General features: G+C 51.8%; 3 protein-coding genes and 1 non-coding gene across 4 annotated transcripts; 3 read left to right on the top strand and 1 right to left on the bottom strand.

Annotated features, from left to right (window-relative positions):
- The first annotated feature begins 35,022 nt into the window (after nt 1-35,022).
- PITPNM3 (PITPNM family member 3) lies at nt 35,023-112,994 on the top strand. The gene is made up of 19 exons (XM_040243688.1): nt 35,023-35,342; nt 45,007-45,114; nt 68,793-68,840; nt 85,773-85,849; nt 86,424-86,659; nt 89,662-89,851; nt 90,253-90,375; nt 91,007-91,191; nt 94,732-94,904; nt 96,144-96,314; nt 98,094-98,285; nt 98,841-98,989; nt 100,904-101,020; nt 103,555-103,671; nt 103,973-104,121; nt 104,405-104,554; nt 106,416-106,599; nt 107,013-107,141; nt 108,776-112,994. The coding sequence occupies exons 1-19, from the start codon at nt 35,198-35,200 to the stop codon at nt 109,076-109,078; spliced, it is 2,946 nt and encodes a 981-aa protein (XP_040099622.1). The 5' UTR covers nt 35,023-35,197; the 3' UTR covers nt 109,079-112,994.
- Nucleotides 97,763-97,835, top strand: TRNAK-UUU. Its single transcript has one exon. It is a non-coding gene; the product is annotated as a tRNA-Lys (tRNA).
- A 156-nt stretch (nt 112,995-113,150) lies between the features above and the next one.
- On the bottom strand, nt 113,151-117,759 carry PIMREG (PICALM interacting mitotic regulator). The gene is made up of 6 exons (XM_040243687.1): nt 117,685-117,759; nt 116,820-117,149; nt 115,433-115,728; nt 114,844-114,939; nt 114,175-114,224; nt 113,151-113,807 (listed from the first exon to the last, which is right to left on the bottom strand). The coding sequence occupies exons 2-5, from the start codon at nt 117,111-117,113 to the stop codon at nt 114,191-114,193; spliced, it is 720 nt and encodes a 239-aa protein (XP_040099621.1). The 5' UTR covers nt 117,114-117,149; nt 117,685-117,759; the 3' UTR covers nt 113,151-113,807; nt 114,175-114,190.
- Nucleotides 117,760-123,253: 5,494 nt separating this feature from the next.
- On the top strand, nt 123,254-132,565 carry AIPL1 (aryl hydrocarbon receptor interacting protein like 1). Its single transcript, XM_040243686.1, has 6 exons — nt 123,254-123,349; nt 124,092-124,271; nt 129,340-129,528; nt 130,649-130,825; nt 130,931-131,072; nt 132,363-132,565. The coding sequence occupies exons 1-6, from the start codon at nt 123,254-123,256 to the stop codon at nt 132,563-132,565; spliced, it is 987 nt and encodes a 328-aa protein (XP_040099620.1).
- The last annotated feature ends 1,816 nt before the right edge of the window (nt 132,566-134,381 follow it).

The following is a 134,381-nucleotide window of genomic DNA, read 5'->3' as shown; positions in this document are numbered from 1 at the left end:
ACCATTATTATTCCCATTTTATAGATGAATCAGATGAGGCCCAGGATGGGGAGATAATCTGATCAAACAAGCCTATGTTCAGCAATGCCATGGGCATGGGTTCATTTACTTACTCCATAAAGCCAGCTGTCGAAGTTTCGAGAGTTTGCTTGAATGCATCCTCCTACCTCTTCCTGTCTGTGCTCAGCATGTGATGCCACCCCTCCAGACGCTGTGGTCTGGAGCAGTCCTTTGCTAAGTCCTGTCTGCTATAGAGTCAAGTCCAGACTCCTTTTTTGTTTGCAGATCTTTCCAGCATCTCTCCTACTCCCTGTCTCTTGCCTGGGGTTGAGGCTTACACCTGCTTCTGGGTCCACTCACTACTCCACCGCCCTGGCCCACAGTGAACCTCCTCAGCCAAAGCTTATTCTTTGAAGATGCAAAAATAACCACAAGAAATTAAAACTTTCATCTGAAAATGGAAGTTGAATCCTTCAAATATAAATTTTCCTGTGTACGGCCTTGCAATTATCCCAGACCTCTAGCATTTGTTCATGAGCAAAGGCTGGTCCTGTATAGGTCATTATCTAATCCCCTCCAGTTTTCTCCTGACCTATCTGGGTGTTCTTTTCAGAAACAGAGAGATGCATGAATGTAGTATTCCTGTGTTACATAGGCTGTCCCAATGGACACACATGCTGAAATTCCTGTGTTCCTCACCCTGATCTGTCCAGCTTCACAGCCCTGACCACTGGGGGTCTTACCTGTTAACGTGTTTGCCTGTTGTCTGTTCAGCTCCTTGAGGGCAAGGCCTCTGCCTAGCCATGTAGTTGTCACGAAGTCGTGTCTGACTCTTGCCAGGCTCCTCTGTCCATTTCCTCTGGATTTCCCAGGCAAGAAGGCTGGAGTGGTTTGCCATTTCCTTTTCCAGGAGATCTTCTCAACCCAGGGGTCAAACCCATGTCAGCTGCATTGGCAGGTGGATTCTTTACCTCGGAACCTCCAGGGAAGCCTGGGAGCAGGTAGGTAGTGCTCTGTAAATTGTTTTGAGTTAAAGAAGGAAGGCATACTTTTTCCTCAGATAGGTTTTGGTTTGGGATGGGGGCTCTATCACATATCTGTAGTGTCCAGGAAAATCTTTGTTAACTCTTGGTGACCTGCTGTAGGATGCTGCCTGTGAGGAACTGTAGATTCCGTCTCTGAGGCACCGAGGCGTTGGGGATTCCAACTGAGAAATTCTAGAACTGCTGTGGAATGGGCGTGGGGAGAGGGCAGAGGAGTGGATGGCAACTGCAGAAATGACTGCTTCGGTGCTGGGGTCCCTTCCGCCTTTGCCTGTGGCGCTGGAGGTCAGAGGGGAAATGGTGAGGAGCATCCTTTCTGCCTCCCTTCCCTCCCTCCACTCACAGTTCCTGCTTCCCTGAAACTGAGGGGTGGGGACCGTTTGTGTGTGTGTGTACAAGGAGTGGGCAGCTGGAGGCAGGGCCTGGAGGAGCTATGAGCTGGGCACCAGTGGGTCTGAAGGCAGGGGTGAGGGTCTGAGCGAAGCCTCCAGGGCCCAGAGGAGAGGAAGGGGCTCTGAGCTGGGTGGGAAATGTAGTTTCCTCTCTGGCGCAGTGTGCCTCGTGTGAGCTGTCGCTTCAGTTGTGTCTGAGTCCGTGACCCCATGGACTACAGCGTGCCGGGATTCCCTGTCCTTCACTCTCTCTAGGAGTTTGCTCAAACTCAAGTCCATTGAGTTGGTGATGCCATTCAACCATCTCATCCTCTGCTGCTTATGTCCTCAATCTTTCCCAGGATCAGGATCTTTTCCCATGAGTCAGCTCTTTGCATCAGGTGAGCAAAGTATTGAAGCTTCAGCTTCAGCCTCAGTCCTTCCAATGAATATTCAGGGTTGATTTCCTTTAGGATGGACTGGTTTGATTTCCTTGCCTTCCAAGGGACTCTCAAGAGTCTTCTCCAGCACCACAGTTCGAAAGCATCAGTTTTTCAGCATCAGCCTGCTTTATGGACCAACTTTCACATCCAGACATGACTACTGGAAAAACAATAGCTTTGACTACACGGTTTATTAGTTGGTTGACCCTAATGCAGGCTGGCCTGGAAGGGCTTCTGCCAGGCATTTCGAGGGTTTCCTATAGTCTTCCCAGGAAATCCCAGTTTGGGTTGCGGCCTGACTCCAAGAGATCTCTGTCAACTGGTCCATCAGGGCAGGTCTCACCCTGCCCCAGTGCGTAGCTCTGCTAATGGCCCTAGGCTGGCTGGCTCTGGCCAGGCCCCACCTTGCGCTGTGGCTCCAGCTCTCAGTCCCGCTCGCCAGCCTGCTGGGGGCCCTGTTCTGTAACACTGGGCCTGCTCTGGCCTCTCCGGTCTTCCCAGGACCTCAAGTGTGGCCTCAGACCCTCAGCCTGGAGCAGGGAGCCCCCAAATTGCCCCCACCTTCTCTGATAACTCCCCTATATCTGCTGCTCTTCCTGGGGTCCTCTTAGCTGTTTCTGGGTCCATCTGCCTAGTAACCCTGATCAATTATTCTTGAACCAAATCTGCTTCTCACCAACTTTTCTGACTGACTTACCATCCACCCAACTGAACTTTTTCCTGTGGCTGAGTCCATGCATTCCTGCCATGAACCTGCTGGCACCCCCACCACCAATGCCCTAGTGGGTGTGGCCAGAGGTCAGGCCCCTCCATGTCCCACTGCCATGAAATGGGTACCACACTTGCACCCGCTACTCTTCCCTGAGCCCTAGTTCTCCCGGGAGCTGCTGGAGGGGCTCCTCCCCTCTCATTCCACTCTGGATCCAGAAGTTGCCCTCCCCCAGAGCCCCTTGTGTCACAGCCTTTGCCTTCCCAGGCACTTTGGCTTCCATTGCAACCCTCCCCCAGGCCCTTCCACGCCCGCTCTGGGGGTGCCTTCTCACCTTGCTCATTCCCTGCCCTCCCCTATCCCCAGCCTTCCTCACTGTCTCCTCCCAGGACCTCACCCTTCTGCTCTGCTTGGCTCCCTGGAATCTTCCACCTACACACCATTCCTCTGTCTTCGCTTGGGTGTGGGTGAGGTCAGCCCAAGGCCTCCCACTTGTCACACGCCTGTGCTGAGAAACTCCTTCAACACTTCTGCTACTCACTGGGTGGGGCCCTGAAGACCTCGGCTCTGTCTCTGTCCCTGCCTGGCAGCCCGTTTGGGAATGGGAGAATTGCAGCAGTGCACTTCTCTAACACACTGTGACCAGATCCTGGACACCTGGGCTCTGCCATCTATCCCGCAAACCCCAGGGTTCCCTGAGTCTGGGCTGAGTTCTAGGAGGCCCCCAGCAGACAATTACTCAAGATGGCCTGGGAAGCTGGGAGTCCAGAGAGCTGGGGAGATGAGGCTGGCCACCAGACCCCGTACCTTTATAGCTCCTAAAGACCAATTTCCAGGGCCAGGGCCAGGGTCAGGAGGAAACAGTGGTTCTCCTTAACCATGATTGTGCAACACACCTGACCCAAGAGGTCAAGTGAATACCTGGGGTTTGACCCCATCCCACATCTCCTCAGCACTTTGCAAGTCACAAAATGCCTTTCAGTACATCCGTTCTCTTTCAGTCACTGCAGCCATCCTGCTTTGTGTAACACCGGTAACACAGACTACTTAAGAATGTGAGCCATGAGTTAAAATCTCCCGGGACCTCCATGCCTTAGTTTCCCAATCTGTGAAATGGGGATAACAGTAGCGCCCACCCAGGGTTACTAGGAAGGTTAAGGGAAATAATCCACGCAGAGTATTGAAAAGAGCACCCAGCAGATAGTAAATGCTCAACAAATGTTCACTCGTAGGTTTATCACAAGGGGGGACCTTCTGGCTGTTCTTACAGCCTTTTTTCTGAAGTACTTTCTTTGCCTCCTTGCCCCTGTTGTTCTTCCTACTCACAGCCCTGTGTCTCTTCTTGCCCTCAAAGCTGAACACTCGGCAACACTTCGCCATGCCTACAGCTGCCCTGAACCACATCTAGTTTCCTCTCCAGCTGGTCCCCTGGTCCCCTCAGAGAGTTGTCCCCTTTGGCCATGGGACTAACTGTATTACCGTGGACAGTGATCCTGCACGCTTGCTCTAGGGATCCCAAAACCTTCTGAAAGAGACCACACCCTTATGGGGCAGGCGGATAAAGTATGAATAGCCTTGTTTTATCCTCTTTTTCCTTTTATTTGGCTGCACCAGGCAGCATGCAGGATCTTTATTCCCTGACCAGGGATTGAACTCACAACCCCCTGCACTGGGAGCGTGGAATCTTAACCACTGGACTGCCAGGGAAGTTTCAACAGCCTTGTTTTATAGATGAAAAAACTGAGGTCTATAGAAATGACGATGTCTTCCCGGCGCCCAGTGATGGGACCAGAACTCAGTCTGCCTCTTTCGACTTCAAATCTAGTAACCTTTCCATCCTGTGATACCATTTGGTCTTTCTCTCCAGCAGATGTTTCTCAGACAGTCTAGAAAATCTTGGTAGATATAATTGTAAGTGAAATCTCCATTTAAAAATACTTGTTATGGTCCTGCTCTCTGCCAGGCACTCGGTTTGCTCTGGGCATACAAAGATGATTAAGATGTATTTCCCACCCTCCTGACACAGCCCAGCACAGCAGCATTACTGCTCAGAGTTGAGCTGTTGCCTCAGTTTGCGTCATCTGTGTCTCTCATTCCCTGCCTTCCTGCTGGGCCCTGAACCAGCCGCCCAGAACCCCACCCACAGAGCCTTGATAATAATCCACTGAGTGCTGACCAGGTACTAGGGGCTTTATTTACATGATCTGATTTGATTCTCATGGGTTCCCTGGTGGCTCAGATGGTTAAGTATCTGCCCACATTGCAAGAGACCCGGGTTTGATCCCTGGGTCGGGAAGATCCCCTGGAGAAGGGAATGGCAATCTACTCCATTATTCTTGCCTGGAGAATTCCATGGACAGAGGAGTCAGGCGGGCTACAGCCCATGGGGTCACAAAGAGTCAGACAGGACTGAGCGACTGACACTAAACTGAAATAGAGATTATTAACCCCTTTTACAGAGGAAACTGAAGCCAAGTGAGATGGAGATATTCCTAACTAGAAAGTGGTTCCAGGTCTGATGACAAATTTGGGCTATTCCCAGCATACCGCAATGGCTCTCCCTGGGCCTTGGCATCCACAATCTCACTGCCAAGGACCTTGGTTTAAATGCTGGTCAGGGAACAAAGATCCCACAAGCTAAATGGTGTGGCAAAAAAAGAAAAAAAAAATGTCTTAAGACTAGATCACAAGAGTCATTTTCGTTTGCATTAATATTCATTCAAAGTTCACTACATGTACAGAAATTCAGATAGTTAAAGCACAGACCGTCGTAAGGCAGAATGAAAACCAGGTGAAACAGAAAGTAACAGAGTATATACTGAAAGGAGTGATTCATTTTTACTGATTGACAGTTGCGATCCTGGCAGTCTTCATAGTGGAGGTGGTATTTGCATTCGCCCTTGAAAGATAACTGAAACTCTAGTAATTATAGAAGAGGGGGAAGGATCCTCCAGGCAGAGGGAACAGCAGGGCAAGGACTGAACTCTCAAAGGGGGAGGGCATGGGTGAATATAATGCGATTAGGGTAAGGTGCTAGCAGGGTTTAGCCAGAGCCGAGATGCCTGCGCGGAGAGCCTGTGTGACCCGGGACTGTGCGCACGTGAGCCAGTGGGGAGTGACCTCGGCGGCTCATGACTCCTCTCAACAAGGAATTTTTGTCTGGCTTCAAGAAGATGCCTTGAACAGAAACAAGCAGTTTCCCTCACCTTCCCTTCCCTTGAAAGCAGCATTTGCCCCAGATTGCCCCTGCTCAAGCCGACTAATCTGTACTCTGTTTCTAAATGGGGGAGTCTACTGGGAGCCCCAGGCCCCTGCCAAGCGCTCCATCTGTATTTAATCAATCCCTCCTCTGAAATCCAATCCGTCATAAATTCCAGCCTTGCAATAAATGTGCCGAGAGGTCTGCAGGGACAGGCTTCTGTAGTGAATGAGAGACAGAATAGCTACCCAAACCACTGAATCAGGAACAATGGGGATCCGACGGACATGCTGCAAGAGGGGCAAATGCTGACGCCTAAGCTGTCGCCCAGGGAGCCCCAGGGAGCCCCACCCGCCCAGGGCCCCCGCTGTGCCCTTAGCACGTCCTCTGCCTGGCCTCCTCGCCCTTATTAGCTCCTGGTAATGGATTTTATATCTGCTCAGTGTGACAGAGGCGTTTTGGCAATCCTAAGACCTGCAGAGTCTCCTCTAGGCCCTCCAATGAGAAGCCGGCAGCCTCGTCAGGCACGGAGGTGGCTCTCCAGCCAACATTTACTTTTGTGTCAAAAAGAAATCCCAGGCATGTTTGGAACAGATGCGGGGCCCGCTGAGCCATGGGGGCTTTTCGAGGACAATCGAGGCCGGGCCCTGGGATGTAGCTTTCCTGTTGGTGCTGATTCTGTGGTCCTTGCCTGGGGAAGGCAGGGCGGCTGGGTGGCCCGGCTCCTCACTCCATGCTGGGACCTGAGACGCATGCATGGTCGGGCACTGCCACAGCCCTGTGACCCGTATGTGGTGGGCATGGCAGAAGGCCACCCTCCTGCGGGAGGGCACAGGGACGCTGGCTCAGCTCTGCCAAAGCTTTTAATTAACTCATATAATCGTTCACAGCTTTAGACACCAACACACCCTGGTCTCTCCACACTAACTCAGGGGGGGCCTCTTTTCTCAGCCGCACAAAGGGCTTGACTGAAATAGGAATTCTGGCTGTTTTGAAGGGTCAGAGTCCATTCAAAAATCTGGAAAAAATCACGGACTCTTGCCTCAAAAAACACACATACAAACATAAGTACATACACATACATATATATATATATATATAATATGCACACGTACACATACATATATATACATATATTGAACATATACGCACACATACACACACCTACGGTGTCATGTCAGGGGATCCAGGCAGACTCGGATGGGGCCTGAACCCTGAACTGAATGATTGTCAGGTCTGACCTCTTCCCCTGTTATCCTCCTGAAGCTGTCTGTGTACAAGCAGTGTCCCCATCACAAAGCTTTTCCTAACCTCTTACTCCGAGGTAGACACAGGAGGTTTATCACCCCCTTTGTGCTTAGTCACTCAGTCGTGTCTGACTCTTTGCAGCCTCATGGACTGTAGACTGCCAAGCTCCTCTGTCCATGCGATTCTCCAGGCAAGAATACTGAAGTGGGTTGCCATGCCCTCCTCCAGGGGATCTTCCTAACCAAGGAATCGAATCCAGGTCTCCCGCGTTGCAAGTGGATTCTTTACCCTCTGAACCACAGATCCTATAGAAAATCAGTAGTGGAATTGGGTCTCTTTACCTCCACTACTGTTTCCTCTAACTTTTTAAGACTATGCCTCCTTTTTTGAAAAAAAAAAAATTTTTTTTTTAATGTGGACCATTTTTAAAGTCTTTATTGAATATGTTACAATATTGCTTCTGTTTGTCAGGAGACATGCAGGATCTTAGCTCCCTGACCAGGGATTGAACCTGCACACCTTGCATAGGAAGGCAAAATCTTAATCGCTGGACTGCCAGGGACGTCCCTGTGTTCCTTTTGATGCATGGGGGAAAAGATCTCATTTCCCCAACCCAGAAATCTCTAATAACTCACGGTAGGGAGAGGAGCAGAAATCTACCTCCCTAAGTTGAGGTTCACCAAATCTCAGGCCAGGTGGCTAAATTTTACTTTCTAGAGCTTGAAATATAACGTGAACTCCGGAAATCATAGTTGTTCTTATTTTCTCAGTATGAAATATCTTAACATTGAAATATTTGAAATCCTGTTACAGCCTGCAGCAGCCTAGACTAAGAAGCACAATAGAAGGACTGACAGCCTGTTCTTGTGTTTGTGAGGTCATCTGGCCCCTTCCCTGCAGTTTCCTGCAGGGGACACACCAGGACTCTCTTGTTCTGTGGACGCCAGTCCCAGGTGGCTCTAGGCAGCAGAAGCAGTGCTCTCCTGAAGGTTCTGGCACCCTTAACTTCAGCAAGCCTTCAGGACTGAGCTTTTGTGGGATGGCAGGGGCTCCATCAGGCTTCCCTGGTGGCTCAGCGGTAAACAATCCTCCTGCAGTGCAGGAGATGCACGAGACTCAGGTTCAATTCCTGGGTGGGGAAGACCCCCTGGAGGAGGCTATGGCAACCCACTCCAGTATTCTTACCTGAAGAATCCCCATGCACAGAGGTGCCTGGTGGGCTACAGTCCACGGGGTCGCAAAGAGTTGGACATGAGTAAAGTGATTAAACAGCAGCAGCAGCAAAGTTTATGTCATCCATGAACTGACACAGCCCCCAATTCCTCAGTGATTTGGGGGGCTTCCCTGGTGGTCCAGTGGTTAAGACCCTGTGCTTCCGCTGTAGGGGATATAGGTTCCATCCTTAGTTGGGGAGTTGGGATCCCACGTGCCCTCATCCCCCTCTCTCTTCCTTACACATTTCATGACTGAAAGTCAAGGCTTCCCGTGAATCCTTTCCTTGCCGTATTTCCTTCCTGCCTCTAGAAATGGATTTGCATAAAATAACCAGAGGGAATTTCTACAACTGCCTCTTTATTCACCCGAAGTCCTTCTGGGCCTGAATGTTTCCTTGATGGACTGCAATCCTTCAGCCGGTAATTTAATTGGCACCTGCCCTGTGCAATGTCTCCCCCCGTGGTTTACAAGGGCGGGGGGAGCGATTCAGCTCTGAAAGGGATGTTTCTGTCTTTGAGAAAGGCCTAGAGTCCCCCGAGCATCTTTTCACCCGGGCAAGTAATCTAGTATATCTTTAATAAGTGGAGTCAATTCACTTTTGGAACCCTTGTAAGATTCAGCCTTTGAGTCATTCTGACCAGAAGCGCTCAGATGCCAATAGGAATAGATAGCTGCAGCAGTGCCCACCCACAGATCTGCCCTGGGATGCGAGGCCAGCAGCTCAGGGGAGGGAGGCACTGATAGCCCCAGCAGGCTTCTGCCCTAGCCAAGGCTGCAGCATCAGTGCCCTGGAGAGTCCTGCTGACTCAGCTTCTCCACCTGCCAGAGCATCTCCAGTGTGGGCTTTGGAAAACCACAGAGTCAGGGCCCAGCGGCAAAGATGCTGGGTAAGAACCTAGCATAGACAGAAGGACAGTGCCTGAGGCTGCACCTGGAGTTTAGTGGCAGAATTTCAGCTTCTCAGCTTCCTGTGTCTTGCTTTTGTCTTATTTATTTCTCATCTTCTCTGTAGAAGTTAAGGGGGAGAATTGTAGACATCAGAGGGCTTGGGTTGGAATACTTGGCCCACCACTTACTAGCTGTGTGACCTAAAGAAAGATACCTAGCCTCTCTGAGCCTGTTTCTTATCTGTGAAATGGGAACGGTTATAATAATGACATCACCAACTTGATGGACATGAGTTTGAGCAAGCTCCAGGAGTTGGTGATGGATAGGGAAGCCTGGCGTGCTGCAGTCCATGCGGTCACAAAGAGTTGGACACGACTGAGTGACTGAATTGAACTGATAATAATGCCTCCCTCATTATATTGCTGGAAGGATTAAATGAGGCGCCACGTGAAAAGCACTTAAAATACTTTCAGGTACACGGTAGTCACTCAGCAAGTATCTCTTGTTATTGTTGTACTGTTGGAGAGAAACAGAGCAGATGTAAAGAGCCTCCCAGCTGGTCTAACAGAGAGGTCTGAAGGTTTTGGCAAAGTCTGGAGACAGAAGGATGGACTGATTGACCCCTTCTTAGCAGTTCTCTCTGAGTCTCTACAATGACTGTGTCTTGGCTTCTATCCAGCAGTTATCTGAGCCCTGGTGGTATGGGGTCCTCTCTGGAGAGTTAAGACTAATACACTTTGATATCTGTATCAACAAATACTGATGATGCCTCTGCAGAGAGAGAGAGTGGTGGGAGGCATGGTCTGCAGTGGGAATTTTAATCACACGTGGGCCACAGGGGCTGCCAGTGTTTATTCCTGCTGAACAGGAGGCCTTTCTGTGCTGACTTCAGCTCAGACCACCCACCTCCTTCTCCATCACCTCCTGGGGAGGTGTATGGTGGGTACCACCCTGCTTGGATCTGGAGGAGAGAGAGAAAACTGGTATCACAGGCTGAGCTTCCAGCTCAGCGAGGCTGCAGCCGTCCTGCTGGCTCTGTGGAGTGTTCTGAGCGGATGGAGCCTCCGGTTCTAAACTAGGACAAGTCCTTTTCCCTGTTCTGGCCTCCATTTTACTATCATTGGATGGGGCACTGGCAGAACACACTCTCAGAGTAGCTTGCTGTTGCGGTGATTTGGGGAGTCTGCGTGTCCCCAGTGGCCCTACGGCTCCTGCGCTGTGCATGTGCCACAGAGAATCTCCAACGTGGAAACCCAAGAAGCGCAAGGGGATGTTTGCTGGAGCAACATTTGTAGCAGCGAGGAGCTGTGAAAACTAAATGCCCAAGAGGGGGTGAGGGAATACAAGGTGAGGTCTTACCACACTATGAAACACTAGCTTCGAAAGGAACCGGCCAAACCTACCAATATCAATGTGAACAGATCTGAAAACAATAAGGGGGGGAGTAAGAAGTAGACCCAGCTAGCCATCGTGCCCTTATGGAAAGTTTAAAATACATCCACGCAGGTATATAGGGCTTCCCAGGTGGCGCTAGTGGTAAAGAACCCACTTGCCAATGCAGGAGACGCAAGGAACCCGAGGGTTCGATCCCTGGGCTGGGAAGTTCCCCGGGAGGAGGGCATGGCAACCCACTCCAGTATTCTTGCCTGGAGAATCCCAGGGACAGAGGACCTGGTGGGCTATACAGTCCATAGAGTGGCAAAGAGTCAGACACGACTGAAGCAACTGAACATGCACACATGCAGATATATAAGGCTCAGGTTAAACAGACAGGAGAAAGAGCTTCTAAAGGTAGACTGGAAAAACATAAGCATTTGCAGGAGAGGAATGGACTGGGAATGAAGACAAGAAGAGACCAAAAAAAAAAAAAAAAAAAAGACTTTGCCCAGACTGCTAGGAGATGCCATGAGCTCGTAAACACCAATCTTATTATAACCTACTAGGTGCCTCTCGGGTGAAAACAAAACAGATAAAGATGGTTCAGGCCAAGACGATTCCCTCCGGACCTCCCAGCACTGCCGTCCAGGTACTCGGTCAGCATGGCCAGAGCTAGGACCTTGCAGAGGTTCAGAGCAAGGACCACGTGGAGTAGTGGAGCCAGAGGAAAGTCGTATCTGAGGGATGCTGCTGCTGCTGCTGCTGCTAAGTCGCTTCCATCATGTCCAACTCTGTGCGACCCCATAGATGGCAGCCCACCAGGCTCTGCCATCCCTGGGATTCTCCAGGCAAGAACGCTGGAGTGGGCTGCCATTTCCTTCTTCAATGCGTGAAAGTGAAAAGTGAAAGTGAAGTCGCTCAGTCATGTCCGACTCTTAGCGACCCCATGGACTGCAGCCTTCCAGGCTCCTCTGTCCATGGGATTTTCCGGGCAAGAGTACTGGAGTGGGGTGCCATTGCCTTCTCCTAGGTGCGAATAAAGCCACTGTCTATTACATAATCTATTTACATAATCTGGTTGCGATTTCCTGTCTTGTCAATACAGTTACATTAGTAATCAGGACCCACAGGCTGATCTATTGTCTCCTTGCTGCTGCTAAGTCACTTCAGTCGTGTCCAACTCTGTGCGACCCCGTACACGGCAGCCCACCAGGCTCCCCCGTCCCTGGGATTCTCCAGGCAAGAACACCCTTAGGGCCTTATCATCTATACCTGTGTTTGGTTCTCTGCGTACTGGAATCTGTCATATATAAACAGTGTCACCTGCAGGGCCAGGGCAGGAGAGCAACAAGGCTGAGGTGGGCGGATCAGTAAGAGCTTGTTTCAGGCCCAGGTACTGATGGATATTTGTAGGAGCGCAGACTCCAAGGACCACTCTTGCAGTGTGTTTTCGATTTTCACCCAGTTCTTCATTTGTATTTGGTCTAAATATAACTTGAAGACAACTGGGTTTGCTTGGGGCCAATCTCAACAGACTTGACATCAAACAAACACAAAATGCAGCTCCAACTGCAAACGGGAGACTCAGAGATAAATCGCTGCTAACCTATTGGGCAGCCTCTTAAATCAGCTCATTCCTTACAGCAGCAGCCACCTCTTTCTGCCTCCAAACAGCTTACCTCTTTTCTTAAAACACCTACCCTCAGCCTCTCCAGACACTCTCTCCAAAATCCCATCTACCAGCATGCCCCACTCAGAAGAAGAGAGGTGCCAGGGAAACAGCAATTGATGAGATAAAATCTAGACTGGAGCCTCAGTTCATCTCAGCACTCAAAAAATCAGGTGAGGTATCAGTTCAACAGGTTCTGCAAGATGTCTCCAAGCATCTCTCAAAACCCGTGAGGACACAGGAATGTGAATGTCATCTAAATTTTGCAGCACCCCCCGACCCTCTTGTGGGCCTGGGGTGGACCGTGGTCTCTGTAAAGGAGAAGCAGTTGCCTTGGTCTACTGGCTGAGGTTCTGTCCTAGCCAGAGGCTCTTATACCTGGGGTCTGGCACTCACCTAAAAGGTCATTTGTGTTGATCTTAAGGGAATCTCCCTGCCTCTGTGCCTCTGCAGGGAGAGGCAGATGAGACCCTTGGTGATCCAATGCTTCGTTTACAGCATTTGCTGTGAACATGAGGCTGCAGTTTCTGATGTAGCAGGAAAGGGGACAGGCAGAGTCCTAACGCTTTTTGAGGTTGGAGGAGGAAGCACAGACTTAGATAAGCCACAGCTCCCAGCAAGAGGGAGAGTTCTGGATACAAAAGCACATTCTCTCCAGTGTCCCAGATGAATTGGGGGCAGCCAGGTGAGAGAATGCAATAGTGAGGACAAACCAGCCCCTCCCAGCTGTTCTAGAAGGTTCCAAAGAAGAGCATCTGTTCCTAAGGTTGCTTTTGTGATTGGAGACGATCCTCATGGCAGTGAACAACCACTTAGGTTCTTTAAAGTGTGGGAACCAGGGACTTCCCTAGCGGCCCAGTGGTTAAGATTTCGCCTTCCAAAGCAGGGGCTGTGGCTTCAATCCCTGGCCAGGGAGATAAGATCCCACATGCCTCTTGGCCAAAAAGTCAGAGAACGTTAAACAGAAGCAATATTGTAACAAATTCAATAAAGACTTTGAATTAAAAAAAAAAAAGCATGGAACCAGTGAGGAGGGGACCAAGAAGGGGAAAGCCAGGCCAGGAGACAGAGCTGGAAGGTATTTCCAGCAGTTCCACTGAGAGAGGACCACGTGAAACTGGTAGAGGCTGGGGGACTCAGTTTGGTGGGCACCGTTGCTGCCTGGCTTGAACTGGCCCAAGTCCTGCTCCAAGCTTCCTTCTGCAGGCATCCATTGGCAGTGGACGGGAGTAAGTCACTTAACCAGCCCATTGTCCTGCTGCTGACCCCCATACTGTCCACAAGTCACCATCAGAAAGTTGGGCAGCGGCCGTGCCAGGCCCAGTAGGCATGGCAATACTGAAGTCCACCAGCTGCCATGTGTCCAAAAAGGAAATAATTATAACCTGGTGTGGCTACCTTTCCATAGGGCCACACTGCTGTTGTTGACAGTCACTTACCTGTCCAAGTGCCTTAGCAACCCCTCCCCAGGATGGACACCCAGGTCTTCCGTCTATGGTATAGAGGAGTCTCCCCAGCCATCTCCCACTCCCCACCTGCCTGAAGCCCTCTGCTCTGTCCACATCTGTGTTCATGTTCTCCTAGGGAAAGGCAGCACTGGCCTCTGCACCTTTCCCCTAGTTCTCTGGGCTGGCAAGCTTGGCTGAGCCTGGGGGCACCTGGCAGTCCAGAGGCACCAGCTGACCAGATGGTGGGCAGGGGAAAGGGCCTGGGCAGCAGGTCTCAGAGGAAGGATCCTGTCTGGAACTCTGACACCGTCTCTTGGTCGCAGAGCTGGGAGCCCTGACTGACTCTGGCTTCTCTCTCCTGCAGGCAGCCGAGGTCAGCGTCTCTAAATTGCTAGTTATTCCTTTCTTCAATTAAGGACGATTCTTCTGACGCAGGAAGTTAACTCCCACCAGTTAATCTAATGGCCTTGTGTCCTGATGTGTTTGCCGTCTGAAGGCAGGGCCAGCAGGTCACAGCCAGCACATTCGGGGGGCCAGGGCCCCACATTCCCTGTTGGACTCCAGAGCCACACAGCAACACTGATCTTCACATGGGGGCTGGGACTGTGGCGGAGGTTGGAAGTGGGGAAGCCGTGAATGGAGCCTGGAAGTGGGTTGTCATGTGGCAAGTCTCCTTCACGTCTGGTCTACTGCCTTCCCATCTGAGAAATGGGGACACGGAGGAGGGTCTGGCTGGCTGATCTCTGTCATTCCCATCAATTTGCTGCATCCCCTTACCTGCCACACTCCCCTGCAAGGGTTTGTGGTGACTGCACGGACTGGTGGGAGGCGTCTTAGTGCCCACCTCAGGAAGCATGATGTCTTTGCCTATGCATTTACACACACACGCACACACGCACACACACGCATGTGAGGTGCTGCCTGGAAGCTGGGTCCCTGCCAGGCTGCGGTCACTGCTGCCGCTGTGAGCCAAGGGCCCGGGGAGGTGCTCAGGCCCAGGTGTGTCCGCTCTGAGGCCACTTTATTGTTCCCCTGTGACAACTCACACCCACAGAGCAGGTGGCCAAACCTGGACATGGTCCGAGCAGTCAGGTTTCTGACTGTGCCCCACCTGCAGGAAAGCGTGAAGACAGTCGAGCCCAAGAGATGGAACACAGGCACCGAAATTTCTTGGCCTCCCTTTCCTTGGGTGTGTTATGTGCTCAGTCCCTAAGTGGTGTCTGACTCTGAGACCTCATAGACTGTAGCCCTCCAGGCTCCCCTGCCCATGGCATTTTCCCAGCAAGAATACTGGAGTGGGTTGCCATTTCCTTCTCCAGGGGATCTTCCCAACCCAGGGATCAAACCCACGTCTCCTGTATTGCAGGTAGATGCTTCACCACTGAGCCACCAGGGAAGCCCTTCCTTATGTGTAAACTGGGCATAATACAAGACATCCGAGGATATTATATAGGGAGTGCCTGAGGGTTAAATGACATGATATATATGTAAAGCCCTGAGCATACCGCCTGCCCACTCATGGCTAAGTCTACCCCCACCACGCCTGAGTAATGGGGAAAGGCTGCAGGGATTCACTCACGTGCTCCCAGCTGCTGACGGATGGCGCATGCTGGCCAAGAGCTCTGGCTACAACCTCAGAGCTGCTGAAATTCTGTCTATTGGTCCGCACTGCTGTCAGGTTCCAAGAACCAGCACTCTGGGTTCTGAGAGACTTCTTGGGATACGTGACTTTCAGTGCTAAAACCAGGGGTCTCTGGCAAATCAGGCTGCTTGGTCCTTCTCGGTGAAGCCACACTACGGGATTTGGACAGATTGTCCTTGGTTTGGTTGAGTGAGGTCCCTGAAGGACCCCCTGGGGGTGGGGTCATACAATGTGCAGAGTTCAGCTAAAACAAGGGGAAACATTCCCATCATCAGCAGTGTCCAAAGATGGAAAAACTCTTGTTTGAGATACTGAACTCCTGGTCCTTGGATGCAATAAACCAGCAGCCGAAGGGCCACTTGAGGGGGATCCTGTGGATGGAGACAAAGTCCCAGGGTGAGGGGTCAATGCTGGGCCAAATGCCCACTGAGGACCTGTTTAGCCCCATGTGTGCCCTGTTTCTATAGACGGGTTAATGGGACCCTGGAGCTGGGACCGTGGCTAGCCTGAGCATGGAATTATTCTTTTCCCTGGACAGCAGGAGTGGGACAGGGTGGGTGGGGAGCTTGGCTACAGGTTGCAACTGGGTTTTAGCCCTTTCCGGTTACTCCGAAGGAAGAAGAGAGCATCTTCCCAAGGGAGCTTAGCTTGGGGGAGGTTGAAAAGTCACCTGAGAACAGATACCCCCTAGCCCTCTCCAGCAGCAGAGAGCCAGGCAGCCGGCTATGGGGGTGTTGAGAGCTGCCAGAGCCTGCTCAGCCATCTGTTGGGCCCATGGATCTGGCCCAGCCCTGGGCTAGGGATAAGACTGCTCTCTCCCCTGAGCCTCCCATCTGGCTACCCCCAAGCACCACTGAAACAACTGGCCTTCTCTCATCCCCTTTTGGGGCTGGACCGTGAATCCCTGGCCACCACCAGGCAGAAGCCACACACCAACCTTCCCAGCCTCTGCTGGGCCTATTCACCAGGATGTCTGCCCCCCAGGTTTGGGAAGCAAAAGGGGACTATTGCTCACCGCTAGGCTCCTGGCCTCCCCAAACTGCTCCAGCCTGGAATCCCAGGGGGGCTCTGCATGTGTTTTTACACCTTCTTTTAGAGCTAAGGGCACAGAAATCCCTTCCCCTCTGAGGCTAGTTTACACCCAGGTTCTGGATCCTAGAAAACGATTCCATGGACTGGGGGCTGATGGAGGGTCCATCTCGCCTCCGATCCCTGGAGCCACCTCCCTCTTGGCTTCCCGGGAGCCTCCTCAGGTCCCTTCTTCCTCTCTGTCTCTCCCCTCTGCACTCTGTCACTCTCCAGGTGCCAGGGTAGCGAGTCTGCTCCGAATTTCTCTCCCCCTCTCCCGTCGGGGTTTCGGCCACAGAGGTGTCTCTAGCGCCCAGTCTCCGTGGCTCTCGCCCCCGACTCCCGGTCCGCGTGCCCATCTCCGCCCGGGCCGCAGCGTCTCCGCGTCTCCGTGCCCGTCCAGGGCTCGGAGCGGAGCGTGTTGGAGCGGCGGCCGCGGCCCCGGGCGGGAGTGCGGGCCCGCGGGGGCGGCGTTGGGCGCCTTCCTCCGTCAGTCCCTCCCCGGCAGCGCGGGGCGGGGGGGACGGCGCGGCCGCCGCTCGGCGCCTTTAAGGGAGCGGGAGGGAGCGGCGAGGCGGCGGCGGCTGCGGTGGCGGCGGCCGCGGCGAGCGGGGCGGGGGCGCGGGGCGCGGCGCTCGGAGTCCGCTCGCGGCCGGAGGCGGCTGGGCGGCCGGGACTGGGCTGGGAGCCGCGAGGAGCGCGCGCAGCGCCGCCGGAGCCCGCCGCCCGGGCCATGGCCAAGGCGGGCCGTGCAGGTGAGGGCGGGCGCCGGGAGGGCCGGGCCGCCAGCGGGCGGAGGGACTCGCGCGGCTCGAGGTGGGGGGGCCGCCGGTCCAGGTGAGCCCCCGGCGCAGGTGGGCGGAGGTTCTGGGCGGGCCGAGCGGGCGGCTGCGCGGCCGGCCCCCTGGGAGCGTGGAGAGGGGGCTCCGCGCGCCCCGCGTCCTTCCTGCGCCCCCGGTCACCTCGTGGGACACCGCGTCCCCTCGCCACCGCCCCTCTGGAAAGGGCTAGGTCCGCGGCGCCCCTGCCCGGCCCGGCGGAGGGGAACGATCGCCACCCTCCCGAGACCCTGGGCAGACCCGGGCGCGGGGAACGAAGGCGAGGTCCCGCGGCTGCCGCTCTATCCCACGCCCCCCGCCCCAACCCCAGCGCCAACCAGGACGCGCCCCCTTGTCCTGCCGCTCTCGCTATCCAGGGCGCGACAACCAACTCCCCCCACCTCCCCCGCCCTCAGCTCAGGCAGGAGACCCAGATTTCTTCTGGGGAAGGAGGGGTGCTCCGCTCCGCATCGGCTTGTGAGCCGTCCCGCCCCCTCCCCCTCCCGGACCCTGGGAAGCAGAGCCTCAGGGCCCGAAGTCTGAAGGGTGGGGGGTGCTCTTCTGCGGTCCCCAGGGCTCTGCCCTCCCCGAGACCCAGGCCGTTTAGTCCGGGGTGTGAGGGAGTGGGCGTTAGTCATTTGTTCATTCATTCAGCCAGACGTTCATTCACCAACATCTGCTTTGTGCCAGGCCCAGAGCTGGGCACTGGGATGAGGAGGTGGACCAGACGCTGCCCCTGTTCGCACTCTCTGGGCCCGAGGGGGACTTGGGAGGGCGCTGCAACGAGGGTGGCAGCAAGCCTGGTCGCAGCAGGGCCGGCTTTCGAGGCTGGCATGTGTAAATCTCCTGTGAACTCACACCCAGCCTGTGACGTTGGCAGGTGCCATGGCACCCCCTTGGACTCAGCAATGGTTTGGCACGAACCCCACCCTCTCTCCGTCAGTGGTGGCAGAGATGGAATGAGTGTGAGTTCACTTCTGCACACACTTGGAGTGGATTCTGCTGGGCTGTGTGTGTGTAAATCTATGGCCACCCCTTGGATGCTGCCCTGATCCTGGACCGGGTCCCGATGCTGCTGTACACATGCTGGGTGTGTGCTTTGGGTGCCTGAGAATATACTCCTGTTCTGTCCCCTGGAGTCCTGTCTGGGTGGGGCTGGTAGTGTGCGACACAGCCAGTGAGGGACACATCTAAACACTCCCTTTCTCACTTCCCTCCCTTTTCCTCTCCAAAGGGAGGCACCAGGAGATGACACCCACGGGGCTGGAAAAGGCGGTCTCCCTGGGTCCTTGCCCACCCCCATTCCTCACACAAGAGCACATGGCAGGTGTGTGTCCCCCCCACTGTCCTCGCTCCCTGTGTGCACGCGTGTGCAAGTTCATGCACACCCCTTGCACACATCACCTACCCGAACACCATCAACACAACAGCAGTTAACAATTGCTGATTTTACTAGGCACCAGGCAATGTGCACCACCATCCCGGGAGGCAGGAAGTGTTACTCTACCCTTTTGAAAACATCTGCAAACAGAAACTCAAAGAAATAGCTCCAACCAGGTGGCCCAGAGGGTCTGGGCAGAGCCTGGATGTCAGGCCAGACTGTAAGGACTACTAACGATGGATTTTCTCCATTGGTACCCTCAGAGGTTCCAGCCCTTCCACTTTGGTCTGTGCCTTGTTTGGTCTCTAGACCAAGAGTCCATGGGAATTTGTTCCTGTGACAGGTGAAGAACTGCTCTGCCCTGAGCATCGGTGCCTCGTGCTATTCTAACATCTTGTCTTTCCTGCTGCAATTTCATGCTTGGCCCTTTCCCTCAGGGCAGCATGGACGCCCCCCCGACCCTTTCTCCTCCGTGGGTCCAACAGCCCAAGCTTCTCCCTCCCACGCTCAGCTGCCACCCCAAGGAGCCTTTGGGATCGACCCTAGCAAGATCGGATTACTCCTCCTCTTCTGAGTTCTTCCAGGCTCCTTTGCATTTTGTAAAAGTCCCTTCTCTTCCTAAGCCTTCTAAGCTTGCTGACTTGAAGACAGCAGGCAGTAATGTGTGCGTGGAGATCGAAGTCTGTGAGGATGGACTGGGGAGCTTTACAACAGAGAGAGTCCTTGGAGACAGGGGCCCAGGTCCTTCTCTTTACAGCTAGAGAAACTGAGGCCCAAGGAGGGGATGCAACACAGACAGGGGGGCTATTCAGGACCATCTACTGTGGGTGGACAGACTGATAGTCGGAAATGATCAGGCCTTCACCCTGGGAGTGACATAGAACTGAGGAAGGGTGAAGGCTGTGAGAATCTGGCCTGTGAATGAAAGAGTCTGCTCTGTGGCCTATGAGGTGTTCTGTCTAAATCTGGCCAAGGGGGCCACTGGCTAGAGATAGAGGTTTGGGTCTCAGAGCCGCCCTAGTGCCTGACTCCAAGGTCATTGCATTGTAGTCCTGTGAGAGCAGCCCAGACTTGTGCAGTGCACACCCTAAGCAACCAGCCATGGCTGTGTCAACAGAGTCACACAGGAGCTGAAGGGAGGCAGTGAAAGGAGCTTCCATGTTGCCAGGAGAACCCAGGTACAAGAGAAAATGTAATCAAGTCTTAGAAAGGATTGGATAAATGGCAGAGGGTGGATCCCAAATGGGAAGGTTTCAGTCACACAGACCAGGATGGTTATGGTGCCCTGTGTCCAGTCTTGAGAGAAAAGGCTAGGCAAGGAGAGCCCTTGGTCTTGGCTTGAGCGAGCGCTCGATCTACTGGACAAAGGAGGAGAGATACTACCTATGGGATGAAAGTCTGTAGTAGGGAGGAGAGTGGGATAGTGGGGAGGGTCTGGGAAATGACCTCTTACAATACAGAGCTATCTGGGTGGCAGGCCTCAAGTGTGTTGCAGACAGGGAGGAGGCCAATGGGGGCTTGAAACGGTGAAGGCTGAATTCCTCTAGAAGCTGGGCCTTTAAAGGCTGGCAGAATTTGGACAGAAAGGTGCAGATAAGACCTCCTAGTCTTGGGAATGGGAAAAATGTGCCTGTAGAGGGGGTGGGTGGGGAGGAGGTGCCCAAGGGTGGAGAAAGCTGGCTGGCTGGGGAGAAGGTTCCTGGAGGGGTGCAGAGGGCTGCAAGAAACTCTGGAGAATATGGAAGATGGGAGAGGTGCGTAAGGTTTGGGTGTTTTGACAGATCCCTCCTGGGAGGGCAGAGAGAGAGGCCAGCCGGGCAGGGCTCAGTAGGGAAGGGTTTGCGCTGGTTCCTGCCAGCCACCGGGCCCCTCCCTTCCTCCCTACACCCCTCTGGCCTCAGCAGGTTGGCAGGCAGGTCAACCCCAGGGGCAGGACAAGTGGAAGGCCCTGCCGGGCAGGAGCCGAGGCAGAAGCCAGGACGGTTTTGGAACCTCTCTGGCTGGGCCAGTGCCGCCGTCTGGAGAGGCCGGGAGGGGGCTATAGGGCTGGGCCTTCTTCCAGGCTGGAGGAACCAGTTTATTTGCTCCCAGGTGTTGGGGAGGAGCCAGCAGGCTGGAGTATATCAAACCCAGTAATTTGAGTCAGTAAAATACTGATCCTTTAGGAGCAGAGCTGGGGGCACGCCTTCAGAAACTTATGTTCAAAGCATTTGCCAGGAGCTGACACTGAGCCCTGGGGAGGGGGGCCCAGTGGAAAACGGTGGTGGCAGAATTGGGCCCAGAACCTGTGTCTCCAGAGATTTGGTTTGAATCTGGTTCTGCTGGGTCAGCTGCCCCCTCACCATCCCAAATTCAGACCTCCTCCTGGGCCTCTGCTTCGTGGTCCCCGGGTGGTGTCTATGGCGGGGGGATGGGGGTGAGGGAAGTGGCCAGATCCCTCAGAGGACAGGATGTTTCGGAACTTGGGAAAGGGACCAGCTCTGAGATTCTCAGGACTCTGGGGAAGAGCCAGGAGATTTGAGGCACGACTCAGAAACTCCCGAGCCTGGGGTACCAGCATGGCTTTGCTGTGTATCTGCTGAAGGGCCTCATGATTCTACGTGGTGATGGCAAACACACCTTTGCAGGTTCCTAGGGAGCCATGCGCACATGCTCAGTCGCTTCAGTCACGTCCGGCTCTCTGCGACCCCATGGACTGTAGCCCTCCAGGCTCCACCGTCCGTGCGATTCTCCAGGCAAGAATACTGGAGTGGGGTGCCATTTTCTACTCCAGGGGATCTTCCCGACCCAGGGATCGATCCCATTTCTCTTACGTCTCCTGCTTTGGCAGGTGGGTTCTTTAACACTAAGGCCACGTGGGAAGCCACTAAGGAGATGGCTAGGGCCAAATCAGACACCAGTGCCCCAACTCAAAGCCCTTCTAAAGCTCTGCCTCCGGGAAGCCTTAGCGGCCTTCTGTGCAGTCATAGAAGTGCTGGAGCTTGGGCCTGTCTCTGGTTCCTCTGCCGTTACCTGTCATGGCAGTCAACCTGGCAGGCCCCAGCAGGCTTCAGCTTGAGACCCTTTGGTGCCTCTTAGCCCTGCCTGTGGTGAGGTGTGGGGCGGTGAGTCAACACAGCACAGTTCGTAAAACAGTCCCACAGCGAGCACGTGATCCTGGGCCCGTAAACCCTGGTGGCGGTCTTGGCTGGTGTTTGGGAGTCCAGTGGTGGCACACAGAGTCTGGACACATGGCTAGACCCCCCTTCCGTGGGGCCCTGTCTGTGTCAGACTGGCCAGAATGTGTGATGCTTTCTCATATATATCTTAGTGGACTGTGACAGTTCGTGGCTAGAAGAGTCTTGGAGATCTTCCGGTCCTACCGGTTAATTATACAGGTGGGAGAGCAAGGCCAGAAAGGCAAAAGGTTTTTCTCTGAGCTCTGGTGTCTTCAAGAACAGAGGGTGTGAACTCCCAAGACCAGTGAGGACTTGAGGACTGGAGGCTTCTTTTCGATCTGGGTGCCTCCTAGAAATTCCCTGGGATTCCAGGCTGGGAGAGGGTCAGTGATTAGCATTCCAGGAACAATCTGGCTCATTTTGGGTAGCAGTCAACATGCTTTCCTATCCCACAACATGCCAATGTCTCTTTGAAGTAGGGCTGATGTCATTCCCATTTCATGGATGAGAAAACTGAGGCCCAGAATGGTTAAGTATCTGATTCCAGGGTCACACATGAAGTTAGAGGCAGAGCTGGAATTAGAACTTAGGTCTCTTCTTCTCTTGGATTCAGCATTCCTAGGAATTTGACTGTGTAACAAAGAATAGACCTGGCCCTGGCACTGGTTGCTCTTGAACTGCCCCTCTGGGCCTCAGTTTTCTCACCTGTAAAAGGGGAATAAGAAGGAAAGAGTTGAGGGGGACAGGACAGCTCTGAGTTTGCTCTAGCTCAAACACTGCTCTCTTCCTCCTCAGCCTCTCTCCCCGTGGCTTTACTGTGCCTTTCGGCCCTCACCTCCTCCCATCTCCCTCCTCATGGGGACCCTCCCAGAAGCTGGTGGGGATGGGAGGACAGATGGGGAACTGAGGATAGGCATTTGGAGAGCACCTGCCTCCTGGGGGTCCCAAGACCCCAGCCTACCGCCACATCTGCAGCTAGGAGCTTTGTGGAAGAGGGTGGCCAGGGCCCCCAGGGAAAGGGCTGGGGGTGGGAGTGGGGAGGAGAGAATGCATAACAAATGAGTTTGGAAATCAAATAGGATCTGAGCTCCCCACCCACTCCCTCAAACCTCTTTATACTCCTTCTTTTAAAATTCTTGTTTTCTGAAGAGAAGGAAAATGCTACCCGGCACCCCTTTTGCAAACGAATGGGCGCCTTAGTGAGTCACGCAGGAGGTAAATGCCACCCCCAGGGCCCCACGTCTGCCTGCCTGCGGAGGCCTGCACAGCCCCCATGGGGGTACACGTGTGGGGTGCCCCCTGCCTGGCAGAGGCTTTGGGGTGGGAACTGGGTGCCTGCAGTGGAGCCCCGACCCTGCCTCCTCCAGGCTCTCGCCAGGGTGGCATTTTATGAGGTTCAGTTGTGGGTGGGACCACGGCTCAAACTGGGGCCAGGCTGAATGCAGGTGTGGCCACATCAGGGCTCTGTTGGAGGCTAGGGGAGGGGCTGCAGGGGCTTGGGCTGTGACCTGTCCGTGGGGTAAATTCAGGACCTTCAGGGAAGGTTTTGTGGCTGTGGGGCTGCCAGGGGCCCCGCAGGTGGGGGGCTGGTGGGTGGACGGTGCAGGTGCTAATGAATCTGTCTCTGGAAACCAGAGTTCAGGGGCATTAAGCTCTTCTCTCCAGGTATCCTGGCAGGGGCATGGTGTGTGTGCTTGTCTGGAGTATCATCTTCCTTTTGGATTGTCAGCCTGTTAATTTGCAGACCTAGGGCTGGGGAGGCCAGGGAGGAGGTGTTCCCCCTTCCCAGATGACCTGTTATTCTGGAGGGAGGGAAGTGGCCGTCTGTTAGCCGGGGATGCTAAACAAGGGTTGAAAGCAAAAATAGACACACGTCGGGCTCTGTGTCTGGGAGGGGCACCGAGTTCTGGCGGTTCCGAGAGGCCTCTTCCGCGCCGTCTGCCGCTGATGCTGTGTTTGCTTGGCTCAGTGTTTGCAGAGCACGTCACTCCTGCGCTCCTGACCTCCTCGGGGATGCATCTAGGTGTGTGGGCTCTGGGCTCAGGCTCCAGGGGCTGCAGCTCTTCCGTGAGCCTGTCTTCAGGGGGTTTGGAGTGGCTGTGGCCACCCGTCCATCCCTCAGACACCTCTGGCCTTCCCTGGACGGCTCCCGAGTGGTTCAGCTCACTGCTGTCTGGATCAGAGCTCCTTTTGGCCTCCCATTCCTTTCTCATCCCCTGACTTCCCACCTCCCGTGAAGCTGGTCTCAGCTGACCGACTCTGGAATCATCCCTTGTGGTAAAAAGAGCTATTTTCAGCCTTCCCATTACTGCCCAGTGGGGGGGTGGTGTTTATCCCTTGCTGCCGTTTTGTTTCCTTCTTGTACAGTGTAAACTGGAGCTGTGTGGAGAGCACTCCACAGCCCCACATGCGGGGTCCCGGCTGGCAATTCCCTGGTGCTGTGATTTGGCACCAGATGCAAAGCCTAGTGGGGCCGAGGCCACCTTGGGCCCCTCCCTGAGCTCTAGTCATCCCAGAGTAGCAGGGTCACCAAGGATCCTGTGGGGTCACCTCGGCCTTGGCTGGTGGGGGCCACTCCCCTGCTGCTGCCCCATTCAAACTGATGGCAGCCTTTGGTGACCTTACTGACAAGCTGGCCAGCTCACTGAGGTTGCGGGGTGCTTTAAAGGAGCCCCCAGCATCCTTTGTTGAGTCTATGACAACCTCCACCCCCGAACCTGGCCTCCCCATGCCCTGGTTGGATGCCTGGGTCCCTCCTGGTCTCTGTTCCCTGGTCCATACTGCGGGTCCTGGGGTGATTGGAAGGGGCCCCTCTGTCCTGGTTTTTGGGCCTCCCCTCCCCCCTCCCCCACCCTTCTGAGGAGCCTGCAGGTGGCAGAGCCATCAGTGGTGAATTGGCAGGTGCACTGGAAGCTCCCCTTAGAGGCAGGAGAAAACCTCTCCTGTATGGAGCAAGAGTCTGGTGGGACAGAGGGGGACATCTGGGGCTGGAAAGAATTGTTCCAAATAACTCAAAACTGTTGGGAGCTGAATTGGCAGAGCAAAACGAAAGTACAATAGATAGCCAAAGCTATTAATCACTAATTATCTCCTAAATAAAGTAATTAATGGGTATTTAAGTGGCATATTTATGAGACACCAGCAGGTCTTCAAAAACCACATTTTTTTTCCCCCAGAGCAACTAGTTGGGCCAACTGTGTCCTGCTTGGGAGACTGGGGTTGTCATCCCACCCTCAGGCCAGCCAACCTCCCCACCCGCAACCCCAGGCAGGGAGTGTGACCCCATCTGAGCTTCTCCCTTTGTCATCACAAACAGGGAGCAGGGCTCCTCTGAACTGACCTCACTGGGCTGCCCTGGGGACCGTAGGAAGTGCCTGCAAACCCCTGGCAGTGGTGGAAAATGCTGCACAGAATTTATGTTAGCTGCAAAAATAGCCTTGAAGTTATATGCTACAGCCACTTGATGGTGCCCAGTGCTGTTTACGGCCAGGGTCAAGCCGCAGTCGGTGGCTAGAGGCATTGCTTTTTTTTTGAGTCCTTGCTGAATGTGCGGTTGGGTCAAGGCTTAGTTTGTGGTGTGGCCTGTGGTCAGCTTCATGGCCTGTTTGAGATGGGGTCCCAGTTATTCTGTGATTGGGGTTGTGACTTGATCTATGGGCAGCTCGAGGTTAGGCTGTGGTTGAGGTCAAGGGTGGGCTGTGGCTAGTCTGAGGAAAATTCTGCAGCCTGGAGTCTCAGCCTCAATCCTTGAGTCCACCCCTGGACTGATGGAGCTACCTGGGTGCCCTGGAGACTGTATTCCTTCCAGATCCTGCAGGATCTCGGCTTCAGGTGCTGGGAACCCCAGCATGCAGGCACTTCTGGGGTGCCTGGCATGTCCCCTGAAATAGCCAAGCACACGAGCTCATCAGTGGTGCATATAGCAGTTTGGGAGATAGTTAGGACCTGTTTCTATAGCAACCAACCCCCAACCAGCACTGGTTTCCTTCAATAATGCCTTTTTCTGGAAGCAGCTTCTCCTGGCCTCTTGTTTCTCCCTGGGTGGCCCCATAGCCCCTTGAAGGCTGAGCATGGGCTGGTTGGCCCTGATTGATCTTGTCAGGCTCATCCTGACCCAGAGAGGGGGCCTGAGGACATTCCCTAAGGGATACTTTCCTGAGAGAGGACTCTCCTGAGATCTACCTGGTGCTGGGCCATGCTGAGCATAACAAGAACTTTCTCTGGTCCTGGGCTAGGAGAGGCTACAGGCCTGGGGAGGATACCTATTAGGTGTTTGCCTGGAGGAACCCACAGCCCAGTGTAGCAGGCAGGCCTGGACCTAGTCTATAGACAGGTACTCTGATGGGCTCAGGTAGAGGATGTTACAAAACAAAGAGGCAGGTGCCCAGACTAGCGTGGGGGTCAAGGAAGGCTTTCACCTGGGGGCTGGGGGCTGGGGATGGAGGGTATTTCAGGTACCAGGAGCTTCAGGAGCAAAGTCTTGGAGGGAAAGAAATGGCATGGTGGAGTGGGGGTGCTTCCCAGTGGTGGCATGTTACTGGAACCCAGACTGATGATGGGTGTTGGGTCTCAGAGAGATTGCAGGTCCTGGCTTTAGGTAGCTCAAGATCTGGGGGAGGGGGGCAGACAAGACACAACCCCAGGGAGCTGCGCTGGCAGAGAGGAGATAGGCGAGCCATGCAACAGAAGCAGCCCCAAGAGTGTCAGGGCTCAGGCTATTCTAGCCTCTGGGTGAGGTGAGCAGTTCCTGCCCTGCCCTCGGGGCTCCCATTCCAGGGGCTGGAGGAGAAGGAGAGGGGCCCATCCTTGGGAGCGTCCACTGTGAAAGGATCAAAGAAAGCTCCGTGGATATCATGATTTATTTATTTTATTTAACAAACCCTTTTATAGCACTGTCTGAGTGCCAGGCACTATGCCAAACCTTTTTCAAATATTCATTCATGTGATCCTTCTAGCAGCTCTAGGGGAAGACTGTTATAATCCCCATTTTACAGAGGAGGAGACTGAGGCACAGCGTGCTGTAGTGACATTTTTAAGATCACTTACATGAGAAGTGGCAGAGCTGAGATATGAACCAGCCCTTCTCTGGTGGTTCTGACGGTAAAGAATCTGCCTGCAATGCAGGAGACCCAGGTTCAGTCCCTGGGTCGCGAAGATCCGCTGGAGAAGGGAATGGGAACCCACTCCAGTATTCTTGCCTGGAAAATTCCATGGACAGAAGAGCCTGTCTTTTCACTACTGGGAGCATGAGGGGACAGTGAGAGGCAGGAAGGCAGGGCTCTGGGAGGAGGGGCAGAGAGGAGGTGGGTCACATCCCTCCCTCCACTCCCCGCCCCTCCTAGTTCCCCTTCTTCGCACCCTTGCCTGTCTGTAGGAGCCTTTCCCAGATTCTGTGCATCTCACACTGCATCCAGCGTGTAGAAGGACCCCTGGGACCTCAGGTCAGAGCTGAGGAGTGGTGAAGTGTGATTCTATATGTGTGTGTGTCTGTGTGTGTGTGTGCCTGTGTGGGCCACATTTGGGCTCTGGATTCTACATGTCCTGGCTTCCCAGGTGGCTCAGCGGTAAAGAATCTGCCTGCAATGCAAGACCCACAGGAGACATAGATTTGATCCCTGGGCCAGGAAGATCCCCTGGAGGAGGGCATGGCAAATCATTCCAGTAGTCTTGCCTGGAGAAACCCATGGACAGAGGGGCCTGGCATCCTACAGTTCACAGGGTCACAAAGAGTTGGACACGACTGAAGTGACTGAGCATGCGTGCATGCTCCCTACATGTCTGTGTCCACGGGGCTCCCACTGTCCTCAGGGCAGCCTGATGATTTAGCAGCATCAGTGATCAGCAGTTAGACCCAGATGCTTGTGCTTGTAGAATCTGCCATTCTCGTGCCCGTGTGAGTGTATGTGGACACAGGAGGCAGAGACTGGAGACAAGGGCCCTGCCTGAGCCCTTTTCTTCCGAGGCGCAGATTGCCAGGATCCAACAGGCTGGCCAGCTCTCAGTTTCAGATGTGTCCCCAGGCAGGACCGGGCACAGAAGCTGTGGCCATGGTCACAGGCGGCAGGCTCAGTGCCAGGCACCCCCTTTGGCCAGCTCAGAGGTGCTGTGACTCCCTGGAGGCTTGGACATTGTCACTTGAACCCCTGCAGGGCCACGGCGGTCACAGCAGACGCCCATGTTCCCTCCCTTGCTCTTACAGGTGAGGAGAAATTTCTGGGTCCAGCGTCTCTTGGAAATGGCCTAAGAGATTGCTTTGACCCCTGTCTCTTCTCCCTCCCCCGTTCCCCAGCCTGGCCAACTCTGCCCCCACTTCCTGTAAGGCTCAGTTCTGCCTCCTCCTCCAGGAAGGCCTCCAGGCTGCCTGCCTCTGGGAGGTGCTGTCTACACCTCTCCAGGCTCAGTTGATGTGGTATTTCACCCAGAGGCCAGGCCGCCCACCCCTCCTTTGTTCCTTGCCCTATGCTGGGCCGTGTAGGCTGGGCCCCGAGGCTGGCACTGAGGCCAGGAGTTGAGCCCATTCAGCTTTGTCAGAGCTCATACCTCCTAGGCAGCATCTGGTTCAAGGTCTGGCCCAGGAGGAGTTGGCCAATGCCTCCTGCCTCCCTCACTTTACTGGGCCAGGGCTTTCCTCACTGTGGACTCTCTTTCCCCTCAGACTGGGCTCCCGAGAGCAGGGTGGTGTCTCCCTTCTGGGGTGGGGAGCGCTGACCTTCAGGCCGGTGCTGCCCTGGAGTTCCCGGTAGAGGGCAGAGCACCCACTGTTGGCTCCTGTCTGTCTGTCCATCTTCCAATTCCTGTGTCCATGGGAACCAAGGCTAAGGTGGGGAAGTGGGTGACTGCTGGCTGCACTCGTGCTGGGGAGACCCATGCCTGTGACAAGGTCAGGAAGACTGCACTGGGCGTGATGGTGGCGGGCAGATGGGTCAAGAGAGGGGCAGGAATGGCTCCCCACAGCCCCTCCTCTTGCACCCCGCTCCTCTGAGCTCTGCTGGGGAACCAGTGCACCATGGGGTATGAAGGATCGTTTGTTTCTCTGGATTGCCAGGAAGGATTGGGGTATTCCCTTTTCTCTTTTATCCTGATTTAGAGTGTTTTTTTTTTTTTTGGTCTGTGCTGGATGGCTTGTGGGATCTTAGTCCCCTGACCAGGGATCGAACCCACACCCCCTACATTGGAACCATTGGACTGCCAGGGAAGTCCCTTGATTTAGAATTTTGAATAAGTGTGATAGAGAAGGTGGGACAGGAGAGTCTGTTGGAGGATGTAGGCTGAGCCTTGGAGACCCTGCACCCTGGGGGAGAAAAGTGAGGAAGAGACCTGGGCTCCTGCCCTGAGCTCTTCTGCAGAGCACACCCTGTCTGGTGGTCCTGAGCACAGGCCCTGGAGTCAGATGGACCTGGGTTCAGATCTTGCCTCATCCCTTATGAGCTTTATGACTTCAGTTGAATGACATCACACCTCTGAACTTTATTTCCTAAACTGTAAGATGGGAATTCATGACGCCTGTTCTATGGGATTTGGTTAGGATGAGTTTAGATAATACCTGTGAAGCTGCCAGCAGATCATTTTTTGTTCATTTGTTTGTCTAACAAACACCTCTTGGCTCTCTTCCACCTGGGCCCTTGTACTAGACACAGAATGCAGAGAGGTGAAGGGCAGGGACCTACCTCAAGGAGCTTGTGCTTCTGGGCTTTTGCCCTCACTGATCTGGGATCTAGGCACCCACCTTCTCTGACTCTCAAGACCATATGTGGCTTTTAGTGACCTGACCTGAGACCCCCTACCCCTTGGGAGATTTCTGAACCTCTTGGGCCTCTGGGTCCCCTCTTCTGGAAGTAAGCAGGTGATAGACTCTGGATAGAGGTGAGAACCTTAAAACCACCTGTCCTGAGCGCCCATCTGTGACAGGCAGGTGAGCCCTACCTGCTCGGGCTCCATTTCCTCTCTCACCTCTTCTTATACCCGTCTCTGCCTCTGTCACTGGCTCCGGCCACGTGGGTTTCTTTCTGCCCCTTGCGGGTAACTTTACCCCTGCATTTCCTTCATCCAGGAAGGCGCTTACTCTCATCCTCTGCCTGTCCATGCCACGCGTGTGTGCCAGGAACGTGCATGCACACACATGGATGTACACACCAGCGCTTAGGATGTCTGGCTCTTTCTCACCATTCAAGTCTCCACTGACCCTCCACATTTTCAGAAAAGCCTTCCTCTCATGCCCTCCCAAGACTCTATATCAGTGTTTTCCTTTTTTGAAATATGACCTTTGCTGTTTGCTAAAAAAAATAAAAAACCCTGCATGCCGAAGGAAGAGATGAAGGGAACATCTTCCTCCATACGCCAGGTGACGGCTGCTTCTTAACATGATCTGTCCCTTTTTTTAAAAAAATAATTTTATTTATTTGTTTTATATTTGTCTGCTCTGGGTCTTTGTTGCTGCTCGAGCTTTTCTCTAGTTGTGGAGATTGGGGGCTACTCTCTAGTTGCGATGCGTGTCCATCTCATTTCAGTGGCTTCTCTTGTTGCGGAGCGTGGGCTTTAGGGGCCCCAGGGGTTCAGTAGTTATGGAGCGTGGGCTCAGTAGTTGCAGTTCCTGGGCTCCAGAGCACAGACTCAGTAGGTGTGGCACATGGGCTCGATTGTACCATGGCAATGTGGGATCTTCCCAGACCAGGGACTGAACCTGTGTCTCCTGCATTGGCAGGCGGATTCTTTACCACCAGGCCACCAGGGAAGCCCACATGATCCATTCTCATAAGTTCTTTTTTGCACCAGGGTAGATAACTGAGATCCCCTGTGTATTGAATACCCACCTTTCCAGAAGCTGTTTTGAGCAGCCTGTCTGCAAAGAGGGAAGGACTGTAGCAGATTTAAGCAAACGTAGACTGTGCATTTAAAAACCAGTGAAGGTATGCATTTTGAAAACAAAGAGGATGGCACTAAACCCGATAAAAGTTGCTTTTAAAGAGAAAATCAACTGTAGATACTGACCACAAAGGAGACTCGACACTCAGGTGAAGTGTTCATGTGGAAGGAGAGACAGCACCGGTCCAGTGTTTATAACTCACCGGGTGACAGAGGGCTTTTGACGATGGAGCCAAATGCCCTTGTCATCATCCCTCAGTGGATGTAGAGATCCACGCACTCATGCCTGTCTGTTCTCTAGGCTATGATGACACTGTAAGAGACACTTGAGGAAAAAGGGCATTGTGGAGGTGGGAAGGGACGGTTTTACATTCTTCCTAGTACTTGCTACTGCTGAAAGGATTATTGCTGCTTCCTTGTTTTAGGTCTGCCTCCTCTGTCCTCCTGTAGAGTGTAAGCTTTGGGAGGGCCTCACCCCGTCCCTCTTATTCACCACGATGTCCCCAGCACCTAATACAGTGCCTTGCAGGATGGGCAGCTTCCTTTGACACCCCCAAAGCCCCACTCCCTTTCTGCCCATCTCTAGCTGGAAGAACATCTCCTTCAAATGGAGCTGAACCAGGCTCCTTGCAGGCTTCCCTGCTGCCGGGCTCTCCCCACTGGGACTCCCACCAAGTCCAGCCCATCACATGGTGTGGGTGTTGCGATGACCTAAGGTGATGGTGGCCCTCGAGGATGGATGCAGTGGGGGAGGCGAGGGAGGGACAAATTCCAGAGCTCTCCTCTTTTCCTCAAGCTCTAACACAAGCTCTCTTTAGGAGGGGGAGGTTGACAGGAATGCCGTTGCCCTTCTTTGTTTGTGGGTGAAGTGTACACTGTGTGGGTAGGAGACCCACCATAGCCAGTCCCCTCTCGCTGAAACATCACTATTTAAATTCAGGAGACAAATAGACACAGATATATCTTTAGATGAACCCACCACTAATTAAACTCTTGCTGCTCATCATACAAAACTCAGGGACCAAATAGATGAAGTTAATATGACTGTCCTGACTGTCCAGATTCTTGCTTTCTTAGAAATGGAATAGATTTGGACAGCAAGGGATATTTGCACATTCATATCATATGTCTGATAGTTTTTATATCCTTGATATCTGTTGATTGAGAAAACATAAAAAATTAATGTAAAATCAGGAAGGATTTTAAGTGATTGTATTTTTTGAACCACAGAAATCTTCACATACATTTAATGTATACCTATGCACTTCCTTATTTTATTGTATTTTGGTGCTATTATAAATGGTATTATTTTTCAAATTTCAAATTCCAGTTGCTCATTTCTGACACACAGGAGTGCAACTGACTTTTGTATTTTGATTTTCTATCCTGTCATCTTACTATCCTCAATAATTAGTTCCAGCAGGGTTTTTGGTTTCTTTTTTTGGTAGGTTTTGTAGAGTTATTGTTTTCTAGATAAACAATCACGCCATCTGAGAATAAAAGCAGTTTTATTTTTCCTTTCTCATATGTATACCTTTTATTTCTTTTTCTTGTCTTATTTCTCTGGCCAGAACGTCCCCCATATACATTTGGGAAATGGTCCCATAGTCATGTTAGAAATACTTATGGTGTATCTGGATTCTTCCAACTCCCTTGCAAAAAATCCAGGGTCATAGGAAGGAAATTGCTGATCAGACTGCTCTCCACACTGCTGGGTGAGAATGGAGAGCTTAGAGCATTCCCACTGGGAATGTGGGGGAAGACCCAGATTTACACCCAGAAGTGACTCCCAGGTCGATTTTCCTTATGATCTCTGCCTTTTCTGTGTTTCAGAATGTGCTTTTTGCTTGGCTTCAAGCCATGAAGCTCAAGTGGAATGTGTGTTTGGGAGTTTGTGGTGGGTGGGGCAGGAGGGATAGGCAGGAGGGCTGGGGCCCTGGGCTGACCTGTGCTGGCCTCTCCCTTCAGGAGCAGTTTATGTTCTGGGATCTGGGCTCAGGGCAGGAAACGGTGCCAGCATCCTGCAGCGTAACTGGGTGCAGTGAGCTGAGGCTGCAGCAGGTTTTCTGGGGAATGCGTCATGAGGTGTGTTCTAGCCAAGGCTGGGGGAATGCCCACCTCTTGCTGGTTCATTTACATCTGCTATGTGCCAGATCAGCTCCTCAAGCATCAGTCGGAGTTGAAACGTTTCAGGGGAAAATCTCTTTCGGGTTACTTATTGCACAGATCGGGGAACCAAAGTAGGGGCTTTGCTGATGCAAGAAGCCATGTGTACTAGATGGCCAGGGCTGAACAGAGGAAGATAAACCCTGTGTGCAGGGTGGTTTTACTCTTTTCCACTGAATTACGATGCAATGAATTGTAAGATGCATCACTATTTTCTATACCTCAAGAAAGAATAAACAATGCCAACGAAATTAGGACATGCCACCACATAAGATGCACCCCAGTTCCAAAGCTGTTGAAGTGTGGGAAAAAATGTACATCTTAGCACTGATAAGATGAATTTATAAAATTAATGGTCATATGAAGTTATATGTGCAGTGTAAACATGGAGTTTTCCCTGCCTCTCCTTATTAAATTTTGCTCTGTAGAGGTAATCCCTATTGATGTCTGATGCTTATCCTTCCAGACATTTTAGAGCATTTGTAAGTATAATTATATAATAATTATTGTTGTGAGCACCTGCTATATGCTAGGCCCTGTGCTAAGTACTTCAGTGTATTTTATTTCATTCTTCCAACAATCTCGTGGGGGCAGGTGTGAACTTTCCTCACTTTATAGCTGGGGAAACTGAGGCACAGACAGGTGACAGGACTCACCTCACATCATACAGCCTCTAAGAGGTGAGGGCCTGAGCTTGAATCTAGGGCTCTTCCAACCTCAGACCCTGAGTTCTTAACTAACATGCTGTACATATCCTCAGTGTGCAAGCAGGAGTATATTTTTCAAAAATGGGATCAAAAGAAACATGATTCTGGGACCCATGTGCATTTTTTTTCCTCTTAACCATACTCTATGGGTATCTTTCCTTGTTAATACATAAGGAGCTACTTTATTTTTCTACCAACTGCAAAGAGTTCCCTTGCTGACTGTGAATATACATCTGGTCCTCTGTGGGTGGACACTGAGATTTCTTCCGGTTGGTGGGTATCACCAGAACACTGAGTTGATCAACTGTGTATTGCCATCTTTGTCTACTTCTCTGATTACTTCCTCAGGAAAATTACCAGGTCAATTTTCTCCTAACACTTTTATGGTTTTAGTGTTTACAGTTAGATGGAATTCATCCACAATCTCCAGTATTTTATGTGTCTTGGGAGCCATCGGAGCGCTTCCTGAATGTGCCTGATATCAGCTGGTTTCCCGAGAGTCCAAAAGTGCCAAGTAAAGAGGCTCTGAAAATGGGGGGCGGGAGAGAGAGGCTCCTGACCCATCTGTATCTCTGGCCTTCCTCCCCCTGGTCCCGGGGCAGGAGGTGGGTTGGGGCTGAGTTTGGGGCCCCCAGGGAGCCACAACCTCTGCATGCACTTGTTCCTGTCTGCTCTGGAATACCCCCCAACCTACGTCTTGGCCTCTGCAGGTATTAGTAGTAACAGCAGGCATCATCACTGAGCCTCCCGAGATACTGGTGCTGAGCATGCGTTATTTCTGATCCAGCTCGGGATTGATTGTTGCTGATACTTTATAGACTGAGAAACTGAGGCTGCAGTATGGAGTGAAAATGGCTGCCAGGTTGTAAGTAGCAGAGACAGGGCAGAACGCAAGCTCTGGTCCCCCTTCTCTCAGTTTGGGGCTTTTTTCCCCCCAGGGGAGGCTGCAGTCCCAGCCTGGCTTGCACACGTGTGCAGCAGACCTCACTTCTAGCCCATCAGGATGTCAGCTTTTCCTCTCCTCCACCCTCTTGAAGCTGGCCATGGCCACGTGACTTGCTTTGGCCAATGACACCTGCGCAGAAGTGTGTCAATGTGAGAAGACGTGTTTACAACTGGGCACGACTTTCTGTGCTCTCCTCCCCTGCTCCTGAAAGCCTTGAAGTTCCTTTTCGAGATGCTGGCATCATATGGTGGCAGCTATGAGTGACTGCTGTGGCCAGAGTCCCCTTCCTACCTGTGTGTGAGTGAGAAATGAACTATATTGTTTTAATATTTAATTACGCATTCATTTCTTTTTGGCTAGGTCTTTCATTGCAGCATGAGGGCTTCTCTCTAGTTGTGGCACGTGGGTTCCTGGGCTTAGTAGTTGTAGCGCGTGGGCTTAGCTGCCCCACGGCAGGTGGAATCTTAGTTCCCCAACCAGGGATCCAACCCGAGTCCCCTGCACTGGAAGGTGGATTCTTAACCATTGGACCATCAGGGAAGACCCTGTTATTGTTTTAAGATCTTTTATTAACTCAGCGAAACTTACTTGATGCTTCCTGATACATGCGTCACAGTGGCAACGTCTCTAAATGCCTCTGGTCTTGGTTTGGGTGTGTGCAAAATGGGCACCCTTGTTCCTGCCCAGCCGAGCCATCTCAGAGAAGTGTTTGGGGCTTAAATGAAAGCATAGCAGTGGGATGGCTCTGTGAAGGGCAGGGCACTTGAAGTCAAGAGGGCAGGGATGTGCAGAATGCTGACCAAACCTTGGGCCAGGGGTGGTCTGCGTCTACCTCCTTCATGCCACGACAGTCACAAGCTTGGTTAACAGGTGTGTTTTCTTTGGCAGGTGGCCCACCCCCGGGCGGTGGTGCCCCCTGGCACCTTCGAAATGTCCTCAGTGACTCAGTGGAGAGCTCTGATGATGAATTCTTTGATGCTAGAGGTGAGTGAATCCCATCCTCCCATCAGTAGCTGGGTGACCTTTTTTAGAAGCTCCAAGAAGGGGCGCCATTGGGAGTTGATCTCTCTCCCCACTCAGACTCTGCAGTTCCTTGCTTCATAATCACCCAGTCTGTACGTTCCCCCAGGGCTGAGGCTCAGCACCCTGTCATGCATTCTTTGAGATATTTACTGAATTGCTCAACTATTTCAGGTGCTCACGGTACTGCAGTAAACCAACAGACATGGTCACTGCCCTGGTCAAGCTTACAGTCTAGTGGGAGAGGCAAACGTCAAACAATGACACGAAGGAAAATACAATCACAAATGGAGAATAAGGGACTTCCCTGATGGTGCAGTGGCTCAGACTTGGTGCCGCCAATGCTGGGGGCTCGGGTTCAATCCCTGGTCAGAGAACCTGATTCCACATGCCGCAACCAAAGACCCTGCATGTGGCAACAAAGATTGAAGATTTTGCCTGCTGCAACTAAGACCTGGAAAAAACACATAAACATATACATACTAACAAAAACCCCCAAATGGGGAAAAATACCTCTGAATAAGAAGAATCAAATGTTAATAGAGTGATGATGGGGATATCTAATTTCGGGTGGAGGTCCTTAACATCCTCTCTGTAGAACTGAGAGTAGGAGTTGGCTAGGTGAAAAGTGAGAGGAAAGAGCCTTAGGCAGAGGACATAGCAGGTATGAAGGTGCTGAGGCAGGAACGATGGGGCCTTCCAGGAAGTGAAGGAAGCCTGTGTGCTCTAGGAGAGGAGAGATGAGACTGTGTGTGACCTGGTAGGTAACATGCAAGATCAGCTTACAGATGGGAGGGGGAGCTGGAGTGGAGATGGAGACCAGTTGGATTATAGCAGACGTTCAGGGGAGAGACGACGGAGGGGAGGATAGATCAGCCCTGCATTTCGGTGCCGGGTGCTTGGCCAGTACACCAGATGTAGCAAGGGGCACTATGTGAGTGAGGACGGAAAAACAAGAAGCATTATAAAGGGGACGTTCCTGGTGATCCAGTGGTTAAGACTTTGCCTTCCAATGCAGGGCATGCAGATTTGATCCCTGGTCGGGGAACTAAGATCCCACATGCCTTGCAAAAAATACAAAACATAAAACAGAAGCAATACTGTAACAAATTAAACTAAGACTTAAAAAAAAAGGTCTACCTCCAACAAAACTCTTTGTAAAAAAGGCTTATAAGGGTTGGAGAAAAGGGCACTAAATGGGGTGGGCATTTCAGACTAAGAGACTGACCTGAGCACAGTCTCAGAGATGGAGATGGGCAGGGTAGGTGTGGGGACCAGTGGGAGGCAGAGTCTGCCTGGACTTCAGGAGAGAGGACCCTCCCAGCTGTGCGCCTGAACTGTGCAGGGGTGGGTGAGACCCACAAGCCCAGGAGGGTCTCCAGTCTAGGAGGGTCCTCAAGTCTTGCTTGGCTGGCTCAGCTCCCCTCTGGGAAGTCACTGTATTGGGGAGATTGACTTACTGCTGAGATAGAACCAGCCTTGAAATGCCTGGCTGAACGGGGTCTTGAAAAGAGAAACGGAGCATGTGCTGGGAAGACCTCTGGGCTCAGAGCAGGACAGTTGGAACATGGTCTCAGACAGTTGGAACTTGGCATCAGAGAACATGCCATTGACTTGTTCTGTGATGTCGGGCAAGTCTGTCACCTGCTCTGGGCCTCAGTTTCCCTATCAGCTCTGTGCCTCCAGAAGTGGAGACTATATCCCGTTCAGATGATGTGGGGAGGAATCACAGTGGGGCTGGCGGTGGGATGCTGTCCCAGCTGAGGCTCTCCCATTTTTGACTCTGGGTGCCAAGTCCCCTTCCTGATGCCAGCCCCACACCAGCCCATTTTGGGCTTCTTGCCTGTCTCCCATTGGTGTCTGCTTGGAGTGGCAGCCGGGGCTGACTTTCTCCATAGCAACTAACCCACAGTGTGACAACAACGGCTTCAATATTTTGACGCTTAGAACACTTTCATTTAAAATATTTTTGCAGTTCATCAGGGCTCTGTATTCCCAGATGACGAGGATGGCTCACGTTGGGAGGCGTCTACGGGAGGCGCCGGTCAGCTCCACCTCCATCCCAATGGCCCGCACACCTGTCTTCCCTTTGAGCAGCTGTGGCTCCCTCCGGCCACCCTCCCCTGCGGACCCTCAGCATTCCGTCCTCCGCTCCCATCATCTCACCGCTCTGTGTGCAGTTCCCAAGTTGGCCTTATTTCTAACGCCTCTCTTACGAGTGGTCCCACCTCTTCCTTCATCTCATCTCCTCCCCACTGTCCTCACTTCCTCCATCTTTCTGTCCCTCCACCATCCCAGGATTGCAGACTCTCCTGCCTCTTTCCCTGACTTCCACCTCTCAGCACTGCCTACCAGACTCTGAACCTCACGTCTCCGCTCACCCCTTCCTAGGTCACCTCTCCCAGAGCATCCATAGCTCTCAGTTGCATGGTCCGCCCACAGGCTGCTGGAACCTTCTTCAGTTCTGAGTTGCCAACTCCCCACTTCCTGTCTGTTCCCTGAGGTGTCCCCGGGCAGGCCTCTGCATGTTTTCTTGGCTTGGGGCAGTAAAAGGCAAAGCCAACTTCCTTCTCCATTCCCAGGAGCTGACTCAGGCCAAGCCAGCAGCTCTCTCAGCAGCAAGGGTCCAGCGGGCTTTCTGGGTGTGCTCCGAAGGGTCGCCTCGCCGCCTCTTTCCCCGGTCCCGAGCTGAGGCCTGGCCTGGCCTGGTCGTGGTCTCCGTCCCTGCCTGTGTCCTCCTGCCTCCACGGTTCCGCCTCCCGCTGCAGTGGAGCCACACTGTCAGGAGCAGAGGCCAGAGCACGGAAGGGGCCTGTCCATCTAGATCACACATCGTGGTGCGGCAGAGGGGCTGGAGCCAGGAGCTTAGTGTCCAGGCCAGGCCTTTTTCCTTTGACTTATTAATGAAGATGGGGCCCTCCTCCCTCCCTTTCTCCCTCAAGCTCCAGCCCATTGATCCAGCACTAGGGTTTACCATGGGGGATGGGAGATCCTCATGGGTCATGGTCTGGTAACAGAGAGACTCTTAGGCTCTGGGGGGCTCTGGTTGCGTATGTAAGGAAGGGGAGGAACTGGGAGGGGCACTCAGGACAATGGAGCTCTCTGGGTCTCTAGCAACCCCTGGGCAAGATGCTGACTCCCTGGGCCATGGCAACAGGTGTGGGGCCTCAGGGTGGCTGGTACCTCTCACTGGATGCTACAGGGTGGGTGATGAGGTCCAGGTGCTCTGACCCAAGAGGCTCCATACCCTATCCTGTCGATAGAGTCCAAGCAGAGCTGGGGAGCCATGGCAAGGTTGGAGTGAAGAGTGAGGGGAAACCCATGGTGGCCAAGAAGGGACATGCTTCAAACCCAGATCATGTCAGGGCTGGGGGTCCTCAAGGTCTTTGAGTTCAACACCCCCACTCCATTTTACAGGCTGGAAAACTGAGGCCAGAGAGCTGGGAAACTTGGTCAGGGTCACACAAAGAGTCAGGCAGAGCAGGGGCTAGAATTCGGAGTCACTCATTCCCTCTCTCAAGTAATTATTGGGCATCTGTCCATCAAGTACCAGGCAGTATTCCCTGTATGGGACACAGGGCAAGTAGACCCCATCCTGACCCCCATGGATTTATTTATTTATTTTGGTCATGCTATACGACACACAGGATATAAGTTTCCCAACCAAGGGTCAAACCCACGCCCTCTGCATAGGGAGTACGGAGTCCGCAGGACTCCAGAGAAGTTCCCTGGACTCCACAGTTTAGTGATGATGGATGGGGAGACAACATACAAGTGAGTTCTATGGATAAGTCCCATAAATAAAATAAGACAAAGGAACAGACATATCAGCAAAGAAGGTAGATTAGTGAAAAACGAAGTGTGAAAAAATGAAAATATGTTCACCATTGTTCGTTATTAGGAAAATACAAACTAAAGCCATAATGAGATACTGCCTCATACCTGTTAAAATAGCTAATTATGATAACCGACCAGAATGTGGAGAATTGGGACATTCAGACTCTGCTGGGGGGGGGGGATGTACAATGGGACAGCCATTTCAGAAAACAGATTGCAGCTTCTTAAAAAGTTGATCATTACCTTTCCTCCCCTAGGTTTTTAGCCAAAAGGAAAGCAAACATATGCCCACCTAAAGATGTGTTCCTGAATGTTCATAGCAGCATTATGATGGCCTCAAAGTAAAAACAACCCAAATGTACATCAATGGGTGTTCAGATAAACAAATGGCAATACATCCATGTATTTGGTATCGGCAATAAGAAAGGAACGAGTTGATATACCCAGTGATATGGATGAATCTCAAAGTAATCATGGGGAGGCAAAAGAGTCAGGCCGAGAAAGAGTGCATACTATGGTTCTATTAGTAGAAAACTCTAGAAAAATGCAAACAAGTCTATAGCAACAGGAGCAGATCTGTGGTTTCCTGGGGGTGGGGAGGAGGGGTCAAAAGGGATAGGAGACAGCTTCTGAGCATGATGGATATATGCCCACTATCTTGATTGGGGTGATGGCTTCTTGGTTGTGCACAAATGTCAAAACTTATCAAATTGTACTTTTTGTTTGTTTGGTTGGTTATCCTGTGCCACTTACAGGATCTTAGTTCCGTGACCAAGGATTAAACCTGGGCCCTTGGCAGTGAAAGCTTCACGTCCTAACCACTGTACTGCCAGGGAATTCTCAGATTGTACATTTTAAATATGAGTTGTTTATTGAGTGCCAAATGCTGTTAGAAATATGGAGGCACCCCCCCAGTATAACATATGGGGCTCTGATAGAGTGACTGAGTGAGTAGGAGGTCCCCAGAGGATGTAGCCTTGAGCTGAGAGTGGAATAACAAGAAATGAGCCATGTGGGGATCTGGGGCAGCGTTCTGGCCAGGGGGAGCAGCAGTGCAAGGCTTTTCCCGGAGTGGTGAGTAAGAAGGTGGATGCAGCCAGAGTGAGCAAGGGGGCCCCAGCTTAGTGCTCTGTGTGAGGACAGACTGGCCCGGTACCTTCCGGATGTGTTGCTGGGGTGGCCTTGGGCACCCCTGCTCCTGGTCCAGGAAGGAGACTCAGAACTCAGAGTCTCTGGGAGCAGAGGAAAATGGTACAGGTTGTCTGGGTTCAGAGCATCCAAGTTCTCCCCAGGGTTGGGGCACTGACTGGCCACGGCCTGACCTCAGGCATGTCTTGAGTCTTGGGGCTCCAGGACCCTCCTCTGGAGCATGGCAAGGGTACAGGGTTTGTCTCATGGGTGGAGGATGTTGCTGTTGGAAGCTGGACAAGGAGCCCCTGGAGATGTAAAGCATAGGTGTGTCGCTGACCCCTGACCCTCCCTTTCTTTGGAGGAGTGGAAGTAGAGAAGCAGAAGCCAAGGAGCTGCCCCAAAGGCTTCTGGGAATGCGCTGAGTGGGGACCCCCATGTGATGAAGAGAGGGCGATGGTGTGGCTGCAGGTAGGGGAATGGGGCAAACATTCAACAGTCAGGGAGGTTAGTGATCATGTATCCCAGAGGCCTCAGAGCAGGGCGTGTCTAGGTCCTTGGAAAGACTGGAATGTGGGTCTGTGGCAAGGAGTGAGAGAGGGAACTGGACCAGCCAATGGTGGGAGGTGACCGAGCCCTGGGCTCCATGAACTGAAGGTGAAGCCTGCCTGGCACAGGGCAAGGAGATTCCCCGCTCTGAAGTCCTGAGGGTCCAGCAGACACAGAAGCCCCAGGGTGGGAAGAAAGGCTTTTGCTGTATCCAGGCTCTGGCCAGGGGAGGAGTCAGTCTGGGGTCAAGGCCAGGGTCATGGTGCTGGGGGCTGAGCTGAGCCTGGCACCTGGACTGGGCAGGAGCTGGGGCTCACTAGGGGTGAAGTACATGCAAAACCCGTGTCCACACAAGAGGTCACCGGGGCTGGGAACTGGCATGCCAGGAGCAGTCATCAGTAGTTGAAAAGTGAAATCAATAACCAGGATTTTGTCTGAACAAGCCCTTTGTGGCCTCATGGCCTCTGTTGGGAGGCTTGTACTACAATGAAGAGAAATAGAGCGGAGGCTCAGGGCTGAGGCACATGGCTCCCTGGTTTGTCTAAATGACTGTAAAAGGAGCTTTCTTGGCTGCTCTTTACGTGTGTGTGTGTGTGTGTGTGCTGGTGTGTGTGTTGGTGTGTGTGTATGTGTTTCTTGCTTCCACTCAGGGGACAAGCCCATTGTTGCTAGACTGAAGATCTAAGGCTGAGTATTGAGAGCAGGGGCAGAGGATTGGCCTAGAGAGGGAGAGAAAGCTTGTCTGCAAGCTGGGGGAGCAGCTGGAGAGACAGCTATGGGTTGCGGGGGGAGCGTGCAGAGAGTGCAAGGGAGCCAGGGAAAATATGAGAAAGCAGAGAGGGAGAGAGAGCAAGACTCAGTCAGGATGGGAGAGGACGCACACACACACGAACACAGTTACACAAACAGACACACCAAGAGAGGACAGGAGAGAGCTGAAAGAGAGACAGTGACCCAGAAGGAGAGAGTGAGGTCAGAGACCTGCAGAGCCAGAAAGATCCTGAGGGGCAGGCACCCAGAGAGAGAAAGAGAAACCCAGAGAGGGAGAGAGGACAAGAAAGAGACACAGTTACTCAGAGAGAGGAGAGAGGTTCTGGGATAAAGACAGATCAAGTGCCAAGACTCATCATGATGGAGGCCTAAAGGGAGGGACACACGTGACAGAGAGCCTGAGACAGAGAAACATGAGGACCCAGAGGGACAGAGATCAGGGGAAGGGCCAGACATCAAGCAGAGGGGACCATGGGGAGAGTTTGAAAGGAGATGCATTTCCTAGAAAGGCAGACAGAAGACCATGAGGGAAGGATGGAGGTGGGTCAGGTAGATAAATAGGGAGAGGGGGAAAGATGCCAAGGATGGTGCACGCTCAGCCTCAGAAGCTGGGAGCTCTCGGGGTTCTGATAGCATCACAGACAGCCTGAGATAGGGATCATGCATGGCAGAAGAACTGGAAGCTAGGATGTGTTAGCACCTGCTGTATACCCAGCGCTAGACCAGGAGCCCCAGCTCGCTCATCTGACGGTCAATTTCCCATGTGTTTTTTTTTTTTTCTTTCACTAAACTGATTTCCTCCAGGATGGAGGTTATGTCTCACATGGCATATAACACTGCTCAAGAATCCATTCATTGTAGGAGGAATATTAAATGAACAAGCAGAGAGCTGCGTGATTGGGTCACTGAGCGCTCAAGGGGGGTTACAGGCTGACCCTGATGCCTCCACTGTGGAACTGGGACAGAACGACACAGGGGCAGCCAGCAGCAGAACAAGTGTTAGGGGAAAACATCACATACCCTGGTGGCGAGAGGGGTGGTACCTCACCCTCCTGTGCTTTTATCCACATCTGTGCTCCTACTGTGTGCTACTGATGCTTACTGACTCTTTACCTTCATTGTCTCATTTAGTCCTCACAGCAATCCTATGACTTGGGCATTACCATGATATCGTTTTATGGATGAGGCTCATGAAGCCTAGGTTTCCGTCCAAGGTCAGATTGCTAGCAGATGGTGCATCCAGGATTGAAAAGAGTCAATCTAACACCAGAATAGAACTCTTAAACCCCCAGTGATCCTGCGTCTCCAACATTAATTTGTTCACAGCATTTTGACTTGTGTAGACTTTTCAAGTTTACTGTGTCATTTGTTCTCATGAAAGCTTGCTAGACAGAGTTGTGGAACCAGAGTGTTATTCCCACTTAAGAGATAAGAAAGCAGAAACAGTTGAGGGCCATCTGTAAAGGCACAGGTTCATTTGGAGCAACTCAGGACTGAAAGTCAGAGTTCTGCCCAGAACACAATGCAGCCCACAGGTGTAAACCATGCCCAGATGGAACACCCCAGGCTCAGGAAATTGTCTGGGTGCGTGTGGCACTTGGGCTGCCAATACAGGATGTCCAGGGCAAGCCATCAGGAAGGCAGGATTTTAGGACTCTCGAAGTAGTATATCTGGGTTTAAATCCTGGCTCTGGCCAGTGATCTTCAGCAAGTTACTGAACTATTACATATTCCTTGTCTATAAAATGGAGATGATAAGAATTTTATCTTTTAGCATTGTTATGAGAATGAAATGAATTAATATTTGTAAAGCACATAACAATCTCAATACATGGTAAAGATTTGATAAATGTCATTAAATAGATCAAATAAACACGTCAAGTAAGACAGGAAGGGGGAGTGTTCTAGCCTGAAATGGGGTCTAGATTATGGATTCAGAACTCTGGACAGCTCCCCAAGCTTCAGATCCACCATATTGGTTCCATCTGCTCTGTGAAGTTCTTTGGCAGTGAAATGGGTCAGATCAGACCCATTTTTTCTTGGTTATGATGAGCTTGAGGATTCTTCTCAGTACCCTTTAATGTCTGTTCTATGAGAAAAAATGCAAAGCTCTTTACCAGGAAGGCTTGACTCTTTAAAGAGAGGGTGGGGTCATTCCTGCAGTTTATTCTTGAGGAAATATCCCTTTTTGAGATGAGGGACAGCACCAGATGTGTGTGGTTGATGTGTAGGACCCAGGGGCTGGTGTTCAGTGTGATTAGGGAATATGACCTCACCAATTCCCCTGATTCACTTCTAATTCACCACCAATTCCTGTCCTTTCAGACCAAGAAAGGACAACAGTAGAGACAGGGTTGAGGGGAAAACTAAAGGGAGGATGGAAACATTAAGAGGTTCTTAAAGTTGAGATGTGGGTTAAAGTTTCCATATAGCTCGCTGCTTAAAGGCAGAAGTCTTCTGCTTTCTCAGTTATTCCAAAGCTGCTCTGACCTCAGCCAAATCTTGGTATGCTCAAATACTGATGGCAACTCCCTCCTTGTGTGAAGAAATGTCCTTAACATCTCCCATGTATAAGCAGCCCCCTATGCACCAAGACCTTTATATTCATTATCTCCTTTAATCCTCACAACAACTCTATGATTAGATGTTGCCAGTCCCATTTTACTGATGGGAAAACTGAGGCTCAGAGAAGTCAAGTAATTCATTGAAAGAAAAACTGCTACCCAGTGGCAAGGCTTTGCTTTTTCTTTTCTTTTAAAAAATTAATGTATTTATTTTTTACTGCATTGGGTCTTACCTGTGGCACATAGGGTCTTCGTTGTGGCACAGAGTCTTCTTCCTAGTTGTGGCATACGGGCTCCAGAGCATGTGGGCTCTGTAGTTTTGGTGCATGGGTTTAAGTTGCTCCTCAGCATGAGGGATCTTAGTTTCCTGACCAGGGATCAAACCTGAGTCCCCTGCATGGAAAGGCAGATTCTTAACCCCTGGACTACCAGGGGAATTCCAGGGCTTTGCTTTTACTTCCCAAACACACTACTTTTCAAGAAATACCACTCTTAGTGCTAGGAATGCAGCCTTCTGTGAGTTTTCAGTCTCTCTCATGACTGTTTCTTTGTTACTTTCTTTTACTGTAACATGGGGGTCCTGTAGGATACAACAATGCATTCTTGGAATGAAAAATTTCTGCATGTCTTATACCTGTCTGTAACTACAGACACCTTCAATAGTTGAAATCGACTTCAGCTCATAGGAAGAAATAAACACTCCTTGAGATATAAGCTTTTGTTAGGGCTACCTCTACACAGCCTTGCCTGTTCATGCCCCTCTCTGCTTCTTTCCACAGAGGAGGTGGCTGAAGGGAAGAACGCCATCCTTATCGGGATGAGCCAGTGGAATTCAAATGACCTGGTGGAGCAGATCGAGACCATGGGGAAGCTGGAGGAGCATCACGGTGAGATCCTGCTCCTCTGAGGTCTGGGTGTATACCTATGTGTGTTTTGGAGAATGGTGGTGGGGGGTCGAAGTGATGGCAATTTGGGGCTAGAACCTGGGTTTTCTGTTAAGAGTCATCTGTCTCTCTTGGGACTTCACCTACAACCTTTGAAATCTGTGACCTACAGGAATGCTCATGGGGACTTCTGCAGGATTTTCTGTGGCAGAAAAGCTCTAGGGTACTTCAACAGAGCTTCCTTTGTCCATCGAATGATCATTCAGGAGGGTGGGTAGTTAAGGGCAGGTGGTGGGATCCCAGCTCCTAGGACTGCCAGGCCTATGTTGTTGGCATCTTCCAGTAAGGTAAGGTAACCACCGGAGGAGCCTTTGAGAATGGGCAAGGGGAGAAGAGCAGCAGTCGGAGTTGTCGCTTCCTTTGGTTGAATTGTTGAAGAAGGAGGGGGCTGAGGATAAATCCAGAGCCTTTTTATGGAGGGGAGTTTTGACCAGGAGCTTAATCAGCAGGCAAAGCAGGCATATCTTTTCAGTCTTATCTGTCCATTTGACCATTTAGCACCATGAGCAGAATATTTGTTGAGCAACTACTATGTATATGTGCTTGGTGGAAAGGACCAAGGGCTGCCCAGGTGGTGAAGAGCCTGCCTGCCAATGCAGGAGACATAAAAGACACGGGTTTGATCCCTGGGTCGGGAAGATCCCCCGGGCATGGCAACCCACTCCAGTATTCTTGCCTGGAGAATCCCCTGGACGGAGGAGCCTGGCGGGCTGTAGTCTATAGGGTCGCACAAAGTCAGCCATGAAGCAACTTAGCAGACATGCATGCAGGAGGGGCCAAAGGTGATTTAACGGAGGCTTCTGTGTTGTGCTATGTGATGCGATGTAAGTCAAAACGTGTGTGCTGGGGAGTCAACCCTTAATCTGAGGGTTATTGGGTCAGAGGGGAGAGGTGGAATTTTATTTTATTTTATTTTTTATTTATTTTTTTTGGGGGGGAAGAGGTGGAATTTTAGAAGGAGGCGGGAGAGGAAGCTCAAGGAAGTGTTCTTGACACTGAACCTATGGAGCCAGGCTTTGAAAGGCAAGTGAAGGATGGAACCAAGGAGTTCATAAAATCTTGGATGACTTAGGGGAACCTGAGGCTCAGAGAGGTGCTGTAGTTGATTATGGTCACACAGGAGTGAATAGCAGAGCTGGGGCTAGAGCCCTATCTGGGATCCAGGGTGCCTCTGCTTCTGTTAGCTTTTCCTATCCCTCCAGCCCCCCAGTATATCACTCCTCCTACTCCTCTCGTCCCCATCTCCTCTTTTCCTTTCTCTCTTGACCCCATTATTTCTCAGTCATGGTCTGGGCCAGGCTACCAATCAGGAGGTATTCAGTGAAATGGTCCTGCTTCAGCCCAGGAGAATGACCATCTTGGTGCTAGCCATCTTGCCCCGGCATCTGTTCATTTTCTTACCCACCCCCTCATCCATGCTTCCCCCATTCAGAGCCCTCCCCAAAGCAGGTGGCCCATCCTGAGAAATGCACAGGCCTGGGGTAACTGTTCCATTTTACAAAGGAGAGAAGCTGAATCTTGCCCAAGATCCTTCAAAGCTAGTAGCAGTATCACCCTCAGATTGCTGGTCTCCTGATTCCGAGACCAGGGCTTCACCTCCCAAATTGGACCAAGCTGGGCAGTTCTTAGAGAGCAAGGAGATTGAACCAGTCAATCCTAAAGGAGATCAACCCTGATTATTCATTGGAAGGGCTGGTGCTGAAGCTGCAATACTTTGGTCACCTGGTGCAAAGAACAGACTCATTGGAAAAGACCTTGATGCTGGGAAAGATTGAGGACAGGAGAAGAAGGGGACTACAGAGGATGAGATGGTTGGATGGCATCATTGACTTAATGGACATGAGTTTGAGCAAACTCTGGGAGATAGTGAAGGACAGGGGAGCCTGGCGTGCTGCAGTTCATGGGATTGCAAAGAGCAGGACATGACTTACTGACTGAACAACAGCAACAAGGCAGCTCTGAGTTCCTGCAAAGTCAGGTCCAAGCAACCCAGAGTCTTAAAGGCAGGGCCCTCCTGGACCACTGTCACCTTTACAAAAGGATGGGCTCTGAGTCTGGTCTCTAAGACCTGTCTCTCCAGCCACACATGTGCAGACAGACACTGGGTCTGCCCTTTCCTCCATTCCCACAACCTGGCAGGAGCCCAGAAGGGGTCATGGACTCCAAGTGCGTCCCCAGGACGGTGTTTGGGAGCAATGAAAAGACAAACCCAGACTTGTACTCACCACCCATCTGGCCATCCCCTCCCATCCCAGCCCGTACTTGTCTGCCAAAGAATGTGTGACTCAGACGCAGTGTGAGCTAAGGAGGTGGTGAGTGAGAAGCAGTGTGAGCTGGGAGGGCAGGGGAGGAGGAAGCCGAGGGAGGTCGATGGGAGAGGCTGAAACTGAAGCTCTGGAAGCTAAGAGGTCTGGGTTTGAACCTTGGCCCTGCCTGCTGCTCCATGACTTTGTGGCCAGGAAAGTCACATCACCTCTCCGAGCCTCGGTTTCTCCATCTGCAGAATGGGGCTGGCACACAAGTTGTATGCATTAAATGAGCTGATACTTGCAAAGTGCGTTCAGTGACAGGTCATTATAATGTGGGATGGGGAAGAAGAGTGAAAGGTCTTGCACAAATATAGTTCTAGCAAACATTTTGTGGAGCTCATGAGAGGTTGGATTCAAGGCAGTTGTTTGCCTGAGTCTGAGAACTGATGCTGTTTCCTCTCAGTATGAAACGGGGAGCAAGAAGGAGAGAGGGAGAAGGAGGGGATGAGGAAGAGGAAACCAAACCTGTTTCATTCCTTCTGAGTCCCATCCCTCTGTGGACTCACAATATGAATTCCCACAACATGGCAGAGCACACACACCCATTTCATTCATTCCAACAGTCACTTTTGGAGCTGAGACATGGGCTCAACACAGGATGGTGGGGAAATAAAGACAAGCAGGCTGGCCTGGTGGTCCTGGTAGGAGCTCACAGCAGAGGAAGAGGGTCATGGTCAAGGTAACAGTGTAGCAAGACAGGCTGAGTCTGGGGCCTGAGGAGAGAGCTTCAGGAGACTCTTTCGGGGAGAGGAAGTTTCTGGAAAAGGCTGCAGTCAAAATTGGTGGTACACCTGAGGTAACCAGAATTTAAAAAGACACATGCACCCCTGTGTTCATTGCAGCACTATTTACAATAGCTAGGACAGGGAAGCAACCTAGATGTCCATTACAGATGAATGGATAAGGAAGTTGTGGTACATATACACAATGAAATATTACTCAGCTATAAAAAGGAACCAATTTGAGTCAGTTCTAATGAGGTGGATGAAGCTGGAGCCTGCTATACAGAAAGAAGTATGTTGGAAAGAGAAAGACAAATATTGTATATTAACGCATACATATGGAATCAAGAAAGATAGCACTGACGATCCTTGCTTGCAGGGCAGCAAAGGAGACTTAGACATTTTGGACACAGTGGGGGAAGGAGAGGGTGGGATGATGTGAGAGAATAGTGTTGAAACATAGCCATTACCATATGCAAAATAGATAGCCAGTGGGAGTTCGATATATGACGCAGCGGTCTGTGACAACCAGGAGGGGTGGGATGGTGAGGGAGGTGGGAGGGAGGTTCAAGAGGGAGGGAACATATGTTTACCTAATGCCAGTTCACGTTGATGTATGGCAAAGCCATCACAATATTGTAATGATCCTCTAATTTAAAAAAAATGTGGTAGTATAGATTAAGCTCTCACCCTGCCTCCTTCAATGTTGCTGCCCTTCAACGCAGGACTCACTCCAGAGATACCCCCCTGCTCACGGTTCATGTCCTGGCCAATCACAGCTACCCTTGATGATAGCCCCCAAATCCATCTCCAGTCAAGACCTCCCCCTTGGGCTCCAGACTCATACTTCCAAGAGCCCCCTACTTGCTCCACCTGGATGTCCCGAAACCACTTCACACTCTGCAAATTCCAAATGGAATTTGGAATTTGGACCTTCTTCCTTCTGAACCTTAATTATGTTCTATAGCTCGTCTTTGATCTTCTCAGTCATTTAGAGCCTGTGTTGCACAGACACGTTCAGACTGCTCTGCTATCTCCAGTTCTTGAGGGTGCTAATTCTGGTGCATGTGTGTGCATGTATGTGTGTGTGTGTGTGTGTCTGCATGCATGCTATCTGTCCCCCATGAGTTTTGCTTCTTCATTTTTAACTGTGAATTCATCCTGGTCAGCACCCCACCCTTTTGTTTTGTATGGGACTCTTGTGTCCCCCAGCTTTTGAAATTGTCCTTCTAGAGACTGATCTTGTGTTTCTGCTGCACCTGAGGGTCTCACTGATCTCAGACATTTATATGCTGAATTTACATGTTTGTTTCCATTCTACATGAGTGGTGTAAATTTAGACCCTACACTCATAGGTAGCAAGGGCTTAGAGTTTTAATTACTCATGTATGAGTGTTTTCTCCCACTGTCTGTGGATGGTTTTTTTTTCTGCTTCCCCAGAGGAATTTAGCTTTTTTTTTTTAAAAAAAAATTATTGAAGTATAGTTGATTTAAAATGTGTTAATTTCTTCTGTACAGAAAGGTGACTCAGTTATGTGTATATATATTCTTTCCCATTATGGCTTGTCACAGGATACTGAATATAGTTTCCTGTGCTATAAAGTAGGACCTTGTTGTTCTTTCTGTCTTTGAGACTGACTCTTTTGGGGGACTTGCTATTTTTACCCACATTATAGTATTCTCTACAGTAGATGTACCATAATTTATTTAACCATTGTACAGTGATAGACATTGGGATTTTTCACCATTAAAACAATGATCCATGCATGAAGAGTATAAGCAGTTGAAACTTGTAATAGATACTGCTAAACAGTTTTCTAAAAGAGCCATGTTAATGTATATCCATTCCAACTGTGGATCAGGTGAACCATTTCTCCCACAAGCTCACCAGACTTAATCTTATCAAACATTAAGATTGTACCTGATTGACAGGTGAAGACATTTTCTTGTTCTGATTTGTACTTACTTGATGGGGGCAGGAGGAGAAGGGGACGACCCAGGATGAGATGGCTGGATGGCATCTTGGGCTCGATGGATGTGAGTCTGAGTGAACTCCAGGAGATGGTGATGGACAGGGAGGCCTGGTGTGCTGCGATTCATGGGGTCGCAAAGAGTCAGACACGACTGAGCGACTGACCTGACCTGACCTGATGGCTATTGAGTGGTCATTTTTTCATCGATGTGTTGACTATTTTCTTTTTTCTGTTTCTTAATTATGGCTTTTGTTCATCTCCTATTGAATTGTCTTTTTATTATTAAAAGTGAAAGTGAAAGTTGCTCAGTGATGTCCAACTCTTTGCAACCCCATGGACTATACAGTCCATGGAATTTTCCAGGCCAGAATATTACAGTGGGTAGCCATTCCTTTCTCCAGGGGATCTTCTCAACCCAGGGACTAAACCCAGGTTATTGGTTTCTAGGAATTCTTTACCTATTTCATAAATAATTCATCTACTATAGATTTGAAATATTTGTCTCTTAAATTCCTGCCACTTGGCTGAATTTTCATATTAGCTCTAATAATTTGTCAGTTGACTCTCTTGGGTTTTTTTTTTTTTTAAGGGAGAGCGTCAGATTGTTTACAAATCTTAGCAGTTATATCCTTGCCAATATTTAGCCAGCTTACTTATTTTTCTTATTCAATTGCATTGCACAGGATCTTCAGATAGATGCTAAATGGCAAGAGTGATCCGGGCTTGTTTGATCTCCCCTCTTCTCTTCTCATCCTTTTCCCTCCCCCTTCCTCCTCATTCTTCTCAGCTAAGTGTACTGAGGGATGATTTACATTAGGTAAATTCATCCTTTTTAGTGTATAGTTTTTACTGCTGCTTCTTAAATTCCACGACTTCCTTTTGGATTTACTTCATCTGTTGACTGAAACATCTCAAGACATTCTTTCAAGTAGGAACTGCTGATAATCATTTTCTAAGTCTTTGCATTTCTCAACATGCATTCATTTGGCAAGTTTGCCTGCATCCATAACCATATTCCAAACTATCTTTGAAGACATTCCTCATGGCCTTCTTGAATTTAGTGTTGTTGGTGAGACATCTGAGGCAAATTTGTGAGTAATCTGTTTTTCCTTCTTGTTGAAACTCAGTTTTTAAAAGCTTTATTCTTTGCATTCTAAACTCACAACCAAGTTTGCAGATGAGGTTTTGTTCTTTGCCGTGTCTGAACTTGGTGTCCTCTTTTTTCCATTACTGTGACATTTTCTTTCGATTATCTCTTCAACTATTTCTTTCTCTGTATTTTTTCCTTCCAAAACTTCTATTAGGTAGATGCTTGAACCATGTCTCAACTTTCCCTGTCTATTCTTATTTTCTGGTCTTTGCTGGGTTCTGGAGCAGTCTGGTTCCAGCTAACCAACAGTGCACGAATTTTTCTCTTCTTTGGCTATTTCCTTTCTTCTGATTAACTCTTCTATGTAGTGTGTGTGCTTTTTTTTTTTTTTTAAAGCAATCATCTTTTCATTTTCAGGCACTCTGGTTGATTCTCTTTCGTAATAATCTGATATGAATGCCTTGGACTCATTCTGTGCTGTTTAGAGCATCTATCTTCTTGTTCTTTTCAGTTTCAGAGTTTTCTGGTAGGTCAGAGGAGGATAGAAATAAACCACTCACACGTCAGACTGGATTAATTAGCCAAAGATCCATAAGTGAGATTATAACACAGAGCAGGAGCGAGTTTGGTTCTAATTGTCTAAGGAAGCACACAGCTGTCATTAACATTGTCCAAGTAAAGCAGTCTTGCCAAGTTCTTTTTTTAACTGAGACACAATTCACATATCATAAAATTCATCCCTTTAAAGTGCACAGTTTTATGGTTTTTAATATAGTATTGAAGGTGTGCAATTATCACTATTATCTGGTTCCAGAATATTTTTGTCACCCCCCTTCCCTCCCCCACAAAAAACCCCATATCCATGAGCAGTCACTCCCAACTTTTCTTCTCCCAGGGCCCTGGAATTTCATATACATGCAGTCAAACAATGTGGGGTTTTTTGTGTCTGATGTCTTGTCTAGCATAATGTTTTTAAGATCCTTCCATGTTGTACATTGAATCAGTACTTCATTCCACTTTGACGGTGAATAATATTCTATAGTATGGGTATATCAGGTGGCTTCCCCGGTGGCTCAGAGAGTAAAGAATCTGCCTGCACTGCAGGAGACCTGAGTTCAATTCCTTGGTCGGGAAGGAGATGGCAACCCACTCCCGTATTCTTGCCTGGAAAATCCCATGGACAGAGGAGCCTGGCGGGCTACAGTCCGTGGGGTCGCAAAGTGTCAGACACGACTGAGCGGTTAACACACACATGGGTATATCACATATTGGTTATCCATTCATCAGTCAATGGACGTTGGGTTGTTTCCACTTCTTGGCTATTATAAATAATGCTGTAAAATTTTTTGTGTACAAGTTTTTGTGCAAACATATTTTCTTTTGAGTATATACATATATATCTATGAGTAGAGCTGCTGTATTGTGTGGTAACTGTTTAACTTTTGGGAGAACTGACAAACTCTTTTCCAACGTGGCTGCACCACTTCACATTCCTACCAAGAGTTCGAATTTCTCTACACTCTTGCCAACACTCGTTACTGTCTGTCTTTTGGGTTACCGTCATCCTAGTGGGGGGAAGTGGTACATACTTGTGGTTTTGATTTGCATCTCCCTAACAACTAATGATGTTGAGCTTCTTTTCCTGTGCTTATCGGTCATTATTCATCTTCTTTAAAGAAATATATATTCAAATCTTTTGCTTATTTAAAAATTGGATTGTCTTGAGAAATCCCTGGCAGTTGAGTGGTTAGGGCATCATCTTTCCATTGCAGAGGAAACCAGCTTGATCCCTGGTTGAGGAACTAAGATCTCACATGCTGTGCAGTGTGGCTGAAAAAATATTGGGTTGTCTTTTTATTGTAGAGCTGTAAGAGTTCATTATATATTCTGGATGCTATACCCTCATGAGTTATATAATTTACATATATTTCTCATTCTGTGGATTGTATTTTCACTTTCTTGTTAATGTCCTTTGGAGCACAAATTTTAACATTTTTATGAAGTCCAATTTATTTATTTTTATTTTATTGTTTGTGCTTTTGGTGCCATATTTAAAAAGCTATTGGCTAATGCAAGATCATGAAAAATGTTTTCTCTTAAGAGTTTCATAGTTTCAACTTTTGTATTTAGGCCTTTGATCCACTTTGAGTTAATTTTTGTATATGATGTGAGGTAGGGATTCAACTTCATTCTTTTGCATGTGGGTAACCAGTGGTACTAGCAATATTTATTGAAAAAAAATTATTCTTTTCTCCATTTAATTATCTTGGTACCCTTGTCAAAAATCAATTGATCATAAACATATGGATTTATTTTTTGATTTTCACTTCTATTCCACTGATATATATGTCTATCTTTATGCCAGTATCACAGAGTCTTGATTACTGCACACTTATAGTAAGTTTGAAATCAGATAGTGGGAGTCCACCAACTTTTTTTATTTTGCAAATTCTTTTCTTGCAAGTTTGTTTGGTTCTTCTGTGTTCCTCGCATTTCCATATGAATTTTAGAACCAATTTCTGCAAAAAATACACCTGCAATTTTGATAGGGACTGTTGTTGAATCTTGTAGATCAATTTTGGAAGTATTGCTAGATTAACAATATTAGTCTTTTAATGCATGAATGTTAAATAAGCAGGGTGACAATATACAGCCTTGACATACTCCTTTTCCTATTTGGAACCAGTCTGTTGTTCCATGTCCAGTTCTAATTGTTGCTTCCTGGCCTGCATACAGATTTCTCAAGAGGCAGGTTAGGTGGTCTGGTATTCCCATCTCTTTCAGAATTTTCCACAGTTAATTGTGATCCACACAGTCAAAGGCTTTGGCATAGTCAATAAAGTAGAAATAGATGTTTTTCTGGAACTCTCTTGCTTTTTCCCTGATCCAGCGGATGTTGGCAATTTGATCTCTGGAAGAAACACAAGCTGGAATCAAGATTGCCGGGAAAAATATGAATAACCTCAGATATGCAGATGATACTACCCTTATGGCAGAAAGTGAAGAGGAACTCAAAAGCCTCTTGATGAAAGTAAAAGAGGAGAGTGAAAAGTTGGCTTAAAGCTCAACATTCAGAAAACGAAGATCATGGCATCTGGTCCCATCACTCCATGGGAAATAGATGGAGAAACAGTGGAAACAGTGTCAGACTTTATTTTTGGGGGCTCCAAATCAGTGCAGATGGTGACTGGAGCCATGAAATTAAAAGACGCTTACTCCTTGGAAGAAAAGTTATGACCAACCTAGATAGCATATTCAAAAGCAGAGATTACCTTGCTGACTAAGGTCCGTCTAGTCAAGGCTATGGTTTTTCCAGTGGTCATGTATGGAAGTGAGAGTTGGACTGTGAAGAAGGCTGAGTGCTGAAGAATTGATGCTTTTGAACTGTGGTGTTGGAAAAGACTCTTCAGAGTCCCTTGGAGTGCAAGGAGATCCAACCAGTCCATTCTGAAGGAGATCAGCCCTGGGATTCCTTTGGAAGGAATGATGCTGAAGTTGAAACTCCAGTACTTTGGCCACCTCATGCGAAGAGTTGACTCATTGGAAAAAGACTCTGATGCTGGGAGGGATTGGGGGCAGGAGGAGAAGGGGACGATCGAGGATGAGATGGCTGGATGGCATCACTGACTTGATGGACGTGAGTCTGAGTGAACTCCAGGAGTTGGTGATGGACAGGGAGGCCTGGTGTGCTGCGATTCATGGGGTCACAAAGAGTCGGACACGACTGAGCGACTGAACTGAACTGAACTGAACTGAACTGAACGCATGAATGTGGAAAGTCTTTCCATTTATTTAGGTCTTCTTTAATTTATTTTAATTATGTTTTACATATAGTTTTCAGTGTACAAGTCTTACACTTATTAAATTTATTCCTAAATATTTTATTCTTTTTGATGCTATTATAATCAAAATAGATTGTTTATTGCAAGTGTATAGACATACAATTTATTTTTGCAAACTGGTATTGTATCCTTCCTCTTTGCTGAACTCATTTATTGGTTTTATTTTGGGGGGGATTCCTTAGGATTTTCTATTTATTCTGCCTCCAAATAGAGGTAGTTTCACTTCTTCTTATCCAATCTGGATGCTTTTTATTTCCTTTCCTTGTCTCGTTTTCTTGACTAGATTCTCCAGTATAATACTGAATAGAAATGATAAATAAGAACCAGGCTTCTCTCGTGGCTCAATGGTAAAGAAGCTGCCTGCCAGTGCAGGAGACATAGGTTCTATCCCTGATCTGGGAAGATTCCACATACCAAGGAGCAACAAAGCCCATGTGCCACATTTACTGACCCCAAGCCCTAGAGCCTGGGAGCCACAACTACTGAGCCCACCAGCTTCAACTGCTGAGGCCCGAGTGCCCTAGAGCCAATGCTTAGCAACAACAGAAGACACCACAATAAGAAGCTTGTGCACCGCAACTAGCGAGTAGCCCCCGCTCACAGCAACTAGAGAAAAGCTCATGCAGCAACAAAGACCCAGCAACAATCAGAAACAAAAATAAAGAAGTGATGAGTGCCAACATCTTACCTTGTTTCTGATCATAGGGGAAAACTTTTCATTCTTTCATCACTAAATATGATGTTAGCTGTGGGTTTTTTTTTTTTTTTTTGTAGTAGTCTTTTATGTTGTTGAAGAAATTCCCTCCAATTACTGGTTTCTTGAGTGGTTTTGTAAAGGATGTTAGATTTTGCCAAATGCTTTTTCTGCATCTATTGAGGTGATCATGTGGTTTTAGTCCTTTATTATATTATAACGATTGTAATACAGTATTTTGTCCTTCAGTGTATTACATTGATTGATTTTCATATATCGAACAATCTTTCATTCCTGGGATAAATTCCACTTGGATCTTGCCATGTCACTAATCTTTTATGCTCAGGGTTTACAAATCTTTTCCAGATTAATTTATACTAATAGTCTATGAGCTGTCACTCAAGAGACTCTTTACAATCAGGGCCCTTCTTGTTTTGAAACAAACTTAGTGTCATCAAGGCCACATTCTCATTGAGACAAAGGGAGCAGTCGTTGTCTAGGTGTCCTTGATCAATTTCTCTGCCTCCAGCTTTCCAGAGAGCTTTTTTTTTTTCTCTACTACTTACCTTCTGACTCTAGTTTATAACCTTATTTCTAGATAAGTAGTTCTTAAAGAGTGGTCCCTGGACCCACGAAATTAGCATCACTTGGAAGCTGTCAGAAATATGAACTTTGGACTTATTGAATCAGAATCAGTAGGGCTCACAATCAGTTTGCTAGCCTTTTGGGAGATTCTGGTGCTTGCTAAATTTGAGAGCCATTTATGATTATGATATTAAGTTGGTTGAAGGAACCCACAGATTCATTTTCCTGTACTCTACTTCCTTCAGTCATTGAGTTTGCTATCTTTCTTCTACACTGTTGGTTTTCCTCTAATATTGATTCATATTTGGATACATACTCTGCTTTGTGTTTGCAGTTCCCCCTTAGCCTCTCTCTGAGTGATGTGATATGTCTGTTTACTGCAAGCTTCCACCATCTTATTAGTGGGGAGGGTCGGAGCTGCTGCTGGGTGAGTTGAACCATTAGTTTCTGGGTATTTTGTGCCTCTTGGGTATTTTCAGCCTCCCAAGCTGTCCTGTCCCTCAAACTCGGCCCTTCTCACACCTGGGCATGGATGCCTCTGTGTATGAAAGCAGGGGCTGGTGAGTGGGCTGAGGGGGGATTCCAATCACCTGGCTTCTCCGCCATGGAAGCCCAGACAGTGGCAAAACCTTCTTTTGCTTCTGTGTTTTCCACCTGTGACCCTGCCAGTCCCTCTGAGCTGCCTCCACCTTTGGCTCCAGACTTTCCTTTGCAGGACTGAGGTTATGGTTTCCTTTCACATGGCTTGGTTTTATGGACATTTGACCTTCACAGTCACACAAAGGCTCCACACAGGAAAGGGTCTCACACTAGAGTTTATGCTCTGCTGTTGCCATCTTGAAATTCTTAATCATTTTAAACAAAAACCCCATATGTTCATTTGGCCTGGGTCTTGCAAGCTCTGTAGCTAGCCCTGCTGCCCTCCATCCAATCCCTCTATGTCCTGCCTTTTAGGGGTGCCTCACAGTCTCTGATGTGCCAGGACATCCTTTCCTATTTTACAATGCTGTGAAAAATGAAAAAGTCAAAGTGTTAGCCACTCAATCACGTCTGACTCTTTGCGACTCCCATGGACTGTAGCCTGTCAGACTCCTCTGTCCATGGAATTCTTAAGGCAAGAATAATGGAGTGGGTATCCATTCCCTTCTCCAGGGGATCTTCCCAACCCAGGGATTGAACCTGGATCTCCTTCACTGCAGTCAGATTCTTTACCATCTGAGTCACTAGGGTTGCTACTAAAGATTAACTCACATAAAATGGTTAATGTCATTTTCTGGGGATCTGGGACAGGAGAAAAAGGCTAGATCAGTTTGCCAGTTGACCAACTTTAGCCAATCCTACTGTGATGCTTCTAAAATATAAGTCCAGTAGTATCATTCTGCTATGGAGTTGGCAACTAAGTTTTTGTTTCCAGCAGAAGGAAGTATAAATCCCCCCAGCCTGGCATGTAAGCCCATCCTGATTCTATCCTTCTAACAACTGTTGTTGTCTATTGTCATTATCCCTGCTGGAGTCAGGCAGCCCTGCAATGGCTATCCTGAAGGATGTTATGAATACATTGGGACTGTCCGGTCATGGCTAGATCTGGCAGTCTCAAGGTTATCTCTACTCTGGTATTCATGACCTCCAGGCCATACCTCCCTCTTCTGTTTACACTGAGTTCCAGCCAAATGCCCAGGGGCTGCTTGCTGACTCTCAAGCCCACTTGAGCTTGTCTGTCTTTCCCCCAGGTTCCTCTCCAGCTCTTGTAATTCTGTGCCCTTCCCCAGTGAACCTCCCTGATGGCCCAGTCTCTCCCAGACTGCCTTCCAGTTGCCCAGCATAGCTTGCTTGGGCCACCCATGTAGTACTGACCTGTGTGCCTTTCTGGGTGGGTACTCTGCCTCCCTTTCTGTACCTGAAGCAGTGAGGGCCTCATCACGCATTCATGCCCTCCCTCTATCATTTATGCATTCAGAACACACGTACTGTGACTTACTCTGTGTCAGACCCTGTGCCGGTCAATGCTGGGGACACAGTGATGACTCAGAAATAGACTCAGAATTGACTGGCTCCCAGACTTGGGGGTGGGACGGTTACAGGCCAGTGAGCTAATTACCCTAACAAGAGTGAGAACAAGGTCCAGAGGGATCAGAGAAGGACATGGAGCCAGAGCTGAGACGTGAGGCATGAAGGAGGCCTCTCGGGACTCTGGACAGACCCATGAGGGTGCAGCAGGAGGAGGGGACAGCAGATGTGAAGATGTGGCGGGAGGCACAAGAAGGCAGGGAAGTTCGGGGAGCTGCACAGAGTTCACCTTGATGAAAGTTGGGATGCTAGACATTGGGCTGCTGCTGCTAAGTCACTTCAGTCGTGTCCGACTCTGTGCGACCCCATAGATGGCAGCCCACCAGGCTCCCCCGTCCCTGGGATTCTCCAGGCAAGAACACCAGAGTGGGTTGCCATTTCCTTCTCCAATGCATGAAAGTGAAAAGTGAAAGTGAAGTCGCTCAGTCGTGTCTGACTCTTAGTGACCCCATGGACTGCAGCCCACCAGGCTCCTCCGTCCATGGGATTTTCCAGGCAAGAGTACTGGAGTGGGGGGCCATTGCCTTCTCCGGATATCGGGCTGAGTGGTGGCCAAAGGGGTCAAGCGGTCTGAGAGAAGAGGTAGGCATGGGGATGTTGAAGATGAAACCCTGAACATCAGGGTGAGGAGTTGAAGCCCTCTCAAGAGTATCCCTGGGGACCCATGGAGTAGTTTAAGTGGGAGTGACAAGCCATATTTTAGAAAGATCATTCTAGAAGGTAGTATAGAGGATAACAGGAGGGACCAGGAATGAGAGTAGAGGGCATTGTGATGGACCAGGTGAGAGGTAATGAGAGTGAATCTTTTCTTTAAAAATTTATTTCTCTTTGGCTGTGCTGGGTCTCCACTGCTGCAGGTGGTCTTCCTCTAGCTGCAGGGAGCAGGGCCTGCTCTCCAGCTGCGGTGCATCGGCTTCTCACTTTGGCGACTTCTTTTGTGTGGAGCACAGGTTCTAGGGCTCGCGGGCTTTGGGAGTTGCTGCGTGTGGGCTCCGTGGCTGTGCGGGGCATGGGCTTACTTGCTCTGGGATCTTCCTGGACCCGGGATCGAACCTGTGTCCCCTGAATTGGCAGGTGGATTCTTAGCCACTGGCCCACCAGGGAAGTCCGGAGGGCGAATCTTGACCTTGCAGCTCAGCAGAGGCTCAGTGTCTGGGGAGCACCCTGAGCAGGGAGGGAGGTGTGTGGTTTTTTCCTTCTCAGCCCTACTTCATGAGTTGAGTTACCAGGCTGGCCAGAACCTGGTTCAGACCCCCAGGTCTTGGCAGATCACGGGTCTTCAGCTGCTCATATTCCTGCTCCATGGGGTCTTTCCAGATACTTTTCCGACATGTCAGAAGCTGAATTCCTGATTCCTTCTTCCCCAAGGCCCATCTGCCTGAATGGCTTCCCCAGCGGCCACGCCATCCTCCCAATTCGGGTGTTTGGTGATTGCGTGTCTTTTCTTGCCCGCCCACTTTGCTCCTCTTGCTCTTGGGGAATGCACAGTTTGATGGAGGGGGTTGGAAAGAGGAAATATAAAATCACTCAGGAGTCATGAGCAGAATACACTGTAGCAGCATTTTCTTGGAGGAGACGACAGAGCTGAGATGCATGTGTGAGGTTGGGACAAGCAGGACTCGTGGGTGACAGAGGACCAGCCCTCCCAGTACCCAGCCCTCCCTGTGTAGCCCTTCATGTTTGTAGGGGTTACTGGCAGCTTCTGCATCTGAAGAAAACTCTAGCCAAGGCGAGGCTGTTGGGCCCAGGGGCCCTGGAAAGCTTAGGCCAAGTGGGGTCTCATTTAGACAGTGGCAGAGACAGCTGCACATCTGGTTAATCACCCTCGTCCTGGGAGCCCGCTAATCAGGAAGCCGGCTTCACCGCCTCCAACTCCTCTGCACGCCTGCTGGCGGCTGCAAGGGAAGACAGAGCCGAGCCAAGAGTCAGCGGCTGGGCAGGGAAGGCCAGCTTCCCGCTGCTCGGGCTCCACACCTCCCTTGTCACACAGCAAGCTCCTTCTTGTCCAGGTTCGTGGCCTTACCAGGCCCCTTGGACACCGGGCTGAGGCATTCAATCTTCAGTAACCCTGAAGGTCGGCTCCACTTCTGGGTGCTTCTCCCCAGCGCTCCTTACAGACAGCCCCTTCTCCACGCCCCCCTGCTCCCCCCTCTTCAACCCCTGGCACCCCACTTCAGGAAGCACTGTCCACATGGCCTGAGGCATCTCCGGAAGCCTCTGCTCTAGAAAGCCCCTTTCTGGGACTTCCCCGGTGGTCCAGTAGCTAAGATTTCATGCTCCCGGTGCAGGGGACCTGAGTTCCATCCTTGGTCGGGGAGCCAGAGCTCACCTGCCACAACTGAATATCCTGGATTTGTTGTTGTTCAGTCGCTCAGTCGTGTCTGACTCTGCGACCCCATGGGCTGCAGCACGCCAGGCTTCCCTGTCCATCACCATCTCCCAGAGCTTGCTCAAACTCAAGTCCATTGAGTCAGTGATGCCATCCAACCATCTCATCCTCCATCGTCCCTTTCACCTCCTGCCTTCAATCTTTCCCATCATCAGGATCTTTTCCAATGCAGGCCACAACTAAGAGAGAGAGAATAAAAAAGATCCTGCCAGCTGCAACAAAGACCTGGTGCTGCCAAATAAATAAGTAAATTAAAAAAAAAATAGAAAGCCCCCCTGCCCCCAGTAGGAGGCAGAGGTCATGGGAGAGCCTCCATCAGGTGTGGGGCATTGCAAGGGACCAGATCTGAAATTGGGTTAGTGACTTTCTCCTTCTGAGCCTGTCTCTTTATCTGTGAAGGTGGCCTTTTCTGCCCAGGTGTGAGATCTCAGTGACCTAGCAGGTGGGTCAGCACTGGGCAGACCACAAAGCCCCTGCAGCCCAGAGGCAGCCTTTCTGGTTTCCACCACTGAGCCCACACGGTGAGGGGAGCTCTGACCTCCCTTTCTAACAGTCTTCCTTCTACCCTGGTGACACCACTGTGAATCTGTACCAGCATCTCAGTGACACTCCCTTCTGGCTTCTTTCCACCTCTGCACCCCTGCTCCACCACCCCTGCTCCCAGTCTTAATGCCCCAGCTCCATTCCCCCACCAGGCATTATGCCCACTTAAATCTTGCCCAGGCTACAAATCCTATTTCCTTTCTGGTAATGAAATATTGCTTGATATCAGCATCTTTTAAACCATCCAGGTGAGTCGCTCCCAGGGCCTGGCATGAGAACAGGGAGGTGATGGACCAGACCTAGCTCATCTCTCGGCTGGACACCTCCCCATTCCCTAGGGTCTGGCAGAGAGAGAGTAGGTCCTGGAGAAACACCGGAGGTCTATGTGCTGTGGTCAGGGCTGCGACCTGTGCTCTGAAAAGCCCCGGGTTTGGGGTGGTGGTGGTGTTGTTCAGTTGCTAAATTGTGTCCAACTCTTTGTGACCCCATGGACTGCAGCACACCAGATCTCCCTATCCCTCACTAGCTCCCAGAGTTTGCCCAAGTTCATGTCCATTGAAACAGTGATGCTATCCAACCATCTCATCCTCTGCTGTCCTCTTCTTTCGCCGTCAATCTTTCCCAGCCTCGGGGTCTTTTCCAATGAGTCGGCTGTTTACATCAGGTGGCCAAAGTATTGGAGCTTCATCTTTAGCACCAGTCCCTGGATTTGGGATGAATGATCTCAATTCTGAATGATTTCATCTTCATATCTGTGCTTTGTAAGTGCTGCCTGATGGACAGTGGAGCACGTGCCGGGCCCTGGGAGCTTGGTTTACGCGTGGTGCTGTCCACATGGCCTGAGCCATCGCCGGAAGCCTCTGCTCTAGAAAGATCCCTTTCCCTCCCTTCCAGGATGGGCTCTTGGCCTCTGCTCTCCTGCCCTCTGGCTCCCTGGCCCCACCCAGCTTCCTCCTCCCTATACGTGCCCACGGAGAGCTACTCTCTTCCCCCAAGCAGGGGCCTGGGTGCCGGGAGAGTTGGGGTCAGAGGCGTAGATCCTAGTGTCTCAGGGCAGAGCAAGTGTCCCCGCCAGGGGCTGGCAGGGCTGCAGTGCATTCGGTGGGTGACTCAGACAAGCAGACCTCTCACCCACCCATCCAGGGACCTAAGGCATTTTGATGCAGAGGCTGCAGTACTCTTGGGAGTCACCTGCCTGCCCAGGGGGGTTGAGACAGCAGGCAGTGGGAAGGGTGGATGCATGGCGCCCAGCTTTCTTGCTCTCAGTCATGGCACAGTGCCCAGGTCTGGCAGCTGGTGGGAGGGGGAACCTAGAAGCATGTGGCTGCTGGGTTTGGGGGCCAAGTTGAGGAGTGGGGCCCCCAGGCACCTGTGAGTGTCTACATTCACCTCTTGAGTATCCCTGTGCATGAGAGAGCATAACATTAAATAGCAAATAAAAGCCACCCAGACAGGTCAAGAGAGGACAAAAGGAAAAACTATTTTTTAGTGCCTTTTAATCTTTTTTCTTTTTCTTTTTTTTTCGCCACATCACAGGCTTATGGGATTTAGTTCCCCAACCAGGGATTGAACCGGTGCCCTTGGTAGTGAAATCATAGAATTCTAACCACTGGACCACTAGGAAATTCCATTTTTATTTCTTTCTGAACGAGGGCCCCTGCGTTTTCATTTTGCACTGGGCCCTGCTAATGATGTAGGTGTTTTGGGGCACAGTAGAAATGTCAGGAGACTCAAGTTTGGAAGAGTTAGCAACTCCCTCTGCCTACCCAGGCACAGTTTTCTTCTCTGCTGCGTGCCTGCTCCCCCACTCCTGCCTTTCCTTGGGCTCAATGTACAGCAGACACAGTCCTATTTTCTCTCCCTGTCAAAGCTCTCTTTGCCCCGAGGCTCTCAAGTTGTGAGAGCCTGCCACACCCTCCCTGGGGTCCCTGGGTCAGAGTGAGTCTCTGCCTCCTTCTTGGTCATCTCACCTTAAATTTCTCATCTCTGCATCCCCCACGGCTCCTGGCACAGTGCTCGGCAGAGAGATGAATAGAAGGGGTTTTGTAAGTGAGTGTCTTCATCTCCATGTGAGGCTTCTGTCCTGCTGGGTGGAGGGAGCCGACTTGCCCTGTGGACTCAGCTTGTTCTCAGACCACATGCTCATGTTCAGCTCTGACCCATACATACATCTGACATCAGATGCGGGGTCTGCAGTCACCTCATCATGCTGGTGGTGGGGGCTACTCTGAGAGGGTGCCCAGGCCTCTTTTCCACCTGGGTCTCCTCTCTAGAGCACATGACCCCTGGCCTGGGGAGCACCGTGAGCTGGCACCCAGCACTAACCACTGAGTCTCTCCACCCCACTCCATCTGGAGTCGTGCTGGTGACAGAAGAGACACTGCCTGGAACCAGTTGTTAAAAGCATTGATAAATAAGCAAACTAACCAACAATAAGCCCAATCCTGGTGGCTCAGATGGTAAAGAATCTGCCTGAGATGCAGGAGACCTTGGTTCAGTCCCTGGGTTGGGAGGATCCCCTGGAGAAGGGAATGGGAACCCACTTCAGTATTCTTGCCTGGAGAATTCCATGGACAGAGGAGCCTGGTGGGCTACAATCCATGGCAGGCTATAGACCAAAGTATCAGACAGGACTGATGTGATTAACACTTTTACTTTCACATCCTGAATGGCTGCTGTGTGCCAGGCTGTGTGCTAAGGACTTTACACTCATTAATCATTTGATCTTCACAATAACTCTCTAGGTAGGAGCACCACTATCTCCATTTCATAGATTAGAAGACTGAGGCTTGCAGAGGTTAACTTGTCTGAGGGTACGTGTCCAAGATTTGAATCCAGGTGTTTAACCATAATGCAGTACAACCCAAGGGCTTTCAGTACTTGTAGGGTCCTCAGAGACCACTGGACCCACACTCAGTCAGCCAGTCAGTTCAGTTGCTCAGTCGTGTCTGACTCTTTGTGACCCCATGGACTGCAGCACGCCAGGCTTCCCTGTCCATCACCCTGAGCTTGCTCAAACCCATGTCTGTCGAGTTGGTGATGCCATCCAACCATCTCATCCTCTGCCATCCCCTTCTCCTCCTGCCTTCAATCTTTCCCAGCATCAGGGTCTTTTCCAACGAGTCAGTTCTTCTCATCAGGTGGCCGAAGTATTGGAGCTTCAGCTTCAACATCAGTCCTTCCAAAGAATGTTCAGGACTGATTTCCTTTAGGATTGACTGGTTTGGTTTCCTTGTAGTTCAAGGGACTCTCAAGAGTCTTCTTCAACACCACAGTTCAAAAGCATCAATTCTTCAGCATTCAAAACCTGGTCCACTGGTGAAGGGAATGGCAAACCGCTTCAGTATTCTTGCCTTGAGAACCGCATTAACAGTATGGAAAGGACCCACACTAGATTGTGGGAATGAGGCTCAATGAGGAAGAGGGACTTGCCTCAGTTCACACAGCGAGTCCATGGGAGCCTGGAAGGGAATCTCAATCTCCTGACTCCACCTCTATGCTCTTTCCACTCTCCACTCCTGCCTTTGAGAGCACCCAGGGGCTCTGATCCCATGGAGGAGGGAGACAGATTGGGATTCCGGTGACGTGAGCTGAGAAGGCAGCCCTGGCAGACAGAGGGCTGCAGAAACAGGGTGGTGGATTCTGGTGCGTGGCAGCTGGGATGGTGGAAGGGAGTTGCCCATCAGCTCCTGGATTATTGGTGGGGAGGTGGCAGAGGTTCCTATACGGGAGCCACCCTTGAGTCTACAGGGAAGTGACCTGCAACTTCGCCCGGGGAAGGGCTTGAAGGGCCCCCAGGAGAGTCCTGGAGGCGGCTTCTCTCTGTGTCCCAGAATCTTCCTTGGATAATCGGAGTCTTTAGGGGAAGCTGTGGACACATTTTTTTTTTTTCCAGAGAACTAACTCAGACTTGCTCAGGAAGCTGGGGATACCAGGCCTGGTGTCTGTAGGTTCTGCCATCAAGGTTGGAAGAGAGGGTCCTACCTGGACAGCAGGATTCTGCCTCTAGCTAGAGACTTCAAGCTGGAGGTGTGACCTCTGTGTTGTCTGCCCCGCTCCCTACATGCCAGTCTGACCACTTCTGTGCTGCCCCCCAGGTCATGGACCCTTGTCCTGGCAGAGCTGGGGGACCCTTCAGCAGGGCAGAGTGAGGCCTTCCATTGGAGAGATGTGTATAATTGAGCACCAAAAATGTGGTGCCAGAGAACCAGGGCCAGGACTCCTGATGCCAAGGGGCTCCTCCTGGCTAAAGATCCTTGGGGGTGGGGGTGGTTCCCTGTGGGCTGAGGCTGAAGACCTGGGACTCCAGTCCTCAGAGTCCAGCCTTGCTCTGGCTACATGGGTTTTTCTAGATCCTGGGGGTTCGGCTCAGGTCCCTTTCTGAGCCCTCCAGTCAGGTGGGGTGGGCTCCAGGTGGACATTTCAGATGGAAGGGATTTGACCATTGCTGAACCTGACCCTGTGAGGCCCTTGGGATGCAGAGATCACCTTTGAGAATAGAAGTCCTGAGAATTGAGGCCTTTGAGGGGCAGGCAATGTAGATCAAAGCCTTTGTGGATGACGTGGCCCCGGGATTGATTCTCAACTTAGCTGGTAAGATACAGAGGGTTTGAAAGAGAAACATGGAAGAACCGTAATGGTGTACCAGTGATTTGGCTGGTGGGGGTGAAGCAGGAAGGGATGGGCAAAGGTTGGCGATATGGGCGGGGGCCACTTTAAGGAGAGGCTTTCTTGCCGGGCTCAGAGTTCGGTGATGGGAGGGCTTGAAGCAAGAGAGTGGCTTGAGAAGGCCAGCTTTCAAAAGACTAATCTGGTGAAGTCAGAGGCAGAGAAATCCAACAGACCAATATAAATGCCAGAGAAGTGAGTGTCTGTTACGAGTCGCCCTTACATCCATTGCGCCTGGGTGTGTGAATCCGTACATACACCTCTCTGGAGAGAAATCAGGCAATAAACCTCAGGAGTCTGAAAAAGTCTCCTGCCCTTTGACCCAGAATTGTCCTCCTTTGGCTGTATTTTAAGGAAATCATAAAACATGCAGAAAGAGCTTCAGTCACAAAGATGTCCTTCACAGCAGTAATTATAATGGTGAGATTCTGAAAGTTTCTGCCAATAGGCTAATTTTATTTTTATTTTTAATTAAAATTTTTATTGGGGTATAGTTGCTTTACAATGTTGTTTTATTTTCTGCAAGGTGAATCAGCCATAGGTATACCTGTATCTCCTCATTTTGGGGATTTCTTTCCCATTTGGGTCACTACAGAGCACTGAGTAGTTCCCTGAGCTATAGAGTAGGTTCTCATTGGTTATCTATTTTATACATTTACTTTACAATAGAGATTCCCTGGTAATTCAGCTTGTAAATAATCTGCCTGCAATGCAGAAGACCCTGGTTCAATTCTTGGGTCAGGAAGATCCGCTGGAGAAGGGACAGGCTACCCACTCCAGTATTCTGGCCTGGAGAATTCCATGAACTGTATAGGGGTCACAAAGAGTTGGACACGACTGAGTGACTTTCACACACATGTACATAGTAGTGTATACAAGTCAATCCCAATCTCCGAATTCACCTGGAGAAAACCGTAATTCCAAGAGATCCATGCCCCCCAGTATTTATTGTGCACTATTTACAACAGCCAGGACATGGAAGCATCAGCAGAAGGATGGAAAAAGGAGGTGCGGCACATTTATACAATGGAGTATTACCCAGACTTTAACAAGGAATGATATTGTGCCATTTGCATAGGAAAGGTATGATGAATTGCTAATAGGATAATTTTAAAGGCAACCATGATGTAGTCTGGGCTTCCCGAGTGGCTCAGTGGTAAAGAATCTGCCTGTCAATGCTGAGGACGGTCGCAAAAGTGTCGGACACGACTGAGCGACTCAACAGTAACAACAATGATGTCGGCTCTCAACAGGAGATTCCAAAGCCACTGGAGTGATATTTATAGAGGCTTCATAGCTTTATCGGAGAAGGCGATGGCACCCCACTCCAGTACTCTTGCCTGGAAAATCCCATGGACAGAGGAGCCTGATGGGCTGCAGTCCATGGGGTCTCGAAGAGTCGGACACAACTGAGCGACTTCACTTTCACTTTTCACTTTCATGCATTGGAGAAGGAAGTGGCAACCCACTCCAGTGTTCTTGCCTGGAGAATCCCAGGGACGGGGGAGCCTGGTGGGCTGCTGTCTCTGGGGTCGCACAGTCAGATACGATGAAGCAGCAGCAGCATAGCTTTATGCATTTATTCATGCTTCCATTTGAAGTACACAAAGTGTGTTTTGTGCTTCTTTATTATCTATGATACCTTCCAGAGCCAACCACCATTCATCTATTTGTTGGGAATACAGAGATAAATGACATAATCCCTGCCCACAGAGGGCTGGTTTGATCTCAGTTGGCCCCAAAAAAATGTGTATGGAAAAAAGCCTGGAAAGAATGACATAGAATGGAACCAGTTTTTCCTCAGTTGTGGGATTATAAGGAGTCTTTTCCCTTTTCTATGTTGGTTGGAGTTTTCCAAATGTTCCATAAGGAGCTTGTATTACTTTCATAATTATAGAAAAAAGCTTCTCATCAAAAGACAGGAGCTATTGCAATAGCTTAAGGAGACAGGATGGATTTCTATATTTAGGGAGTGTGTGTGTGTGTGTGCACGCGCGCGCATGCTTCATTCATTTAGTCATTCGACGAATACTGACTGAGACACACAGTTCTAGGCCTAGGGATGCCCCAGGGCACAGTACAGAAGCCCCTTCCACTGGGGAGTGCCAATCTGGTGAACTAGGAGAGGGCAAGGAGGGGAGAAGGAGCCCGACCCCCCAGCATTCTGTGACTGACTGAATGTGGGGACGGGACAGGGAGGGGTCACGGGTGCTTCCCAGGCTTGGTGAGAAGGTGGTGCCTTCACTGAGGCAGAGATTTGGGAAGAGGGGTAGTTCCAGGACCCACTCTGTGGTCGTGGCGCGCCGTGGGCAATCTGCTGAACAGATGTCCAGGAGGTGATGTGGATCCAGGACTTAGGAGAGAGGCTGGACTAGAGGCAGAGCTTTCCGGTTGTGTGCAGTGCCGTGGTGACCCTCATGGCAGAGTAAGAGCGGAGAGAAACCCACGTAAGCATCTGCTTTATGAAGGTGAGCAGGCAAAGGTGAAAAGGTGTCCAGGACACACCTCCCCAGGCAGTGACATCAGGGCTCCTGCTTCGTCATGTATAAAGGTATACAGAACCCAGATCTGGGGGTGGCCGGGGTGGGGCAGGGCATGAGGGGGTGGGGGAATCCCTCCGCCCACCCCCTGCTCGGGGAGGGAGCAGCCAGACAGGGGGTGCTGAGGCAGCCACGTGGCCTCCTGTGTCTGGCCAACAGTGATGGGGTGTCCACTCACCTGTCTGTTCTTCTTCTGCAGGAGAAGGGAGCACGCCGTGCACTTCCAGCCTCCTCCAGGAGAAACAGCGTGAGTGCCCCCTCACTACCCCCTAGGTGTCTCTTTTTGTTGGAAGGGTCCAAACTCCCTCACCCACTTGGGTGGTAGGGTCTTCACCACTGCATGGGACCAGAGGGCTGGGGCCACTGTCTGCCTCCGGGGCCTGAGGCTGGGGGTGCCAGGAGGCAGAGGCCAGCAGAGCAGGTGGAACCACGGGAAGCCTCGTGTGGGGTCTGCTTGTGGGCAGAGAGGGTGAGGGAACAGGAATGGGGAGCAAACCCTCTGAACCTTTGAGATCGACTCTGTTGGGTGACCCGACTTCCAGGAACCACAGTGGGTAACACAGTAACCAAGGCTGTGCCAGGGCTCAGGACCCTTAGGTCCTATCACTCGGAGGCCGTGTCTGCAGAGTGGGGCTGCCCAGGTGCTTGTGGTCCTTCCAGTGATGCAGGCTTCTCCAAGTTTCTTTCTGCCTGTGTTTTCTCAAGAGGCCGAGCACAAGGTTAGACCCAGGAGAGATTTGGTAAAGATGTCTGTTTCTGACACCACAACCTCAGGGCATCTTTCTTGGAGGTTTGGAGTGGACTGGCAGTTGTCTGTCCTGTTGACAGTATTGAGTTTTACACAAGGAGGGGGTATGTGTGTGTCTGGAAGAGTCTGGGCTCAGGACTCTCCTTCCTGCTCTCTCCTGCTCTCCTTTGATCTGTGGTTGCAGCTTTGTGGGGCCCAGCCCATTCTGCCCACCCCATGCCCCAGGCTGAAGTCTTTCTTCCTCCCAGTTCTTCCATCCATCAGTCATAGGAAGGGTACCTACAGCACCAGCTTCCCACGGCCTGCCCCGAGTAGGGGCATCAGTCTCTGAGAAGGTTTCTGTGCACCTAACATCCAGTGGCAGTTCATAGATGAAGCCACTCAGGGGTTGGGAGGCTTGGGTATCTCTGAGAGGGGTGCCCCCTCCCCACCCCACCAAGGCTCAGGCCAAAAAGTTCACGGAGCAAAGGGAGGGGCAGTGCAGAGAGTGGGCAGTTCTCTCTCTCTCTCTCGTGTCCTTACAGCATGTGAGGAACCAAGCCCTGTATGAGGGGAACTCTGTGTTAGAATGTACCCCCAGGATTTTTTTTAGACAGCTTCCTTTATTTATTCATTTGTGGCTGCACTGGGTCTTCGTGGCTCCACAGGCTTTTCCTAGTTGCGGCGGGTGGGAGCTACTCTTTATTGCAGTACACGGAATTCTCATTACAGTGGCTTCTTTTGATTTTGGGGAGCACGGGCTGTAGAGTGCAGAATCTGTGGTTGTGGCGTATGGCATGTGGGATCTTCCTGGACCAGGGATTGAACCTGTGTCCCCTGCATTGGCAGGAGGATTTTTATCCACTGTACCACCAGGGAAGCCCCCTAAGATTTTTTTTTTTTTTTTACGATATGTACACTTATTATTTTACTGACCACGCCATACAGCATATGGGATCTTAGTTTCCTGATCAGGGATCAAACTTGTGCCTCCTGCAGTGGAAACATGGGGTTCTTAGCCACTGGATTGCCAGGGAAGTCCTTACCCATGGAATTTTGATTTATAGAGGTGACTGAGTGAAGACCAGAGAGATGAGTGCTTTTGACAGAAGGATTTGTTATTTACACTTCTCCAGGGGAGGGACCATTGGGGAAGCACCAGGTCGGTCAGGAGGCAGAAGGAGCGTGGGGAATACATGGCCCAGAGCCCGGATTGTGTTCTCCACAGGAAAGGCATGGCAGGGCCTGAGGAAACAGCTGTGGACTGGTTGGTTTGAATATTGTTGCAAGCTCTGGGCTACAGGACGGTCTCTAGTTCTAGGGTTCCTGGGCAGGGGGTTGGATATTGGCTTGGTGGGTGAGAGTTAGATAAAGGAGTTGATTGGCAGTAAGGACCCACGATTGGTTGGTTTGCATAGAAGAGCACGTTCTAGGGTGAGTTGTTTATTATCTCTAGGAATTAGCATGGCCCGGAAGGGGCAGTCTCCCCTTGGCCAGCTAGACTCCCCTAGAGATGTCAAAATATCATAAAATAAAAGCAAAGGATTAATCATGTTCATCAGGAATGTGAGAGAGAAACCGAGCCCAGATCACTCCTTCTGGGCCTCTGGGAGGAAGAAACCACAGCATCCTCAAAAGGAAAAAACATGGCCACCTGCCGTGGGGCTGTTTCCACAATGCCAACCACAGCTCTGTTCTGCACAGACACAAATACACTGATCAGACGTTTGGTGTTTTCTGGACTTGGTTGGAAAAATGTGTGTTTAAGGAGAGGCAAAGCCTTTTTTTTTTTTTTTATACCATGGTTATAGATTTTAGTCATAATGATATTGCTGAAGGTTGTTATCCACGTCTGCTCCTAAAGCATATTCTTGTTTAGTAAAGAATAACTATAGATGCATGGAAGAATTTCAGAGCTGAAATGGTCATTGAGGGCAGTAATTCCCAAGCACAAACCTAACATTTTTGACAATGAGACAAAATGACAGTTCTGTAATGTGTTTATTGTGATGTTGAACCCATTCAGCTGAGAGAACAGGATTTTTATTCCATAATTTTGTCCTGTCTACACATTATGGCATTCAAATACCTTTTCTTTTATGAAATAATGGTGGTAGTTGATGGTGATTTGCAGCAAAATAAATGTCTGTGACCCTGAATAAAAACAGAATAATGGCAATGCCTGACGTTTACTCTATCATTTATGTTATACTTCTGTGTATATTATCTTATTTAATTTTTACATTTGGTTTTTCAAAATGTCACTAAAAACAAGGTGGGAGGTGGTGCAAATGGCCCTGAATGAGGAGTCAGAAAATCCTGGGACTTGTGCGTCTGAGCTTTAAAGGTATCAGACGTGGGTTTGAAGCCCAGTTGCTGCATTTGCTCTCTGTGCTGCTTTGGGCAAGTTACCTAACATTTCTGGGCCTCAGTTTACTCGGCTGTGGAAAGGTGATCATAATGTCTACTTTACTTCTAGAGTGACCGCGGGCATAGCGGTCATACACGTGGTTGTCAGGGTCTGCACCGCACACATAGGAAGCGTTTCCTGCTTCTCACTTATTACGGGCTTTTGGATGAGGTTACCTGGTGCAGGTGTAGGAGCTGCATCTTAGCCTCTTTTGGAGTTTGGTCTTTTCCATGCTCTGCTGGTCCTGTGGCCGGCTCTGCTGTTGCTGTCACAGTCTGAGTCCCCAGGGAGCCCTCCTGAGCTGGCCGTAGAGACTGGGAGGAGTTTGAGGAATGGGCCTGCTCTGCTCCCCATCCCTTCTCCAGTTGAAGGCACCATCGTCTCTCTCCTGGACAAATCCAGCCCCCCATGCTGGCCTCCCTGCCTCTGGTCTCTCCCACTTTGATTCTTCCTCCAGAGTGTCAGAGAGACCTTCACAGGTGGCAGACTTGTCCTCATACCCCAACGCCCTTTCGTGATTCCTCTCCAGTAAAGGATGAGACTTTCCTCGGCATGACCTAGCTGCCCACCTTGCCCACATTGCGTTCCCCTTCCTTTCCACACTGACTTCTAAAAGGAGCTCCAAGCACAGTTTTCTCTTAAGCTAGATGGAAAGCTGAAGCAGTGCATCCAGCCCCTTGCAGAGGATGGTAGCAGATGCTAGCAAGAGATGCTAGGAAGGACTTGGGCTTCCAGAGTGATTCCCTCAGGACCCAGTCCTCTTGGCCTCTGCCCTCTACTCCATTCACAGCTGTTTGGATTAGGGAGCAGGTCTACCCACTTGCTGCCGGAACCTACCATCACCACAGAGAAGGCTGGGGGCACAACCACTGGTTTGCTGGGTGTAGTAACTCTCCTTCCCGTGCCCACCAGGTCCCACTCCAGGGGGGAGCATGACTCCCAGGAGACCCATGGCTGTGTCACTCTCTCACACGAACACCTGGATGCCGGGAAGGGCTGCAGTCATCACAACTGTGTCACACGGAGAAGATGAATGCTTGCATGCTAAGTCCCTTTAGCCGTGTCCAGCTCTTTGTGACCCTATGAACTGTAGCCCGCCAGGCTCAGGGGTAGACAACCTTCCACCGAAGGTTCTCAAACCCAGATCTCTTCACTCCTCTGTCTCCAGAGCTTAGTCTCATGTCTGGTCTGAGCTCCCATTTTCCTATTTTTCCCCTTTCTGGTCACCCCAGGTACTGGGAGAAGTGCCCCACTCTCCCCTGTGTCACACAGGTACCCTCTCCAAGAGCCAGTTCCACGAACACCCGCAAAAAACTGTGCGGTCCAGGACGTGCACAGAAAAGTGCAAGTCGGAGGGACTTCCTCTCTCTCATCTGCACCTGTGGGGGGTGGGAGGAGGGGCCAGGCAGACAGGAGGACTTCCTACTGTGCCCTTGGAGTTGGACCCAGTCTGTGTGGAGTACAGTGTGACCTGCTTATGTGATCTGTACTTGTGGTCATCAAATGGCTTTCCCGGGGCCAGTGTAGGGCAGCAGGCAGTGCCCAGGGCATGGGGTGGGTCTGCCCCTGGCCATGCCTGCTTGTCAGAGCGAGGTGAGTAGCGGATCTCTGAACTCAGTGGACTGCAACAGTGGTCCAGACTGAGTCCCAGTCCTGGTCCCAGACCATCCTTTGATCTTCATCCTGACCAAGCCTCTACCCAAGGCACCGACAAAGTCCCAGTGTCTCCCAGGTGGTGTCCTGGCTCCAGTCCCAGATTCTGGGCTGACCTTGACTTCTTGACCCCAATAACTGTCAGAAGAGCCCATAGATTATCCCAGAAAGGGAGAGGGGGAAGATGACCATACTGTCATGGGGACGTGGCTTGACTTCACCTCCCACTGCCTGGGATCAGGGACTAAAGGAGCAGCTCTGAACGTCCAGACCAGCCACCAAAGGGCTACCCATCCTGCGTACCCTCATCCTCTTGGCACCCCCAGAAGCCCCACATAGGTGTGGGGCATGAAGCCCCCAGCCCATGGCTGGCCTCCCCACTCTCTGCCTGGTAACTGGTATCTTTTCCTGGCCTGTGTGGGCAGCTTGCTGAGCACAGCTGCAGACGGGCTATATTTAGCCGGCTTTAATGAGCTCAGGGTGGCAGACGTCCGCCTTGGGAGCACTTTTCTTGCGTGCGTGTGCATAAGCCGATGCTTGGCATGGTCCATTCCTGTGTGTGTGTGTGCGTGTGTGTGTGTGCGCGCACGCGTGTGTGTGTGCACACGGGGAAATGTGTGCCTGTGCATTTGTGAGTGTGCACCACTGTGTGTGTCAAAGCATCAGTGCAGTCATTTACGCGAGTGTCCGTGTGCTGTGTCTGCTTTGCCTGGAATGTGTGCAGCCTCTGACACACAGAGGGGCACAAAACGGGAACAAATGATTAGTTCATTCATCTGCTTGTTTGAAAAATATTTAATGAGCCTCTTTTATATGCCAGGACCTTAATAGTCTCTGGGGATAAAATGGCACAGAAACAAACCCAGTTCCAGCCTTGAAGGACCTTACAGTCTGCTGGGTGTTGGAGGAGGGAAAGACAAGTGAAATAACCATAAAACTGAAAGTATAAGGATTAGTCCCAGGAAACAGAAAGCCGTGGTGCTTTTGGGAGGAAGAGAGTGACAAGGAAAGACACCCAGGAGGAGGGAACACTGAGGTTTCTGTAGGGGTTATCTAGGCATAGAGGGTGAGAGGTCAAGTCCAGACACAGAGAACAAGATGTGCAAAGGCCCTGTGGCAAGAGGGGCAGGAGATGCTCGAAAACAGTCAAAAGGCTGCCGTGGTTGAGCTCAGAGAGGGTGAGATGAGTGGTGGAGAGGTAGATGGAGATTGGGGCCTGCAGGGGGACCACACAGGCTGTGTTCAGGATGGGGGAAGCCACAGGAGAGGACAGTGGGGGCTGACGTGACAAGATTTCTGTAGGGCAGTTAGAGTCTAGTCATGATTCTGTTGGGGATTTCCAGCAGGAAAAGGAAGGCTCTTGAGCAGCGTGACTGGAGGAGAGTCTAGTGGGCGGGACTTCATTCTCTGGTTGAGGAAACCCAGGGGGCAGAGGAAGATGCCCTAGGCCTCTCCCAGCCCTGAAGGTCACTGTGTGGAGAGTCTTCACCCCCAACCCCGCAGAGCCTGGCCTTGAGGAGAGGGGCCGCGGAGGGATGGCCTGTGGTGATCTGGCGGGAGGGAGCCTCATGGGGAGTGGGGAGGGGGAAGCTGGAGGGGAACCTGGAGCCCATACTGCACCGTCCACTGACTTACTTGTGAAAGAACCACCCCTTCCTTTATTTTCTTAAAAACCTGTTTCAGTATCGAGACAGGGATGTTTCTTTGTTTTTCTAGAAGCCACTTCGTAATTTTGACTCTGCAGACCCAGCCAGCTGGACTGGTGAGACAGCCCCACTCTGTGATTCCAGGGGTTTCCCTTTTCCTCCTCTTCCTGCCCTGGTTCCAAGGCCCCCGGGGCTCTTCCCCACCACCCTAGTAGGGGAACACTGTGTGGGCACACGCGTGTGTGCCGGGAGCTCTCTGTCCACACTCACGGCCTCTGGGGGCTCCAAGCCCCAGCCCCCTCTGTCCTGGTCTGTGGCTCCTGGCTTAGGGGCCAGGCTGCTTGGGGCACAGGGCAGTCAGACCCCCCTCAGATCATCCTCTACCTTCCTGGAGTTGGGGGGCACCCCTGCTAGGTCTGCCTTCTCCCCTCAGCCTGGGGCAGGGGGTGGCGACCTCTTTTTAGTCTTGAGGAACCTCTGTCTCCTCAAATCCCTTTCTTCTGAGAACAAAAGGGCTTTTGGAAACAAGAGCCGGGAAGCTCTGCCACAAAGCTCCCCAGAGGCAAAGAGGCTGGAATGGGGAAGACATACAAATTGGTATCTCAGAAAAAACAAAACAAAAAAAACACCCTGCTCCATGCCCTTTGAAAAAAATTCTTATTTTTAATATGTCTCTAGAGTAGATAGCACACGGACATGGTATAAAATAGAAAATTCTAAAGGAACGAAGGTAATGAGGGTGTCTCTCTTTTTCCAGAAGCCGCGATTGTGACTAGGTTCTTCTAGAACATTCCAGAGATATTCTCTGCATACACGGGCATCTCCATGAATATTCATTTATATATATCTTTATATATACCCCACACAGATGGTAGCATCCAGTGCCTTCCAGTCTGCACCTTACTTTTCTCAAATGATAACGTATTGGGAGTATTTGACTATTGAATACATCGAAGGAGCATCCTTCTTTGCAAAGGGTGCATATTTCACTATGGCCTGCTTTATTGAACCAGGCCCCTGTTGGTGGGCACACAGGTTGCTTTCCTTCTTTTCTTTTTTCTCCTTCTTTTTTTTTTTGGCTGAGCTACATGGCTTGTGTGATCTTAGTTTCCCTATCAGGGATCTAACTCACGCCCCCTGCAATGGAAGTGTGGAGCCCTAAACTACTGGACCATCAGGGAATTCCCACAGAGGTTGCTTTCTGTCTCTTGTCCGTACCATAAAGACAGTGATGATGGTTAGTGTTGTACCCACGTCGTCTTGCACATGGACTTGGAATTGCTGGATCAAGGGCATTCTGTGTCTGGAATGACCTTGCCACACTGACTTCCACAGAGGTTGATCTGGTTTTTTATTTCACCAGCAATGAATGAGGAGGGACTGATTTACCACACCCTGGTGGGTGGCTGGGTGTTGATAACTGTTCATCTGAGAAGTGAGAAAGAGGCATTTTAGAGCAATTTCTCTTCTTTTCAAATTAATTTTTACTGGAGTACAGTTGCTCTGCAACGTTGTGTTAGTTTCTGTTGTACAACAAAGTGAATCAGCTCTACGTACATATATCCCTTCTCTTTTGGATTTCCTTCCCATTTGGATCACTACAGAGAACTGAGTAGAGGTCCCTGAGCGATGCAGTTGGCTCTCATTAGTTATCTATTTTATACATAGACCAATTGTGTGTGGGGCTTCCCCCGTGGCTCAGTGGTAAAGAATCTGCCTGCAATGCAGGAGTCCCAAGGGATATGGTTTCGATCCCTGGGTCAGGAAGATCCCTTGGAGGAGCGCATGGCTACCCAGTGCAGTATTTTTGCCTGGAGAACCCCATGAACAGAGGAGCCTGACGGGCTACAGTCCATAGTATCACAGACAGTCAGACACGACTGAAGCAACTGAACACGCACGCATGCACCATAGTGTGTGTATGTCAACCCCAATCTCATAACTCATCCCGCCCCTTTCTTTCCCTCCTTGGTATACATATATTTGTTCTCTACTTCTGTGTCTCTATTCTGTTTTGTAAATAATCTCATCTGCACCATTTTTTCTAGACTCCGCATATAGGCATTAATGAATGATATTGGTTTTTCTGTTTCTGACTTCACTCTATATGCAGGGATTACCGTGGAGGAGTGTGCTATTGGGTTCCTTTGTGTGCTGACTTTCAAGCAGGGCCAGGGCTGGCTTGATGGAGGTCCCTTAGAGAGTAGGACCCCAAAGTTCAGGCAGGCTTCTGCTCCTAATCACAGCCTCGTTCCTCTTTTCCTCCCTCCCAGGGATAGCTCTGCAGGCAGGCTGTGGTGTGGAGGCATTTAAGCATTTTATTTATTTATATTATTTTTGATTGTGCTGGGTCTTCATTGCTGCATGTGGGCTTTCTCTAGTAGTGGTGAGCAAGGGCTCTTCTTTTATTTATTTATTTGGCTGTTCCAGTTTTAGCTGTGGCATGTGGGATCTAGTTCCCTGACCAGGGATCAAACTCAGACTTCCATGGAGTCTTAGCTGCTGGGTCAGCAGGAAAGTCCTGGGGCTATTCTTCATTGCGATGCACAGGCGTCTCTTTATGATGGCGTCTCTTGTCGTGCAGCACGGGCTCTAGAGCACAGGCTCAGTAATTGTGGCTTTCAGGCTTAATTGCTCAGCAGCATACGGAATCTTCCTGGATCGGGGATTGTACTCTGTGTCCCCCTCACTGGCAGGTGAATTCCTATCCACTGCACCAACCAGGGAAGTCCATGTGGAGGCACTGAAAAGACTGACAAGAACACCCCTTTCTTACCCCCACCTTTGGGGGTGATGATTCAGGAGGATGAAAGAGCCCTTGCTGGGTGACCTGAGTTCATATCCGTACCCTTTCACTTAACCTCTCCGAACCTCAGTTTTCTCATCTGTAAAATGGGCAGAACACCTCAGGATGAATGTGAAGTTTGCCTGAATGAGGACTAGAAACTTAAGACACATTTGAAGAAGACTGTGTTTGTTACAGGAGAGTCCTCAGGAGAGACGATGCCAAGCCCTTCTAGCATCACTGTGTAGTGGCAGGAAGCGTTCTTAGGTTGTATGTCTGAAACTTCCCTGGGCCCGATTCAAGATGGCCACACTGGTTTCCCCGAGGAGAGCGGCTCCTTGGAGCTATTCCCAAGCTCCCTTGTGGTGGCCAAAAGTGTGTTTTCAAGAGTTAGGATCTGGGACCCAGACCCTAGCGAGGGTCAGGCCTTAGTGGAGACCAGTATCCCTAGAGGTTTGGCCTCATTCTCCAGGTGAATCCAAGCCGACTTGATGGGCTTCTGACCCTGAAAGGGTTGAGGAATCACAGGAGGGAACCCAGCCTCTAGATCCCCCACTCCTAGATGAACAGTCCTTGCCAGCACCCCTGCTGAGTGACCACTTACACCCTTACTTGTACAACCTCCTGAAGAGCAGAGAGCATCCTGCCCTTGGGCCAGCACGGGTCACTCTTGAACTGTTAAACATGTCCTTAGTTGTGCTGATTTGGAACTCTCCAGAAACTATCCCCACACCCATTCATCCCACACCTTTGCTTCCATGACCCAAACGCAGCTCAGCTGGGATTTGCAGGCTGCGACTGTGTCTTATGGAGCCTGTTCTTCCCCAGGCTGGGCTTCATTCCTTAACTTTCCTTCCCAGTTACTGGGTTCCAGACATGTCCTCAAAGTGGCCTGAGCTGCAGGGACAAAACAGGGATGACCCCTCCTCATTCCAAAGTCTCTAGTATGTGCAGCCTCAGAGGCTGACTATCTTTAGGGGGTCCCATTACCCTGGCTCCAACTGTTTTGCAGCCTTTGATCATGTGACTGGGCTTGGTCACATGACGTAGATCTTTGTTGTGTGACCTGACCTTGATCATGTGACCCTCAAGTACTACGAGATCCTCATAGTCACCTGCTGTATATCTGATTCATCTTGGTACTTTCAGCCCTGACACAGGTTTGGGCAATAGCCAATGGAAGAGGAATTGGCAAGTGATGGCAAGTTGAATTTTTAACTCAAATGCAGGATGGTGACTCACTCATTGGGTTTCGCATTTGTTCTTTCCTTCCATAACATTTCTTTTCCTTTTTGTGTTCTCTCATTTGCTCTCGGCTCCCAGAGGGCAGAGCACTTCACTTTGTTTTGTCTGTAGTATTTGCATTTAGTAGAATCAGGAGTTGTATGATGGTGTGTTGAAAATGTTCTTATTGTAAATATGACACATACTTGTACTGCATTCATTCGATGTATTCATAAATAGTTTTAAACTAAAAGACATGAGTTTGCTAGAGGAAAATTGGAAAACAGAGAAAAGTAGAAAGTTAAAAAAAATCACACATTGTCCCACCATCCAGAGAAAACCACTTGTAAACACTCTGTTTTCTTCCACTATCAGGCCTCTAACCCTTCATCCCACCCCTCCACCTAGATTGCTATTTTGCATAAAGCCCAGGACTGGGGCACCAAGGAGGAGGGTGGCCTGAAGCCTGTCTGGTGAACAAGGTCAGTGGCTTTTTAGTTGTTCTCTGGAGCCCTCAGTGGTTGCCTAAGGCAAGGGTGAGGGGAGTAAGGAAGTGGGGCTCTGGGACCCCCAACCTGCTTCAGCCAGAGCTGCCTACTTTCACATGTTCTACAAATCGGCCTCCTAAAGAAAATTGCACTGGACAAAAGATTTCACTGTTTCAGAAAAGTCTTAAAACGATCCTACAAAGTCTCCTTCTTTTCCCTGCTTCACACTGCCCCATCCGTGTCCTGGCCCCGTTCACAAACCCACACTCCTTGAGCTGCTTTGAGAGCTGAAGGTTCCGACCTTTGTCATCTGTCAGAGTTCCTCCTCCCCAAGAGGCCCTAAGCCCTTGGTGCTTGTTTGGGTTCCCAGTCCAGTGACCCCACCCAACAAGCAATGAGATGGGGTTGGCCAGAGAGGTCCAAGTGAGCCTATCAGCACTCTGGGGGCCATTGCTTCCTTTTCTAATGGCCCCCCAAACACTTGTTTTTTTAATTTGCTATAGATCTTGTCTGGAATTTGATATGACACTCCCTAGGTGCAATCAACCACTTTGAAAATCCAGGTGACATCTGCCACCTGCCATGTTCTGGTTCCTCTTCCTTCCTCTGAGGTCCCTCAAAGCAACTCACCCATCCTGCCTGCAGGTTCCGTTAGGGTCCAAGGGTATTATTCTGCTGGGCATGGATGCTTGAGCTCACACAGCACGCTTGGACTCATGGAATCTCCGACTGCCTGACTCTTAAGAGGGGACACAGGGGACTTCCCTGGTGGTCCAGTGGTTAAGACTTCACTTCCAATGAAGTGGTGTAGGTTTGATCCTTGCTCGGGGAGCTAAGATTCCACATGCCTCATATGCCAAAAACCAAAACATAAAATAGAAGCAATATTGTAACAAATTCAATAAAGATTTTTTAAATGGTCCACATTACAAAAAAAAAAAAGCTTTAAAAAAAAGAGAGAATGTTGTCCTACCCTCTAAAGCCTTTTGCAATGGTGGGGAGAGTGCTCAAGATCACCCTGTGACTAGGGTGTACATTTCCCATCCTAGAACTCTATGTCTGTATCCTGTGTGTTTGCCCTTCTCCATGTGGGTCTCTCTGTTGGGGGGGTGGGTTGGGGCTGTGGTCTGAACCCCCTGCTTGCTGCTGAATGAAGCTCTAGATAGTCCCAGACATTTCTAGATCTAGCTCCTGTCTCCCACATCAGAGTGGGACAGCCAAGCCATTGGGCTCATCCAGAAAAACGTGTGTGTGTGTGTTTGCCCATGCGTGTGCTTCAACGTGCTCTAAAGGATTAGGTATTTTTGCAGACATGTCTCAGAACGTGCCATGTGGTCTCAAGCTGGGTATAGTTCTGTTCAGTTGACCCTGGGGCGTGACTTAAGAGAGAGACAGGGCGACTGTCAGGGCTGGTAGAAGGAGGGTAAAATTCAATGGTCAGCTTTAGCCTGGGGGCACTGCCAGCATCTACTCCTTGTGGGTCCCCAGTGGCGGATGGCAAGAGAGATGGAGACAGAGTCTTCAGCCAACCCGGGTGACACTCTGCTTAGGGTGCCGAGCGTGTGGGTGATGACCTTGGCTTTTGTCTTGAGAGCAGTGCGGCACATTGGTAATTAGAAGGGATGATCACGATTTGTGCCTTTCCAAGGTTGTGATTAAGCAAAAATAGCCTCTATTCTTCAACTGGAAGGAGGAGCCATGGTGAGGTGGGTGGGCCTCTGGTCCGGGTGCCAGTGCTGGCAGGGGTGCCGAGCACAGGCATGGCAGTAGCTGGCTTGCCTCAGAGCTCATCACAAAACGTTGTCACAAAAACAGCTGTGGGCTCACCCCGCCCCAGATCTGGGCACGGCAGGGACCCAGCCTGAGTAAGGCCTTGCAAACAGAAATGAACAGGAAGTAGGAAGAAACAGGCAGCCTGACAATGAAGTCCTGGGGCCCCTGGCATGTGGCTTCCCACCACCCAGGAACCCCTGCCGCCAGCTCTTGTCACCGGAGGCTCTGGGGCAGCCTTTAGGGGCAGAGTGATAAGGCCCAGGCCAGACTGCTCTAGAATTCCCAGAAGTTCCCTGATAGCATCCTCTGGGGACTTCCAAGGAATGTACCTCCCAGTGGATGATGCTCCCTTGATCCTGATTTTTCCTCAGGGGCTGATAGCATAGAGATGTCTCCTAGGTCATGTGCACCCTGGGATCTTCACTTGCAATAAGTTTTCACAAAAATGCCATGCTAGGTCCTGACCATTGATAAGCCCTGCTCTCAAGTGGTCCATAGTCTTATGAGGCAATAGACAAATAAGCTCACAGCAACAAGCCAGGCCCCACCAGGCACACTGTGAGATAACCATCTGTGAGTAGATCTCAAAGCTTTCCAGAGGTGGTGACAATTGAGTGGGGTCTTGAAGGCTAGGTAGGAGTTTGCTGGTCTGCAGAGGAGGAAGGCCTTACCAGGCAGAGGGTTCAGGATGAGCAAAGGCAAGGAAGAGTGAGAGCTGTGTCTTTGGGTGATTCAGAGCCAGTGGCCTCACTCATTATATTAGGAATGTCTGGTTCTTGGAGGAGCAGAACCCTTGTGGGCAAGATACCAGCAGATGGGTACTAAACTGCCTTTCAGTTTGTCTACAGAGGCCTCTTCTAAGACTGGAGATGGGGAAACTCTGCTCCTGTTAGTCAGCTCTCAAGGGGCCAAAATCCGGATCTGGCAGGCGAAGTCTACCCTCGTCCCCTCTCCTAGAGCAAAGCATCTCTGACTTTTGTGCATTAAAAGGAAGCAAGTCTCTGTCTTTGAACAGCTTGGGGGGTCAGACTCTTCCCCTCAGCTACAGAAGGGTTGAGGGATGCTGAGGGCAACCCTGCTGGTCTCTTGTCTCCTCTGAGCCGGGAACTGCCTCAGCGTTGTTTGCATCCAGGACTCAGCATGGTTTGATGCCCAGAGCATCATGTGGGCCCCAAGGGAGCTGACCACAGGAAGATCAAGGATGCAGGTCCTCTGAGTCTGTGTAATCAGCGAGAGTACAAGGTGAGGTCCCTACCTAATGCAGGGCATGGTGCCCAGGAGATGGCAGGACCCTCACGTCTTCCCTGCAACTTATTTATAGCCTCGCCATGGTAATTTGTGGCAATCACAGTATTTAATTCTGTAATCACACTGCAAGCAGGCATCCAGCCCAGTGAGGCTGGGGAGCCTGCCAGGTTTCAGGGAGGGACTTGGGGGCAGGGCAGGAGTGTGGAGGTGGTGATGTCCCCATCAGCTTCTGGCCCCATTGTGTCAGCTGTGGCCCTGGCTCTTTGCCCCACCCACCCACCCCGATGCACCCTGGATCATAGTAATAATAATAATAAACAACTACTAACACTTATATAGCACTTACCATGTTCCAGGCCCTGTCCTAAGCATTTTGTATATATGGGTTCCTTTATCCTCATCATCCACTCTATAAGGTAGCTTCTATTATTATGCCCACATTCCAGATGAGGAAACTGAGGCACAGAACTCACAGCTGGTAAGAATCTACATTTGGGGACTTCCTTTGTGGTCCAATGGTTAAGAATCCACCTTCTAATGAAGGGGACATGGGTTCAATCGCTGGTCAAGGAACCCAGATCCTATGTACTGTGGGGCAACTTAGCCCAAGTGCCACAACTATTGAACCTGTGAGCTCTAGAGCCCACGTTTCATAAGAGAAGCCTGCGTGCTGCATCAAAGATCTGCTGCTGCTGCTGCTAAGTCGCTTCAATCATGTCCGACTCTGTGCGACCCCACAGACGGCAGCCCACCAGGCTCCCCCGTCCCTGGGATTCTGCAGGCAAGAACACCAGAGTGGGTTGCCATTTCCTTCTCCAAATGCATGAAAGTGAAAAGTGAAAGTGAAGTTGCTCCGTCGTGTCCGACTCTTAGCGACCCCATGGACTGCAGCCTATCAGGCTCATCCATCTGGTGCAGCCAAAAAAATAAATAAATTGAAAAAAAAAAAGAACCTACATTAGTATTCAGGCATTCTGGCTCCAAAGTCCACGGTCCCAACTAGGTCTCTCCCAGTCCCAGAAGTGAGGGGTCTCCAGGCTTCCCGCCCATGACCTCAGCTCTGTCAGGCTCCTGGTTCCTCCTGGTCCAGCTGCTCCAGAGCTGCATGCACGAGGATGCATGCGCTACGAAGCATGGTCGCTTCATCCTGGGGAAGTGACAGTCAGAGTCCCTTCTTGGGGTTTCCCATTAGCAGACTGTTTCAAGTGCAGTGGGAAGAGGTCTTGGGGACATCAGTCTTCAAGGTGTCACTTATCATTTTGTGCTCCTGTATTTTTCTCCTGGAGAAAGGAGATTGTCATACTGCTTCATTGGGAAGTTCCTGTGGAGGTCAGGGGGATGGGAGGGGAACCACTTTGTCAAGCATCGTCTTCCACTAAGTGTGGGGCAGCTCTCTCAGTCTTAATTAGTTGTGTGGTTTGGGGCAAGTGATCTTGGTTGTTGGAGCCTCAGTCTTCTTATCTGTAAAATGGGGCTAATAAGAGGACCACGGCTCAGAGGCTAACTGTGGGGGCTATATGAGATGGTACCTGTAAAGCTCATAATGCCTGGAACATAATAAGCGCTCAGTAAAAATGCGCCCTTTACTGGTGTCTTTTATTATAATCCTGTCCTGAAGACGGGGTGCAGGCCTCTTTTAGCCAAGCCCAGGGCAAGGTCTACAGGATGTTAGAAATAAGACAGAAGAGCCTGAGCCACTGAAGGAGCCTGAGTAAGTGCTGGGCAGAGTCCAGTTTAAAAACAAGTTTTTTTTCTTCCTCCTTCAAGGCAACCCCCTCCATCATCGGGGAAACGATTTCCTGTCTGTTTGGGCAGCAGCTCCAAGCTCATAAAGCAGTTACCCTTAGACCAGAGTTGTGTCCGTGAGGACACAATATTTCAGAAATGCACTTCCCAGCTAAGCAAAGCTTCTCACTTGGAATTCTTTGCAGAAGCGCCCTCCCCTGGGGCCAGAAGCGGCTGAGATGTTGTTGACTCAGAAATGTGTTGGCCAGGGCTCTCACCCCCACCCACCAGAGGGTTGCCCACAAAGCCCCTGGGAAGGCTGCTCCCCAGATGTGATTCCTAGTGGGTGCTGCAGTCTCACAAGAGGGGGTGGGGGTGGAGTGGGAAGGAGAGAGGGCCATCCTGTCTAAAACCCGCTGCTTTAGCAGTGAGTGAGTTCCCAGTCATTGGAGGCAAACAAGTGGCTCACAGTCCAACCATGTGGTTCAGCCACACAGAGGAAACAGTACCCTTCTTATGGGGAAAAAGTAGAGGCGGTGTGGATTTCTCCATGGCTGGCATCACTGGGTGGGCCGTGAGGGGGCCATTGGATGTATTAAAGGCCTCTCTATACTTTAGAGTCCAGCGCAGTGGCTTTCAGAAATGTGAGTGTTAGGTCAGACAAGCTGTTCTGTAAGGGGTCAGATAATCCTTTGCCGACTGTAAGGACTCTGTGATGACCAGTTAACTCTGCCACTGTGGCACGGGCAGCTACAGACAATACAGAAATGAAAGCGCTGGCTATGTCCCAATAAAACTTTATTTACAAAAACAGACGGCGGGCCAGATTTGGTCCACAGCTTTCGTGTGAAGAATCCTGCACGTACGTAGAGGAACAGGAGCTCAGGCAGTGCTGGATGCTCAGAAGTGCTTCCTGGAGGAGGAGGTGGCTGCTGAGAGAAGCAAGGAAAGATTCTTGGCAGTGGTGGCCCCGAAGCTCGTGGGTGACAGCGCGTGTGGTCCTAGATGCTGGCTTTGCCTCTCGGAGGCTCCACCTCCCCGGGACCAGGGTCCCATCATTTAAGGCTTTGCAGTCACTTTGAGAGCTTCAGACAGATCTTTAAAAAGTATTTTATCCTGCATCTCCAGTTATTTTCAGAGAATGCTTGGTCCACGTTTCCGTCTGTATCTGGGAGTCACGAGATGACACTCATCCTGCTGCTGAAGTTACTGGGGAGGAAGAAAGAGCGGGAGAGCTCCCTTCTGGGACGGCCCTCCTGGCCTCAGGGGCCTCATCATGTCCGGCCTCCCTGCCGGCCTCCCTTTCTGAGGAGGAGAGAGGTTTTAGGTTGTGTTGATGTAGGAAGTGGGGACTGGGTGGCGTGGCCCTCCCAAGCTCTGGATGCTATCGTTCCAGTTCTCCTGGGAGCCCAGGCCATGGGCCAGCCAGGGCCCAGGGGAGTGTCCAGTCTCTGTGAGGGAGGCCTGGAGATGCTGAGTCCTCCATTCCCCGTCCTACAGGAGAATTGTACCGGGTTTCCTTGAGAAGACAGAGGTTCCCAGCCCAAGGAAGCATCGAGATCCATGAAGACAATGAGGTGGGTTTCTGGGGATGTCTGGGCCACCTCTGGGGTCAGAAAGCTAGGAAGAGTCCCTAGCCGGTAGACAGGCCAGCCAGTCTTCACCCAGCTCCTCACTGGACTTTCTGTGTGACCTGGTGCTGGTTTCTGTCCCTCTCTGGGCTTCCCTGGTAAAGAAGCCGCCTGCCAGTGCAGGAGAAAGGTTTTTGATCTCTGGGTCGGGAAGATCCCCTGGAGAAGGAAATGGCAATCCATGCCAGTATTCTTGCCTGGAGAATCCCATGGACAGAGGAGTCTGGTGGGCCACAGTCCATGGGGTCACAAAAGAGTCGGATACGACTGAGCGACCACACACACACTGTGCTTCTTTGGGCTTCCAGCCCCCATACATATAAGAGCCTTTTGGGACTCATCCCACACTGACGCGGAGGGGCTTGCCCTCCTGGCAGCCCATGCCCCTCCCTCTGAACACACAGGAGGTGCCATCAGAGTCCCCTGTGTGTGTGATTCTCTGTGTGCCCCCTGCCTTGCCTCCCCACCCCACCCCACCCCACTGCCTGTCTCTCTCTATCCTGATTGATGTCCCCCTCAGGAAGGCTGCCCACAGCGCTCCTGCAAGACGCACGTCCTCCTGATGGTGCTGCACGGGGGGAGTGTCCTGGACACGGGCTTGGGGGACCCATCCTGCAAGGTGGCTGACATCCATACCTTCAGCTCCGTGCTGGAGAAGGTCACGCGCGCCCACTTCCCCGCAGCCCTGGGCCACATCCTCGTCAAGTTCGTCCCCTGTCCCGCCATCTGCTCGGAGGCTTTCTCGCTTGTCTCCAAGTGAGTTCCTTTCTGCTTGTTTTGGCTGGCTGAGCCGGGTGGGGGGCGGTGCCTAAGCAGAGGGGCTCCCCAGCCACATGGGCAGGTGGGTGCCTGCCAAGGCCTCCCTGGGATGTCAGATCCTGACTGACCACGAGCATCACAGGAGGAAGGCGATCAGCAAGAATCTAAGGGGATTAACACTCACCGAATTCTCTTCTGCCCGGGGCTGGGTGGTGCTGGTGCCCCGCGATAGATAGCTCAGACTCCCTTGCTGTGCTCAGCAGGCCCTGGTCTTGTTGGCCCAGATAATGAAGCTGAGGCACTGAGAAGTTAAGCAGTTTCCTCCAGGGTTACGCAGGGACCCAGGAGTCAAAGCCAGACAGCCCCGCTCTTGAGCCACACAGTCAGAGCCAGTAGAGATGTGTGCCCTGATGGAGGTGGCACATGGCGTTGTGGACACTCAGAGAGAAGGCCAGGGAGGCTTCCTGGAGGAGGTGATTTTTGAGTGTGCTTTGAGAGTAGCGTAACCTGGTGAGGGGCATGGGCTCTTCAGTCATCCTGAGCTGGAGTTCCAGCTGTGTGACGGGGGCTGGGGGTGGGGTGGGGGGTAGGGTGGGAAGGGCAGGAAGTTGTTTAACCTCTCCCTGTCCGTTTCCTCATCTGTAAAGTGGGGATGATCATGGTATATCAACCACGTCTTAGAGTTTTTGTGAGAATTCTGTGTGCTGGTATGCGTGAAGCACATGGCAGGGCACAGGGATTGGCTGTGACTTGAGTCACCATCCTCGTTGGAGCGCTGTCCATTGGCGGACAGTGGGCCAGGGCGGGAGAAGGGAAGCCCGCCGGCTGGAAGTGAGGCAGTGTACTCTCAGGGCCTAGGCCCCTCATCCAAACCTGCCCTGGAAACTCTGCAGGACAGACTGAGAAACCGGGGGCCCTTTACCTCCTTTCACAGCCTCTGCAAAGAGGAGCCCCCTTGGGGAGGGTAGAAAGGGACCCCCAGCCTGGTGCCATCTCCCTAGGGAGATGGAGAAGGGGCTCTGCGTCGAGTGTGGCTGTAAGGAGAGGGGCTCAGCTCCTCTGGTTGGCGAGTGGGAGCACGGGGAGGACGTGCAGGGGTCTCACATGTCCCCTCTGAGAGAGAAAGGAAAGTCTCCTCTGCCTTCGAGATTCATCTGTGTTCCCAGAACATGGGCTGGGCAGATCTCTATCAGAGCTGGAAGGAAGGAGATTAGCTCAGGAAGGAAAATGTATTTCCCCAACGTGGTTAATGGCCCAGATCCCGGGAGTGATTTTTGTTAAACTGCTAGGCGGTAGGCCTCCCCCTGGGGCGTCTGAATCCGGAGGGGAGGAGCCCTGGAATCTGCATCCTGACTCCCTCCGGGCTTTGGCTCGGCAGCGGGTTTGGGAAGCTGAGCTGAATGAAGGCTCTGTCTGTCACACTCCAACAGTCGGAGTTAATTGTGTTCCTTCACAATCAATCTCAGTCCCCCAGCAACCCCCTCGCCCCCAGGATATCTGACCTCCAGAGCTGGGTCACCCAGTCCGGGCTCATCCCCAGGAAGACAAATGGCCCATGGACACTGGAGGGGCCAGCAAGTGGGAGCCCAGCGCTCCCCCAGGCAGCATCTTGCCTGGGCCATCAATCAGCCCTAATCACTGCTGGGAGGGAGCTCTTTCTCAGATAATTAAAATCTCTCCGGCTGCAGTTGAGGGCTGTTTCCTCTAATTTGTGTTTTTTTGGAGATGAGGAGTGGCTGTCAGGCTGGCCTTGTGCAGCAGGGGATCTTTGTCACCTGCCCAGGGTGCCCTGAGCCCTGTCACCTTCCGCCGTTTCCGTCAGATTCCCACTGGAATCAGTGTTGGGTCCTGGGTCAGCCTGAGCTTGGACTCTGGGGTAAGGGCAGGCTCTGGGGAGGGGGTGTACAGTTCCCCACTCTGCTGAACCTCCCAGCCAACTGGGCCCAAAGCCCCTGGGGACAGAGGCAGGATGGGTGAGGGTGCAGGCAGGCACGGGCCACTGGGAGCTGGTCCCAGATGAAGCTGAGCTGCCCAGAGAGAGGGGGGCGGAGAAGTGAGGGAGCCCATGCAGGAGCTGACAGTCAGTCCACTTGTTGGGGGAGGCTGCAGGACAGTTTCTCCCAGTTCTTTCTGAGGTCACAGACCTTTCTGCAAAGTCCATGAAGGCTCTGGATCCCCTCCTCAGAAAGCCAGACATGACACCATACATGCAGCTGCATGGCTGGTGTGTGAGCCCTATGCCTGGCACACCCTCTCTCCTCTTTCTAGCTTCCTCAAAGACTTTCTTGAGTCTAGATCAAACCTCACCTCCTCCAGGAAGTCTGCCATGATGACATGTTCCCACCCCCTTTTGGCTGCCAGGTGGCACTAGTGGTAAAGAACCCATCTGCCAATGCAGGAGACACAAGAGACGTGGGTTCGATTCCTGGTTGGGGAAGATCCCCTAGAGGAGGGCATGGCAACCCACTCCAGTATTCTTGCCCGGAGAATCCCATGGACAGAGAAGCCTGGCAGGCTACAGACCATAGGGTCACAAAGAGTCGGACACGACTGAACCAGCTTAGCATGCATGGATATGGGATCTTAGTTCCCCACCTGGGATTAAACTCTGCAGTGGAAGCATGAAGTCTTAACCAATGGACCACTGGGGAAGTCCTGACATACCCCCATTCTGACCTACACCAGTGGCCTCCTCTATAACTGGTGTGTCCTTTGAGGTTGCAAAGAAAAGGGCAGAGAGCCCTGCTGTCGTGGAGACTCCAGGGGCCACATGATGGCTGGCATGGGATGGACACACATGGGAGTCCTCACAGGCTAGCCACCCCCCAACCCTGGGATACATTGCTGGTGCTTCGTCTCCTGCCTGGGTCCTCCTCAACAGCCCCTGACCCCAGGGCCCAGTTTCTGGTCAGTGTGTGCTCTCTTTCGCCCCACTCACAACTCCAAGCCCACCCTCCTGCCTGGTCCCAGGTGGACTTACCTTGGCCTCCTGTCTGCAGCCTGAACCCATTCAGCCATGACGTGGGCTGTCTCAGCAACAGCCAGGACCACGTCCCTCTGGCCGCCCTGCCCCTGTTGGCCATCTCCTCCCCACAGTACCAGGATGCAGTTGCTACTGTCATCGAGCGAGCCAACCAGGTGTATGCGGAGTTCCTCAAATCCCCCGATGGGATTGGCTTCAGTGGGCAGGTAGGACAGCCTGCCCTCACCTCCCTGACCTGGTCCCTGCCTGGAGAGATGCTGGGACCTGCCGGAAGGATCTAGATCAGGCTGCTGTGCAGCCCTAGCTTCTGACATCCTAAGAGGCTTTTGAGATCTTTGGGTCTGTCCTCATTTTGCAGATAGGAAAACTGAGGCCAACACCTGAGTTCTGATTATCAGCCCATGCTGATCTGTGACCCAAGTCTGACCCTGACTGTAGCCTGGTTCCCATCCTTAAGTGGACCCTCCCGTCCCCATGTTGGGACTCTCAGTGCCTCCCCGGGACAGGCTCCTTGCTCCCCTGTGGGCCAGCTGCCTGCACCCTGGCTGGGTGTGGGGCAAGGGGGTGGCGGTGGGCAGGGCCACAGTCCCAGCTCTGCCTCCCGCAGGTGTGTCTCATCGGGGACTGTGTAGGGGGCCTCCTGGCCTTCGATGCCATCTGCTACAGCGCGGGGCCCGCGGGTGACAGCCCTGGCAGCAGCAGCCGGAAGGGGAGCTTCAGCAGCACCCAGGTGCGGGCCAGATGGTGGCGTGGGGGAGAGGATGTCCTTGGGAGGCCCCCCCCCCAGGGAGCAGGGCCTCTCGTTGGGGAGCAGCGTTAGCCCTGGTTGGTGCTGTGACATCCAGGTTACAAAGCGTTCACAGTCCTGCAAGAGTGGTGGGAGATTACTATCACAGGTGAGGAAACTGGAGCTCAGAGAAGGCTCTTTTAGCATCAGGTCCCCAGAGAGCTCTCCAGAGTCCCACTGGATCGCTGAGACCTTTTTTTTTTTTAAAATAATTTTTAAAAGTTGATATTTTGTATTTTCATTTTTTAAATTCAGTTCAAGAAATTTGCTGGGGTTTTTTTGGCCATGTGGCAGTAGGATCTTAGTTCCCTAACCAGGGATCGAACCGGTGCTCCCTGCAGTGGAAGCACAGATTCTTAACCACTGGAAGTTCAGGGAAGTTCCTCCAGTGAGCCCTTTGGACTTAGGGGACACCCCTGTGCCTAAAATCCTGTCGTTTTTTTTGTGTGTGTTGTGGCTCCCATGCTCCTTTTGGAAGAAGTACTGCCTCTCGCATCTTAGGAGAAGGGGGTTCACTTGTCCTGGGGCCCCAGAGTGACCGCGGTGCCCTCCTATCCTCTGCTCGGCCCCCAAGGACGCCCCGGTGGTGGTGGAGGAGGAGTGCAGCCTTGCGGGCAGCAAGCGGCTCAGCAAGAGCAGCATCGACGTCTCCAGCACCTTGGAGGATGAAGAGCCCAAGCGGCCGTTGCCACGGAAGCAGAGCGACTCCTCCACCTATGACTGCGAGGCCATCACCCAGCATCACGCCTTCCTATCAAGGTAGCCTCTCCTTGTGCCTGCCCCGCCGCCTTCCAGCAGAGCATCCAGGGGAACAGAGCCTCGGCCCAGAGTCATCTGGGAGGCCTGTGACCAGTCACATGCCCCAGGTTTTTCTACGGGGGGCCCAGGGACCAGCACTGAAATGCTGGGACTGAGGCCACTCCCCATGGACCCTGCACAGAGACCCGGGACTCTGCATGCTGAGCCTGCCAACCCCACCCGCTCAACTTGCAGAGAGATGGGACAGTTGGTCTCACCAAGAGGGTAGATGCTGCCCAGCCTACTTCACTGATGGTTTTAAGACTCTGGTGAAAGAACAGAAGTAGGTGTGTTTTGTATTTCTTAGCATTTCTTAGTATTGTGTTCTTGGTATTTCTCAAATGGGCCAGCAAAGGCCAGGTAGGTCCGGAACTTTCTATGGATCACACAACCAGTTACTGAAGAGCCGGGGTCTCCCAGTGCCTGGCACCAGTACCCCTTTTGTTTTTTTTTTTTTTTTTTTAAATTGAGGTATAGTTGCTTTACAATGTTGCATTAGATTCTGCCGTAAGCAATGCACTTTTATTCAAAGACCAGCCAGGTCCCTCCGTGGAACTGCCCACCCTCTAACTTTCTAGAAGGAGCATGTTAATGGACACTGGTTAAATGAACCTGTTGCTGTTCAGTCTTTCCAACTCTTTCTGACCCAAGGACTGTGCAGCGTGCTAAGCTTCCCTGTCTTTCATCATCTCCTGGAGTTTGCCCAAACTCATGTCCTTTGAGTGATGCCATCCAACCATTCATTCAGGATTCATATGAGTATTGAACATAAGTACAAGTGAGAAGAAATGCCTCTTTTCTTCTCCCCTTTCTCCTCTGTTCTCTCCTCCCACCCTCCTTTTCTATCCAAATGATCAGTAGCACCCGGTCATCACAACATTTGGAAAATGCATCCTCTCACCAGGGCCAACACTTTGGCGTATTCATTCCTTTCAGTACATTTTTTTTTTTTCATAATTGTATTATTTATTTGGCTGCTTCTGGGTCTTAATTGTAGCATGTGGGATCTAGCTCCCTGACCAGGGATCGAACCTGGGCCCCCTGCACTGGGAGCTCAGAGTCTTAGCCACTGGACCACCAGGGAAGTCCCTCCTTTCAGTACATTTTTTACATGCTTTGCTTGTGAAAGTGAAAGTGTTAGTCGCTCAGTCATGTGTTTGCGATCCCATGGACTGTAGCCTGCCACGCTTCTCTGTCCATGGGATTCTCCAGGCAAGAATATTGGGGTGGGTTGCCATTTCCTTCTGTAGGGGATTTTCCTGACCCAGGGATTGAACCCAGGTCTCCTGCATTGCTGGCAATTTCTTTACTGTCTGAGCCACCAGGGAAGATTTGCCTGTAGGTTTACCTAGAGAAAAAAAAAAAAAAAACTCTTATAATGAAAAATATTCTTACTATAAATATTCTGATAAATATTCTTAATAATGTTTTATTAAGGGAATGGATGATATCTTGCACAGTCCCAGCAACTGGACACTTTGGCTTTTTTCCAATTCTTTATGATTATAAACAGCAGTCCGGAAACATCTTTGTGCATAAATGTTTAGGTATGTATTAGGGCTATTTTATTCAGATGGGTTCCTGGAGGAGGAATTATTAGGTCAAAGCCTCTGCATATTTAAGTCTCCAACTATTCAAAGGCCCTCTGAAAGATTATTCTTGAGAGAAGAAGCTACATTACAAGTCAGGTTGCAGGGTAAAATCATAACATTTCTGGTTCATCCTTGAAAAATCCTTTAAGAAAGCCCCACATTTGGAGAGTGACGTGAAGCTGGAGGCTCTCAGTGGCTGGTCCAGTGCAGCCAGCTCTTCCCTCTGGTGTAGGGACAGATGGCTGTTTCTCCGGCAATTAAGTAGTTGGTATGTGTTTAGGGACCACGCGGTACGTGAAATATGAATTGTTAAACAGCAGGGTCGTCATTCTCACTGCAAGATGCTCCCATTGCAAGAGGCAGAGCGTGTGTGGGGATTCAGATGCAACTGCCCAGACCCTCGCCCACAGGCGATGGGGGAGTGGCACACATTTCAAAGGATATTTCTAAAATTCCCTTTTCCCTCCAACTTGCGTATTTTGGTGGAATTTGCATTCCATTAGTGGATTCATGGGGCTTCCCAGGTGGCTCAGTGGTAAAGGATCCCCCTGCAATGCAGGAGATGCAGGTTCAGTCTCTGATTTGGGAAGATCCTCTGGAGAAGGAAATGGCAACCCACTCCAGTATTCTTGCTGGGAAATCCCATGGACAGAGCAGCCTGGTGGGCTACAGTCCATGGGGTCGCCAAAGAGTTGGCTGGGACTTAGTGACTACAATAACAAAAATGTATTCATAGATCTTATGCCACTGGATTTTCTGAAACCCTGAGTGGTACCTAAATGCAGCTGAAAGTTTCAGGAGGTGCCCAGTTTTCCTGCCTATTTTTGGCAGCCGGCTCTGGGTATGCACATCAACTTGAGCTCTTTGAGGCAATGGGTGCCTGGGATGGGAACCATTGGAATTCTGTGTGGCTCATGTTTTGCTCTTTAAGCTTGGTTTCCTCTTTGAGCTGGAGGGGAGGGGAGAGACCAAGCTGTTTGCATCTGTGTCTGCGGGTTGCCTGGAACACGAGTTACCACGAAAGCCCTCATCCTGGCAGGACCAATGTTACCCAGCTGTCCAGCCAGGCTGGGCTCCTCTGTTGGGCAGGAACTCACAGTGTGGCCATCACAAGACCAGCACGATGGGGCAGGAGGCTTAGGTTTCAGGTGCTCAGTCCGTTTTTAGGAAGACAGTTTTACTGGATCGCAGTCACACGGGTTTATTCACGTATCACCCGTGTGCCATGTAGCAGTGTGAAGTAGATGCGATGGAGGCGATATGGACCCCAAAGTCTGAAATATTTACCATCTGGCCCTTTACAGGAAAAGTTGGCTGACTCCTGCCTTAGCCAAATGTCGGCCAGGCCTTGGTGGCAGATGCTGAGATGGTCACCAATTTGTGTTGGTGATCAGGCAAGTCGGTCCCAGGCCAAGCCCTGCCGCAGAGATGGAGTGCTGGGTGCTGCAACTCAGACTTCAGGCTGCCTGCTAGGTGCTCACTCCTTCGTGCTTGTTGTTCAGTCACTCAGTCAAGTCCGACTCTTTGAAACCCCATGGACTGCAGCACACCAGGCTTCCCTGTCCTTCACCATCTCCCAGGGTTTGTTCAAACTCATGTCCATTGAGTCGGTGATGCCATCCAACCATCTCACCCTCTGTCACCCACTTCTGCCCTCAGTCTTGCCCAGCATCAGGGTCTTTTCCACATCAGGTACCCAAAGTATTGGAGCGTCAGCATCAGTCCTTCCAATGAATATTCAGGGTTGAATTCTTTAGGACTGACTGGCTTGATCTCCTTGCTGTCCAAAGAACTCTCAAGAGCCTTCTCCAGCACCGCAGTTCGAAAGCATCGATTCTTCGGCTCTCAGCCTTCTGTATGCTCAGTCCTCCCCCTAACCTGCTCTCCCCTGTCTTCCTCCCTGGGCCAGCATCCACTCCAGCGTGCTGAAGGATGAAGCCGAGTCCCCGGCGGCTGGGGGCCCCCAGGTCCCCGAGGTCAGCCTGGGCCGCTTGGATTTTGAGGTGTCTGACTTCTTCCTCTTCGGCTCACCCCTGGGCCTGGTCCTGGCCATGCGGAGGACGGTGCTGCCCGGACTGGATGGTGGGTGTGATGCTGGCTGGGGCCTGAGATGCCTTTGAGTCACTAGGCCACTGTGTCAGGGCCTGGAACTGGGGAGAGTAGGGGTGGGGAAGACCAGAGAATTAGGGGTAGATGGAAAGAGAGGCTAGGAAGAAGAAGAAAGGTGGGGGGGCAGGAGGGAGAGTGGGGCAACTTCCCTGATGGGGCCAAGGTGAGGCAGCCCCGGGTGGATTTCACTCCCTACCAGAGGCCCCATTGCCTGGTTATCATGCTTTCTGGGAAGAGAAACCCTACTGTGCCCACCTGCTCCTTCCCCAGTGCCCGGGTTGGCCCCCTGCAGCCAGGTCGGTCTTACTGCCCCCTGCAGATCCGCCCCCCTCCACCTCAGTGCCTCTGCTCGCAAGGTCCCCACAGCCTTGAATGCCTTCCCCTATTCCTCTGAAATACTTCCAGAGGTGATTCGCACCAGAATATGGTTTAGCAATGGCTTTGAGGATATAAGAGGCTGGAGGCCCCTGGGAGCACAATGGGTCAGGGATCCTCCAAAGTCTTTTGTCCCAAACCTTACCAACAAACTGCACTACGACTGTTGATCGCAGATACAAAGTCGAGGGTGGAGGGGCTCTGATAGAAGTAGGGGAAACAGGCAGAATCCCACAGCTGTGGTTAACGTTGCTAAGGAAACCTAGGGTTCCCGGGATGCTGGACGGTCCAGTGCCCTGACTGAGACGGACAGGGCGGCGAAATGACGCGATGCGGCCTCAGTGGAGACACCTGCTGGTCAATGGGAGAAGTGTTCGGCCGGCTCTGACAGACTAAGTTTCCTTACTACCCCAGGTCTGGGAATTGAGCTGGGCCGAAGGAAGAGGCAGCTGATCCTGAGTGAAGGACCCTAGGTCTGCTTCATAGATCAGGTAGCAACTAAGTGACAGCCAGAACTGAAAGGAGTTTGATCAATGGAAATAGTGGAGGACATCCTGCTAAGAGCAGGGGGAGCTTGAGCAAAGCCACAGAGAATGGAAAGCCCCTGTCACGGCCCCAGTGCTGGGTGCCTACAGTGGTGCTTCCGAGTGGGGCAGGTTGGCAAGGCCTTGAGGGCTAAGCTGAACCAAGTGGCTTTGATCCTGTCGGTAGCAGGGAGCCATGGCAGGTTCTTGAGCAGAGGAGTAGGTTTCTCAAATCTGCAGTCGAGGGAGCCTCCTAGGACCAAGGCAGCAGGTGTTCAAAGGGCTTCCTGTGTGTCCTCCCCCCACCCCCAAGGTTTCCAGGTACGTCCTGCCTGCAGTCAGGTCTACAGCTTCTTCCACTGCGCAGACCCCTCCGCCTCCCGGCTTGAACCACTGCTGGAGCCCAAGTTCCACTTGGTGCCACCTGTCAGCGTGCCCCGCTATCAGAGGTTCCCACTGGGCGACGGACAGCCCCTCCTCCTTGGTAGGCTCTCAGGGGTGTCAGAGTGTGCTGAGCTGGAGGCTGGGCTCCATGAAGGTGGTGCCCCAGGGCCACCCTCTCTGGTCCAGCCCCTCCAAGCTGTCAGATGTCAGAGTGGCTAGACTCACCTGAACAGAGTCTGTGTACTTTTGAGGGAGTGGGGGGTGGCGTGGACAGGAAGACCGCTGACTCACCTGTCTTTGGAGCAGCCCACCTGTGTGAGCTCCTGCTCTGCACAAGGCCTCTTTGGGCTCTGCCCCCTGTTTAGAGCCTGTGTCTGGGGCCAGCGTAATACTGAGATGTCAGGCCTGATTGCAAGTCTGGGATCCACGCTGAGGGTTATTCCCAGTGCCTGGACTCTAGAAGTGCAGGTCAGGGAATGGGTCACCCTAGTGGCTTCTTGGAAGAGGGGGTCTTCCACCAAGGCATTTGTACAGGTGAAGAAGAGCTGCGGGGGCGGTGTGAGGGATCTTCTGGGTGGAGGAACAGCAGGAGCAAGGGAGGTGGGTTGGGGGAGGGCCAGTGGCCTGCAGGGCTCACGTGGGGTGAGCTGGGCCTGGACTGGGGTGAGGCCAAGGGGAGGCCTGGGATGGACAGTCAGGGCTTGGAGACCAGAGCCTTGAAAGTTTAGCCCATCCCTGTTCAGAGATTTGGGCCAGATTGGAGTCGGGGGGCGGGGGCGGGGGTGGGGTGGGGTGTGCTGCCCTGCATGTGTCTCATTCAGGATTTAAACCCAGCTTACCCCTTCCCGCCCCATCTCAAAGAAAACTTAATTTCCAAAGTCCTGTTTTGTCAGGAGTTTTTATTGATAGAGGGGTTCTATAGATAGAAAAATGAAAGTCACTCATTCATGTCCAACTTTGCGACCCCGTGGACTATAGCCCGCCAGGCTCCTCTGTCCATGGAATTCTCCAGGCAAGAATACTGGAGTAGGCAGCCATTCCCTTCTCCAGGGGATCTTCCCAATCCAGGGGTCAAACCCAGGTCTCCCGCATTGCAGGCAGATTCTTTACCTTCTGAGTCGCCAGGGAGAAGGGCACCCTTAAATGTGACGTCTCTGGTCAGCGCATCCTCCTGCCCCCAGAGGGCGCCCTTGCCCCCAGGCTCATTTATGTCCAGGCTCAGCCGCAATCCTCCGAGGCTCAGAGAGGAGTGTGCTATAAAGCACATGGTTGTCACCTGTGACCTCAGCTGGGGCTTTGGATGCAGTCCCCCAGGGGCGCCCTCGGCAGCTCTGTTGGGGTTGGAGTGACGGTTGGGACCCTTACTTGTGCCTGCATAACCCCTGGCTTGGAGGATGTGAAACCAATGGGTACCTGGTAAAGGGGTCCTGGTCAGGCCCGGAGATGAGAGGTGCGGGCTCCTCCCCAGGTACCCAGGCTCCCACCCAGCATGGGGCTAGCATTGCCCAGGCAGCTCCATTTGAGACCCACCACTTGGCCTTGAGGCGGGGCTAAATAGCTCAGTTGGTAGAGCATCAGACTTTTAATCTGAGGGTCCAGGGTTCAAGTCTCTGTTCAGGCGTGCTGTCCTCTGTTTTGGGCTTCCCTCATAGCTCAGTTGGTAAAGAATCTGTTTGCAATGCAGGAGACCAGAGTTCGATCCCTGGGCTGGGAAGATCCCCTGGAGAAGGAAATGGCAACCCACTCCAGTATTCATGCCTAGAGAATCCCATGGATAGAGGAGCCTGGCGGGCTACAGTCCATGGAGTTGCAAGAGTTGGACACAACTTAGTGACTAAACCACCACCACGCGGGACTTGACTGTGAAATTCCCCTCCAGCTGATGCCCTGCACACCCACAGTGCCCTCTTCCTGGAGGGCAGCTCCCGGGGCAGCCCGCCGCTTCTGGATGCCCCTGCCTCACCCCCTCAGGCCCCGAGATCCCAGCGCCGGGCACGGAGGATCAGCCAGGGCAGCTCCAGTGAGAGCTCGGAGTCCTCGGACAGCTTGGCCCCCGTGGGTGCCTCCCGCAGTGAGTGAGGGTCTCCTGGGCCCCACCTGGATTCGCGGGAGAGGGGCTTCCTCCGGGTGGGCACTGGTTCCCTGCCAGGGCTGTTGAGGACCACGGAGGAGGGAAACAGGACATCTAGACTGAGCTCTGATCTCAGAGAGAATTGTGACCTCTGACCTGGACAGGGGTCCTGACCTCTGACGGCGGTCTGAGCTCTGACCTCAGCCAGAGCCCTAATCCCAACGTTCAATTTCCCCACAGGAGTCCCTCTGACCAGCAGCCCTGGGGTGAGACTCTGTATGTCTGTGGATCCGGCCCCCTTTCTGGGGATCAGTTTGCAGCACGTGACCTGGAGGCTGGTTGGGTGGGCGAGGATGTTGGGGGGTCACTGAAGCTGGGGAAAGACTGGTGCATTTCCTAGAGCTCATTTTGAGCTGAGTGCTCTGGCTCCAAATTCATGTCCCTAGTGGCGTGTCCATCACTGGATCTGCACCCTGGGCGTCCCACACACACTGCCTCTTGGGTCAAGGTCCTGGGGCAGGGCACTCAGTCCTCACCTCCCTCTTGGATCCACAGTCACGGCCAAGTGGTGGGGCTCCAAGCGCATCGACTACGCCCTGTACTGCCCTGACGTCCTCACAGCCTTCCCCACTGTGGCCCTGCCCCACCTCTTCCACGCCAGCTACTGGGAGTCCACGGACGTGGTGGCCTTCATCCTGAGACAGGTATACCGTCCCTGCCTGGGAGGGCCCAGCCTCCGGGGAGAAGGAGGCTGGGCTTGCCTTGCCATTCACATTGGGCACTGGAGCATGGCAAGTGGAGGGGGCAGTGACCTGGACAGACAACCGCTTGCATAAGGAATATGACTTCTGGTCAATGTCATGGCAGTTTCTAGAAAATTAAATAGATACCATGTAGGAGAATGTGCCCATGTTCAACTTGGAGATTGGAGTCATCACACCTGTTCTCCTGTGGGTCTCAGTGTCCTCATCTGTAAAATAGGTGGAGCAGAGAGGCCAGTCACTGAGAGAGAGCCTGGGAGGTGGGGGCTGGATTGCATGCACCCTCCACGACCAAGGAGGTGGAGACACAAGAGATGTGGGTTCAATCCCTGGGTTGGGAAGATCCCTTGGAGGAGGGCATGGCAATCCACTTCAGTGTTCTTCTTGCCCGCAGAGTCCCATGGACAGAGGAGTCTGGCAGGCTATAGTCTATGGGGTTGCAGAGTCAGTCATGACTGAAGTGACTGGGCACATAAAAGATTTAACTCAGGAACAGCTAGACGGAAGAGATGCAAAGGACAGGGTATGGGGAAAGGAGCTGGGTTTCCCATGCCCTCTCAGAGGGTACCACTGTCCCCAGAGCTCCATGGCTTACCAACCTGGAAGCTCTCTGAACCCCATCCCTTTGGGTTTTTATGAAGCCTTCGTTAGGTAGATTCAGTTGATTAAATCATGGCCATGGGTTCTTCTGGCAACCAGCCCCATCCTAAGACGTGGTGCAACTCTCCTCACTAACATAACAAAAGACACCTTTGTACCTCTCGCTTAGGAAATTCCAAGGATTCTCGGAGCTTTGCGCCTGAAGCTGGACAAAGACTAAACACTTACTTCTTATTATAAATCACAATATCACAGATTGAGGGAGTCACTGTGGATAGAGAAGTTCAGGGAGGAGTCCTGGAGCCCCTCTGGGGAGAGAGGAGGAGCCACTGAAAGAAATAGAGGAGGGCACCCCTAGAGGTCAGAGGTGGATGAGAGTGGATAGACGGGAGGGGCGTCTGAGCTGCTCAGGATGGAGGTCACGGGGCCTTGGCAGGAATGGCGTCAGTAGAGCCACGGGGTCAGAAGCCTGCATGGAGTTGGGGGAGGAGAAGCGGCAGTGAGGAGGGGAGATGATAGTGGAGGCTGTCTTTTGAGATCTGTTGCTGTCAAGGAGATCAGGGACATGTGATGGTTGTTGAAGAGGGATCCTAGGAAGAGGCACCAGAACACATATTGACAATTTATTTATTTATTAGATTTTTGAAAAAAAAAAAAAAAAACTATTTGGTTTCTTTTCTTTTTTTTTTGATCAGGCCGTATGGCATGAGGGATGTTAGGTCCCTGATTGGGGGTCGAACTCACAGCCCCTACATTCGAAGTGCAGAGCCTTAACCAGTGGACTGCCAGCAAAGTCTCTATGAGATGCTAAGGAGTCGGGATGCTAATTTAGATGCTAAGGAGAATGAGCCAGTGGTGAGGGGCTAACCAGTGATGCAGGGTTAACAGCGGAGCTTGCTCCATCATGTTCTTGAACAGGTGGGTGCAGCTGGGACCAGGGCTCCAGCTGGCCTTCGATAATGGTCACCCACCATGACGGGGGCGGGGGGCAGGCAGAGAATGGGTACAGACCCAGGTGGTTCCTAGGTTGGGGTGTCAAGAGCAGGGGCTGCTCCCAAGGCAGAGCATTTGAGAGACAGTGGTCTGGCCCCAGCTGTCAGGACAGGTGGGCAGAAAGGCTGCCCTGAGGGTTCCAGGCTGGGAGGTGGGGAGGCTTGGAGAAGAGCCTGGCTGTACGCTGGAGGGCCCTGACACCAGGGGGAGGAGGCGGGGGTGTCCAGACGGCCTGACCCGGAGTCCTGCTGGGCTGTTGATCAGGTGATGCGCTATGAGAGTGTGAACATCAAGGAGAGCGCTGGTCTGGACCCTGCGGCACTGAGCCCCGCCAACCCCCGCGAGAAGTGGCTTCGTAAGAGGACCCAGGTCAAGCTGCGGGTATGTGCTTGTCGGAGGTGCCTATGGATTGGGGCTGTGGCGTCAGGGAGGTGGGGCTGTCCCCAGGCAATGGGGCATCCACATGGCCAGGAAGGGCTTGGGTTAGAGCTCCATGCTGATACATGCTGGGATTCATGCTTAGATGAGGCCCCCAGGATTTCTGTAGAAGTGGGGTGGGGGTGTGGAGCAGATGAGATGGGGGAGCTGGTTCCCTGGGGCCTGGCTCCACAGGAGCACCATGGGTGCAGGTCCAGGACACTGAAGATGGAGATGAAATGCCACATATGGAGCTGTATGCCAGGCCTCTGTAGGTGTGCACGTGAGTCAGAAAGAGTTCTCCCCACAGCCATGGGGCTCACAGCCTGGGGTGGCATTTGCCAGAACATAGAGGGAGGCCCGGATTAGGAAGAAGATGGAGAGAAGGATTGTCAGGGTAAGCTGTGCAGGGCTCCCCTGAAAAAGTGTCACCTCTGCAAGGTATTGAAGCATGAGTAGGAGTTCGGTCCACATACATTCATTTACTCAGCAAACAATCATCCGTATTCCCTGGGTCCCTGGCCTTCTGCCAGGCAGTGGGGCACAAGAATATACAGACACAGCCACTGCTGTGGTGGGCACTTATAGTCTTGTCGGAATCTCAGATATGAACCCCAAGAATAGTCTTAAATGGTAGAAGGTGATCCGTAAATCAGCTCTTTTTTGGTAAACATTTTTATTGAGCTATAACCACACTTTACACAAATCACCCACTTAAAGTATGCAATTCAGTGTGTCTTAGTATATTCACAACTGTGTGCAACTATCATCACAGTTAATTTTAGAACATTTTCATCACCTCCAAAAGAAACCCCTTACCCTTTAGCCACTGTCCCCCTCCGCAGCCCCTTACTCCTACCCCTAACCCTGAGCAACCAGTAATCTACTTTCTGTGTCTACAGGGTTACTTATTTTGGACATTTCATGTAATGCAATCATACACTATGTGGTCCTTTACGTCTGGCTACTTTCACTGAGCATAATGTTTTCAAGGTTCCTTCACATTGTGGCTTGTGTCAGTACTTAATTTCGTTTCATGGCATCTTTCCATGTGTTTATTTCCATGAATGGAATCTTCTGTCATCAGAATTCTTGTTAGGGGGCCTGCATTCCTCACCTGACTAAGTGTCTCCAGGTCAGGGTCCATGACTGGTTCCTCTCTACATACCCAGAGCCCAGCCCAGGGACCAGCAGGGATGAGGTACCTGCAGATATTTGTTGAACTATTGAATTAAAATATCGTGGGAACTGAAAGAAGGTAGAGACTGTGTCTGGACAAGGCAATGGCAGCCCACTCCAGTACTCTTGCCTGGAAAATCCCATGGATGGAGGAGCCTGGTAGGCTGCAGTCCATGGGGTCTCGAAGAGTCGGACATGACTGAAGCAACTTAGCAGCAGCAGCAGCAGCAGAGACTGCTGCTGGAGAGTCCCCGACCATCTGGGGAGTCCCTGAGTGCTTCTTAGAGAGGACGAAGTTGAGTCAGGTCATAGTGGATGGGCTGGAATGTGGAGACAGAGGACCAGGGATGCTGTGGAGAGTCAAGGGGTGGGGGGATGGGGAATCAATGTGAGCGAAGGCCCTGAGGCCTCTCTGCAGAGCCTGACCTGAAAGAACCAGCTGGGCTTCAAAGGGCAGCACTGTGAGAGGGGACTGAAACAGTTTCCCAGCAAAGTTCTGTGCTTTGTAAAGACAATGAACCTGCCGTGGGGGCTGTGTTTTGAATAAGGGACTCCTTTAAGATGCTACTAGCAGAGTCCACGTGAAGTACCTGGAGTGTGGGCGGAAACACTGATGTAGGCAGTTTTGTAAAACTTCAGTGGTCTGAGGTCTTGAAGCCAGGCTTGGAGTGGTAGGTGGTCACGGCTGGGAGCTGCGGAATGAATTGAAACCAGACATGAAGAAGGATGGGGATGCTGGGATATAGTTACAAATGATGTGATGTCCAGAATTGCTCCAGAATAATCTGGAGTGGGGCAGGGGTGAGGTGGGGGATCCTGCAAAGGAAGAAGGGAGCCAGAAGGGCTGTGACTGGTTTCCAGCCACACGAGGCTTCCTACACTGTTCTCTCTACTCTTCACATTTAAATCGCCCACTAAGCAAAGACGGATGGTAAATGGCTACTCGATATGAGCCCTGATGTGGAAGGAAGAAGCGACGGTGACCCGAAGTTTGCAGCCTGGCCTTTTAGAAGGATGCCAGGCTCCGAGGACTGGCTGTTACCTCCAGGCCATGGGGAGCGCTAAGAGCAGAGGATGCTCATTTGTGGGAGTCTAGCACTCCTTGGAGATGATGTGAAATTTTAAGGGTCTGTTTTCTTCAGGGGTTCTGTCCCCACAGAACCCCTGTTTCACATGTCTTGGAAACTTTAATGGGGTTAATAAGGAAGAAAGGCAAGATTTCACAGGGGACCATCCCTCCAACCCATCCTGAGGACAGTGCAAATAAAAAGCAAGGTCAAGTCCCCTTGCAGAGGTTGAGCTGGTTTCTGTCCTTCCAGAATGTCACTGCCAACCACCGGGCCAACGATGTGATTGCTGCCGAAGATGGCCCCCAGGTCCTGGTGGGGAGGTTCATGTACGGGCCCCTCGACATGGTGGCCCTGACTGGCGAGAAGGTACAGAAGCTGGGCCCTCCTTCCTGGGTACCAGATGGCACCTGGGCCTGGGGCTGTGGGGAGGGGCTGGCTGCACGAGGTGGGAGATGCTCAACCTGGTCAGGGAGGGCGAGTGGCAGTGAGGGATGGACTGGGCGCTTTGGAGAAGCCAGTGTGGCTGCAGTGGAAAGAGAAGGGATGGTGGGAGCCAGGAACTAGCATCCAGCAGGGATCCCGAGCCCTGCGGTCTTGGCGGAGAGCTCCCAAGTCCAGCCCCCTCCCCGGCTTTCAGCGAGTCCCCTGGCCGCCTCGCCTCCTGCAGGTGGACATCCTGGTGATGGCAGAGCCGTCCTCCGGCCGCTGGGTGCACCTGGACACAGAGATCACCAACAGCAGTGGGCGCATCACGTACAGCGTGCCCCGGCCCCGGCGCCTGGGGGTTGGCGTCTACCCCGTGAAGATGGTCGTCAGGTCAGACCCGGGGGACGCTCTCACGGTGGTTTCACCCAATTCCATGGCCCTTCCAGGTCTGTCCAGAAGATGGGGTCCTGGGGATGCTGTCTTGGGCCCCATCCCTGTCTGCTGGGAGAGAGGAAAATGGACGTGGTCACAGCTTTAGCACCAGGAGGTGCCACCCGGCTTCTCTCTCATCCTGGCCCCAGTTGAGCTCTGACCCTGGCCAAGGGCTGATGTTGGCCTCAGGCTGACACCTGACCTTGAGTGCACAGCTAACCCCCAGGTGGGCACCTTTCAGGGGCGACCAGACCTGCGCGATGAGCTACCTCACAGTGCTGCCCCGGGGCATGGAGTGCGTGGTCTTCAGCATCGACGGCTCCTTTGCGGCCAGCGTGTCCATCATGGGAAGCGACCCCAAGGTCCGGCCGGGGGCGGTGGACGTTGTCCGGTGAGTGCTTCCTTCCTGAGGGGACATATTCTCTGGGGAAGGAACCAGTGGCTGTGCAGGAGGTGGGCTGTGTGTTTCTAGTTTCCTCTAGGAATTCCACTAGTCTCTGGGCTGGGAGCCAGAAGTCCTAGCTTCACCTGCACGAGTAATTTACTGAGGGTTCTTGAGAAACGCCACCACCTTCCAGCCTTCTGTTCCTCCCTGCCTCCCTCTCTCCATTTATCCTAACACGGTCAGAGCATTCTGTGCAGTGAATCAGGATGGGTCGTTTGCATTCAGATCTCAATCAGGATAAAATTGTTATGTGCTGATTACCAATCGCCATGGAGCAAATGGCTCCATTTTTAGTGATTTATGACAGTAGTTTATTATTCTTTGACATCATTCTGTGGATTGATTGGGTTCTGCTGGGAGGTCCTCAGAGGGGGCCTCTCCAGAAATGGCAGTCAGATTGTGGTCTGGGCTGGGAATCATCTAAAGGCTGGATGTTCAAGATGTTCAAGATGGGTGATGAACTCATGTATCTTGTTCCTTGGCTGGGGTCTGTCTTTTTCTCTCTCCATGTGGCTGCTCCAGGTGGCCAGCCTGGGTCGTCTCAGACTAGCCAGACTTGGTGCCTGGTGATGCGCTTCCCTGCTGGTAACTGGCCTACTATGTTTCCCAGATACCCAGCTGGAAGCTACAAACCTTCTCAGTACCCAGCCTTGGGATTCAGTGTCTTTTCCACTACACTTGTTCTATTAGTTCCAAGCTAATCCCAGGATCAGCCCAGTTTCAAAGAGGAAGGGAGCACATAAAGGTGTGACTACTGGGACATGTGGCTCATTGGGGGCCCTTCTTTCGAGACTAGCTTACACACAGTGCCAATCAAGAGACTGGACTTTTTATAGCTGATTGGAGAAAGCAGAGCAGGCTTCCTGGGAGAGGTGGCATTTGAGTCAGCCCTTGAAGGACAGGTGCCTATATATTTCAATCCATGCCACTGTACAAAGATGAACACAAACAGAAAGGCAAAAGGAAGAAAATACAGGACTGAGTTTGATGGGCCGAGAAGGTGAGAAGGACAGAGAAGAACAGACCATGTGTAGGGATAAGTTCACGGCCACTGGGTGTTAGAGGCCAGTTCAGGACAGGGTGGGAAGTGTGGCTGGAAACAGCGAAAGGATTTTGCCAAGAGAAAAACAAGAAGTACCACTTGAGTTCCTCCCTTCCTGTCTGCCTCCCTCCAGTCTTCCGAGGCTGGTTCTGGGCCAGGTTCTATGCTCTGCTTGCAGAAAGAGCTCCTAGTTGGAGGAAACTCACAGTCCAGTGGAAGAAAATAAGTCATGGGCACAAGAAACTGTCCTCCAGGACTCGGAATCATCAGCATGCCAAAAGTGGACCGATAGCGGTCCTGGGAGTTCTTGGGGACGAGTTCAATAGGCCTGAGCTGAGGCTTAGGAATGGAGTTAAAGTGAGAGGGTGGAGTGAAGATGCTGCCTGGTAGAATCAAAGGCTCGTTGATTGGCGGGGAGACGGAGGGAAAGGGAGACATCCAAGTAACTTCTCTCTGGCTCCAGACGCTTGAGTGATGACAGTGGCATCAGGGAGGAGGGGACCCAAGCAGAGAGGACAGGGGTGGGGGGACCAGCTGGGCTGTGGGCATGCGGTTGGCACCTGTGGCCATCTGCGGGGGATGGCTAGGGCTCACGGGGCTCAACTCGGGGTGTGAATTTCTGGGTCCCCCTTGTTTTCCCCTACCATGCCCTGGAACAGCTCCTCCAGCTTCTTGGGGGTAGGGGGGAAAGCAGGGGTGTGGGCTGCTGGGCAGTGGGTGGCTTGCATGGGGCGGGGGCTGGACCCTGCAATATCCTCTCGCCAGGCACTGGCAGGACCTGGGATACATGATCCTCTACATCACGGGGCGGCCGGACATGCAGAAGCAGCGGGTGGTGTCGTGGCTGTCTCAGCACAACTTCCCACAGGGCATGATCTTCTTCTCCGACGGGCTGGTGCACGACCCGCTGCGGCAGAAGGCCATCTTCCTGCGCAACCTGATGCAGGAGGTGAGCCTCCGGCAGGGGAGGGGCTTCAACCGGGGAGGGGTGAGTCCTCTGCCGCCCTCCTCCTTGGCCCCGCCTCCTCCCTCAACCTGGGGGGAGCCCCTCCTTTACCCCACATGCTCCGATTGTCCAAGCGGATGCCCAGTTGGCAAAGCACATTCACGTGCATCTCATCGGTCCTTTTACTGCCCAGCGAGGTGTGTATCTCCTCCATCTCCACTGATGGATGAGAACGGTGCGGTTTAGGAAGGAGAGGCCACTGCAGGGGGTGGCCCCTGAGGCAAGGTGGACCCGTGACCTGGAGTCTGTCTGCGTGCAGAAAAAGGGTCCCCCACCAGTGCTCCCCGGGGGGACATCTAGGAATCCTTCGTGGTGGATGCACTGCCCCCGCCCCCATCAGCTGCCCTGTGTTTCAGTGTTTCATCAAAATCAGCGCAGCCTACGGCTCCACGAAGGACATCTCCGTCTACAGCGTGCTGGGCCTGCCGCCCTCCCAGATCTTCATTGTGGGCCGGCCCACCAAGAAGTACCAAACCCAGTGCCAGGTGGGTGGAAGCGGGCGTGTGGGGCCAGTAAAAGCAGAGAGGGGAGAAGGCGGTTTATTCTGTTGTTTGTCCAGTCAGTCGTCTGTTCGTTCTTCATTTGCTCATTCATTCATTCAGCACACACACTGGGTGCCTGTGCGGGGTGCAGGTGGACTCGGATGGCACGTCATCTAGTCTAGACGGGGAGATGGAAAGACTGGCCGACAATGACAGTGCAGTGAGGCAACAGCTGTGATGAAGGACAGGGGAGCACAGAGAACTGTGGGCCCTAAAGAGGAGCAGCTAAGCCTGACTCGGGGACAAGGTTGATTTTTTGAAAGTTGGAAGGAGTTGTCCGTGAAGGGCCTGAGCTTGGATGAGCCTTTATGACAGAGGCAGCAGCAAAAGGAAGGGACAGGAGGTGGCAGAGCAAGTGTAAATTCTGGGAACTGACTGCAAGTGACTTGGCTGAGGGTGATGTGGGAGGGAGCCGGAGCAGGGCTTGGAGCGGTGCATGGCGGACGGCCTGTGTGTCTTGCCAAAGCTGGGACTCGATGGCTCTGGAGGGGGTTCATGATTCAGAGAGATCCCTCAGGCTGTGGTTGGAGGGCACATCAGAGGAAGGGGAGAGGGGAGGGAAGCAACGGCAGGGTGGCAGCAGGGCAGTGAAGGCCTATGGTTTGAGAGGCACTTCTAAAGCAGGATGGATTGGATTTGGTAATGAAGGGATCAGATTCTCAGGATGAGAGAAACGCAATGTCAAGGATGGCTCTTGGTTTCTGACCTGGGCGACCAGGTGTGCGTGTGCTAAGTTGCTTCAGTCGTGTCTGACTCTTTGCAACCCCATGGACTGTAGCCCGCTAGGCTCCTCTGTTCATGGGATTCTCCAGGCAAGAATACTGGAGTGGGTTGCCATGCCCTCCTCCAGGGGAATCTTTCCGACCCAGGGATCGAATCCCCGTCTCTTACATCTCCTGCACTGGCAGGCAGGTTCTTTACCACTAGTGCCACCTGGGAAGCCCTGGGCAACCAGGCAGGTAGTACCATTACTGGGATTGAGAAGCAGGTGATTGATGGGAAGGTGATAATGACCTCTTTGCACCATGTTGAGTGGAGGTGCTTGAGAGTGAGCATCAGGCAGAAGGTGGGACCTCAGAGTAGGGACCGTTAGAGCAGGGCTTCTTAACTCTAACCTGCACACAGATGACCAGGGGAGCTTGTTTAAATGCAGATTCAGATTCCTAGGCCTGGGGTGGGGCCTGACAGTCTGCCTGTCAAGGGTCCAGCTCCTGCTGATGCTGGTGGTCCACAGCCCACACTTTGAGTACCAAGGTTCTGCAGGCCCAGGAAAACATCAATGAAGTTCCCTGGGATAGAACCTGGTGGAGGGAAGAGACTTACCTTTGGGGGACCTTAGTGAAAGTGACAAGGATGAGAGAGCTTCAGGAATCCAGGAAATCCCAGGTGTGACCCTTGGGTCAGACCGAAGCACTCAGTTGTGCCAAGTCAGGCAGGGAGCCTTCAAGAGTAATGAGCAACCTGGGTCGGGGAGAAGCTGGATGCTCCAGGGAAGGGGCGATGTTGGGGCTTTGAGGGGCGGAGGGGGGGAGGAGACCGCCCGCCCCCGGCTGACCTGACTCCTGTCCCCTCTGCAGTTCCTGAGCGAGGGCTACGCGGCGCACTTGGCAGCGCTGGAGGCCGGCCACCGCTCGCGCCCCAAAAAGAACAGCTCGCGCATGATCCTACGCAAGGGCAGCTTCGGCCTCCACGCGCAGCCCGAGTTCCTGCGGAAGCGCAACCACCTGCGCCGGACCATGTCGGTTCAGCAGCCTGACCCGCCCGCCAACCCCAAGCCCGAGCGGGCCCAGAGCCAGCCCGAGTCCGACAAGGACCACGAGCGGCCCCTGCCCGCACTCAGCTGGGCGCGCGGGCCCCCCAAGTTCGAGTCGGTGCCCTGAGGGCCGGGCGGTGCAGTAGAGCAGGGGGTGGGGGGCCCACCAGGGCTGCCTGGGGGACGGGAGGGGCTGCCTTGTCCCCGGCAGACACAGGCTGTTTCCTGCTTTTTCCCTCCCGTGTCTGTCCAGCAAAGTGTCCAACGGGCGAGGCGGGAGGGACCCTGCCTGGCCTTGGTGGGGAGGCTCCCTGGGCGGCAAAGGGGTGAGATCCAGGGGTCTCTATGCAGTCGCTGCTGCTCCCCTACGCCTGCAAGGCAAGCCCCAGTCAGGGTGGATGTCTGTGTAACCCCCGGGGGCAGGCTTGCCTGGAGCCCAAGTGTTTGACAAAGTCGACCATCTCTCTGAGCTCCAGAGGCTTCCTCAGTGATGGTTGGCAGGCCCTAAAGGGAGGCGCCCCCCAATCAGGGACCAACAGCCGCTGGCAAGTGCAGCTTCTTGGTTGCCCGCTGGGGTGAGGGGAGGGGGGCGCAAGTGGCATTTGTGCCCGCCCCCGGCAATGTCCCAGGTCACCATCCTGGGCCTGGCTCGCCTGTGGCCAGGTGGCCACTTTCTGGGAGTGAGAGGATGTCCGGTAGGTTCATCCTATGTTTGAGTTGTCTGTCTGCAGACAGTTGGGGGCGGGGTCTGGTGCTGACGGTCTGTCCTCCTGCAGCTGTCTATTGTCCCCCCTTTCTTGTCGTCCGTATCCTCACCTTTCTCCTGGGGCCCTGGAGGACAGTCCTGTCTCTTCCCGGAGTCCTGCCCTGGTGCCCTCCGCCGTGAGGCTGCGGCCCTGGGCTTTGGCCTAGCTGGGCTGGCTGGGAACCCTTGAGCCTATTGCTTGCCCTCGCTGGGCCCTGCCTTCCTTCTGTAATTGGAGGGGTCTCTCCAGCTGAGATCGTGGGGCGTTTTTGACTCCTAGGCTGTCCTGCACTTCTGCCTTCTGTGGCTTTTCAAGCCTAAGAGCCCTTCAGAGTGCCCGGTGATCTATACCCTCCTCGCCGACTGAGAGAGGGGCTCTGGGGGCCCATTGTCCCACCACTTCCAAGGAAGCCCCTCTGCAGGGGTTGCTGGGAAGGGGGGTCCCTGCTCCACAGAGATGTTTGCTTTGCGCTGATGCCCAAACCTGGTGTCCCAGGAACAGAGACATCTCCCAGCAGGCCCTGGCCTGGCTCTTCCTCCCCAGCTCGGCTCAGAGTGATTTCTCCCTTTGGCTCCTGGAAGACAGACAGCTGAGGTCCCAGAGCTCCGGGGGTTCATGTAATTTTGGCTCAAACTGTTGTGTTCTCTGCCCTTCCCCCGGCCACTCAGCTTGGTTTGATGCTTATAACCTCCTCTTGGGTTGTCCCTTGAGGTTGGCAGGGCTTGGCTCTCCTGGGGTTCCCTCAAATTCTGCCCAGGACTTCCTGCTGCTGAGCCCCTGGCCAGGGCATTGGTCTCCTGCACTTCTCCTGCTTCCTGGCCCAGACCCACGCCTGCCCGTGTGGGGTGCTCTCTGGGCCGCCTCTGAGTCCCTCTGGGCTGTCGCTGAGGCTAGTCCGGCTCTTTCAGCTGGGCTCTGTGTCAGGGGCTGGGCTGCCCCAGGGCCCAGACGTCTGTATGCCCAGCAGGCACCTGTTTGGCTCAGTGTTGCTTCTGCTGTCTACCTCTCGCAGCTCCCATGTGGCCAGGGTCCTCCCCAGTGGCGGCTGCTGGTGGGGGCAATGGCCCTGCTGTTGTGAATCACGCGGCACACTCGACGCCCCTCTGGGGCTGGAGGGGTCCGGGCTCCCAGCTCCCACCCCTGCTCTACGAGAACTGTGTCTTCTCCAGCTCCACTTCCAGCGCTGCATCTGCATCCAAACCCAGAGCTGCTGGCAAGTCTGTCGGGGAAGGGCAACCTCCCCCAGCTTCTTCTCTGGTCCTGCCTTCTGGTGGTTAACGACGGGCCCGTCCCTCCTTTAACATTTCATCCTTCTTGAGCCTCCTTTGGGCACCAGCTCCTATGGCATAGTCACCCCAAAGCCAATCTCTCCCCTCCTTTCCAAAATAGACCCTGAATTAAACTCAGGCAGACATAGTCTGCTTCTCTGAAATCCATCTCCTTTTTGCAAAAGCCACTGATGTATTACTCTCAAGTGATGAAATAATTAGTGTGAGATACTTCTTCCCCAGCTAGAGTACCTCTACCCCTTTTTTTCTGAGAACCCCAGCCTGGGAGCAAGAGAGGCTGGGACCCTGAAGAATTTGGAGTGTGGGGGAGCAGGGTTCTGTGGTTGTGGGGGTCAGAGCTGGGACATGAGCCCCAGCAGAGGGCCCACACCCCTTCCTTTCCAGAGCTCCGGTTTGGGGCTCTGATGACTTGCCCCTTAATATGGAAGGTGTACAATGAGGTGTTCTGAACACAGTGTTTTGGGAGCTGCAGTTGGTGTGTGTGAATGTGTGTGCGTGGGGTTCTGTATAGTGATCAATCTCTGTTCAGTACTGCTTTCACGGCAACTCTGTAACCAATATGCACTTTCTCTGCTAGTGGTTTGTTTGATTTTTGTCCATCCAGTTGAGTTGGAGAAAAACAAAGAACCAACTTGTGTTCTCTGGAGGGGTTGCTGCTGCCTCTCCCAGAGTAGTTCTGTGACCCCCAGTCTGGCTGTTTTCTAGAGAATCCTTCCAGCTCCTGGTGTGCCTGCTCCCAGGGGCTGGGAAACAGATCTTCCCGCCTGACCAAAGCTCCTTGTTTCTTGCGTGGCATGTTTGTTCTTCCTAGTCCGGGGGGCTATCCCGATAGATGGCCTGCCTGCTGCCTTCCCCTACCTTCGCCCTGTTGGGGGTTCAGGGTGCATCTGTAGCCAGGGCCTGCTCTTCCAGCCTCATGGCATTTTGCTAAAGATCTCAACTCCTCTCTTAGGCTCCGCAACAGATACATTGGAGAAAAAAAAAAAAAAAGTCGGACTCTTTCATGCATTTGGATAAATGGCCCTCCAGTCTGGGTGCTGGGCCACAGAAAATAAACAATTTTGAATCCCAGTATTCCAGACATTACTGGGGGTGGGCTCTAGGAAAGAGGGGAGGCTGGATCTCATGGTTTTTAAACTGTACTTTTACCACTTTGGAGCCCAGACCCACGCCCTGGAAGTGCCCTGCAGACAAAACATGGCGCCAATGTTTCAATGGAAGCCGGACCCCGAGGCATGTGGAAATGGGTCCCGAGGTGGTGCCGGTTTTGTGGGGACACTCACCCACCCAGCCCAGGTGCAGCTCCGCCCGGGAGGGGTGCTTTGCCTGCGGAGCCTCAACTTGACCCCGCCTTAAATGACCAACCTTCCTGCCGAATCCCCGGGGGGTTGGGGTGCCAAGTGCTCTGGAAACCTATTCTCTTTTGGCTTAGCCAAAAGAAACGTCCCCTCCCCTTCCCCCGACCCCGGGCATGGGGGAACTTTCTTAAAAATCCCAAGTAGGGTTCAGTCTAAGCAGTGAGGCATGGCCTGGGTCCTTGACTCCTGGCTGAGAAACCAACAGGGTGATTGGGGAAAAAAAAAAAAATCAAGAGTTTGTCCCCCACCCTCATGCACAGAAGGAGAGGCAGGTGACATCAAGGAGGGGTGGGACAGTAGGGCAGCTGGCTGGTGGGGACTCCTACCCTCGGACCCCGCTGTCCTTTTCTGTTTGTTTACTCGGTGACGGCAGCCCGTCTGATCTTGTCTGTCTGACTGTTCCTAAGTGTGTAACTCGCAGTATTATTTGTGGTGGATGGTTCTGTGGTGAAAAAGGTTTATTCTATTTCTCATGGCTGCCTTGTACAAAATCCGTTAGAAAAGAAAATGTAAAATATGAGATTTCTAACAAGACAAAAACAGCACTATGAAGTTAAAAAGATTTTTACAACTGGTCTTGATTTTGATGTGAGCTGGTTTTTAACTCTCAAATGTTGTCACTTAAATAAAAACCTTATTTGCCTTTAAAACATACTTTGCTCTGAACTAAGCCAAGAGACCTTTCCCATTGCTCGTGTTCCCCCTGATCTGGGGGCAGTGCTGGCTCAGAGTTGGGGTGGGTGATGGGTCAGGTCCCAGAACCTATTGCCCAGAGCGGTGTGGGGGTAGCAAGGACAACAAACAGATGCCAGCTACAGAAAGAGTCTTTATTATGAAAAACCGGTGTTATCCAGGGAAGTCACACACTGGTTTCTTTCTAATAAAATGACAAAGCAGATTTCTTAAATAATTTACAAAGGGCAGAAATCACTACTGAACAGAGTGTGCCCTCTATGCCCACAGTGCCCTATGCTGAGAATGAGAATAGGTCCTTGTGGACCCAGGATCTTGGGGCCTGGAAACCTCTCCCACCCCTCCTTCTGGGGTTCTTGTGTGGGAAGTAGGGCTAAATCTGGGTTCTCAAGCGCCCCCACACTGGTGATAATATGGTCTGACTCTTTGTAGACCCCACTCCTGGATACATAGCTCAAGCTCTCAAATATTACCTGCCATCTGCACTTCATGTTACAAACGAAGCAACTGTAAAGCTCATATGTGGGTTGAGTTCCTAAGCCCCAAAGTGAAGTAGAATGAATGGTTCCCCCCACCCCTCTGAGATCTCCCTGAGTCGCTTGCAGGCTGTGGTAGGTGGTCCCTGGCGGGCTGGGAGGCGGCTGAAGCAGGAAAGCAGAGGACCCCAAGCAGCCCCCACCTGGGGCTTTGTGAGTCAGGTCCTTGTTTGTGGCAGCTCAGGGGAATCGCCAGCTCCTGGGTCCTCCAGGAACTCCTGGGAGGTGTGGATCCTGAGTGTGAGGGCATGGTGGTCAGCTATGGCTTGCTTCCTGCAAGACAGAGCTCCTTCACACCCCAGGGGAAGTGGAAACACCAGAGACTTCCCCCCACCTCCAAATGAGGTTCTGGAAAGTGGTTGTGCCTGTTGGGGGTGCCCCGCGTGTGCTCCATCAGTGATGGGCTCAGTGACGTTAGCCACAGTCCTGGCTCCCGAGGATTTGCGTGCTTTCGGCTCTGTGGGGCCCATCAACTCTACGTCTTTTTCCAGCAAAGACTCAGTTCCAGATATGCCTACGAGCTCATGGAGGAAGAGGAGAAGGAGGAGGAGGGGGAGGGAGAAGAAAGCTCTGAGAAAGAGGCTTGGAAGGAGGGCATTACCTGAAGGGCGCTGTCCTCAGTCTCGGATGAGAGAAACAGTCATGTCGCCACTAGAGATGGGAGAGCAGTGGGGACAGGTGCTGCTGTCTGTCCTGGGTGCTACAGGCTCTGAGGGACCCTCCCCACCCAGGCTAGACAAGACCAGAACTGGCAGTGTGGTGGGTACATGCCCCACTTGGCATGTAGTCAGCGCCAGCGGGGACCCGCCTCATAGCCTATCACAGCCACGTACGTATGACCTCAGTTAGGGCAGCTCCGGGCCCAGGTGCTGCTCCAGGACAGGGTCCTAAGCAGACAGGCCAGGCATTTCACAGCAGCCACGCGGCTTTCTCCAGTTCCAGGGTGGGCACGGTGGAGAGGAACCATGGAGAGTGAGTGGTGGAAGAAGGGTGGATCTTTTAGGAACCAGGTACCCGGTCACATGTGATGGACACATTTTGGGGCCCAAGGCCCAGGGGGCCACATCCATCCAGGTGTGTCCTTAACTACCACCCCAACCTAAGTATTTGATCAAGGAGGAGACCAAGGCATGTTGCAGAGGCTCAGAGAGGGAGAGAGATGGTTAGACTCACACAGTAGAGTCTGAACAAGAGACCTGCCTGAAAAAGTGGCCTGGCTCATAGGGGACTCTCCTGGCCATGTCCTTTGAAGCACAGTAAGCTGGCTCACCTGTCCTCCGCTATGATGGCCTCATCTAGCTCTTGGGACACCTTTTGGAGATGGCGGATTCCTGCCCCCACGGGCTCCAGGTCACTGTCGGACTCACTGGACAGAAGGAAAAGCCATGCATATCAGTCACTAGCTGGAAACCTGTGGCAGGAGCCTATTCTAACCCAGCACTGGGACCTGGTGTACAGGCCCCAGAGATGACCAGTGTGGGCTGGGAAATGATCACCCCAGACCCCCATTCTAGGAAGTGTCATCAGAGAGGCTCAGAGCAGATGGCAGAGAACAGCTGGAGGGCATTGTCAAGGGTAGATGATCCTGCAGACAGGTGTGCCTCCACCCCCCGACCCTGCCAGGTGGCTTTAAAAACTTTTGGTGGAGCTTGGGTGACTGTGATACTCTTAGAGTTAAGCTCGCCTCTTCCTTTGGCAGGTGGGGAAACTCAGGCCCAAAAGGACCTCCCCAGGTCCCCCATAGTGGGGCACAGAGCTGAGCTAGAGCATGGATGTGGCTCAGCTCAGGGTGTCCTGAAGGTGCTCAGTAGCCCCCAGGGCCCAGTTAGCATTTGAGGGGCAGGCACTACCCCACTTACCTAGGGGAGCAGAGGGGCTCTGCCGAGGAGTAGGGGCTCCGGAAGGCAGCCTCCCTTCTGGACCGTCGCCAAAGGTGGGCATGGGGGCCCATCTGGACAGACAGGCGGTGGTACTCTTTCTCCCAGAGGTCCAGGGTTGAGTGGGCAGGGGCGGCCACAGATAGCCGGGTGCTCCTCTGGCTCAGACTGTGAGCTGGGGGGCTACTGCCCTTCTGGGCCTCTCTCTTCCTCCTCCTGGCTTTCACCTGGGTTTCCACCAGCCACTTGGTGCCACTTTGGCAGGACTCCTGGATCCTCTGTGACCGGTACATGGAAAAGTCAGTGTGGACAAGCCAGGAGTGAGCTACCCGATTTCTCAGGGCATCCCCCAACCCCTCGGACCACCAGCTGGTCCTACAGATCCAGGAAGCCTTTAGGCTCAGGGTGAGGGATGCAAATGAGTCCATGAGGCCACAGGTCCATAGCAGGGACCCAGCTCAGGCTCCCAGGGATACGTGCATGGGCAGCAGCATAACCTCTCTGGCTCATGGAGCCTGCATTGGTCTAAATCCAAACCCTCTTTCTGGACAGATTGACCCAGACTCAAAGGGGAGGCCTGGGGGAGACCATACCTACCCCCAGGAGACAGTGAAATAATTCTAAACATGTTTGGCACATGTCCTACCTTCTCACGCCCTGTCTTGCTCTCTGTCCTCCAGCCATACCCAGACTAAGTTCCTGCCAGTTCTCTTCAGCGTCTTGCTCTCCTTTAACCCTGGGTCTGGACTATTTCACCTGTCTTGTACACTCCTCATACCTCCCCTTTCCTGGGCGAATTCCATGGAGTCACCTCCTCCAGTCACCTTCACTGACTAAGCTTGTTTTTGGTGTTCCCCCACCATTAGCCCTTTGCATGCAACTTCCTATCATAGTATAGCTCTTTCATCTTGTCTCATGATGTTCTGTTTCCTACACAACCCTGTTTTCATTCACTCACTCAGCTATTTGTTGAGCATCTACTGGGTGCCATGGGCTTCCCAGATGGTGCTAGTGGTAAAGAAACCGCCTGCCAGTGCAGAAGAGATAAGAGACATGGGCTCGATCCCTGGATTGGGAAGGTCCCCTGGAGGAGGGCATGGCAACCCACTCCGGTATTCTTGCCTAGAGAATCCCATGGTCAGAGGAGCCTGGCTCCTACAGTCCATAGGGTAACAAAGAGTCAGACATGACTGAAGCGACTTAGCATGCACACACTACTGTGTACCAGGAATTGTTTGGAGAGCTGGGGACACAGTAATAAATCAAGGACCCTGTCTTCACAGTCTATATTCTTGGGGGATCTTTGGGGGCAGCCATTTTTCAGCATCAAGGAAGCCCTACATCCATACTTGGACATGGTTGGCATTACCTGGGACATGGCACCCAAGGTGCTCTTAGCTGAGCGAGCTGCAGCCTGGAGGCCCTGCTGCCCTGGCTCTGGGGTTTCCAGGCGTTTCCAGGAGGGGCCCACCCCGAGGTTGAGGCTGACTGCTCTCAGGGGCAGCCGCCTCTGGAACTGTCTGCACAGGGAGCCCAGGGCCCCGCTGGAGGTATCCAGGTGGCTGGCTACAGGCTGCAGGGCCTCGCTCTCTTCCAACCGCTCCTGGTTCTGGAGAGACCTCCGACGCAGGGAAGCCCCCACAGCTGGCCACCGAGAAGCCATCTGACTGTTCAAGAGTCTGTTCTGTTCCCACAGACCCTGGGGAGGAGATCAATGGGAGATCAGCAGGGTATCCCCCATCCCACTCCCAGGATCCAGTGAGACACCGGGTACCAGAGGAAGAGATTCCCGTCCTGGGGCCCAAGGGGTGGGGCGCTTGTCAACCGTGGGTGCAGGAAGGAGGAATTCTTCCTAGAAGTGAGGTCAGTGAGGCCCGGGAGAGGGCAGAGTCTGGACAAGGCCGGCCAGCAAGGCGTCCCTTGCTGTGAGTGTCTGAATCAACTGTCTTTTCATCCCAGGCTACTTTCCGTTATCTGCCTCAGGCTGGGAGGGAGGCAGTCAGGACCCGCCGGCCGTCGCTGAGCCTCAGCACTTGGCCCAAGGCTGGACTAGGGATTCTTTCACGAGCTCGCCCTGACTCAATGCGCGGAGGTGGGCTGACCAGACACCCCGATGTCCATCCGGCTACACCCAGAAGCCCCACATGCCGTGCCCGTTCTAACGAGGGGTCCCCCACCCCACCTGCTCCCGTCCCTTCTGAACAGAACCCCACCACGCCCCGGCCCGCACTCACCCAACAGCTCCCGAGGCTGACCAGACGACGAGCATAGCTGCTCCTCGCCCATCCAGTCGATTTGAAACACCGCGCGGATCCGCCCCCCTGGTCCTGTCCTCACAGCTGATTGGCTCTGTCCCCGCCTCGCGGCCACGCCAGGGATCCGATTGGCCCCTGCGCCAGCGGCTGTGAATTCTGCTCTCGGATTGGCCCAGCCATCCCCATTCATCCTCTGGAGGCCCGCTGGGCAGGGAGCCGGGAGTAGAGGACCCTTTGTATCCATGGGTCCCGCCCGAGTTTCCTGCAGAAACCGTAGCCCGCGCCGGCTCAGCCCCGGCGCCACCTACTGACCCTCGGTCTCGGGCCACTGGACCCCATCCTTAACTTATAAAGGGTTCTGGCTGGTCTGACTGGGCGGGGCGAGGCGGGGTCCCTGGCTCCTAAGGGTCCCTCCCATCCTGCCTGAAGGTCTCAGTGATTTTGTCAGAAAGAGCCTGGGCTGGGAACTCGGAGCCTTGGGTTGCTGTGGAAACTTTGTTTCAAACTTCCCTCATGACCCTCTGCCTTCCCTGAGACTGCCCTTCAGTTCCCCAAACTTGCCACCCTCACGGATCCCCAGGAAAACCCATCCTGGAAGAGGGGACAGATTGAGTGCACCCCCCAGCCCCCTACCCCCACTCCAAGTACGACCCCCAACCCTGTCCCATTGACCATCCCCTCTATCCAGCTGAGTGCCTCCCTCCTTCCCTTTAGCATCCAAGCTAAAAAAGTCACCATTTAGAAAGCCCCCTCCCCCTCCCCCTCAAAGTAGTCCCTACTCCGTTTCCTCATTGCCCTGCTCACCTGGAACCTCCCCTGCCCCCATACACCCCCGCCCCCCATTCCCGAGTTTCAACTTACGGGTCCCTTGAAGGTCAGTCATTAACTCTGTTCTTCACCTCTGGGTCAGCTCCCCCACAGCCTGGTAAAGGGACTCTCCCCATGGGAGGAGACCGATTCAAACGAGTCACTTACTGTGCACCTGGCCGTGGTGCAGCGATTAAAGAATCTGCCTGTCAGTGCAGGAGAGGAGGGAGACATGGGTTCGCTCTCTGGGTCGGGAAGATCCCCTGGAGAAGGGAATGGCAACGCACTCCAGTGTTCTTGCCTGGAGAATCCCATGGACAGAAGAGCCTCGCAGGCTATAGTCTATGGGGTCGCAAGTCTATGGGACACGACTGAGCGGCTAAGCACAGCACAGAGTTGGACACAGCTGAGCACACGCATGCACGCACTATGCACCAGGTACTAATTTCCAAGCACTTTATAGGAGGGACTCAAGAGCCCCTCGCTGCAGCCTAGGACTAGATGAGGAAATGGAGTTGTACCCAACCAGCACCTGGCTCCCCTTCTCCTCCTGGGTGCTGTGGGCACCTTAAACCAACATGCTCCAATAAGGTCACGCTGGTGTCTCTCAACCCCCCTTTTCTCCTTCCTCATTCCCCTCACCTGTCCTTCCAATTATTTACTTGTGTCCGATAAATTAAGCTCTGTGCTGACAATGATCCACAAAGGTGAACCAAGCAGGTGAACTAACTTGGTGAGCTAGCTCAAACCTGGTGTGTGTGGGAGAGATGGACATGGGTGAGTCAAATAACAAGTCCTCAATTCATCAAAGAGAATTAGGACACAGAAATTATGTCACTTAAAGCTGAGACCTACAGAATGAGCTCACCAAGCAAAGAACGTGTGTGTGTGTGTATGTGTGTATTTGGGGGTGGGGATCTTCTTCCACAAAGACCATCATGTTTGGGGGACCCAGGACCCAGGTGAGACCATCCCCTGCCCCCAGCACACATACCTATGTGTAACTGAAACAAAATCTTCCTGAAACAATGCTTGACAATGTGTGGGGTGCTTTGACATAATTTCTGTTCAGTACTTGATTTTTTGAAAATGCTGGTGACAACTTGCTGCGTTCGTTTTTCAGCGGTTCACTAAGAGTTCTGAGCTGTGGTTTGAAAAACCCTGCTCTGTTTTACATGTCCAACTTCTTCCCCGGCTGAGTTGTTTCCTAAGCATCTGAAGTGTTTGTTCCCACACTTCTGGTATGCTTGTTGAATTTGTTATTGTAATTAGGGAATTTCATTCATGTCCTCTTCCAGTGAAAGATGAAGGGGAAAAGAAAGAGTTATTATTTTTCTGGGAACTAAGTTGAACGTGTGTGAAAGACTCAGGGAAGATGACGCACTTGGAAACAAAGCCTCTCAAATTGGATTGTCTTTCGCCATTGTCCACCCATGCCTGTCTGCCTGTCCCATGCCTGGCACGTACATCACAGGCATTGATACAATAGCTTATATGTGTCGAGCCCTTACACGTGTGTGCTTCGTGCATTTCCTTTTCTTAATCTTCCTTAATCCTCACAGCAACACTATGAAGTCGGAGCTATTTTTATTCCCATTACACATGACAAAATTGAGATTCAGACAGGTGAGGTGTCTCGCCCAAGATGGAACAGAGAGTGGAGCTGCAACTTAAATCTTGGAGATCTGACTCTGAAACCTGAATTCCTAACCTTGGATTCCATGGCCTCATCAAGGGTCAGGATGGAGGAGGTGATGCCCCAGAGGCCCTTCCTGCTTGGAGCTTTTGGTCCCCCTCCTGCCTTTACTGACAGGGCAGGTAAAGGAGAGCAGTCTCCATGGAAACGACAGAAGGAAGAAACATTTTCTTCTGAATGAGGAGCCTCTCTCATTGCCTTTCGAGGAGGGTGGAGTGTAGGAGTGGGAAGGAGGATGTACGGAGGGGAGCAGGCTCCCAGGGAAGGAGTGGTGGGGCAGGGGATCTTGGTCCCCCTTGCAAGAAGTAAAAACCAGTCTGTGGTCTGAGGCTGAGGTTTTCTAGGTCCAGCTCCATCTATGACTCTTGGGGAGGAGGTTGAAGGAAGAGGAGGTCCAGCCTTGCCCTGCCCTGAGGGCTCCCTGTCCAACAGAAAACTTTCTCCAGTAAACTCGACCTCCTAGAACTGCCAGTGTGTTGGAAGAAGCAGATGTTAAACTGTGCTAAATGTCATGAATGTGAGATGTTAGGGGATGATGAGAGGATATAAAAGGAACTCGGGGTCAGAGCAGGTTTCCCTTAGCATATGGTGTTTTAGCTGAGGAGTTAGGGGGCAAAACAGAAGAGGTTTTCCAACAGAGGGGGCTATTTTGGGAGGACAGAGTACCACCAAGTTCCAGGAGCAGAGAAAGGCCAAGCAAGATGGAGAGGCTAGGGGCTAGGTGGCAGGAGGCAGGGCTGGCAGGATCCCATAGGCTGGGGAAGGAGCTTAGAATTTATCCTGATGGCAGTAGGAAGCCTTTGCTGAATTTTCTGAGGGAACTGGGATTATTAGAGTTCCGTTTTTATGAAGCCCATTTGGAGGTTAGTTTGGGAGCCAAGCACTGACTGGGGTCCATCTAGAGGCTATGGCCTGAGCACCTCTTTCTTCTCAGCAGTGAAACGGAAACCTCTGGCATCAGCTTCAAGAGCCCCTTCCCCTTGTATCCCCAAGTCTGACCAACCATGGGCCAAATCTGTGAGTTGGACCCCTAGGTGTGTGTGCTTTTTTTCCCCAACTGTGTTGCTTGGCATGCATGCTCTTAGTTTCTCAAGGGATCAAACTTTGTGTCCCCTGAAGTGGAAGCACGGAGTTCCCACCGCTGGACAATGGGAAAATCCTCATGTGTGCCTTTCGACTCTCTGCAAAACAGCTGAAGCAGAGGAAGAGAGCGAGCAGTGGAAGACCCAGTTAGAACTTTTTCTTCTGCTGTGAATGACATCAGGGACAGAAAATGCCTAAAATGTAAAGCCTAGTAGCACGAATACTTACGAACCCCACTCCCATGTAGCCATCAGCTGGGTGAGGAAACAGAACGCTGCCGAGGCCCCAGAAGCAACCCCTGCCCCTGCTCTCTGGCCTCCCTCCCTTGGCTTTTACGGAAATCTCTTTGATTTTCTTTTGTAGTTTTACCATCTAAATACCCATCTTACCTCCTTTGCAGGCGGACTGCCTCTTCTTCCTGTAGCCTGTCAGCCCCTGGTCAAGAAGAGAAAGCTTTTTGCTGCTCCGGGTCCTCTTACCCTCAAGGCCTGGGGGAGCCAAGGCATGAGAACCTAAATTGACCACAAGGTGGCGCCAAACACCATGTCTTCACATCATTCCTCACTTTTATTTTATTTTATTTATTATTTTTTTATTTTTTAAATTTATTTATTTATTTTTAATTTTTACTTTACAATTCTGTATTGGTTTTGGCATAGATTGACATGAATCCACCACAGGTGTACATGCATTCCCAAACATGAACCCCCCTCCCACCCCCCTCCCCACAACATCTCTCTGGGTCATCCCCGCGCGTCAGCCCCAAGCGTGTCATATCCTGCATCAGACATAGACTGGCATTTCGATTCTTACATGATATTATACATGTTTCAATGCCATTCTCCTGTGGTACATATACACAATGGAGTATTACTCAGCCATTAAAAAGAATACATTTGAATCAGTTCTGAAGAGATGGATGAAACTGGAGCCGATTATACAGAGTGAAGTGAGCCAGAAAGAAAAACACCAATACAGTATACTAACACATATATATGGAATTTAGGAAGATGGCAATGATGACCCTGTATGCAGGACATTCCTCACTTTTAAACTCTAAATTCTCGGCATAAGCTCTGTCTGGGTTCCAGGGCACAGGGCTGAGACCCTCCCAAGGGAACGACAGCGCCCACTGCCCCCAGCCAGACCTTGGAGGGGGGACAGGAGCAGGGCTGGTGGGGGTGCCTCAACTTCCTCCAAACCTGGCCCCCTTCTCTCTTAGGGCTCTCCCAAACCTGGTGGCTTAGAAGGTAAAGAATCCGCTTGCCATGTGGGAGACCTGGGTTTGATCCCTAGGTTGGGAAGATCCCCTGGAGGAGGAAATGGCAGTCCACTTCAGTATTCTTGCCTGGAGAATCCCCATGGACAGAGGAGCCTGCCGGGCTATAGTCCGCAGGGTCACAAAGAGTCAGACACAACTGAGCTACTAAGAACAGCACACCAGCCAGAAACCTGCCTGCCCTTCCCTCTGGCCACTGTGTTACATCCTCTGGTGGGCAGATCTTGGGGAGGAGAGGGTGACAGGAAAGCGGAAGTAGGACTGCAAAGACTGCAAGGCCCCGGCCTGGGCTCCAAAGCGACCGAGAGTCTGAGACAGGGTCCCAAGTTCAGACAGGGCAAAGGGGGTTTCTGGTCCCCTGTCCTTTCCTCCTGGCCTGTGGCCTCTCTCCTGCTCATTCTTGACCCCCTGTCTTCTTTAAGAAAGCTCCAGCTGTCTTCCCTCCTTCTTGGGGTCGGGGGACAGAACAGAAGCTGAGATGGTACTGGTGGATGTCAGGCAGGATCCCTGCCTCACTGCTAGAAGCAGAGGCTGGGGCAGAACCCAGGCTGCCAGGAGCGGCCCCACCTTATTCCTCTTGTTCACACCCCGCCCAGCAGGGCAAATCCCCACCTCTCAGCCCTAAGTGCCTCCCGCTAGCAGATTATCTCAGCCAGGCTGGACATCTCCCTACACCTGGAGCCATGGACGCCACTCTGCTCCTGAATGTGGAAGGGATCAAGAAAACCATTCTGCACGGGGGCACAGGGGATCTCCCCAACTTCATTACTGGAGCCCGAGTGAGTGAGACCCACCCCCTAGGCCAGACAAAAATCCTTCTGCATTCTAGCTGGGTCACAGGGCACTGCAAACACCCTTCTTCTGCTTTGCCAACAAATGGCCAGGAGGTCCTTCTAGAATTATCAGCCCCATCCCCACCCTGGGCATCTCCGTAGCTCTGGCTTGATGCCCATTTCCTGGGGTGTGTATGTGTGTGTGTGTGTGTGTGTGTGTGTGTGTTTATTTATCTATTTGGTAGCACTGGGTCTTAGTTGCAGCATGTGAACTCTTAGTTTTTGCATGTGGGATCTAATTCCCTGACCAGGTATTGAACCCAGGCCCCCTGCACTGGGAGGGTAGAGTCTTAGCCAGGACCGCTAGGGAAGTCCCCCCAGGTATTTTTGACATTTTTCAAATTAAACTTCAGTGTGGAGTGAGGGTGGGGCTTTGGGAATTTTCTGAAGTCCCGAATGTTGAGTGAGAAGGAAGGGCATGCAGGGTAGGGTGTTTGTCTGGGAGTCTCTGGTGGGCTTCCTGGATGACGGAGTGTCTGGGTCAGCGGCCTCGGATCTAGGGTGTATTGAAGGAAGGACCTCCTGACTTGCAGAGCTGTCTAGAGTGGGATGGGGTCCTTTAGGAGGGGGAGGGTGGAGGTGCTGGTGGGAGTTGAGCGAGGACGACCCAGGGAGTCGGAGACATGGGCGGCTTCTGGGGGGCCTTGGGAGGTGGGTCTTGATCAGAGTCTACTCTCTTGGTGACCAGGTGACCTTTCATTTCCGAACCATGAAATGTGACGAGGAGCGGACGGTGATAGACGACAGCAAGCAGGTGGGCCACCCCATGCACATCATCATTGGGAACATGTTCAAGCTGGAGGTCTGGGAGATCTTGCTGACGTCCATGCGGGTCAGCGAGGTGGCCGAGTTCTGGTGCGACACCATCGTAAGTAGGCCCCACCCATTTGCCACCTGCACTGGCATGCCAGCTGTGTTTCAGGAAAGTGAGGGTAAAATGAAACTCTCCGGGGAGACCTCTGCCTCCTCCTTCTCAGCCACTATAAAGACGAAGGTTGTTTAGCTGCTTAGTTGTGTCCAACTCTTTTGCAACCCCGTGAACTCCATGAGCCCTCCAGGCTCCTCTGTCCATGGAATTTCCAGGCAAGAATACAGGAGTGGGTTGCCATTTCCTTCTCCAGGGGATCTTCTTGACCCAGGGATCACACCCGTGTCTCCTGCATTGGCAGGTAGGTTCTTTACCACTGAGCCACCAGGGAAGTCCAACGGTGGAGATGGATTCCCCATAAGAACAGGTGATGCTAAAATGACAATTGGTGTCAAGGCTGACTGGTAGGATATGGGAGCAGGGCCCACCTCACAGCCCTCACTTTTGTGCAGGATTATTGGATACTGGAGACTTTTGGCCACAGGTCACTTTTCTGCCCTCCTCTCCATTCCTACTGACATTACAAACTTATTTTCTCATGTAGGCACTCTCAACAATCACCCGGAGAAGGCAATCTCCTTGGCCTGTGACCCAAATGGAAATGGCAAAGCTGACTGACCTTTAAACAAATATTTCTTGTGGAAACTTTCAAACTTATACAAAAAGTCGACAAAAAGTATAATCAGATTCCAAATATGCATCATCCTATGCTGGGCACCATCAATCTGTGTGGCCAGTCTTATTTCATCTAAGGCCATCCACTTTCCTTCCTTATCCCATATGGTTAGAGCACATTTCAGACACTGTATCGTTTCATCTGTAAATACTATAATTTGTATCCTTCTCTAAAAAGAAAGATATTACAAATATAACTGCAATATCCTTATCATATTTTTAAAAAATTCAACAATTTCTTAATGATATCTAATATTCAGTAACTTCACATTTTGGGCTTCCTGGTGGCTTAGATGGTAAAGAATTCGCCTGCAAGGCAAGAGACACTGTGTGACCCTGGGAAAGTCCCTTTGCCCTGCTAGCACTCTATTTCCTCATGTAGAAATGAACAAATCCTCATTTTAGGGGGGCAGTTGTAAGGATTACATGATATTATGTATACCATGGCAAATTTGGAGAAGGAAATGGCAACCCACTCCAGTGTTCTTGCCTGGAGAATCCCAGGGACAGAGGAGCCTGGTAGGAGGCCGTCTGTGGGGTTGCACAGAGTCGGACACGACTGAAGCAACTTAGCAGCAGCAGCAGCAGCAGGGCAAATCATGGTATGGGGCAATTGAGAAGTGGGAGCTATTATTTTCACTAAGAAGCATTTTAGAGACTAACTCCCTTGTTTCACTGATGAGGAAGTATAAGACTCAGAGAAGGAAAGTAGCTTGCTCTGGGTCAAACCATCTCGGAAACAGGATCAGGGATGGATCCCTGGTTCCCTCTTTGTACAGTATCCCTTTTTCGCTACTATCGTTATCAGACAGGCTGCAATGCCGTTATCTACCACTAGAGGTCCCAACCAAGGAATTATTCATTTCTTCATCAGTTAGCAGATATTCCAGGTCTCAGATGGTAGATAAACCACCTGCCGATGCAGGAGATACAGGAGACCCAGATTTGATCCCTGGGTGGGGAAGATCCCCTGCAGGAGGAAATGGCAACCCACTCCAGTATTCTTGCCTGGAGAATCCCATGGACAGAGGAGCCTGAAGGACTACAGTCCATGGGGCCGACAAGAGTCAGACAGGACTGAGCAACTAACACTTTCACTTTCACACTAGCAAATATTAGTTGAGCATCTTTATTCTGATGTTTTAATTTTTAAAAGATGGCTTATTTTTACAAGTCTTCAGAAAAACTGGCTTTTTTGTGGTTTCAGTTAAAATGGTATCTATTGACTGCTTACAAAGCTCCTGTAATAATTTTAGACCCATATGTGCTTGTCATTTAGACCATATGTTAGACAAGCTTGGTCACCAACAAGGGCCCCTTCTCCATAGAATGCATGTTTGCTAATGTAGGAGTGTAGAGTGCAGAGAGCTGTCAATAAATTCTTGATTGGTTGATTGATCTGTTGTTTGCAGAGCCACAGACTGTGGTTATTCCTGTAATGTGGGCTTAGTTCTAGGTTCCCTGTGGGGCCTGTGTTCTTTTGGCTACATCATGCACTTGAGTACCCTGCCCATCTCACAGGCTGGTCATTTTTACGCCACAAGGATTACTGGTTTTTCCAATAGCCCCGCCCCCCATCTCTTCCCAGTTCACAGCCACTATGATTTCGCTCGTCCACACGCACGTGCACACACACACTTCCCAGAGCTATTTTGTTGTAACTGTTGTTTACTCACTAAGAAGTGTCTGACTCTTTTGTGACCCCATGGACTGAAATCCCTCTGTCTATGGGATTTCCCAGGCAAGAATCCTGGAGTGGGTTGCCATTTCCCTCTCCAGGAGATCTTCCCGACCTGGGGATTGAACCTGTGTCTCCTGCATTGGCAGGTGGATTCTCCATACCACTGAGCCACTGGGGCAGCCCAGAGTTATGTACTCACCTACATATTCATCTTTTATCCACTTTTCTATCCATTCACTCATTCAGGCATCATCAGTTCATCCATCCTTCCCTTCTACCAGTTATTCATAATCCATTCTTTCATCACTAAGCATCCAGCCATCATCTATCTGTATGCCTATCTATCTGAAAACATTCAGTGGGCACCAGGTTTGGCCTGTGCTAGGTGGTAGAAATGAAACAGACAAAGTCCCCATCTCTCAAGGAACTTGAATTCTGGACAAGGAGCAGACACCCTGGTAATTACAATGTAGGGCAGGTAGCACCACAATATAAATGAGGACAGAGGGATTTAGAGCCACAGGAGGAGAGTGACTAACTGCTTGAGGATCATAGCAGGAACTTCTCTAAGAAAATGCCATTGATCTGCGTGTTGAAGGATGAATAGGAGTTCACCAGGCTTAGAAGTGGGGAGTGAGGTAGCATCCAGGCCAGGAAGTATGAAGAAGCAGGGGTGGTCAGGGGCTCTGGGAGCTTCTGCCCTGAATTGTGGTGCCTCTCCCTCCACCCAGGGAGCACACTGGTCTCTATGCTGAATTTTCTGCTGGTTCCCAGTCCAGTGAGGCCAGAGGTTGTGTGTGTGTGTGTGTGCATGTGTGCGCTCAGTTGCTCAGTCGTGTCCAACTCTTTGCAACCCTATGGACTGTAACCCACCAGGCTCCTCTGTCCATGGAATTTTCCAGGCAAGAATACAGGAGCATTGCCATTCCCTACTCCAGGAGATCTTCCTGACCCAGGGTTTGAACTAGCGTCTCTTGAGTCTCCTGCATTGGCAGGCACATTTTTTACCACTGAGCTGCCTGGGAAACCCAAGGCCAGAGGTTACAAATGCAAATTCCACAGGGGCCAGGGACCTTGGATGAAGGTTATCTGCTCCATTCACAGGGGCAGATTCTCCTTATCTCCAACTGGATGGCTGCTGTGTGAAAGGGGCAGGTCTGGTGTGGCTGGATAGTCTGAGTTTTGGACACAAACAAGATATTTTCATTAGTCTGTGAACTCTTTCAATGCTTAAGTGTTGACGACTCATTAACACAAAACCCCCACCACATGAAGGATGAAACGAAATCAATCTGGGAGTTGAATGTGGCCTCCTGAGTGCCAGTTTGTAATCTCCAGATAGTAATAGGTAGAGCCCATCAGACAGGACCAGGCTCTGGCCTTGAAGTCTCAGAGAGGGGCATGGTCTTGGGGTCCCCAGGACAATCTCAGTGGAGGTGCTATGGAGATGGTTGTGGAGCCATGGAGTTCTGGACTCTATACTTTTTCCTGGGATTTCTGCCCACTCCTGGTGGCATCCCACAGCCCGGTGTGCTGACTAGCATCCTGGTAGTGCTAGAGTGGTACTGGTCTGAGGTCTGGGCCTTGGTCTGAGGCTATGTCCAACCAGCCGCACAGCTGCGGGGTTGGCACTAACCACTGACTTTCTGACTGGGGAACTGCCGGCTGCTGTGTGTGGGCCAGGAGTGAGCTCTCCCTGCAGCAAGCTGTTCCCTGGGGGCCCCACGCTCCCTTCATCCAGGCTTAATCTCAACAGGCTTAACTGCCATCTGTTCATCTTGCTCATGAGGACACCGAAGCTCTCTGGGCTAATCCTGGCTGATGGGGGCAGGGCAGGGTGACCTTCATATTCTTACTGGTGACTTGGAGACCAAGCTGAACCATTCCTGCCCCTTCACTTTTGGGATGTCTCTTTCCTGGAGTTGCCATGCAGGAGGCTGAGATGGGCCATCTGAGGACCCGTTCCCAGCATCCTAGCTCACTGAGGACAAGCAGCTGATTTTCCTAGCCCATCTCCATCCCCCGAGGGTGGCCACCCCAGTTCCTGTGCTGGGTGAGGTTGTAATGAACTGGCCTTACCTCAGCACCATCTCATTTAACCCCTGCAACAGCCCCACTACCGGACTGGTGCAACCCAGGGGGCAGGAACTCAGGGGGCTGCAGTGATCCAGGCTCGCTGCCAATCAGCAGTGCCATCAGGACACCAACCTGGCCCTCAAGGACTTGGAACCCTGGTCCTTCCACTACTTTCCATGCTCCCCTCCCTGTGAGTCACAGGCTCCATGGACTCAGGGTCTCCTTGGGAGAGAAACCTGTTAGAGTCGACCACAAGGGCTGGCAAGAGGAAGCCTAGCATTGTTGCTTCTGCGTGGACCCCGGAGCTGGGTTTCCATCCTGACTCTGTCATTTGCTAGCTGTGTGACCTTAAACAAATCACTTACACTCTCTGGGCTCTAGTTCCTACATCTATAAAATAGGGAGAATAATAGTGCCCCTCTCATAGGGTCATCTCAAGGATTAAAAGTGCTGACAGGTGTAGAGCACTCTGCACACAGGTAGCTGCAGGAATTAGATGAGTAGTAACAGCCATGGGACAAGTGTGTGTGTGTAGGGTAGAGGTCCTGCTCTGGGAGGGGCCCAGAGTGGGGTTCTTTGTGGCCCAGCTGGCTCTGAGCAGACAGCCTGATACCATCTGCCCACCTTTCCCTACAGCACACAGGGGTCTACCCCATCCTGTCCCGGAGCCTGCGGCAGATGGCGGAGGGTAAGGACCCCACGGAGTGGCACGTGCACACGTGTGGCTTGGCCAACATGTTCGCTTACCACACGCTGGGCTACGAGGATCTGGATGAGCTGCAGAAGGAGCCTCAGCCACTGATCTTCATAATCGAGTTGCTGCAGGTGTGACCCTGGGGTGTGGGAGGTGGGGTAGGGACGGTCCCTGCATCGGAGAAAACTGGGGCCAGTGGGCATCAAGGGAGCCCAGTCCCACGGGTCCCTGGATATTACCCAGATCCTATTTAGAAAACCAGAAAGGGTTCCTAAACCACGGGAGAACTGGAATTGGACCCTCCCACTCCACCAAAAAAGCATCCTTTGCCTTTTCCAAAGGAAAAGCCCCTTTGAGACCCATTTAAAAAATGTTCTTTTTCTCTTTGGAGGCATTTTATTTCTATTGGTTATCTACTTCCTTTTCCCCTCAAAAGTTTAGAATTATATTCTCAGTCCCAGTCCCTGTGCTTTGTGAGACGGTATGGATGGTACCAGAGAGAGACCTGGAACCTGAATAACCAAGAGAAGATGCAGGCGGTGCCCATCCTCCATGGAAAAGGAAACCGGCTCTTCTGTCCCATCTGGTTTTCCAATAGCGGGAGAACTGCATGGAACCATCCATACCGTCTCCCTCGGACCTCAGTGTGACTGATGGTCCCTGTCCGTGGGGTGGGGGGAGAGCATCAAACCAGAGCAGGACTCAGCTAATGGCCAAGGTTGAGGTTCAGCCTGAGGGTTACATGGGTAAGTACAAATAAATAAGAGAATCGCACCAACAAGGGGCCTTTTCAGGGTCTGCTTGAACAGTTGCACAGCTTGTGCACAGCACAAGAGCATCACCTCTAAGGTGCTCATTAGAAACAGTATATATTTGTGATTTTATAATGATAATTTCCCAGTAGATGGCAATAAAGTGTCTTGTTCTAACAAAATGAGTGTCATGGCAATTTTCTGAATATTATCAGTAAAGTGCGTTGACAAATTACCTTTTCTTACTTTGCACAAAGGCTCTGATTTAGGGGAAAGCCCTGGGGGTGGGGAGGGGCACTTGCTTCCTTTCCCCATCTGCCTGTGTTTGGCCAGCAAGCGTGGTTCTGCCCACCAGTCCTCACTGTGGAAAATGCAAAGCTGACTTTAGCCAGATGTTCTGGGTCCACTGTCTCTGATCCCTTGCAGGGGAAAGGGCCTGCCCTACCGGGCTGCGGGCACCCGGGGTCCCTGCGTCACTGACCTGCAGCTCTTGGAGCAGGTCGAGGCCCCCAGCCAGTACCAGAGAGAGACCTGGAACCTGAATAACCAAGAGAAGATGCAGGCGGTGCCCATCCTCCATGGAGAAGGAAACCGGCTCTTCAAGCTGGGCCGCTACGAGGAGGCCTCCAACAAGTACCAGGAAGCCATCGTCTGCCTGAGGAACCTGCAGACCAAGGTAGGAGGCTGCCTGCCAGGGGGATGGGAAGCGGGGTGCTCTGGCCATGGCCGTGGTGGGGAAGGGTGGGGGCGCGGCAGAAGCAGAGCTTTCTCCACCGGACAGGAGAAACCCTGGGAGGTGCAGTGGCTGAAGCTGGAGAAGATGACCAACACCCTGATCCTGAACTATTGCCAGTGTCTGCTGAAGAAGGGGGAGTACTACGAGGTGCTGGAGCACACTAGTGACGTCCTCCGGCACCACCCAGGTGGGCGGGGCGGGGCGAGATGGGCGGGGCGAGATGGGCGAGATGGGCGGGGTGGTGTGGGCGGGGCAGGGGTCCAATCCCGCCCACGGGTCCAAAGTCACATGCACAGACCTTCGTAGCTATCTCTTCTGACCTGGTCAAGACATCAGAGCTTCCACCCAGCAGGGTTTCCCTAAGCCTCTAACGGTATCACAGGTGATGAATGAACGGTGCTTTGTGGTGTTGTGGGAAGTTATTTTATTTCACGGTGAATTAGGACAAATAAAAGTCACCAAACCTGTGTGGAGCAGTCAATGGGTTTTAAAAGGGGGGACAATCAGTATAGAGAACAATATTAAGTACATCCTAGTAAACTCCAGGAGTTGGTGATGGACAGGGAGGCCTGGCGTGCTGCGGTTCATGGGGTAGCAAAGAGTCGGACACGACTGAGCGACTGAACTGAACTAACTGAACTGAGTGAGCGCCGAAGAACTGATGCTTTTGAACTGTGGTATTGGAGAAGACTCGTGAGAGTCCCTTGGACTGCAAGGAGATCCAACCAGTCCATCCTAAAGGAAATCAGTCCTGAGTGTTTATTTGAAGGATTGATGCTGAAGCTGAAACTCCAAAACTTTGGCCACCTGATGTGAAGAGCTGACTCATTTGAAAAGACCCTGATGCTGGGAAAGGTTTAAGGCAGGAGGAGAAGGGGATGACAGAGGATGAGATGGTTGGATGACATCACCGACTCAATGGACATGAGTTTGAGTAAACTACAGCAGTTGGTGATGGACCGGGAAGCCTGGGTGCTGCAGTCCATGGGGTCGCAAAGAGTCGGATATGACTGAGCGACTGAACTGAACTGAACTGAACTGAGTATCTGTGGTGGGGGGGATATGGCAATATTTGTGAAGACGATGTTTGAAGAACGTTACAGAATCACTTACCTTGCGCCACACACTTCTCTGCGTTTCTTTCATTTAATTCTCTTAATGACCGCGAGAGACAGGTTTAGGGATAGGACCTGGAGCTTGCATCATTTGGGGAGCCTCTATAAGAAAAGACTTGAAAAGTTGTGAATGTAAAATTAGTTACCGGGTCTTGGAAGGGTCCGCGGGAGGGGAGTGGGTACTGCGATTATTACAGTCATCCGTATTTTATAGTGGAGGGGCCGGGCTCCGGAGGTACAGAGAGATTAAGGGTCATCACGGCCAAGGTTAAAGGTTGCGCTAGCTGGTGAAGCACAGCCGCTTGTCGGGTGAGGGCTGCCTCCCGGGCCAGGCGGCGGATACAGCAGCATCTTCCCCACAGGCATCGTGAAGGCCTACTATGTGCGGGCCCGGGCTCACGCCGAGGTGTGGAATGAGGCGGAGGCCAAGGCGGACTTGGAGAAAGTGCTGGAGCTGGAGCCGTCCATGCGGAAGGCGGTGCAGAGGGAGCTGAGGCTGCTGGAAAACCGCCTGGAGGAGAAACGAGAGGAGGAGCGACTGCGCTGCCGGAACATGCTGGGCTAATGCGCAGGCGCCAAGCCTCCTGCCTCCGCCCCACCCCCACCTCCACCCATCCCCCCATCTCCACCCGCCCCTCCCTCCAACCATCCCATCCCGCCATCTCACTGTCCCCTTGCACTTCCAGTTCAACAGCAGGGTACTGAATATTTCTGGTGCAGTTGGTCAGGATTTTGGTGTCAGTTTTTCAACTTTTACATTAATTTAAAAAATCAAAATAATGGACAAAAAAATGCACAACCTAGAAGGTGAGAATTATGTTATATTCAGCGGACTTTCTAAGGACTTACACGCCAGAAGACAGCCTCTCAGCTCCAGGGACTGCTCCTAAGAGGTAAGGGAGGAACCAAGATACATGAGCGTCTGCAACGAAGACGAGGTTCTGGGAATTTCAAAAGACTGATGTTAACTAAAGAAAGCCAGATATCCCAAGTTAACAAGTTTAGCACTTTTCTATGTATAGGAAGATGCAAGAGTCTGGACTCATTAAAATCATTCCTTCGAGATGCACCTTAATTCATAGGTGCAGTATCCTGCTTTTCTCCATCCTGAATCCCCTGTGGGTGCACACTGGGGTCGGCTGCAGTGCTGAGGGCTTGGTAGCCAGCAGTCTGTTTCCATCTTTAGTTCCTCAGGGCTCACTGTTCAGGTAGCTGTAGCGTCTGCTGGCTGCAACATCCTATGTTGACTGATATGGCAAACAACATTTTTTACTGACACATGACCTGGACCAAAAAAGAAAAACCCAAAGGGCACAAATGAGCTTATGAATAAAAGTGAAATTTCCTGCCCAAACTCGCCCACCCCCTAGAGCCAGCAATTTTAATGGACCCTGTTTTTTGTTTTGGTTTTTACTATTTTGGTAGTTTTCTCTGTCTCCGAATAATATGTGTAAATCAGTTTCCCCACATGTCCTTTTTACCCCATGTTAGTGAAAAGTGAGAATTGAATGCTTTGATTCTCTTGGATTCCTTCTTTCCTTCCCCTTCTAATTTTGGGGAGTATATTGCTAGTTCTTTGGTTACTTTTGTAGCTTGGTACCCTTCATCTGGAGCTCTCTACTGGGCTGCAGGGATTCTCCCGTGTGTAGGATGAGGTTGGCAGAGCTGCAACCTCCCCTCCCATCTCCCACTTCTTCCCTCACCGATCTGATGTACCTTTAATCTCCCATCATCTTGGCTGTTAACATCTCCATTTGGTCACCAAATTAAGTCTTCTGTGCTTTGTCCACTGGTTGACTCTAAACTTTGAAAATCAACAGACATCAATTACATGAATATGGCTGTGCAGTGTGATTGCATTTTTCTGTGGTTCTGAATTCAGGACCCCTGGACCACCAGAGGGCTTCCCAGGTGGCTCAGACAGTAAAATGAGGATATTCCTGGTTTCAGGGGTGGCAGCGTCTATTTTAACATGGGAAAAATTTTCCTTTTCTGCCCTTTTGTGGCTCTGGGAAGATTTGAGGTTTAAGTCTTCCCACTGTGGAGGAAAAAGGTCAACCAACTTTTGTTGATTCAGGCTCAGTGTCGATGGGCTGCCGGGTATACTGTCCAAAAACCAGGTGGAGATTTTAGAGGCAGTCAGAGGAAGGGGACATTATGACCTGCAGAAGCTGGAAGGAAGGAACGTCCTAGGCTGGAAAGAAGGCTCTGGCTAGAGAAGGAGGAGTAGGGTGGAGGCTGGGAGATGGGAGCAGAAGGCACCTTCAGCAGCTCCTGACTGCGCTGGAAGAAAGGCCTGGGTGGGATCTGGGCAGTCTCAGAGGCGGCTCAGAACAGATGAAGAGCCTGGCAGAGGCATTATTTGAGGACACATACAGTGG

The sequence above is a fragment of the Oryx dammah genome, unplaced genomic scaffold (genome assembly GCF_014754425.2).
Source record: "Oryx dammah isolate SB20612 unplaced genomic scaffold, SCBI_Odam_1.1 HiC_scaffold_8, whole genome shotgun sequence".
NCBI classification, from domain to species: domain Eukaryota; kingdom Metazoa; phylum Chordata; class Mammalia; order Artiodactyla; family Bovidae; genus Oryx; species Oryx dammah.
This window is presented reverse-complemented; position numbering and strand designations above follow the sequence as displayed.

Bases quoted from the DNA above. Each gene is read 5' to 3' on its own strand.
- PITPNM3 (XM_040243688.1), top strand. From the start codon at position 35,198: ATGCCACGACAGTCACAAGCTTGGTTAACAGGTGTGTTTTCTTTGGCA. The intron at 68,841-85,772 runs GTGAGTGCCCCC...CCCGTCCTACAG, and splicing joins CCTCCTCCAGGAGAAACAGC to GAGAATTGTACCGGGTTTCC. The intron at 98,990-100,903 runs GTATACCGTCCC...GCTGTTGATCAG, and splicing joins TGGCCTTCATCCTGAGACAG to GTGATGCGCTATGAGAGTGT.
- AIPL1 (XM_040243686.1), top strand. From the start codon at position 123,254: ATGGACGCCACTCTGCTCCTGAATGTGGAAGGGATCAAGAAAACCATT. The intron at 124,272-129,339 runs GTAAGTAGGCCC...CTTTCCCTACAG, and splicing joins AGTTCTGGTGCGACACCATC to CACACAGGGGTCTACCCCAT. The intron at 131,073-132,362 runs GTGGGCGGGGCG...TCTTCCCCACAG, and splicing joins CGTCCTCCGGCACCACCCAG to GCATCGTGAAGGCCTACTAT.
- PIMREG (XM_040243687.1), bottom strand. From the start codon at position 117,113: ATGGCTTCTCGGTGGCCAGCTGTGGGGGCTTCCCTGCGTCGGAGGTCT. The intron at 115,729-116,819 runs GTAATGCCAACC...TACCGGTCACAG, and splicing joins CCTTGGGTGCCATGTCCCAG to AGGATCCAGGAGTCCTGCCA. The intron at 114,225-114,843 runs GTGAGCCAGCTT...TCCCATCTCTAG, and splicing joins GCCATCATAGCGGAGGACAG to TGGCGACATGACTGTTTCTC.